This window comes from Acanthochromis polyacanthus, chromosome 3 (genome assembly GCF_021347895.1).
Source record: "Acanthochromis polyacanthus isolate Apoly-LR-REF ecotype Palm Island chromosome 3, KAUST_Apoly_ChrSc, whole genome shotgun sequence".
NCBI classification, from domain to species: Eukaryota; Metazoa; Chordata; class Actinopteri; family Pomacentridae; genus Acanthochromis; species Acanthochromis polyacanthus.
In genome coordinates, this window is record NC_067115.1 from 24,653,782 (window position 1) to 24,797,960 (window position 144,179).

A 144,179-nucleotide genomic window follows, 5' to 3' on the forward strand; every position below is an offset into this window, starting at 1 on the left:
CGGACTAGCGTATACCACCCACAGACTGATGGTCTTATGGAGCGTCTGAATAAAACTTTGAAGTCCATGATTCATAAGTTCATTCACGAGGATACCAGTAATTGGGACAAATGGCTGGACCCTCTGTTGTTTGCAGTGCAGGAGGTGCCCCAGGCCTCCACAGGATTTTCTCCCTTTGAACTGTTGTTTGGCAGGAAGCCACGTGGGGTTTTGGACCTGGTTAAAGAAAACTGGGAGGAAGGTCTGAGCCCAAGTAAGAGCGAAATTCAAGACGTCCTGGACCTAAGAGCAAAACTCCAATCACTGGGGCAGCTTTCACGGGGGAATTTGCTCAAGGCTCAGGAGCGGCAACAACGCCTGTACAACAGAGGGACGAGGCTAAGACAATTTTCACCGGGAGACAAAGTGCTTGTATTACTCCCTTCTTCTAGTTCAAAATTACTCGCTAAGTGGCACGGACCCTTTGTGATCACACGACGAGTAGGGGAGGTCGATTATGAGGTTGCACGCTCTGACAGGGGAGAAGCGGCACAGATTTACCACCTCAACCTCCTAAAAGCATGGAGAGAGGCTGAGTCGGTTTTGTTGGTGACTGCAGTCGAGGAGAGAGATGAGTTAGGGCCTGAGGTTCCAAAGCCAGGCAGTTCCCCCTCACTCCCCTTTGAAAGCCATCTCTTGCAGTCCCAAAAATCAGACATAGCCATGTTGCAGAAGCGGTTTGCTGATGCGTTTTCTCCCCTGCCAGGGCGTACAGACCTCATACAGCACCACATCGAGACCCCCCCGAGGCGTGAGGGTTTTTTCACGACCTTACAGACTGCCTGAACATAAGAGAAAACTGGTTCAGAAGGAATTGAAGGCAATGCTGGAAATGGGAGTAATAGAAGAGTCTCACAGTGCCTGGTGTAGCCCCATCGTTCTGGTCGTCAAGAAGGATGGGTTTATACAGTTCTGTGTAGACTATCGCAGGGGGAATGATGTGTTACGGCTCCTGGGACGACCATTCACCCTCTCTTCGGACCACGCCCCTCTCCAATGGCTCCACCGCATGAAGGATACCAACACCTGAATCACACGGTGGTATCTGGCACTGCAGCCTTTTAAGTTCAAAGTGATTCATAGGCTGGGGGCGCAGATGGCTGTGGCTGACTTCCTCTCCCGCTCCTCAGTGAGAGACTGTTATATTTTGTGTTGGCGAGTCAGCCAGTGAATAAAGCCCGTTTGATACTGCCAGCCTGCCGTGGTCATTGCGCTGAGTGGACCCACCCACAGACAGGTCATCTGTTACACCAACTATATAATATATACATTACATATATTTACGCTGAACAACCACAACATTAAAACTACCTGCATAACATCTTGTATGACCATCTTTATACAGATTTGACCTGTTGAGGCTCCACAAGACCTTAGAAGGTATTCTGTGTCCTGGAAGCTTTGAGGTGGTGTCTTTGTGAATGTAGTTTCAGCACATCACAAGAAAATGTGATTCAGCAGCTCAGGACACCTTCTCTCAGTGCTACATGGTCCAGTTCTGATGGTCAGGTGCCCATTGTCAGTGCTTTTAGTGTTACACAATGTTTAGCATCGACACTATGGCTGCTCTGCAGCTGCTCAGCTCCATACGCACTGAGCTGGGATTTACTGTGGTCTGATACCTTTGTCTAATAGCAAACAATACGGTTTGAAGCAATTTCTGCTGTGAGAGTGGACCACATGGGCCAACCTTCACTGCCACACACATTGGTGTTCCTTGGGCCTCCATGATCCTGTCGCCAGTGTACCAGTTGTGCTTCCTTGGACCACTATTGGTACGAAACAGCCTGTGCAAACTGGGAACACTTGACAAGATCTGCCATTTTGGAAATGTTCTGACATAGCCATCTAGTCATCACAATTTTGCTCTTGTCCAAGATCCCTATGCTTGTCCGTTTTTTCTTCTTTCAACACATCAACTTCAAGGTCCGACTGTTCACTCACTGCCTGATATATCCCATCCACTAACAGGTGCAACTGTCACAGGATACACAATGTTATTCATGGCATCTGACAGCATTCTAATGTTGTGGCTGATCAGTGTAGATTGTCTTTTAGCTGATTTTGTTTGTTCTCTAATCATCACAGACAGTAACTGAAAGTCATAAGAAAGTGCAACTGACCTGGTCTGTCATTCTCAGAACCTTTACGTTGATCAAATGCGTCCCAAGCATTCAAGAAATCTGGAGGGTAGCAGCCTCGGACGCAGTGAAGACTGTGAGGAAACGCCAGACACATCAAGCCACATTAACTATTAAAACTGATGAGAAGCTTACGAACATAAAGACAAAGACCAAAGAGAAAACTTACTCATTGAGTCCAATAAAGCCATGAGTCTGGTTTTGATGCTTCTCTTTCAGGCTGCTCAGCTCCCTGTCAGAAAAACAAGCCAAAGCTGTTCATTATCGCCGGACTACTTTGATGTGGTTTCAAAGGTTCATCATTAGGTATCGCTAAACTGAAACGTTTCAGCAAACAGACTCATGTGGAGTGAAGTGTTAGTCTGTACTCAGTGTACTGCTTACTTTGAGATAATTATCTCATGGAGAATCTCTCCTAAGGTCTTCTGGTTCTCTCCGTTTACCTTCTCACTGCCCTCTACAGGAATGATCTGAAAATGAAACCCAGTGTGTTCTTTCACAATATACTATACACATAAAATTTGCATTTAACATTGAAAACTAAGTGTTATTATTGACCATATATGTGTTTTCTTTCATATAGACATGAAGGCTCATTCTTTACCCTGGCAAGAAATGTATTTTTCTAAAATGTAAATAAAATAATCTGGCCTTTCCTCTTCACTTTTCACTGTAATCCACAGCTTCTCCAGTAAATATAATTTGTCTTAGAGTATAAATACAACTTGTTATCATATAACTACAATTAAACTAAACCCCAAAGTTTTTTTTCATTGAAGATCGCCATGACTTGAGCTCAGAAGATCTGAAAAAAGCTAGTTGGTGAACCTTAAACCTACAACCCACTTAAAGGTGTGACATTACATATCCTCAACAAAACAATAACACTAACACAAAATAATTCACACAAACACATGTACTTTGAGTGCAACGGTGTCTCCTGAGGCGTTGGTGGTAGAGAAGACCTCCCCAAAGGTCCCCTCCCCGATCTTCACACACTTTTTCATACGATACGGGAGAATACACTCCTCCCATGGCAGAGGCTGCTGCTGGCCACATTCAGCGTACACCTTCTCTGCATCCGACAGTTCTGCATCTTCACACACAACCTGCAACAGAAGATGGGCTGGTCGAGGTTACACACATCCACAGACTGACCACATTCATAGCAGTGCAGCAAGTATTTAGAAAGCAAGAGGAAGAAAGTTGAATAGAACGTCAAGCCTGTCCGTTTGAGACTTGAATGCAGTAATGTGCTGTTATCACTTCATTTTAGTGGACTGTGTACCAGAGACTGTTGGCTTTGCAGCTGTGACTGGAGGTGTCTGGGGAGTGGTGTCCGTATAGGAGTGGCAAAGAGATCCTGGCTGACGTCTGCTAGCATCGGAGATCCTGATGCTGACAGACGTAAACTCCTCGGAGTGAGAAGCACTGATGAGAGGGAACAGAGATGTGCAAAATCGATCACAGGTGACGTGTGTACTGGAACTGTGAGCGTAAAATTTGAACAGTCAAAAACCACTGACGGCTTGATTAAAACTTAGTGATGTGTGTCTTTACCCATGGCCTTGCGGTGGACAGAGAGAGCGGCTTTGAGTCGGCTCCAGGTTTGGGTGCTCGGTGTGAAATCTGCCAGCAGAGACGAGAGGTTGAGCTGATTTGCTTTCACCGGAGTGGAGAAATTTGTAGTCGTTCCCCACAAATCCTGCACACAAGATACGCATATTTTAAATCCTTCCTAGTTTTTAATGTTTAATATGTGTTGGGTGGATTGTGGCAGAAAACACTTCAAACGCATATGCAACATGTTTTATGTTCAACACACAAACAAAAAAGATAGTTTCCATCTTAGCTTTAGGGACACACGGATAGTTTGGGGTTTGGACGACACCTATGACTAGAAACTGCCAGGAACTTTCTTTTACTATGAAAATAAGCACTAAAGGCTTCTGTGGCCTGTGGAGCAACCACAGTACTGTAACTGGAAAGACTCACTGTTGTTGTCTACCTCTAATGCTTTGAGTGCAAAAACAAAATTCTTCTGCCATGATGCTGTGTCCAAGGAAGTGGGAAAACAAATACATTTGTTAAAAGTGGAGTCTGCAATTCTGGAGAAAGATGGTACATATTTAGCTTGTACATGAGCAAACATTCACAGGATATGATGCTGAAATAGTGTTGTCTGGTACCACTCTGCTTCCTTGTTAAGCCGGATTTATACTCCCCTGCACATATGGACAACTCCAGACACCACAGATGTATAGTTGTTATAAATTTTACAGCTTTCCATCTACTTCAAGGAACCATTCTATATATGTACAGTGAATATATCATGCATGCAGACTATTGCTGAGCATGTGGACTGCCTCTGTAACTTCGTAATGGACACAAACTTTAAGCCACATGCGAGTGTCCACAGCCGTGTCCATGTGGACTCCTGCTGACTTGAACTTATGGTGAAATTCATGCCACTCAGACCCGAGCATTCCTTCATGTGCTCATGGATGCAGACAGTATAAGACCTTACAGTGCCAGGGCTCCACACTCAGAATGGACAGCTAGCAGACTGAGGAGATACTAACTGAATCTGACAAAAAAATTTATCGCATTAAAGCTGCATACTCAGCTTTTAATTACTGCAGATGCTTCTTTAGGGTGCAGCAGCTAACAATATATATAAGAAAATACCCTACAGACTTTTTATTCTATGCTGACAGACATGCACCATGAAATGTCCAGTGATATATCCAAAAAGCTACATCAAATGATAATTACCTTCACTGATTAACCTTCTAAGAAACTAAATGTCTAAATCATGTCTGTGGATATTTATTAAATGGCCATAATGTCCAAGCTGTACTTTGCTGTGTCTCTGTGAATGTTGCTCTCACCTTTGGCTGCTTGTGTTGTTTGGGGATCAGCTCATTGATGCTACAGTCCACAGCTTTGGTCCGGCCTGTTTGCGCAGTCCTGCCCCTGAACACGTGTGTGCTGGTGTTGCCTTTGCGTTTCCAGCGGCTCACGCTCATGCCGCTCACACACGCTTTCCTTGTTGTCCCAGGTCGGTCTGTGGATGTGCTCCTCCTTTTCTTTTCTTTAGGAGCCAGGGACGTCTTCTTCCTTTTACGGACAGCATTGCCGAAGTTCTTTTCAGGCTCTTTGCCTGAGGTAATCTTGTCCTCTGAACAACTTGAGCCTTGGTTTTGTACATTGACTTTCACAGCAGTGTCTTCATTACAGTGCTTAGAGTCACTCTCAGACAAGTGGTCAGTCTCTGTCCGATCACCACTGGTTGAATCTGACACATCTGTGGATGATTTAAGCGTGCCGTCTTTGAGTGGCAGGTTTTTTTTAACTTGGGACAAAGTTAGTCTTTTTATCCCGACAATAAATTTGTCCGTTAGACACTTCTCCTTCAACATCGCTGCCTTTTCTTCTGTTTTCTGTTTTGCTACTGAACTCTTATTTAATTGATCATTAAGTCTGCCAGTAATTCCTTCTGAATGTTTGATGTTTTCTGGGTCGTCCACGTTTTGTGTGTGGTCATTTTCACGCTTGTATGCATGTCGGGTAACACGCCTCTCATTACAAGGCAAACCTGATTCTTTCCGCTGGGCGAAGCCTTTGAGTTGTGACAAAGACAGTTTTTCAGTCTGAACTGAGAGTTTCTTAGTAAGACACACCTCCTTTACGGCTAAAGCCTTCTGATTCTGCGTTTGCAAAGCGCTACTGGCTGGTAACTGTGTGCCCATGACCATCTCACAGCTGCTTTCTGTGTGATGAGTAGATTCATCATAAAGCACTGATTCTGACTGCTCCATGGACGCTGCAGTGGATGAGTGTTCAGCTGACAGCTTACCGTTAACTAATGATAAAATGCTCCTGCTGGGACTGTCAGTCACTGAAGATGTTTGTTCAAAACTATTTACCGAGTGTAAATAATCACTGTTTTTATTGCTTGTCACAGATAAATGAAGTGCTGCTTCTACAGACTGTGAAAGATCAACCGACTGGCCATCTACAGAGTGGAGGTGTTTATCAGTCTGCTGGCTGTGAGCTGAGCTTGAACGTTCCAAACAGGATGAGTAAGTTGTTTGACTGCAGAGCTGAGTCACAGTGAGGAAGTCTAATCTCTCCAGCTGCACTGTGCAGCGCTCGGTCAAACATTTCTCCTTCAGAGCCTCCATCAGCCACTCTAACCCTGCTGCTGCCGACACAAAATGACTGCTGCTTCCACTGTCAGTAGAGAGCAGATATACACTCGGTAATTCCCCATCATTCTTAGTCCCGGAGTCTTTACTGTTGCTGCCTGCTTCGTCATTGCAGCCCCTTCTCCTGGGCTCCATAAATAAGTTCACAGATGGTTCTTCATGGTGATGCAGGTCTGGTTCTTCCCGTAGCTCATCAAGGCTTGGCTGCAGCTTCTCCTTAGAGTCGAGTCCATTGATTGATGCACAAAGAGGCGGCGGGACAGGCTTTTCTGGTGAATCCTCTTCAAATGTGTTCAAGCCACCTATGCAGCTAACTGATATGGACTGAGAAGCAGAGGACTGATCATTGATAGGAAACAGTTTCGGTTGTCTGCGTTTGCTCAAGGAGGCTGCTGAGGGCGTAGAGCAGAAGATGGGTTTCCTGGGGCAGGGCCCCAGACTGTGATCTGTCAACTCATTGAGAGATATCTCTCGGAAGGAGTTGGTGGCAAAGCTGGAAGTCCCTGCGGCATTCATCGAATTCTCTGCACTTGACAGCACAAACGTTGGTGGGACCTTCCTTCTCCTGGAAGGTCGAAGAATCCTGCTGGAACCAAACGCTCCGCGAGTAAAATCATCAGAAGAGCTGAGTATGCTGGCTATTGCTTTAGAGATTCTGGGTTTGATGGTACGTCTGCGGTGGGTTACAAAACGGCCCGTAGGAGGAGGATGAACACTGAAAAACACAAAGAGGAAGAGGAGAAGACCGCATGGTTACTGCAGTTAGTTAGAACATTTGTGTAACTGTCACTGTTCAGTCTTTTAATTCTACAATTGTACAGTTTCATTAATTACACATTTTTATCCAAAGCGACGCACATCTGAGAGTGGATACAGCACAAGCAAGGATCTAATCAGGAGGAAACAACCTGGATAAGTGTCATTAACAAGTTCAAATAAAAAACTTAAAAACTAGACAGAGCACTTACTCAGAGTCTGTCTTCATTTGAAGTGAACTTTTGTGGCGTTTTGGTGCAGACACCTCTTCTTCACTTTTGCTGGTGGAAAAAACCCGCTGAGCTTTCTGCCTTGCCAAAACATCTGGTTCAGACACAAGCCGACTTCTTCTGTTGGTGTTCAGAGACAAAGATGTTTTAAGAAATACATTAACAGACGCAAAACCTTATTCTGCAAGTGATTAATTTCAAGGAGGCACACAGTAATGACTTGAAATGTGCATTCATGAAGGGAAATCTGTGGAAATGCAGTTAAAATGAGTACATCACCAGTTGTCAATGTGTCAACAAAATCTGCGTATTTATGGGACACATCTTTCGAGCACACTAGAAAGTAGTATAATAGCTACAAGTAGGTGCCGGTGGTGTTGCAGTTGTCCATGTGGGCCTCCACAATCAAAGCTTACATCCTTTGTTTGCCATTTATGTCAAATAGCTGCTTGCAGACACTCTTGAAAAAACAAAAAGCACAGATGCACTAACCTCTACATATGCTGACTATCCTTTGCATTTAAATAATGTTCTGCTTATGCTTTTTTATGCACAGACCTGGTTGTCTTGCTCTGCTGAGTGAGCGGAGGAGGTTGAGAAGAAGGTCTACTGTTCTCCTCATCACTGCTGGTCAGTGACAGACAGAGCTTGGCTTTTCTTCTGGCAGGACGGACCTCTCTGCTCACAGCAACACTTGTTTTCCTCCTCATTCTAAGGAAGGTCAAAAAAAGAGAAGAAGCATGGACAAATAAGGCAGAACAAAAATTGATAATAAATGATGCAAAGGACCACACAATGAACCTCAAAGATATCTATCCTGGGATTGATAAAGTATTACACAATCTTTCAGAATAATAATATAAAAAATATTAATAATGTCAGCAAATGTCTTACAAGTTATTAATGATGTAAGCAGTACAAAATGTGATGTGCATTATTAAAATAAAAATATCTATCCATCCATAAACCTGCTCTGAATTTGCTGAGAAGGCGGAGAGTGAACGATGATGTTCTCTTCATTAAAACTCTTTTCAGTCAGACACAGCATGGCTTTCTGCTTGGCAGGACGTACTGCTTGACGACCAGCAGCCTTCGGTTGCTTGCCCCTGTGAAATGAAAGACAGATGCAAACTTGACCAGCTATAAAGATATGCTCTTAAACATTAGGGCAAGTAGATTAGAGAGAGGACTGAATAAAAATGAAAACAGAATTATTGTCTCATACATTTCGGAAAGTACATTTTTTAAATTAATTTCTGTACAATGATGTATGCTACATCCACACGGAGTTTTGAGTATTTTTTCCATATGTGCAATCTGTGTGTGATGCAGCCATTTCAGATATATTCACACTCCTAGCATGGAAATATACTGACAGTCAATAGAAACTTTGAGGTAGAAATGTACACTGTTCTACTTGTAGGGGGGCTGTATTTATTCATTGTGGATTTACTGATGATCTAGTGCCCTGGTAGTTGAGATAATGATGAGTTGTCATTTTGTCATGATTCATTGCACATGGGTTGGTCACTTTGCAAAAGTGAACCAAATACACACCAAGCATTACTCAGTGAGTATCTGCACAATTTGAGAATGGGTTTTGAAGGCCTATATAAAGGCCCAAAAAAGGCCACCATTGTTAGTCCAGTGAACAGCATCATGCCGCGTCTATCACATGAACAACGTCTCCGGGCACTGGGTATGGTGGAGGCCGGTTTGAGCTACAGTGATGTAGCCAGGCGTATGGGCTGTTCCCAACCCACAATCAGAAGCCTGGTCCAAAGCATGCGCCGACGGATTGCTGCCTGCATCGAAGCAAATGGAGGCCATACTCGGTGTTGACTGTTGTGACTTTGTGTTTGGCAGGTGCCGTTTTGTGAAATTCTTTCTTTTGAAATCATTCTTGAAACTTTAGATTTTTGTTTCTGTATGCCAATATGCTAAACGAATGATTCATATGAAGAAAATCCAGTTTTGGGCTTCAAAATAAAAATTATGTTGAAAAATATGGTGTCAAAGTTTTTAATGACCATCAGTGTATATCTGCCAGAGGTTTGTGTACATGGCATAAACAAAATCTATAAAAATTTTTACTGCAAAAACAAACAAACTGAGATGTCATCTGTTCATTTTCTTACCATATTAGTCACTAAACATAAACAGACATTTTGATTAGGAGCCCTTAAATTTTCATTTTCTTGTTGAGACCAAGACAAAGACTGACATAGATAATTCACAACAGAGAGATACACTTATCAATGATCTGTGGTGCTGGGTTGTTCAGAAAAACATTTTTATAAACAGATCGCTTCCGTACTGCAGTTTTGTGTGATGATAAACTTAAAGCTCACAATGACACTAGATATTGGGGTATTAGCACTGCACTATTATCATTATCAATTACTCTTTTGTTAATTTTCTCAATCATTTCATTCACTATTAGGTCTGTAAAATGCCAGAAAATTGTGGAAAATGGTGATCAGTGTTTCCCAAAGCCCCAGATGACATCCTTAAATGTCTTCTCCACAACCCAAAGACAGAAGGAAAGAAATTTGAAAACGCTGAACATTTAAAAGCTTGAATCACATAAATTTAGACTTTTTTTCATCAAAAATTAATTAGATCTGGTCATCGATACCAACACAGTTGGTAATCAATTTGATAGCTGACAAGTCATGGATTTATGAAGAAAGTACAAGACTACAAAGCTGACACTCCTGTGTGGAAATGTTCATACTATTGTAGCTCCTTTTTATGTATTTAATGTATCCTGGCATACTTTCCCTGGTTATTAATAATGACCTTTATGCTACCCTACATGTGGAAAGACAGGAGGCAGAGCTGGAGATAGCAGAACTGAAGATGCTGAGGTTCTCTTTGGGAGTGACCAGGATGAAGAGGATCAGGAATGAGTACATCAGAGGGACAGCACATGTTTGAGGCTTTGGAGATAAAGTCAGAGAGGCCAGACTGAGATGGTTCGGACATGTCCAGAGGAGAGAGAGTGAATATATTGGTAGAAGGATGCTGAGTTTCCCACTGCCAGGCAGGAGGCCTAGAGGAAGACCAAAGAGGAGGTTTATGGATGTGGTTAAAGAGGACATGAAGTTGGTGTGAGAGAAGAGGATGCAGAAGACAGGGTTAGATGGAGGCAATTGATTCGCTGTGGCGACCCCTGAAGGGAAAAGCCGAAAGGAAAAGAAGAAGAGGATGCTACCCTACATGTGGAAACCTTTGCTAGATATTGCTCTGTACAATTCCCCTTAAATCCAGGTAACGGAAAAGCCTGATGAAAAAGCAATGTAATATAGAATACATAAGCGTCATAGTACAGCGCATTAATCGTAAGGTTGACAATCATAGCTACTGGACTGAACAAACCTCATCCTCGTAGTTTTTCGGACTTCAAACACGGAGTCGTCTGTTGACACGCTGCTGTCGAAGGCCTGCTTGCGGACATCAGGTGAAATCCAGGCGGACACCTTTCGCTTCTGTTTACCGTACGTCTTCAAAACAAACGTCTTCATGTTTAAAGGTGCAGCTAAAACCGTGTTAACAAGTCAAGTTTAGATAAAATGAACGGAACAGAGTTCAAACGCAACTGACATAACTCAGTCAACTGAAGGTTAGCCGGATAGCTCGACTTCGGCTAACAGACAAACAAAATTCACTGTAACACCGTTCTTACAGTTTATTAACAGAAACCGACGAAGCTTATTTAAACTCGACGTGAAGAGCTGTTTCAACCCTTCGCCATGACCGGTATCTCTTTTTTATGTGTTCTTCATTATTTTTTTTATACGAATCTCACAAATCCGTAGCAGAACCCGCTTCTTGTTCAAACCGCTGCACGCCTCTCATTGGTCAAAAGCGCCTGATGATTTCACTACAGCGCCACCTGGCGGATTGGAGCAACTACAGTCTGGAGGAGTGAGGCTGCAGCCGTTGGGAGAAAACGAGAAAACGGAGGTCTGTGGACCAAATCCGGACCTCTACTAAAAATACAACTCGCAAAAGAAGTGTGTAGATGTATGTACAATATCATTTAAATGTCAAATGTTGTTTAGAATTGTATCAGCTCACAAAAACTTCATTACTTGTAAGCTGGCAAATACAGTGTTTCCTCCTATAACAATATAATACAAACCATTCATTACAAAGACATATTGAAAACACAGGCCCAGAAGTAGAGACTTAATCCAACAATACTTAACTAACAAGTCAGAAAACCTCTGATTCCTGAAAAAAACTGAGCTCACCTGTGATTTGCAATTAGCCCAGTTGCATGGTTATAAAATTACAAGACTTCCAGAACTTTCTCAGTTTTGGACCTATGGACTGTGCTGATCTGCATATCTGAATCCAAATGGAATAGGATTGCTAAAGGGAAAAAAAATGATTGCAGAGCTTCACAAAGATGGAAAAGGATACAGGATGATCTTTCAGCGACAAAAAATCTGTCAAATCACAGCAATCAGGAAATATATATATGCGATAGTACCACTAATTAAAGGTGCACTGACTGTCCTCCTAAAATGACACCATGTAGGGGGTTCTACTTGCACTATTTAGCTCTGAAAAAAGAGCGCTGGTAAAGGAAATCTGAGTTTTGGTGACAGCTCAGACGTTGCATAACATAAATAGCTTTGGATTGTATCCAAGCAACAAACCCTGACTTGCTGTTTAGCACAACTCATGAAACTTTGCTAAAGACCAGGACAGAATACTACTGGGAACACGCTGGTCTGGTGAGACCAAGATCAATATTTTCTACTCAGATGTGGTCCAGTGTGCTTAGTGTGAACCTTATCAGGTGGATCACAGTGAACATTCTATATTTGTCAGACCATAGTTCTGACAGAGTGCAAAAGGTGTTCCATAGATGACATTTATAGATGGTAACATAAATGTCTGCAACCAAAATACTGGCTGAGGGTACTGGCAACTGAAGAGGAATATTCCAGCATGACAATGTATCAAAGCAACACAACGTCTCCAGCAAAGAACAGTTGGAAGAAACTGTTTCTGAAGGATGGCAGAACATCTCTCTAGAAATCTGTGCAACGCTGCACAGTTTCCCCAGATCGAGGAGAACTTATCAATTTAAAAAACAAAGGCAATCATATGAAGTATTAAAAAAACTAAAAGATTTACATCTTAACAATGGAAGATGTTCCCACTGTGGTGCCTGTATTTTAAATACAGTAGATCTCAGTTGTTAGTTTTTAATTTTGCATGAAAGCAAATACTCTGATGTTCAACTTAAGAGTGATTCTATTACTGTAAGGTGAGCAATTCTAAATCATTTGATATGTAAGAGATACAACAGAGGTGTGTACTCACTTCTAAATATTGATCTAAATATCCCTCCATTGCCCCTAAAATCTATGTCTGTGAGTGTATGTAACCACAAAGTATGACATAGTTTTTTCTCCATTACAAATGCCCATTGATTTGAATAAAGTAAGTGAAATGCTTCTGTGTCATCAGCATTCTGTGTTTTTTCCTCAGACCTTTTAAGTAAAGTACTGTTTTATTTTGCACAATGGGCAGTATTCAGTATATATGAGGATTCATGTGTTTGTGGAGTGAATAGTGGGGATCATTATTCTTACATGTTTAATATCTTAGTTAAATCTCTTAAGTGCTGGTTAATGATGTCTCAAAATCTGATTTTTTTATGTGACCAAACCCAAGTCTCAAATAATGTAGTACACAAGTGTAACCAGCAGGTGTCATCCCTTATTAGACCATTCTCTCATGTGCTGTAACCATAGACTGTATAATAATGACGGACGGAGCGCCTATAGGGAGCGCCTGGCTACAAAAATGAAGCCTACCCGGAAGTGTCCAAAACTCTTTTTTTTTTTTTTTTTTTTTTTTTTATTGAAACAAAGCAGCATCAACAGTCGTACAAGAGGTACGAAGAGTAAGAAAAAAGACGTACAAGATAGAAAGAAAAAGAGTAAATAAAATAAAAATAACAAAATAAAAGGAGTCTGTCCGCATGGATGTCCAGTGCGTTAGGGGTTGTCCATGAGTTTGATATCTTCAATCATGTTAAAAAGTTTCACAGCAGTCCGTTTTTTCATATGTTTCAGTGATGAGAAGAATAGAGACATTTCTTTATGAAACATATTAAAAATAGGTTTACATTTTAGAAATCTGCATTTGTGTATGAAAAATTTCCCTAATATTACAATGACATTCCCTAACATGTCTAGCAAAAAATTATTAATTACAAATCCATACAAAATATTTTCACATTTAAAAGCAGGAATTGGTACATACTTAGATAACCTGTGATGTAAGTCATCCCAAAAGGGAAGTGTTCAAAACTTGCAATATCACACCCATAGACACCATTCCCCGGCTGGCTCCAAGAAGCTCTGGCTCCATAGACCCCAGTTCATCACGAGAAAAACTAAAATTTGTCAGACTGCTTTTCAACTTCTCAGGATTTTTTTTCTGTTAGCTGTTATGGTCAAAACGAGAGATCAGGTGATCGATCTTAAAATAAATCAATACTGAATTTTCTATAGAGTGTTAAAAGTTTTGCGGAACCAGGGGGCGGGGCTACTTGACTGACAGTCCAATCTGGAATGATTGACAGGTCCAATGGAGGAGGCAGCCCAGACCCTCATTTGCTGTAAACTCTGTTCTTGTTTGGATTAATTCTGGTGTAATAACTGTTGGTTTATTTATTGGCGGAGCATCAGAACCTTTTCCACAGATAGTGTTTATGCCTGTTGGCTTGTTTTAACCAGTTTCTACCTTCAGCTGAGGGTACTGGCAACTGAAGAGGGATATTCCAGCATGACAATGTATCAAAGCAACAGAAGATCTTCATCAAAGAACAGTTGGAAGAAACTGTTTCTGAAGAATGGCAGAACATCTCTCTAGAAATCTGTGCAACGCTGCAAACAGCAGACACTAAAAGGACTGATTGTTCGGTAAGTGTTTATTTTCATATCGTTGCTGCTTTTAATGCACTTTATATACAGCTTTAGTGTTAGATATAATGTGTGCCATACACTACAGATGTTGGTGGAGTTTATTTCTCTGTGTATTGATCAGAGAAGAAAGTTAGCATCCAGTAAATATTAGCTTTCATGTTCGCGAGTATTTATTTATATAGCTCATTAAAAAAACAAGATTTTTAGACAGTGCTTTCAAATAATATACAATATTTTATGTAGCTAGTGCAAATTTACAAGAATATTTCAAATATTAAGGATAAAACCCAACAACAGGATGTAAAACTGACGTGTATCTGATTAACTTAAATATCTAAATTAAGATACTATATTATTAAATACATTTGTTTGACTAAATAAATGTTAAGACCATACACAATATTATTCACCAATAAAAAATACCTGTAAAATTAAATTCTAAAATTCATGCCTCATGGTATTGTTTGCTCGTTTTCAACACATTTTGTAAAATTAATAAATTGAATTAGTTTATACAAATTTTACTGACTAATTTTAATATTAAGGTCATGATCCAACCATACAGTTTTTTTTTTATTATTTTTAAATTAATAGAAAGAAATTACAAATTTAATTAGTTCATACAAATTTAACTAGCTAATTTAAATAGAAAGATCCTACCATATTATTTATTGTATACATTTGCATGAATAAATTAAATATCAATGCTGAGATCCTACAATATTGTTTATTATTAGCCAAATTACCAACTGCTAAAAAAAAAATTGACGGCTCTGTTACTTTGGATTAAAAATCTAAAGTCACATTCCGTCCAAATAATTAAGTGTAAATGATCCGAAATCAGAAAACTGATCATATAAGCAATGAAAATAAAAATCTTAAACTGTCTTTATTTTTGTTCGTTGAAAATCTCGTTACTGCAGCCGGACTCTTGTTGCGTAGCAACCAGTAAAGCTTCCAGTTGACCAATGTGTGAAGCCGCAGCAGGACGTGACGTCAAGTTACAGTAGATGCAACCATATATGGCAAGCCGTTTTAACATTTAATGCCTAGATTGCACTATCCGGAACTAAGATTGCGGATATCCACAACTCCATTCTGACTAGGCGTTAATGAATTTTGGATATCCGGAATTTTCATGAAAGATATCCATAACGTAATTTTGACTATCCGAAAGGACAGATAGAGATATCTAAATCTCAGTTTCGCCTAGTCGAAACTGAATTACGGATATCTCTAATGACGTAACTGAAACGTCATGAAACGCGTCACATATCCTAAATGAAAATTACAGATATCCGTAAATCTAAGTGGAAATAAAGTCACTTCCTGTTACAGTTTTTCCACATTAAAGGATTTCCTGATGGTAACAAATTCCTCAAAACTTCTCCTTAAATCTTTCATTTTATCTTTGGTTTTAAGCACTAAAGCAGGAAATGATCTATTTTCAACATTAATCATCAGACAGACTTCAGAGAATTCATCCTCCTTTATATGTGCAAAAGTTGTATTTGAACATAAAAATGAGTGTTTCCCTTCACATAATTAAAAATGCTTTAACCATCAATTAATGCAGAAAACAACAAACTGGTTCATAAAATCCCCAAAAGTTTAAAGTAAATCTGCACCAAATCACTTTTTGTTGCTGTTTTCTCAATTAAATCATCATCTGATTTTATTTTGCTTTTATTCTTTTTTTTCTGGTTCTATTCAGGTTTTATTCTAGTTCTATTCTGATTTTACTCTAGCTCTGTTCTGGTTTTATTTTCTGGTTCTAACTTGTCCTCTTTGTCTCCAGCCCAAACTAGGCTATGCAGGGACGGCTGGTATAAATGGGCTAACAGGGCTAAGCCCTCCCAGGCCAAAGCAAAAAAGATGAGAAAATTATTTTTCAAATAACTTACAACTGATTGTTTTGAATTTAGGTGAAAACAAATGTAGCAACAGCACCAGTCAGTCAAAAGAAAACAGAATATCTCTAAATGGGCTTATTTTTTTACAGTCCCAGCAGATACAGTCCGCTTTCATTCATTTCATTCTTGTAAGTGATTGACAGGTGTCATGTCCCGCCCCCGTGATTTACTGATCATTTGGGCTAACTTCGGTCAGCCCACAGGCCTTTGACGCAGCGAGAAAAGGTTAAGCTATGGCGGCGTTAGCATGAACGAGGTGGATTATTTGCTTTTATGTCCATTTTCCTCAATGTCTTTGGAGGAAAAGCTGGAAGTTAAGAGACTGGGATCACATCGGCCGTCGATGTGAGCTTCTTTTCAAATAAGGTAGGCCCATGTTGACCTGTTAAAGGACTGTGACACCTTGTTTTTGCTGAGGTCATCTGTTGTACTGAAGGCGTGTTTTGCACTACATGTCGCCAAACAGTTGTAATAAGACAGTTGCAGCAGGCTATCTGTGGGCAGTGGTTGCAGTTGGAACACGTTTTGCAGTTTTGTGTGTGTGTGTGTGTGTGTGTGTGTGTGTGTGTGTGTGTGTGTGTGTGTGTGTGTGTGTGTGTGTGTGTGTGTGTGTGTGTGTGTGTGTGTGAGAAACAGTGTTGATGTAGAGCACTAAAAAAGTAGAGTGTACCTGTAATTGATGTAACTGTGTGTATCATAGGTGATGTTGCTTTTGCAGCTGTGTTAACCATTTAATCCGTATTATGCATTTGTTAGCCCACTCAACAAATTTCACCACCAGCCGCTACTGAGGCTATGCTCTTTTGCATTTCAGCAACTTTAAAGAGTAATAATTTACAGCTTTTTCACTATTTGTCTATTAACTCAATATTGTGTACACAAAGTAGCCTATATATTTCCTCTGTTTAACTGAACTCTTACCCTGCAGGCCTCGGTTGCTCTCCATTTATCTCTATATGTTTTAAAGCTCATCCTGCAGATAATTTAAAGACTTAGTATATCACATGAAACTCCAATAATAAAGAGCTATGCATCATTTAAGTGTTCTGGGACTGTGGCCTGATGAAGTTTTGTGAAACTCTTTTTCCAGCAAAGTGACGGCAGGAACTTATAAAAATTCTTGGTCCAAGAAGAATATTTTCTATACTTGCATTACTTCCATACAGAAATGTTCCTGGTTCCAGTTAGGTTAAATGTAAAAACACTGGTCTATGCAGAAATTCCTTTCTGCCCAATACATCGTCTCTATCTTCTGTTTAGTCTTGACCGAGCTTACAAAGAAATCCCATTGAATTCAGTTTAAACAATAAATTAGTTATTCTCTGACTAAATACTCTTTTTTGGTGTTTCGTGTCAGTAGGTTCCAGAGACAGCGAAATTAAGTGTTACCAGTATCAGCCACAACATTGTGACCACTCATAGGTGAAATAAATAACATTGATCATCTTGTCATAATGCAATGTTGACCAATGAAACCTGACATTCATGTGGATGTTTGACATGTACCACCCACCTAAACATTGCAGGTCAAATGACCTCCCACCCCCTATGACAGCAGCACTCCTTGATGTCATTTGCCACCCTCAGCAGGACAGTGTACCTACAAAAACTGCTCAGGAGTGACCTGGGGAACACGACAGAGTTAAGATGTTCCACACTCCCCAGATCCAAATTTTAAGTATCTGTAGGATGTTCTAGGATGAGCCTGACCTAGGTAGATCCCACCCTGCAACCCTCAGAACTCACTGCCACCATTCCAGTGCCACAGGACATCTCCAGAGGAGTTTTAGCAGCATTAAGGAGGCCAGCACAATATTAGGAAGAAGGTCGTAATGTTATGCCCGATCGATGTAGATATATATACACTACTGTTCAAAAATTTGTGGTCACTTAGAAATGTCTTTACTTTTAAAAGAAAAGCATTTTTTTCCCATGAAGATACTATTAAATTAATCAGAAATACAGTCTAGAATTTGTTAAAGTGGTAAATTACTTTTCTAGCTGGAAAAGGCTGATTTTAAACCCTTTGATGCACATGTGTGTCAGGAAATACCTATTTTCCATTGGATTTGGGTCACTCTTGGCCTATGTTGCACATCAAAGGGTTAATGGAATATCTCCATAGGGGTACAGAGGAACATTTCCAGCAACCATCACTCCTGTGTTCTAATGCTACATTGTGTTAGCTAATGGTGTTGAAAGGCTAACTGATGATTAGAAAACACTTGTGCAATTATGTTAGCACATGAATTAAAGTGTGAGTGTTCATCGAAAACATGAAATTTCCTGGGTGACCCTAAACTTTTGAACGTTGGTGTATATACATATATGCAATGTGGGTGTATTTACAATTTGAAACACACTGCGTATGTATTGCATATACTTTTAAAAAAATATTAAAACTTGACTTTTTTTACCTATTTGATCGAAGAAACATTGATCCTCTTTAAAACAGTGTCTACAAATAAATGTGATATACTCAAACAAATACATAAAAGTCATATTTTGTAGTTGCTTTCATTATTTGATCAATGAAAATAGACAGGTCACATGGAAAAAGTAAGGACAGGAGTGAGGAGTTTAATAACATCTGTTATTTAAAGATAATCATCTACAAGTGTTGTAGATTTTAGTAAGATGCCATTTTGTCCAGGACTGGCTGAAGATTCTGTCCAACCGCAGACTGTGTGACACAATAAGATGTCTCAGAGGTTCCCAAAGTTTCATCACAGCATCTGCTAGTAACTCTTGCAACTGTTGGTGCCAAAGTTCTGCATCTGCAATCCGATAGATATGGCACAAATCTGACCTGCATGGGAAGTGTGCCAGAAAAAATCTCTTGCTGTCCACAAAGAATCATTAAATTAAGACTGCAGGTTGTCAGTGAATATAAAGACAAAGAGCAGTCCTCTGGGAATGATGTGGTCTGGACAGACGAATCAAAGACTGAGTTGTTTGGCCATAGTGACAACAGACATGTCTGGTGCAGACCAAAGGCAGCTTTTCAGGAAAAGAACCTCATACCAACTGTGAAGCATGGTGGTTAAAATGTTATGGTTTGTGGTTTCTTTTGTCTCAGGAAGCGGGCAACTTTCAGTAATTAATTCAGCTATGGATTCTGCATCATATCAAAGAGTGTTGAAGATAATTTGACACCATCTGTCTGAAAGTTGAACCAGAAGGGGATATTTCAACAGAAAAATGATGCAATACAAACAATAAATCCCCCAAGAGTTAGGGTTAGGAGCCAAGAAATGGCTCAAAAAGGAAAAAAAAAAGATGGGTTCTGGAACAGCCTAGTCAAGACAAAAAAAAGAATCCCATAGAAACCTTGTAGGGATTTGAAATGAACAGAACATGCAAAAAAAAAAAAAAAATCATGGTAATTTGCTTTTTATATGATTCATAGCATACAAAAAATGGGATGTTTATCATTTCAAAAGGTAACTGTATATTATATTTACACAGGTGGAAACAAATGGAAAAATGTAACTGTAGTACTGGAGCCTCCATTTTTTTTGCCCCAGTATTGATACCTGTGGCACTTGATTCCATTTTATTTTATAAAATACGTAATCATTTTTTAGAGATTTATGGCACGATACTTACCTTATATTGCATACAATGCATTGTTTGGTTTCTTCTTGAAACCAGTGTTTTTCTGTTTCTAAAGAAATGCAGAACTAACCTTTGTTTATAGGCACTATTTTAGAGGACGTTCAAATATGCACTACTGTTCAAAAGTTTGGGGTCATCCAATTTCATGTTTTCCATGAAAACTCACACTTTTTCATGTGCTAACATAACTGCACAAGGGTTTTCTAATCATCAATTAGCCTTTCAACACCATTAGCTAACATAATGTAGCATTAGAACACAGGAGTGAAGGTTGCTGGAAATGTTCCTCTGTATCCCTATGTAGATATTTCATTAAAAATCAGCTGTAATAGTCATTTACCACATTAACAATGTCTAGACTGTTTCTGATTAATTTATTGTTATCTTCTTTGGGAAAAATCCACTCTTTAAAAAATAAGGACATTTGTAAGTGACCCTACACTTCTGAAATGTAGTGGATATAAATAAAAAGCCATATATATGAAATGTGCTTAATATTTTATATATATAAGTAATTTGTTAATTTTATAGTTACAGAGGAGGAACGTTTGGAAACAGATTAGAAATGTAAATAGTTAAATATCTGTGCTGGAGGCACCTTTTTTGTGTGGCACTTGGACAAATATTGAACTTTTTTTTTTTTAATTGTAAAGTGAATAACATAAATTTTTTAATGATTTGTGTCCTTATAGCTTCTTCATACTTCACAAAATCCTTTCTTGAGTTCCCCATGCTTCCAGTTATGGTTGTGCTATTTCTATAGAGGCGCAGGACTTTATATTGCAGTGACATTCGAGCCCACAGTGACTTAAATCACTGCTTGGGGATCGGAGGGTTAAAGTCCTCCATCTCCATAGGCAGCAATATACATTAAAAAAAACAGCCCAGAGAGGAGCGTTTTCTTCCGGAGCAGCGTCCCCCGGTTCCCCCTGCCGGAGAGCGGCGGCATCTGGGAGGGAGGAGAGAAAGAAACAAGGCGAGAGAGAAAGCGGAGGGGAGGAGAGAAAAGCAGCAGCGCAGCGAGGAGTCCCAGCCCGCAGGAGAGGAGGTGAGTGATGTGGTATGTTAGATATTTTTCCGCTTAAATACGAGGACTTTTTTTTTCTTTGCCTGTTACGGTTTTACTCCGAGGCTCAACGTGAAAAGTAACTTTCCGTGTTGTTGGCGTCGCGGTGCTTTCGGGGCTCCGAGGGGCCCGCTGTGTTGCAAACTAGTCTGGACGGTGAAGGAGCGGAGTGGGAGGCTGCGACGACGGATGGGAGGTATTTACTGGGACCCGGCGTGTTCAGTTTACAGTCGGAGGTTTTACTTGTCTGTGTGTGAACCGCTGAACGAGCTCTCGGTCAGGGAGGAAAACGCCACTGAAGCCGCCGGGGAGTAGACGTTGGCGACGTGCACACGGGCAGCCGTTGGTCGGTGCTCCGCTCCGGCGTTAGCTACTTGAACTCGACCGTTGTGTCAGGGGGTTTTACCGGAGAAACGTCTGGATGTGGACCCAGCAGACGTGTAAAATAACATTTCCGAAGCAATACGACTCTTAAACGTGTGCTGGCTTCACACAGAGGTTCCAGTGTCAGGTAAGAGGGCTTTAAATAGTCCAAACTTGACCAACAACCGCATAAAAACAACACTGTATCTTAAAATACAGTAGCTCAGGGGTGTCAAACTCATTTCAGTTCTTTAAATCAGCGCAGTTTGATCTCAAGTGTGCCACACCAGTACAATTAAAGCATAATAGTCTATAAATAACAGCTCCAATTTTTTCCACCTTTGTTTCAGTGCAAAAAACATCTGAAAATGTTCACATTTAAGGAACTATCTTTTTCCAAAACATCATGAACAACCTGAATTTCTTAAGAAAAATACGTTCAATTTAAAAACCCATTATGCCTCAGATTGTCATTTACATGTGCATTACGACGTCCAGATAAGTGTGTCTGCAAAGGCACAAAACGTTTTAGCCTCTGGTATCTGAAACTGAACAATGTAGTATTTTACTCAGTGATCAAAACGACAAAATCAAACACAAAAACAAGACAAAATATTACATAAATGAAATGCAAAGTGACAAAAAGTGGACAAGCGAGACGAAAAAGCCCACAAAACAACAAAAGCAGCAAATAAAACAAAACACAAATGACAAAAATAAAAAAACACAAAGGTTTTTACTTTATGATCAAAACAACTTGAATTTCAACTTTTGAGGTTAATATCTTCTCTGTAATATTTACACTTAACAAAATTGTCCCATGGGCTGGATTGGACCCTTTGATGGGCCGCTTTTGGCCCGTGCACCGCATGTTTGACATCCCTGCACTAGCGAGTCAGCCTGGTGCATATTACTGTGCTTTAATAATTGATTCATTGGTAAAATTGAATATTTAACAAGAAAAAAAATCAGTTTTCATCCTCTTAAATTTCAGCATTTTGTAGTTCTTTTTACCCTCTATTAGACTAATGTTGTGGACAAAACGGGACATTCAGTGTCATATTTTGGGCTGTGAGAAACACTGATTTTCACCTTTTTTTTTTTCGGAGAATTTGTAGACCAAATATAGAAAATAATGGGTGGTTGCAGCCTAGTATTGCATAGTCAGACCATTCTGCAGCCCAGAACCTTTCAGTGCTGTAGAATGGTCTGACTGCACCTCATTAATCTTCTGCTTTATGGGAAAAAAAGCAGCTCTGGCTTGTTTGGTTTTCTTTAAACTAAGCATCCAGGGAGGTGTACTGCCTTACTGTATAGTCTAAATCTTTGGCTAAACATAAAATTTACAGTGTGATAGGGTGTCGCTTGGAGGTTGTTGCCTGTAGAAAAGGGAATCTTTTGAAAACAATAACTTATAGCTAGAAATGAAGCGAAATGCGCAGCTAATTAGGGGGTTATATCTGTGCTTTGCATATGGTCAATCAGACTAGTTGCAGCCCTTATATAGCCCTATGAGTATGTCTCTTAGATTTGTTACTGTATCTGTGTTTTTATCCAGTAATCATTTGTGTCCCAAAACAGATCTCACTGTGACAGTTGTCTGATTGAAATCCCCAAGGAGCAAAATATTCTATCTTTAGACTGTTAAAATCTTCAAAAGCATCAAATATGAGAAGCTTAAACAGTGAATGTTATCGGATTTCTGTCTTAACACCTCGGCTGACTAATCATTTGAGCACACGTCTGCCCCGATGTGGTGGTTCCCATCCGGAGAAGCTCCAACTCTTGACACATGACTCTGCCTCATGTAGGTCCCTGTATTGGGCTGCAATTTCAGTAATAAATAGGCTCATTGTGAAACAAACAGGCATAAAGAAGGGTATTCTCTTAACCTTACACGGGGGGCTGTGGGCCGTGCGAGCCCCCGGGGGCGAGCTGAAGACTTTGTGTTGGTGCTTGGTGCTGGCTGGACACGGCTAGCTAATCATTCCCAGCCTTTGGTAGTTTGTGCCAGGCCCTTGAGATAATACGCCTGTTTGTTTTATACGCGGAGCCAGTTAATTGCTTGTTTATGTTTTTGTGATTTAAAGAAGCATGAGAATGATTCAAATAACCTTCCTGTTTTAACTTTCCTGAAGGGTGGGAGGGCTCTGATACGCCATGATTGAGCATAAAGACATGGAAGACGGATTGTTGTTGACTTTCCTCTCAAAATCATTCACTGCAGATGTGCACTGATTAACATTCTCAGGGTTTGTTGTTGCGCCTTCAGAGCTTAAAAACGTACATACCTATATGTCGCAGTGTTTCGTGTTATTGTCATCATGGAAGTTATTGACGATAACAGGAATTACCACGAGACTTGTTTTCTGTTTTTGGAGCTCTCCACTGAGGTTTCTCACCCTCCTCGTCTCCCTGTAACTCTCCCCGGTCACACTGGCTCTCATGCATTTGTTTTGCATTGCATTTGCCCTGATACATGTGCTGAAACCTGGCATGTTTTGGATCTTTGAATTGGAGAAAACCTTCTATTTCAGTGTACACTTTGATAACAACCAGCTAGTATAGCTCACACTGTGGTTGTGGCGTTTTCTGTTTCTTTTTTTTTTTTTTTAAGGTTTATGCTGCGGCCTTGGTTTGGTGAGTTAATTAGTGTTAGCCGCAGAACTGAATGTGTCACTGGCCATACCACCGTAGTGGAAATGGTGCACTGTCATCCTTCTGCCTCGCCTCCTTCTGTTCTTGCAGCCTCCTCACCCTCCTGTCTTGCGCTTCATCCAGACCTGGCCCTGGTCTGCAGTGTGTGTTGGAACATGATGTCATTGCTAATTGCTCAGGGCTCTAGTGCTGTTCAAGTTGGTTTATATTCTGCCCCTCTCCCTATTTCCTGCCCCCCTCTCCTCACTTCATCCCTTTTTTTTCCTTCGTCATTTACTCTCCCTCCCTCCCTCCGTAGGATTTCTATACAACATCAAGAGTTGCTGAGTATGGAAAAAGTGACTCGGACATTTATGGGCCGGGTTTTGGGCCAAGCACTGCAGACTGTTCCTCTGTGCTTATGTGTGCTTGTTTGTTTAGCTTTAGTGTTATGAAAGTGCCTCGGCTTCAAGATGGCCCCTCCTCTGCATAGGTAGTTTGCATCACCTCCCTTATGTCTGCATGCATTCACACAAACCGTGCACAGCGCACATGTACATAGAATTGCTAATCAGTTGGTGTAAGCTGTGGGCATGCCAAACACCCCAAAATACCTCTCCTTATCTGCACTAGCCTCAAAGAGCTCTGCAGATTGGATATAATTATGCCGGTCGGACTATAGATGTGTGTGTATGTCACGCCGGGACTTTCTTGCCTCGCAGCACCAACCTGTTAGTCTGTGTGTGGTCGAGGTCATGTACAACAGCTGACGAGAAGGGATGGTGAAAGTGTGCATGCGTGTACAGGCCTGTGTGACTGCGTGTTGTCGGCGTAGGTGTGTGTGTGAGTAATCAGAAAGCATGGAGATCTGTTACTGCCACCCTCCTTCCCCTGCAAAACAATACCGCTGGCATGGCCCTGATCAAACAAGTGTGTGTAGGCATGTGCATATTTGTGAGTGTGTGCAGAGTTCGACCAGATTGGACAGATGAATGATGAATTAAGGACAGCGGAGAGTAGCTTCATCCCAGGCTGTCAAGTTGGCAAGCGTACAATTTGTTTGTGTGGCTGAATGTGTGGTGGTGGGCCGGGAGACTGTATGTCAGTGTTGTCAATCTCTTTCTCGATCTTATTCTCTTCACTTTCAGCCCCCCTATCGATGCCTCTCAATAGGGTTATTGTGCCCACTGTCAGGCGGGCTGCAGTCTCTGTGTGTGTGTGTGTGTGTGTGTGTGTATATGCATTGTTGTTGCAGGGAGCAGACAGCCGTGAGGTGTGTTTGAACAGGGAAGGAGCACGGAGGCCCTGTTCATCCTGTAGGGTGTGAAACTGAACGATAGGGCCCCCTTTCTCCCTCTCTACCTGTCCCTCTGTCTGTCTGTCTGTCTCACTCAGTTTCACCATTTTGTCGAGTTTTTCACCCACGCGCCTTCTTCTCGCTCGGCTGTACTTTGCATCTCTGTTTTCTTTTTCTGTGTGTTTGTCTGTTTGTGTGTGTGAGCGGTGCAGTGAAATGTGTCAGCTCCTGGCAGCCCTCACTGATCGACTGTCTTCTCGCTGTCAAGTCTGGCTTGTGATTGGGTCGTCAGTATGCATGTTATTCTGCCTCCAAATTACCTGTGGAAGCAACCGAGGACGGACGAGGTTTCCGCTTTTAAAGGAAACTCCACCTGCCGATGAAAGATTTGCACTCCCACCCGGTGCACCCATACGCACACTTTCTCGCTCAGTCTTTTGTTTATATGTTTCTGTTTCTGGTGTTGTCTTTTCCACATCGCTGCACTTTCACATGCATGCCCCCATCACTCCCAGTTCAGCTACATAAGGGTTTTCAGCCCCTTGCTCTCCCCCCTCTCTCACTCTGACTTTCAAACACATACACATAGTCATATGCTATGAAAGCTAGAATGTGATGAAAGAGGCTGTAAAAGCTAGAGGCCTTGGTGCCTCTGTGAATTGGTCCACAACTGTGAGTTCAAGAATTTTCTGCTGTGCTGTCTTAAAGCGAGTATTGACTTAGTCTTTAATGCTCCGTCCTTGATGCACAGACTACCTGAGTAGATGGACAAGTGTTCATCTGTTAACAGGTAACTGTATTGCACAAATAGTATTCAGGAGGAAGGAATCCTGGTACTGTGATAGCAGAGCATGCCAAGTAAAATATTTGCAGTATGCTGATAAGTGGGAAGTGGAGCTGAAGCAATCAGCTGAATATTGCTCCAGGCATTTTGCAAGGGAAAAAACTCCAAAACTTCTAGACGTTCTTAGGATTCAGCTTCTCAAATGGCAGGATTTGCTACATAGATACAGTATCATAGAAAAGTGAGTACTTAATATATTCCAGGGATAAATAATAGTAGCAAGAAAAACACTGAAAGACCACACTACTCCACCAAGGCTGCTCATTCATTGTATGATTTCCGGCAGTTAAGTCCTGATAAGTCCGCAGTGGTGTATTTTTAGTAGGATCCCAGTCATTTGATCGTCAGCAGCCAGCTGACGTATCGTTTACTTGTCATGTTGCAGTGATGCCGTGCCGCTAGCTGGCAATGATACAGAAATCTTTAACAAATCTCTGGATCCAGTCTATAAGCTGCATCACTGCCAAAATCTGATCGCTTGGTCCTTGTTATTTCTTGAGCTTCCCTGAAAATTTCATCCTAATCCGTTTGTCCGTTTTTGAGTAATGGTGCACACAAGCAGACTAACAGATGAACAAATGCATGCCGATTGTCACATGACTCCACCGTGTTCCTTAGAGGAGTAATTATTACGAAAAACATGTTAAACTCTCATGTTGTTGCCCTTTAACTCTCTGAACCCCAGGCAGTTTCTGGGTGTTTTCTGCTGCATTTTTATTCACTGTGGGCTCATTTTTTATTATAACATAATGATCTGCATGGAAACAGTGTAACCATGACTGTAAGTGAAATTTCTTTGATTATTTATTTTATAGATGTTGACGAAACCTGGAATGAACATGTACAATATTTCTCCAAGTGTCCTTAAGCGTTACCAACATCAGAAGAAAAAAAGATGCCTCCACTTGGAGCGTGTATTTAACTATTGGCATTTTTAATTTGTTTCTCTGCTTGTGTCTGTAATATGCTCATAAACGGTTAATTGACATACAGCATTTGAAGCCTCAGCATTGAAAACCTTTTTTGCATTTAACACATAAAAATCAATGAAAGAATTTAGTATCAGTGCTTGTTCTACAGTTGAAGTGGGGAAAAATGCTTGACTGAGGAACACATTGCAGTATGGCCGTTTGCCGCAATACGTTATCAATACCCCGGCGCTAATGCAGATTGAGGCTTGCTTTACTGCATACATTTAAACTCAGGAACTGTTCTGCTTTCTGCCGGGCCAACCTCTCTGACACTTTCTGAATGGTGATACATGTGTTCCTGCTGGTCTGTTTGAAAAGCTCAGCCTGGTGTTTAAAGCACTTTGCATGGCAGTTGATAAATTAGGTGTACAAATTATGGACACAGATATGTGATGTCTGTGTTGCAATACATCCAAATGCAAATTGGGCTGTAATGTAGCATCATTGTTGTTGCATTCAATGTATGATGATACTGTACACTTACTAGAGTTTCCCTTTTGATTTCTGGCCTTGTATTTTTCTGCTGGAATGATTTATTCAGTATATTGCTCAACAGAAATTTCATATTAAATATTCATATCATATCATATTTGCATATCTCCTCGCGCCAAGTTGACTTTGCTTGAAATAGAAAAATTGCTAACTTAGCTGACAGCATAGTAAAAAAAACATGAGCTTTGCGACATTTATAGAATTTACAGCTGCTGCATCTCCTGAAAGGTTAAGGTGTCTGTTTATTTGTTCATGTTTTTCAGTGGAAGTGATCTTTTTTCCTCCCAAGGTGGCCCCCCTCCTCCTCTGTTAAACACCAAAGCAAACCTTGCTCATAATAGCTTTTACAGGCGTACCACTTACCCACTCCTCCCTCTGTAACAGTTAACCTTGAAGGCCGGAGTCTGTGAATTACACAAAACGCATTCCTGTGTGATGAATGCACAGGATGACAGGTGATAGGAATGCTGAATCACGATGGCAGTCATTGTGGTGGCTGAGGTTCCTGACCAGATTCGTTTCTCATGTTTGCATCATATCCTGTGGTAGGAGTAAATATAAGTTGCCCTCTGTGGTAAGGATGTGATGCAGCGCCAGCTTTGTGTTAATATTTTCACTGTGACTCTCAGAGCTGCAATAGCAAAGAAACCTTTAAAGGGATTTGTAAACACGAGTTGAAATAAACTGTGTATCTTTGATAAACCACACAGTGCTGGTATTTGCTTCTTGGCTTTGCATTGACTTGACAAAATAAGTGGATTTGCAGCCGTGTGTGTGTGTTTGCTTTTACCAGTGGCAGGGCAGTACTGGTGCATGAGTCTGCGGTTAGCTAGCTAGCTAGCTAGCTGTATCATCCCCATCCAAAACCAGTATCTAGCCAGAGAAGAATGCTCCAAATGTTAGGCAACAACAACAACGATAACTTCAATCGGTAGGAGAGGAGAGAGAATGAGGGAGAAAAGAGACAACCATTGTGTGGGAGGAAGGGATGACAGGAGTGAGGAAGGGGGTGATTTAAAGTATTGGAGACGGAGCGATCATTGCAGTTGTGTCTGTGGTTCCTTTGGCAGAGATAGGACATTCCTTTTCTGATGAGTCACTCTTTCTCTCTGATCCACTGACTCTCCTGACATCTCTTGTTTTTATGCTGGTACCCTGTTCCCTTCTTTCTCAATCGCTGAATGTCTCGTCTCCTTACTGTCTCTATGTCGTTTGACAAAGCCGTTTTCTGCAAATAAGTCAGAGCCTCTGTCCAACCAGATCAGACTGGACTGTGATATTGATAAAATCCTGTGACATTATTGTGAAAGAACTTGCCACAGGCTTTCCACTGAAATGCCAGACAATAAGACTATACTTAAGATACGCACTCGTTCTGAGTAAGTGCTGTTCCGTTTGTGTCTAGACTTCCCTGTCCTCTCGGATGTCCTGTCACATCTCAGCTATATATAGAAAATGGTCTCCATTGCTTCTGCCCTCGCCTTGGATGTGACAGGCCTTTTGTGCATGTCTGTATGTTTCACTGAGAGGAAGGAGGCTTTCTTTATATACATGGCTTGCCTCCATGTTTACTGTAAAAGACAAAAGAGCTGTAATGCTTTCGATCAAGTGAGGAGAAGCAGAAACTCTAATAAGAATCCCTATAACCCTTTTATAGAGAACGATGCAATTGCTGAAGATTGATGAAAGAAATGACAGAAACCTGCATCCTGACTGTAAAAATACAACTCTTTCCAGATATAAAAATACTGACAATTTATTTATTCTTTGAAACACTGAGGAGATATTTTGAGAGTTTTCAAATGCAAGACTTCCAGTTTTAACCACAACTTAAATCATTAACAAGCCTTAAACTGTATGAGGTCAAAGTTTTGGCTCTTGACTGTTTAATTTACACTCTGCTAAAGTATGATTTTGATGTTTGATAAAATGAAAAATAGACTTCGTGAAGTTTGGAGGCCAGCAGAATGGTGAGTCAGTTTCTCGGTAGCAGTCTTGTTAACCTAATCATTTTTAGACAAGCAGATAGTCACTAGCTCGTTAGTAATCAAGTGCAAATGAGTAGCAGCTGGTGGATATAGAGCAGCAGCTGTTGGTCTACCGGTTAAACTTTGCGCATCATATTTTTTTAAAATAGCTAAATTCACTGAAATCACTCTTGGCTATTCATAGGCGTTACACAGCTCATCTTGTTAGTTAACTGAAGCAAAAGACACTTTAAGAAGCTTTAATTACCACCTGTCAACTGTCAGCGGTTGTCAGTAAAAAGCAGAAAATGTTAAATGACTAATATGACCTGCTGGCAGTTTGCCTTTATAAACTAGAGCCTAAGCAATCCTGGATTTTTGCAGATATCATTTTTTAGGAATAAAAAAATCTGATATCAATATGCACATGCATGTATTTACAGTATGTTAAAGTTTTATTAAAGTGGAGATAAATTAGCTGGCAACTTACTGTGAAGACACTACTTCACTCCACCTTACCACTAGCTCTATGTTTTCAAATTACCTCAAGCATCCCTTTTACATTGTTCTGTAAGCCCATATTATGCTCATCAAAGGAATTAATTTTGTTGACTCTTAGAATATGTTTACAGACCTTAATGTTCAAAAAACTAATTATTGTTTTAAACACTGTGCCTTGCTTGAGCACACCTTCTCACCCTCTGTTGAAAATGAATTTGGCTTGTCTCTTTTAAGGTCGCCTTTCCTGAAGAGCCTCGTCTGCTTAGATTGGTCAATGAGAAGCTGATAATGTATCGTAGCCTCAGATACAGGAGTGAAAGGATGTGCCACTGACAGAAGCGGTTCTACTAAGGAAATAATGGCATACTGTGAAGAAGCTGCTCGTTTTTTGTTTGAGGGTGTGGCAAACGAGATGCCAGGCAGGTGTTATGCAAATGTGTTACATGGTGATGGCGATGAGTCATGTAGGAAAATCTGGACTTCAAAGGAGGCATTCCAGTTAGAGACCAGCTTCCTTTGGTACTGATTTGGGGTCTTGTATTTTTGCAGCACTCTTTATCAACAAAGTTAACTTCATGGAAATAGTCAAGTGACGGAGACGAAAGGCAGCAGAGCAGCATGACTCATTATTTGTCAGGCACTGCTCGGATGCCTCGACTCCAGTGTTAGCAAAGTTGTCCAAAGCACTTCTGAACTAGACCCTGGTACAACCTCCTCTGTTCACTGTCACCAACTCTTTAGCTAACACCACTGTCAGCAGCAGGAGCGACAGTCTGGGGTGCACCACGGGTTTAGAACTGTTACTATTACCATGATGCACACTTGTTATTTCTCTGAATGTGTGCAAGTCTAATATCCTCACAGATGATGACAGGAAGAGCACAAGACTCATGCGGGCTGTTATAGGAGTTTAGATTTGGGCAGCTGCTCATAACGGCTGATCTGTCATGTAACTGGCCAACAGATGTTCAAAATATGTTTATTATTGTAGGGTGAAGCAAGTGTTGAAGACAAAACACCAGTAACAATATGGAGTATTTACAGATTACAAAAAAAGCAGCTAACAGGCACATGACAAAGTGAGATATAAACCTTGCTCTACTTGTTGCTTAATTCCATTGCTGGCACTACTTGCTGCTTCAGCGTTGGATCCAGGAAAGAGCTGTGGTCTCATTACACCAAAGTCATTCTGGCTGCATGTGCATTCTACAGAGGGATCATGCTTTAAGGGGCTGAAATGGACTCTCCTTTCAGTGTGTTTTACTTGGTGTCAGTGTATTCCTGGTGTATCCTTTCTCCCCTCCCATGACCTCTCCTCACCCACAGGAAAGAGAGGCTGGGTGGGAAGCATGGGGGAGGGGTTACAGTACACTTGGTCCCAAGTTTCCCAAATCCAGGAAACCGTCTCTTGGCTTTGTTTCTGTAAAGTTATTTTCCACGTCAGAGGAAGTCTGCAATTGTGAATTTTCTAAGTGTGTTACAAAACCATTTAACCTTCATTCTAGTGTTTTGGGTACATTAGCTGGTGTTGATTCAGATCATGCATATCTGCTCTGCCTTTTACTCAGTGTTGAGGGTGTTGCAGATAAATGAGTAACTTTGTATGCGTGTTTTGTGACAGCTGACACATTTTCTTTGAAGTGTAAGTGTATGTGCTGCTTTCACCTCCTTTTGTGTTTTATTTACCCTCTCATTGTTGCAGTTTGCTCAGGGTCAGTGAATAGAACGAGTGCACACATGCGGCCACAAATGGCCATCACTTACCTTTATTCTCAAGGTGTGTGTGTGCCTAGCTGTCTGCTTCTTTTGTTGACCAATTAGAGGGCTTTTGCTCCCAGTTGCCCTGACCCACCAACCCACCCTGACATGCCTGAGATTCTTTGGCACTAGGGCTGGGTATCAATCTAAAAGTTTCGATACCGGTACCAATACCGATACCTTCACTTCAATACCGGTTCCTAAACGATACTTTTTTCGATACCAGTTTTACAATATATACTCTAACAGAATGAAAATTGCATTACACATTACTTTTCACATCTTGAGTTTAATTTTCCAGTGATTTCCAGTGCAGAAGAACATTTGCAAGCAATGTACAGTTCAGTACATACTGAGCCACCTTCGCCCCCGGACCCTTCCATGCCCGACCCGGAGCCGGTTGCGGCGCATCGCCGTGGAAGAAATGCGCCCGGCGGGGGACGGTCCGCACCCGGGGAGAGGTCCCGCGAGGGGATCCTCCCGCACCGAGCGGCCGCCCCTGGCCCGCCGAGTTGAATCCCCCGGGCGGACTGCGCGGACCCCACCCGTTTACCTCTTAACGGTTTCACGCCCTCTTGAACTCTCTCTTCAAAGTTCTTTTCAACTTTCCCTTAAGGTACTTCTCGACTATCAGTCTCGTGCCAGTATTTAGCCTTAGATGGAGTTTACCACCCGCTTTGGCATATACTGCACCGCGCACTATTGGCGTCCATTTTACAAAAGTAGAGTCACGTTTTAGACCTCAGAGGCATCTTTTCCCACTTCGACGACACGCTACACAACTGCAGTAAAGTCAATGTACCTAACGTGAAACCTGTCTGTGAATGGGCGGGGTGCACCACAGCATGTTTTTTTTTCCGGCTTGCTGCAATCACGTGTAATGTTACAGCCAATCACAGGTTTGCTTCATCATAATCACGTGATAAGTACCGGAACATGGAATCGAAAGACGAGGCTTATTTTGATACTCATTAGTACCGAAACATTTCGGTCGGTGCCATTAAAGAACCGAAGTTCGATACTCAGCCCTATTTGGCACACCCTGAAAATTCCTCTTTCCTTTCCTTTATTTTGCGGTCATTTTTTTTTTTCTTCCTCTCACTGTCCCGCCCCTGGAAACCACAGCAGCCAAAAATGATATCTTTAGCTGTATGTACACAGTACATTGACACATTCATAAATTCACACACACACAAACAGAGAGCCTTGAAGCGTGCTTTAAACCCTGACTATACAAGTGGAATTATGGTGGAGCTATTTCTGTCTGTCCTTCACACTCTCTATACACCACTGCTGCAAGGACGATGCATGGCCATGGGACCAAACTGTCGAACTCCCTTTGCGAGCAGCGCCTGATTGTGTATGTTTGTCTGTATACAAAATTGTTTGTTTAGGCTGCAGTCTAAGTCTGAGTGTTACTTTGTCTCAGTTATTTCCTGCTACTGACAATGCAAGGATATACACATATGTACACACACATAGGGTGTATGTATGTGCTTCCGCTTTTCATCTGGAGCTAGCTTTCACAGATGGCTATTGTTTTTTTTTTCTGCTTCTTCCTTGTTGCAGACAAATGCACCCACAGAGCTTGGAGTCAGGAAAATAAAGCGTCCAGTCCAAAGTGCCTCAGACAGGACCGGTTGTCAGCTGTCTATGGCTTTTTGTTGGCCTGATTGATGTCTTTTTTTGTGTCGCTCTATTGACTTAAGATGCTTATAGATGCAAAATATCTAGCTATGCCACACAATTCAAAGATTATCTTTAATAAACCTACCCTATATAATATCTTCAAAGGAATGTAGCTCAAAGTACATTAACAAAGAACAAAATAAAAACTAACAAAAAAACACTGGCCAAAACATACACAATGGCAAATAAGTAGAGAGTAATAAAACCGGTTTGACAACCAATTGAAAGCTAGCTAAAATAGACATGGTTGGAAAAATGATGCTGTGTTTTCCAGTCTTCTTCCTCTCTTCTCTCCTCCTTTTAGTTTGAATGCTAAGAGAGAAAATACAATGTGTGCAGTCTGAAAGCATAATTGAAAATGCTGCTTGCTGGACATTTAACAAAGCTCTAGTTCAGGTCCTGAATGAACTTAAAAGCTCATAAAACAAAAAGGGCTCTGCAATGCAGGCTAGTTCTAGGCTGTTTAAAGCGTTATATACAATCAAAATGAATTGTAATTAATACAGAGAGCTGGTGTAGTTCAGCTGAATATGCGCTTCGTTTTTAGCTTTGGTCAAGAAACGAACAGCAAAATTTTGTAAAAGTTTCACCATCTTAAAAGTGCATCGAAATAGATAACGTAATAGGTTGTGTCTGAAACAAATTTAGGTGTAACATGATGGTTGGAATGTGAAGAGCCATCCAGTTATGGCAGTATGTTGTTTAGCAGTGCCGCTAACTTAGAGTGGAAGTAGTTTGCATCTAAATGTAGAGGGCCTGGCCCGCTCTGCAGCCAATGAAAACAAAGCCAAGAAAGATCTGGGAAGATTGCCTGCTATTGTGCAGCTGGCTTACACTTTCACGTCCTAATCCAAAAGTTAGAAAAACACCCAGTTGCGTTTTCTATTCTCCATGGCTTCCCTTGCTGACTTGAATCCATCCATTTTGTTTTTGATGGCCTGGCCTCTAACTGCGACAGTTTTGCTTTCTTGTCAGTCTTTTTTGGTAACAGATGGGGTTTCTCACGAGCAGAGGGGGAGAACGGACGAGTGAAGGAAGAGTGGCTGTAAATCAGGGTTGTAGAGAGAAACGGGTGGTTTTATGAGAGTTTACAGACCTTCTTCACTTTTAATGAGAAAAGACAGCAATTCTGTTCTAGACAAAGGAAACGGGGAGGAGGGTGAGAGGTAAGATGAATGTGGTGGTTGGGAGAGGAGAGGAAATGGGACAAGAAAATGGAGTGGAGGAAAAAGGTAAAAGTCAAGTGGAATTAGCAGAGGAACTATAATGGCGAGAAACCTTGAGAGGGAAGGGCAGGAAGGAGGGATGAGAGGCCTATCAAACTGTTGGCAGGGATCCACTTGGCATATGAATTTAAAAGCAATCTATCTGTGCTTCGCTCAGTCCAGTGTATGGTGAATGATGGTGGTTTCATGCAGTATGCACGTTATAAAAACAGAGACACGGAGCGAGGTGGAGTGTTTGCAGCTGCTTCCTTCATTCTTGTTGGAGCCAGACCCCCCAACATACCTTTGACACTTCACACACAAAACAGCACACACTGAGTGGGCTGGCCAATGGGTCAGAAGCCAAAGGTCACTGTCACACTATGACACAACGTAGATCTTATTACCAACCCCTCCGATGTGTGTTTTTGTCTGTCTGTATGTGTGTGTTGCTGTGTTTTTCTTCAGCCTACTGCCAGTCTGTCTGGATCTCAGTTCTTGTTGGAGCATTTAACTGTTTACAAGCGAGCTCATGTGGAAGGCTCACGCTGATGTTTACTATTCATGTGTATGTGTTTGTCTTTGTGTGTATCAGTGTTGCCCTGCCCGCAGAGGGGCCCTGTAATTATGCATAGACCCCCTCATCCACCGCAGAGGACGGCTGGGAGCCCTTTGACCGTGCTGAGGCCCAAAAGAGGCACTACAATCGCTCACAACCCATCAGATTTGAAGCCATATCCAGATGTAGTTGAGATTAAAAGTTACAATTTTACTGCATATTTGCTGCTCTGCTGTAGCTCCACCCAAATGTGGAGATTTAACTTTTTTTTTGTTTTACATCTGTCTGGAAGGCATATAATAATACAGCATCTTCAGCGCAGTCTGTAGTTAGTGTTTGGACAGTGACACTTTTTTGTTGTGTTGGCGACAACAGCACGCTGGGCTCGCAGTGAAATAATCACTGCGAGGTTAAAGCGGTAACTTTAAAGGGGAGCTCCACCGTTTTTACACATCAAAGTGTGTTTACGGGTCTTGGGGAGTACTCCTGGCTTTTTGAAAAAAAAAAAAGGTTTCTAAAATCATTTGTGGCTCCAGAGAGAAATGTGTGGAGTTTGATGTATTGACTCAAATGATGTCAAGTGATGCTGTGTTTAGGGCAGAATGCAACTGGCTTTAAACTGGAAAAAAAAATCTGAGGATGTGTGGTGAAAAAGAGTGATGCTTAGCAGACCTCTGTAGCCTGCTCTTCAGCAAGGCCCCTCCCAGTACTTTCACCGCATTGACTGTTAATTCTCTTAATACCAGTAAAGACATTGCAGTGACTATTGTGCTAATACTGGGTTGGGTTGAGACGGTTATGTAGCAGATCTGTATTACAGATCAGATACTACATCCAGCCTTTTAAACCTGGTCAGTACCATTTCATGGGAAATGATTGATATGTTTAGTGTAGACTCCCTTTCATACAAATACTTTCTCTCACACAAAACTCACACATATTCTCTGGTATGCAGACTTGTTGCAGCAGGATTCAACGAACCAAGCATGCCTTGTAATTTTAATCCCAGAATGCAACATTTTATAGCTGTGCTATGATGCACTTCCATGCATCATCTTTTTTGTCCCTTTTTATGCTTGAGCTCTGAATGTTTTTTTTTTTTAAGTCAAATGATATGCATGAACATTTAATCACTACCACAGACTACTCTGTCGTTTCACATCAGTGATTCCTAAAGAGGCATTGCTGCCCCAAGCTTCATTTTTCCCGTCCTAACTTAAACCATTTGAAAGCATACGTTACAGCATGTGCAGCCAGTCAAAATGATACAGCTGCTCTTCAGATGTTTTACCCTTTTACTACAATTGGTGAAACACCTAGTGTTGCCAGACAAACCAGATGTTTGTCTGTTATGCTAGTAAACAGTAACAGCTCAGTATAAGGTTGGTGTGAGTCTCAACTGTTCATGAGTGTGCTGAATAGATTTAGCCACACCAGTAAAAGTGATTCAACATTCATAGATGTATCCACTATTCATAACTGTGGTCGGTTACATAAAACTGTGTGAAAAGGTTACGTAAGCCTGGGCGCTCGTCGTTTGTTGCATGTCGGTAAATTTTATTTAGTTTTTCAAAGTTTATAAGTTAAGATAAATGTTGATAATACTGTCTGCATTAGGAACTCATATGCATTCTACTTTCAGTTAAGCATGTAAAAAATATAGAGAATGCCCAATAATATAGCAATATTATTGCTGACTTATTTACTGAAGATGACAAACTTTTAAACCACTTTGACACAAAAGCAGTGGCTCACACAAAGCTGAAAGCTCGCTAAATTGGCTTTCTTTGCACAGAAGTTCACTGATAAATATGCTTTTCTTCATCACAAAACAAACCTACACTGCTGTGAGCTCTGTTGCCTTCGTGTTTATTATCAGAAAAATATGAAAAACATGTGCTTACCAAAGCCAAATGCTGCATGTGCACACTAGTAAAAGATACCTCCTCTACATTTTTGAGGGATTCGTTGTTGTTTTTTTAATAGTTGTAGTAGAGATAAAGCAAGAAAGGTGAGGGGAGAAAGAGGGGAAATGATATGCAATAAAGACTGTGGACACTGTGGTTGTGGTATACACCTTAATTGTTAGGGTACTGGGATGTTACAGGAAAAGAGGCTTTGGAAAATCTGCTATAAGCCTGCATTAATTTGTCTGTTTATTGCTGTTTAAGACCGAAAATATGATCATGAAACATACCCAAAGCCTAATATGGAGTAAGTACAGCAAAACCAAGGAGAAGAGGTGAGATCACTGAGATGAGATGCAGCTTTGCCTCATAAAGGTTTAGTCCTCATGTTGGGAGTTGAGGTGCTTCTGGAAAATTTGCAGAGAATTATGTCATGATGCAGATAAATGAGAGGAATTAGTGTTGAGTAAAGCTAATAACACACTATTCAGGCACAATAACTTCACAAAAACTCCAAAGGCTGTTATTTCCAGGTGAATATTTGCCTGATTTAAAAAAAAAAAAAAACTGTTGATTTTGTCACTGATCCTAACCTTGCCAGCAAGTTGATTTCTCGCGATATTTGTGAGTTGACAAATCTCTCAAGAAACCATCTTGCTCCGCTCCCGCATTCACTGTTCGTACAGAGCCAAGTTGGCACGGACCAATCACGCAGCAGTATTCGTGTGTGGGACGGGATATCCGGGTGTGAAGACGACACCAAGCGCCAGTAGATCAAAACAAACATGGCAACTGAGGACAACGATCGTGTAGATGCTGCTATTAAGTCAGTTTTAGCTGAATCTCCTATCGCTTCTTTGAAGGAAGAACAACGAGAGGCGCTTTGCGCATTTCTGGATGGTAAAGATGTTTGTGCTTTTTTACCTACGGCTTTTGGTAAGAGTTTAATCTACCAATTGGCTCCGCTCGTTGTGAAGGTCCTGCGATTGGCTAAAAACAAACCTGTCAGAGGCGGGACATACTGTTGCATTGTCCAATCCGTGCCTCTTTCCTCCGAACGGATTTACATGGAGCGGTCCCAGATTGATATTGTGGAGTACTATCAAGTACTACACAATTATTAATCTGGCTATGGCCAGGTTACACTGATCCTGCACTTTTTTAAAACGACCACAGATTGCCTCATTTTAGAGGATCATACCAGTAATTTGATTGATTAAAATCTTTAATAAGGTGGAGTCATTTCCAATTTTGCATGATCTGTTTGCAAGAGTCACTGTTAGCTGTTGATTATAATCCATGCTATTGGATAAACGTGTTTAAATTGTTGCAGTTTTATCCCCTGAAATCATCCAAGGAATTCTGACCCTTCAGTCAGGAATAAGTGAGATTTAACTATGCTCATTATCTTTGTCTTCACTTCTCAAAGTGGTTGGTGAGAACTGTCCAAGAGTGTTGACTGCATTCCGCAGTAATGTGGGTATCTGCATTTGTGCGTGTGCGTTGGTTGTTGGAGAGCAGAGTTGGGGGAGTTTACAAGTCTCTTGTGGCATTAAGTTTATGATGGTTCCAGTCAGCACAGAATTGGCAGGACTGCACCAACGAAAGAAATATGAGCTCCATACAAAATGAGCCTTATGTTCACACACACATATACAAACAGACACCCACCTTCTGTATTAATGTTTGATTGAGGCTGTGAATAATTGATGTCTTTATTATTTGTCCCTCTGGTGCCCTGCAGACCTCTTTCTCTCTCATCCTCATTCTCTCTCATTAATCCTATTTTATGTTTGTCTCTCCCTCAGGCCGCTGCTGCTCCAGTGAAGGCCTCGTGATTGGATGAAGAAAGAACCACTGACTACCAGTATGGACCTGCTCCATCCTCGAGCCTCCAACAATCCTTAGTTCTCTGGTAAGTAGCAACTGTGAACAGGCTTCTTTCAAGGCAGTACATTGGAAATCATTGTTCACAAGAGAAAGTAAAGGCCGCTTTTATTTTTACAAGCATTGCTGTTTGTGGTGTCCATGAATGGAGATTGTTTTCAGACTTAATATAGAAATGATATTTGATATACACTACCATGCAAAAGTTTTGGGTCACTTAGAAATGTCCTTATTTTTGAAAGAAGAGCAGTTTTTCTGATGAAAATGACATTAAATTAATCAGAAATGCAGTGTAGTCTTTGTTAATGTGGTAAATGACTATTCTAGCTGGAAACAGTTGATTTTTAATGGAATATCTACAGAGGAACATTTCCAGCAACCATCACTCCTGTGTTCTAATGCTACATTGTGTTAGCTAATGCTGTTGAAAGGGTAACTGATGATTATAAAACCCTTGTGCAGTTATGTTAGCACATGAATAAGTGTATGTTTTCATGGAAAACATGAAATTGTCTGGGTGACCACAAACTTTTGAACGATAGTGTATTTAGAGCATCTTTCTCAATAGATTAAGCTGTCACATTAAAAGCCATTACAAATTGTCCTTTACAATTAATTTAAATGTCATGTGGACCACTTCAGCCCCATTGGACCCTCATAGCTGTTTGGGTTAATTTAAAACTCACGAAGCACATAATATCAGATCGAGGTAAATGGCACTTTTTTTTTTTGACACTGAAGATGTTGTAAGGAAGTGTGACATCAAATTAACATTGCTAAAATAACCTGTGTGCTAGCTGATGTGTTACTCTTGTTTTCTAGTATTTGTCTGATATTTAGTGTGTAATGTTTTTTTTTTTTGTTCATCTTTATTAAAATAATCTGAGAACCTACCTTTGTTTTTTGCCTCAGAAAAACCTGCCTCATCTCCCTAAGTGCTGCATACTATATTTATTAACTGGTCAAGTCAGTGTGGATGAGAGGGACGGTGTGCAGAGCAATTTTGCACCAAATAAACCGAGGTTCCCATCTCTTGTAATTCCTCCCACACCTTTGATTCAGACGATTTTTTCTATCATTTTTGTTTTCTATGACCCTCACTGCTTCACAGTGTTGTGCCGTCTCCATAGAAACCAGCTGTAGTAGGTTCCACATGGATGGATGTGGTCTCAGAGGGAAATCCAAGAAGTACTCAGGATTCTTTGCATTCTTCTTCTGATCATTCTTTTACTGTTTTTTGTTTTCCTCTTGGTGGTGTTCAGATCTGCAGCTGAGTCTACTGAACTCTGAACCGTGACCAGCACCAGTCTATGACTGACCTCCTGCCAGGTACAAACTGCGCGCGCACACACACACACACACACACACGCTTTCACACATGCTGTGTTTGTGTTCAGAATTTAATTGGAATGAAAACCTGACACATCTCCATGCTGAGCAGTTCCTCACCCCCGCTAGCGAGTAGTGTTTAAAGTCTGCTCTTCTCAGCAATATCTCTCAAAATGTCAAAGATAGAGCTTTTTCAGTTTTGTTATTGTCAACAGGTCTCACCAAAAGGTCAAAACCAATCCTACTTTAGTCCTTTTGGTTACATCAGTGTTTGTCTACTATCACAATATTTCTTTCAGTTTTACAATTAATAGTATAGTAACTCACACTTTGTACATGGTTCTTTTCTTCGGCATTTACAGCTCTGACCCTTTGAGCTTCAAATTGTTTTTGGGTATTTTTTGCCTCTGTGGCCTTTTTACTCACCGTGGGATCATTTTTCACTGCAATATGGAAGTACACAGAACTAAAATAAATGCAAAACACAAAGGTATGTCAGAAATCATAAAAAGCAAAACAAAAGTTTAATTTGCTAGATTGGTTGTTTTGAAAAAAGTGATAACACCTGAAATCCACGTGTACAACTTTCCCAAATGTACCCAAAACTGGAAGAAAATTAGAAACATGGCTGTACATACTATAGATATTTTATCACCTACACTACCGTTCAAACGTTTGGGGTTTTTCCAATAAAGATAACATTAATCAGAAATATAGTCTAGACATTGTTAATGTGGTATAGGACTGTTCTAGCTGGAAACGGCTGATTTTTAATGGAATATCTACATAGGAGTACAGAGGAACAGCAACCATCACACTTGTGTTCTAATGCTACATTGTGTTAGCTAATGGTGTTGAAAGGATAATTGATGATTAGAAAACCCTTGTGCAATTATGTTAGCGCATGAATAAATGTGTGAATTTTAATGGAAAACATGAAATTTTCTGGGTGACCCCAAACATTTGAACGGTAGTGTATTTATTTAGTTTATTTCCATACTTCTCCTCTATGTTCTGTGTACACAGCCTGCAGTTCAGCCCTTAGATAGGACTGCATTTTGCACCTGGTTAGCTCAAGAACTGTTGGAAAGTTAAAATGCAACATTTCTTTTTGTTTGTAGTTTCTGGTTCTGATAAATGGTGGAATGTTGATTTTATTTCAAGATAACCTTTAAGACCTGCTGATGAATTTTGATGTTCAAGGCCTTCAGTGATTATAAATTTGCCCATCAGTTGTGTATTTTTCCTAATGCAGCAACCCATCATGTACAGTTTTTTATAAGCATCTATTACTTGTCCATTCGATGCTATAGCAGTTCTAACCTACTTTCGTTGTGTATATAAACTGAACATGTTCCCTTTTCTTCTGCACCTTTTACTTGTGAATTTACTTGTTGAAACATTTACATTTCATAAGCACAGCAATGGATCACCCTTTCTTAATGCTAACTCAAGTGTATTCTGAGTGTGTGAACACATGTAGACTTTTATTTTTCCACTTTCTATACTGTTCCTGTTGCAGGTGATCTGTCTTGTGCCACAATGATGTCAGTAGATGTGACCAATCGTAATGGGCCTGCTGCCACGCCTCCCACCTCACTCAGCCTTCGCTCCTCACACAACCAGCTTCTCAGCAGCGATGTCATCAATCAGGGCTCCGCTACGCCTCCCAAGTGTCGCAAAAAGTATGCACTTACCAGTATCCAGGCTGCAATGGGCCTCGGAGAAGCTGTGCCACCTTCTTCATCATCACCATCATCATCTCCATCACAGTCTTCAACCCCCAACAATCCTAAACTAGCCAAGAATGGGGTCAACCAGCTTCGTAAAGCTGGTCAGGACCACAACAAAAACACAACAGGCCCTGACCCGATGGACCTGGAGTGTAATTCAGAAACTCTAGCACATGGCCTTAATGTCAACACAGCCGAGGAACAAGATAGCCACGCTCTTACGAATAACGACCGAGAGGAAGATGTCTTTGAGCTCGACGCTGAACTTCACCCAGGTACTAACAGTGATGCAGAGCCTGAGCAGAAAACAGAATCAGATATAGACTGTAACACGAACACAACTACAGAGCTAAAAATGGACAGCAGCGCAGCAGATTTGGACTTTGACTTGAACATTGAGGCAGAAGAGACGGATGACATCAGCATTTTGTCTGAGAAGGAAATATCAAAGATGAAGATTGAGGAAGATGAGGTGGTGGAGGATCAGGAAGATGAAGAGAAGAAGCCTTTACTGATGATAACAAGTGGGTCTCCTGTGAAGAACCACAAAGTTTCTCCAAGCCTGGAACTCATCACTGACCTCCACTCCAACCTCAAGCTCCTCAAATCAGGCAAGAACTCTCCGGTGCCTCCCCCTCCTTCCCCGCCCCGGCAGGCCAGTCCAGAGGACACTCCCCTGCTCTCTGTGGCTTCCTGTCCCTCCTCTTCTTCCTCCTCTCCAGAGACGAAGAAGGACAGAAGGACTGGCGCGAAGACAGACTGTGCTTTGAACCGCATCCAGAATCTGAACCCGAGTGATGAGGAGTTGAGCTGGACTACCCTGTCCCAGGAGAGCAACTCCCCAGAGGAGACAGGTACACACTTCTGCAAGTAGTTTATTGCAATAAACTGGATAGCTACTGTTATTTACTGCTATTTGACATCATTTTGATGTCAGTCAGCTAGTCTGGTGTTTATTTAGGTTTTTTTTTTCTCGTGTGTGTGCTATGTAGTGGTTTCACTGTCCTCTCTGCTGATGACATGTTTCCATTTAGGGTGACCAAGTATGTGTGTGCGTATAGAGAGCTCAAGCACTGCTGGAACAGAATAAAAAACGCTCTAGCCTCGAGTAAATCTCCCAGAATCCTTCAGGGACTGGAAGTGCCCTTGTAACCTCATGGGTGGTTAGGAAGCCTGATCAGCTGCGTCTGCTTCAAGCTGTGTCCCATGCTTTTGTGTGTGTGTGAAGCTAGTCATGAGTTAAAACGAAATCCAGCTGCCATTATCTCTTTCCTTCTCAGTGTCTTTGACTTTTCATCTAAAGCTGAAACTTGAGAGAGAGAGGAGCTGATTTGGCTCCCTGTAATCTTCTGTACTATCCTTTGCTACCCTTAGTTTTCGTCATTCTATTTCTGGAAATATGAACATGTGTGCTCTGCAGATAGAAAGTGATTCAAGCTGTTTCAACACACATACAGACTAATAACTGATGGTGGACCTGCAGTATTGCAGATGAATCTTTTCATGTGTACCCACAGTTGTGGGTGTCATGAGAAAAGCTTCAGTTTTATACTGACTGACTGACATTCTTAGTTTATCTGTTCCTTCAGGGCTACATGTCTAAGGTCGGTTTGTATCATCAACTTGTTGTGATAGGAAAGCAGTGTGTGAGGGACATAAAACTGTACATATATTTGTATATATGATATTCAGTTTTAAACAAATAATTTCTTACGACCGCATTAGTTGTTTACCTGTGTCACTACACGACGCTGATGACTGCGTTATGTTGTACATTAGGTCAGACTTGGGGATGAATTTTGTAAGTGATGCTAAGAAATCCCTATTGTCATCATCTTCCTTGTATGCCTTTGCTTTCTCATACTTGCTTCATGCCTACTGGCGAGGAAGGTCTGTTCAAGTTGTGCTTCTTGGTCAGTGTTATATAAAAAATCTAGGAGTTTAAAGTTCTGCTCCTGGCATTGATCATCAAACTTACATATTAGGAAGTCCATTGCTGTATCTCCATATAACCGTCTGCCAATCATTTGCAGCTCGAGAATATCACTTCACCTTCGACTCTGCTCAGACACCCTAAAACTGCTCTACGCTACACAATGGCAAGCTGTAATATTGGAGTAATTCAAATATCTGTGTATTGGAACCAGAAACGCATTGATACAGAAACCCCAACCCAAGTCGATAGCATTGGTTCCTTAGGTTAGGACTGAATCTGTGATTTGGAGACTGTTGTTGGTAAACCACGATTCCAAAGTGGCATTGCATTGTCTACCGTCTTCTAGCATAAAACACCATATGGGCATGTTACGAAGATTAAAAACATTTTTTCATAGCTTTTTTAAAAAAAAAAAAAGTCTCCTATTATACATTGCTTTTCATAACGAGTTGATCAAAGTTTCACATGTAAACAGATTGTGTCTTTCAAGTTTCAGCTCAAAATACTGCACAGATCGTTCATTCTGTGTCTGTATACTTCTGATTTTATCCCTGTTCCACACATGCCGTTTCAGTGTCTGCAGCTTTAAAGACAAATGAGCTGCTGCTGCTCACACTCCTGAGCCTCCAGTCTGCACAGTAACCTGGTAACAAAACAAGGCAGGAAAACCAACATAGCTGTTAAGAAAAACACAGGAGTTTAACTGTACGCATTTCAGCTGGAATCGGATCCAAAACACTCAGATGGACTCCTGCAGAAGTCGCAGCATTGACATGTGACAGAACATTTCAGCCACAAGTTTGGTATTAATGATTTGGTATGACTTTTTAGTGGGTGGTAGATCAGTGATGATAGAAAACATAAAGAGTTTTAGGTGGCTAACGCTGAAGACCAATTCATACTTTTCCCATTCACGTCCACAAAGGCATGCAACGGTCCATTCAAACCTCTCTACAGATGTTCGTATTTGTCATTGATCATGCAGGCTGTGGGACCTGGCCTGACTGCATACACACCAGGTAAACAAACTGAATACTTGCTTTGAAGAGGGTCTGTGCAAAGAGATTCATAGTCATCATTATTAGGACAATTGTAATTGTAGCTGCTCGACTTTGGAGGTACTTTGAATTGTACCTGCATCAAAGTACAGAGAGAAATTCGAAATTCTTCAGAAATCCTGTGCTTTGTTTGCTCACTATGCTTGAGACAAGAGGGCAACAAACTGCAGCTGCAGGCTGTTTTATAGGCTCGGCACATCTCAGGAATAATCATTGACATGGTGCTATAGCCCAGTCTGTAACTTGCTGCTTTATCCTGTAAAAAAGGGCAAAGTCAAAGCCAGTCATTCTAAAACATCCACAGAAGCCCTGTGTGTTTTTCAGTTTGATATAAAGGGAAATGCAACGTGTCTGTGCAGCAGAACAATGTGCATCTATTTAAGATTGGTCTTCACCTTTGCTGTCTTTGCCAGAATTTGCTTGCCAGCCAGGAGCGGTGGTTATCCCCTTATGACATCCTAAGGGGCTGCAGACCTGAATAACTCATTCAGACACTTTTTGATTGATCTAGAAAGGGAATAAATGAAAGAATTGTCTTTTCTCATATTTTGTGGGCCTCTAAGCACCCTGAGGACACCAAATTGTGTTCAAATACAATTACAAAGTGGATTTTGCATAACATGTTCCCTATAATTGGACGGTTGAAACTTTCTGCCTTGTGCTTTGGAGACATATTTTACATCCATCTCCTGTGGAGCAGCAGCCGTGACCCCTGACATGATCTCAGCTGTAAACCATCCTGTCTCTTTCAGCCTTTAAGAGTGCTGCTGCTCTGATTTGTTGAGCCTCAATGCAGCTTTTTTTCCCTGCAAGAATACTTCTCTTCTAGCTCTGATGACTCACTGTCCCTCTCAAGTTGAGGGCTCTGAGCATCTGTGCATTTAATTTCTCTACCAGTGTGATTACCAGCAGCCCTGCGCTCCTGTTTCATCACCGTTGTTCTGTCTCAGTTCCAGGATTAAATTTCCATGTGTTCTTATGCCCATGGTTTCCTCCTCTTATCTTCAAAACTCATATTTGCTTGTCTGCTCTGTCATTTCACAGTGATAATTCTCACTCATCTCCTGGCCTTGTGTTTTTGTTGATCACATTTTGTGTACTGATGGGATGAGGAAAGAGGGGAAAAAATAGACCGTGAAGCAGAGCTGTAGTCTGTAGTTAAGGAATATTGTCCTCTGAGGGTTTTCTGAAGAGTCTATAATCATGAAACTGGCATCATTCATGTTGGATTTATGGATATCTAACACATACTCGTCCACACTGACTTGCCCCCCGTCTGCCTCTCACTTTCCCATTGACAAAGCTGTGTTGTTTTCCCAGGCGTGTGTTAGATTTCTCTGTGGATATTGGGGTTAGAGAGCCAGTACGACACTGCTTTCACACAGGACAGCCAAAACACACATACACTCATGCAGGGTTACAGAAGGTAATTTAAGGCCTGTTTAATGTAGTTTCTTGCATTGTAACGCTTGCAAGGGAACACTGGTTGAATGTGGATGAGTTCAGAACAGCAACATGTGATATTCTTCGTGTTTTTCAGTCTGTCACACGTTGAGCCATTTCTTCTCTCGGTCACCCACTTACTGAAACATTTTTCTGCCCACTTTGTTTGTGTCCTCCTCTTTGACATTATTTTTCTCCCTCTTGTTAACTCCCCCTCATCCTTACACCTCCACTGCATATGATACAGAAGGAAACATGATCTGGGGGTTGCCAGGACAACCAAGAGAGGCTAAAGGGGAGGCAGAAAAGAGGGCGAAAGTGCTAGACACATATTTGATGAGGATGATTGTGCCGAATTTTTAGCTCCCGTCCATGTGCCCGAGTGTATGTTTGTTCTGGTGCAGGAAAGGGAGGGCAGGCTTATTCGAGCTGTTGATGTTGTTGATGCTCCAGATAGAGGAAGGACAGACAACAGGAGCAAACATAGCTCAGCTGCAGGGGATACACAACCTCTCTGCTTCTCCTTTTTATGTGTTTTTTTGTGACTCTCTCCTTTCTTGCTTGCTCTCACTCCTCCTCCTCTCATTCACTGTTTTCTCCCCGTCTTCGCTGCCTCTCTTCACGTCATGATTTCCCTGCCTCTCTGCCTCGATGTGTCTCTGTGTCCCCCCCCTCACTCTCTCTCCTCTTTCCTCCTCCTCACCTCTCTTGCGGTGTCCCCCCGCTCTCCTCTCTCTCTCTTTTTCTCTCCATCTTTCTGTCTGGGGTTCTGTCTTTTGGTTACAGCTCTGGCTTTGCTGTATGAAAGGCAGCTAGCTAACTATGATGCTGGGGAAAGACTACATGCTGGCCATTGTGATTGTCAATTATGAGGGTAGGTGCATTTGTCGAAGTCGGCTGGAAACTACCCTGTGGGGTTAGAGTTCGGAGGCTGTCTCGGTGTGCTGTGCAAGTGTGTGTGTGTGTGTGCGCACAAGTATAGGTATGTTTGCATGTGTCCCCTCCAACATGGGGATAAAGTTTACCTCTGTAATAATATTGTCTGCTCCAGGAATCCGTGGTCTGTGCTGGCTGTATTTGTGTGTTTGTTGTGACTGAATGTGTGCATTGGTCTTGGGGTGGTGTCGTGGATGCGTGGATTGCCAGAGAGAACATGTGTATGTATCTGTGTGTGTTTTGCTCTCCCTTCCCCCTCAGCTCAACTGTACTCTGGCATGGAGCTGCATGCTAACTGTGGCTATCACAGGCTAACTGCTACGTAGCTCCAGTTTTGCACATTTTTCATCAGCTGCATAGGTGCATGTTGTAACTGTCAGCATCAGTGCTAGCATGCTAAGCCTTTTCATTCCAGCCCCTCACTTGCCACATTGCTTGCAGAGAGTGACACTGATAACTTTGACTCAGGATATAGTCCACAAACCATGCAAGCCAGAGCTCTCCCCTCTCTTCCTCTGTGTCTCTCTCTCCCTCTTTCCTCTTGTGTGTGCACATGCTTTAATCCACATCCAGTACTCCTCTCATACTGACACCCATTCTGAGTCACCATCTTTCCTCTCGCTTACACCAGACAGAGACGACCAGCTTCTCTCTGTTGTAGTTTTATTTGCTCTGACCTATTTTTTTTTCCATTAAAAGACTCCAACTCCCAGAAGGCACTGCTTCACAGTTCCTTGCTCTAAAGCGCATTCTTAAACCCCAAGGGATGTCTGCTTTTCTTAGGAATGTATGTGTATATTTTGTTATGTTTTCAGTGATTTTCTGTTCCTGTAGATAAACTGAAGTGTTAATAACTCATCTCTGAATGTGTGTGTGCATTTGTGTGTCTCAGTTCCATCTCAATCTGGCCCCACCGAGTTGTCATGATGACATACGGCCTGCTGTCGTGGCAACAGGCCACGGGCTGTTTTTCATCAGCATGGTCAGCAGTTCAAGAGCTCTTTGCAATCGCACACATACACACACAAACATGCACAACTGCCCTCAGCACCAGCTGACCAGTCCCTCTGAGCTTATATCACCTTTATGAGTTTCTACAACCCCTGATGCAGTTTTGGATGATCTTTACTGCCTCTGCCGCCACATCAGCTTCACACACACAAAGATCTCATCAATAGTTCAGCGTGTGTGGGGGCTTCAGGTGGCCTGACTGCCGGGAAACTGTAACCTTCAGATGAAATGACATTAAGTACAAGAGTGAGTGAAGAAATACTAATGAGTATTTTCATTCTATCTCCACACGGGATCTGTGTGTATATGTGTGTGTGTTTTCAAGGTAGCAGCTGTAGTTTCTCTAAGTATCACTGTCAAATGAATTATGGTAACGGGCACCTGCTCTATATGCTGATGTTGTGTTCTGTTAGGAGAGGGAAGTTTAGGTTTCACATAAATCTATACATACTGAGCCACTGCATGTAATAAATTATCAGGAGTTTGTCAAGAGTTTTTTATTTTATTTCTGGTCTTCAAATGATACTGAGTGCTGTGAGCAGAACATGCTTATAGCTTGTGAAGGTGTTTGTTATTGTCCTTCCAATTTATTCAGCATCCGTTACTCCTAATTTTCGAAGAACGTTTTATTTACATCTTAAGTACTGAAAACTTTGTGTATAAAGTTTGTGTTGATTCCATGTGTTTAACTTCTCCAGTGATTAATAAAAATAGGGGTGCCATGATACCACCCACACTGCTAAAAGTAAAAGCTTTTAGCATGCAGTATAAATTGCGGTTTCACCACTAATGCTTTCATTGTTGTCGCTGGCACAGTGTAATTAGGTTTGCAATTTACAGACACAATTGGCAGGAGTAATAAGAGTTTGAGTTAAGTTCAGGCTGACTTATTGAAACTGGCACTGCAGACCTGGGCTTCATTCAGCTTGAAAAGAGGTGGTACAAATGATGTAGTTACTCATTTCTTTCTTTCCAGTGCTTGTTGCTTTCTGAAGTGATTTCCATCTCCAGTGCTTTGTTTTCTAAGTTAGTGGTTTTTCAGAGAAATCTGTTTATCTAACTTGTGTACTCTACATGAAAAGAATTGCTTGTGTTTTTTCTTCGGGAGGTTTAGCTTATGTTAACATGTGCACTGACATCACACCCACCATGACTATTCAAAGTAATTTTATTTGTGGCATCATTACGGATAATTAGCTTTCCACCCCTTTCCAGATCATACGTCTTGTATTTGGGAAATAACCTTTGATTTATGTGCTGATGGAGAACAATGAATGGAAAAAGGCCGGCAATGGATCATACACCCATGGAAATGAAACAGCAGATTTATCTCTAACAGTGTCCTCAGAAGAAGCTGATACAATTACTATAGCCAGGGAATAATATTTTCTCATTTGTGTCATGTTGACTACAGCCTAATACATTTAAGTTGTGCTTGGGCTTTCTCAGTGGGACTGCATATGACAACTGTTTCAAATGTGAGAGAAAGACTTGTCCTTGCATTTGTGTATATTTAGGGGATATTTGTGTGATATCTTTCATTAAAAAAATGTGCATGGGTGTGTTGAACAAACGCAACAAGTGCTTAAGTTTTGCACAGTTGTTGTCTGTGGACACGGAGACATGGTTTGTTAAAAGGACAGCTGCAGCAGATGCTGATAAGCCCCGTCAGCTGTTGATTTTGCTCAATCTCAGTCGACTTTTATTTAACAGCAGCCAATTTGATTATATGGGATATGTACAGTGCGTAAAAAGAATTGCCTCCTTCTCGAATTCTTATTTTTTTGAATATTTTTCCGACTTTGATGTTTAGGCTGCACATTGGAGTAGTGGTTAGCACTTTCGCCTTGCAGCAAGAAGATCCCGGGTTCAAATCCCGGCCTGAGCCTGGGATCTTTCTGCATGGAGTTTGCATGTTCTCCCTGTCCATGCGTGGGTTTTCTCCGGGCACTCCGGCTTCCTCCCACAGTCCAAAAACATGCTGAGGTTAATTGGTTACTCTAAATTGCCCGTAGGTGTGAATGTGAGTGTGATTGTCTGTCTGTATATGTAGCCCTGCGACAGACTGGCGACCTGTCCAGGGTGTCCCCTGCCTTCGCCTGAGTCAGCTGGGATAGACTCCAGCACCCCCTGCGAACCTAGTGAGGATAAAGCGGTATATAGAGAATGGATGGACTTTGATGTTTAAGACTATCAAGCAAATTTAAATATTAGACAAAGATAACCAAAATAAACACAAAATGCAGTTTTTCAATGATGATTTAATGTTTTAAGGGAAAAAAACTATCCAAACCTACCTGGCCCTATGTGGAAAAAGTAAAAGCAGTTTGCCCCTATATCTATAACCATATATCGAACAGTTTTTGGTTCTTTTTGTACTCCTCACTAAACCATCCAAATGTTTGTTGGTTTTCTTCACCACCAGATATCTGGAGTGAACAGTCATTCCAGACAGACCCTGACTTGCCTCCAGGATGGAAGAAAATCACAGATATGGCCGGTATCTACTACTGGCACATCCCTACAGGCACCACCCAGTGGGAGCGGCCTGCCACCCATCCTGCTCCCCCCGGACAGACAGAGTCCCCGGCCCTGGGCGACCACACAGCCTCGACGCCACGTAAACACTCCCTGGGCTCACTCAGCCCCTCACCCACTCCTGACCATGAGGTGAGAGACACGACAACAGAGTGACGCAGACACCCACTGTTGTTTAAATTGCGTTCAGCTTTCTGAATTCTAAATTGCAGTTTTCATATGAAGGCAATTTGCATCCACATTAGCGTTTCCAAGGGTACACAGAGAGATGCCTGAACAACACAAAATGGTTAAGGGTATATGTTATTGAAAGTAACCAAACAAATCCATACAATTCCCTTTGAGCAAGCTCCCTGGCAACAGTGGGAAGAAAAAAACAACCTTTTAACTGGAACAAACCAGGCTTTGGGAGGGTAGTCATCTGCCTCTACTGGGTGGGGCAAGGTTAAGGGTAGAGAGCAAAGAACAGCCAATGAGAAATGGACACCACATGAGAGAATAATAAACACTTTGGATGTTGATGAGGCCTGTATCTGCAGATCAGAAACCTGTAGATCCTGAGCAGCAGATATCTGCAGAGTGAAGAAAATAGAAACTGACAGTAAAAGAGGAGTGCATATGAGAAGTCCCCCAGCAGCCTGCGTCTAAAGCAGCAGAACTGTAGGTCACCTGAGCCAACCCTGACTCTAAACTTTATCAAAAATTAAAGTTGTAAGCCTAACAGTTACAAATTTGATTGGATTAATGTGGATGAATGTTAAATGATTGCAAACTGTTTACTTTTTCTTTGCTGCAGTAGTCAGGCTGCTCTAATTATGGTTGGAGTATGTTCTGAAGGCAGTCCATACACAACATGCAGAGACGATGAGGAACAATAGGAAAACTAATGAAGTCATATATTTAGATTAACGCAAAAGTAATGGAGTCGAACTTGAATCTAATATGGTCTCATTAATACAGTGCAATTTAGCTGAAAATATTATTAGTCTAGATTGGGTAATCATAACTAGTCTCTATTTTTAGAACTGGAATGCCACTTTAGTAAAAATGAAAATGGTCTATTAGAAGATTTTGGATCAGCAAAACTCCACACAGTACAGTATGAATATGAGAGCGACTAAATTAACACGTGTCAGTTTTATATGGTGGCTCTCAGTGTCCTTCTTCTGGTTGTATTATTACGTCCATGATCTGATCAGCTTAATGCAATTTTTGAGGTTCTAAAAACTTCTCTACTGATTACATTTTGTGATGCATAGTTGTGAACAAATAGGACAGAAAGGCAGAGTTTCGTGTCATGTGTATAGATGTTTCCTGACCTTGAATCAAACAGCGCTGCTCACTGTTAAGTTCAGACAGTCTTAAAGAAAATTAGCCATTTGTTTAATCCTTGGATAATGTCTTTGAGGAGTCAGTCACAGTAATAAAGCTGGACTCAGTACAGCATTTTTTAGTACCTGCCTCTGTGTGTGTGTGTGTGTGTGTGTGTGTGTGTGTGTGTGTGTGTGTGTGTGTGTGTGTGTGTGTGTGTGTGTGTGTGTGTGTGTGTGTGTGTGTGTGTGTGTGTGTGTGTGTGTGTGTGTGTGTGTGTGTGTGTGTGTGTGTGTGTGTGTGTGTGTGTGTGTGTGTGCGTGCGTGCAGTCATGCCAGGCGGAGGTCTTCTTCAGGGCTTCAACTCGCTCAGGAAGCACCACCTCTGACAGTTCAGTGGAGCCTCTCTCCACTCATGAGCCCATCCTCCCTACATGTGGATTTGTCAACAGCTGCTATTTTGTAAGTAGCAAACAAAACATTTCTTTTCTGCTTCACTGTCTCTGGTAATCTGTATGTTATGTAAGGATTAATTTCAAGCTGCCATATGTTCAAATGTTTTTTTGCAGTATATTATCTTTGTTTAACTTGATGTGTTTTTTTTAATGTGGTCTTGACTAAGATTAGTGGAGGATTGGTAGAAACACACATAAGGACAGCTGGGTAAAAGAGTTAGACACAGAGAAGACATCAATACTGCAGTCCAGCAGCAGAATACGGGAATAAAAGAACACTGATCCAATCAATCAGTCAATCATGTAGAATGATGGATGGAAATGGAGAGGAGAAATAAGATTGATAGAGAGCAGCATGTTGTAGATAAAATATTGATCCTGTGAGGACGAACTGATGTTGACAGATGGATGTGCCAGAAAGAGATTCTGGCACATCCATCTGTAGCAGCTGACCTCTAGACTGCTTGAGCATTAGCCAGTGACACACAAGCCAAAATGGCAGACCAACAAACACAGTCCTCTAGAGTCTTATTATGGACATCATAGACATTTTAATGCCTTTTCTTTCTTTTTCTTTCTGTCTTTAGCCTCGCTCCACATCTCTGCAGGGGATGTCGGATCAAGACTGTCGCTCTCAGCATCACGAAGATGAGGACAAGGTAGGAGTCAAACTTCCTCATACTAGTCCCTTTCTTCTTGCATTTTTTTGTAAGTTTGTGTGTGAATGTGTGAATCTGTGTGTAGGGGGAAGACATGAAAAGTAAGTCTTGTGTGTATATTGCTGTATATGCCTATGTGTATTATATACAGTGCATTGAGCAAGTATTTGGATAGTGACAATAATTTGACTCAGTAGTTCAGCACATTTTAATTCAGACAATGACTGATATAATTGGTTTGCTATGCACAGTGGGAACAAGTGCAGTAAAAGACTTCACTGTTTTGTGCAATAGTACTTTCAGTGTGTGTAATATAAACATTGACAGCATTGTGTTTAGACTCTACCCAGTCACACTCACCTATTCACTTCTAAACCTTAATATCATTAATATTTAGATCCCTCGTGCTGTAGCAAAGATTGAAAACAACAGAAAACATGTCACTGTCTAAAAAGTCACTGATGGTACTGTATATCTGTGTTGGTTATGTTCCACTAATCAAGAATCCGTAGATTCTCAGTAGCAAGGTTCAATAGGAGCAAGACAATCAGAAAACATTTAAAAGCTTGACTGACAGTTTAGATTTCAGTTTAACCTAAGAAATGTTTTGCTGGTTTGCTCCTTATTGCAACGCCCACTCAGAGTGGAGTAAGCTAGTTAGCTACCAACCTTGTTGTCTTTCTTCCTTTGCTCCCCCTCCCACCTTTGACTTCTGATCCTTGACCCACCACTGTGTGTGTTTGTGTTTTAACGCTGTATGTAGAAACAGGTGTGGAGTGAATTTGGCGGAAAAATTGATAGTGAAGTGTGGAAGGCAAGTATAATGCACTCAGTGTCAGAGAGTCTTGTTCTTGGTCTAACCTCACCCACTATATGAGTGTGTGCATTTATGCCTTATGTGCTAAAATTTACTGCCTGGGCAAAAGCATGTGTGGCTGATGCTTCAACATAAACGTAACTGCACCAACCACAGCATTTTATCATGCCTGATATGTAAGAACGTGTCTGTTCTTTGGCTGCAGCAACACATTTAACAGGTTGTTTCTTTCTTTACTTATGTGGGTAAAACCTTTTCATCTCTCTGTCCTTCTTAAACAAATGTGAATGTGTTTGCACACAAGTGTGTACATACAATGTGTTAACTTTCTTTTCCTGATTCAGCATGCCCCATTACACATAACACACCAATGCCATTTCTTCATCCAGCAAGGGCATTCCTCCCACACTCGGATGCATGCTGGCATACACCGTGTAGGCTCAAAATATTTACATTTTGTTTTTGCAAGGTTTGTATCTTTCAGCCCTTTTCCCACATAGTCTGTAACCTGTACATTTTTGACAGTTATACATGCATATCATGTTTTTGTTTACGATGGTAATTTTTCTGGACATCTGCCAGAAACGTTCAACCAACTGCCACAGCTCTGGTTTGAACAAAAGTGCCAAAATTCCTGGTAAAAAGCCAGGAATGTGTTTTTCTGGGAGAGTTCTTATGTGCTGTGTTACTGTTACACCGAGTAAAACAACCGCAAGGGGCGATGAAGTTGTTATGTAATGGTAGAAACTTCCAACATCTGGGAAAAGGAAAATTAAACCTAAAAACAGATGAGCAACACGTGAATATCGACACTGCTAAAAGAAGTATGTCATAGTCTCTTCTGCATTAACCCTCTGAAACCCAAAACCATCCAAAATCCACCATTTGTCAGACTTTCAAAGTCCTTCAACTAATCATGTGTGGCTTTCAGTTTCTGCAGTAAAAACAAAGAAACATAACCAACAAAGGTGTATATTTACTTTGTTCTATATGTGTCTTTTAACAAACTGCCACAAGTAAACTATTTGCAGTATCAAGATTCTGTAAAGCACAAAAAGCACAACTAAGAGGCAATTACTGACCATGTTACGACCATGGACTGTATGTCTTTAGCATGCAGCCTATAGCTGTGAAAAAAAAATTCAATTTTTTTTTAGCTGAACTGCAGACTATTTACACAAAGCAAATAGAAGACAAGTATGGGCAAAAATGGAAAAAAGTACATAGTAAAATGTCCATAGTATGTGGAGCTACAATTTTTCCAGTGTTGGTATCACCTGCGGACACTTGAAAAATGTTGTACTTGTTGTAGACTCTATATTCCAATCAAAAATTAGCCCACTTTAAGTAAAAATGTGACAGGAGCATAAAATGCTGAACAACTGCTTGTGGTTCAGAGGGTTAATAAATGGTGTTATAATACATTTAGATTTCTTTACCTCAACCAGGAAGCATCTAAAAATAAAAATGGAAAGGATCTTATATCACTGGGATTATGTCCTATGGAATTAAACTTGACAGTTTTTCTTCATGTAGGAAACTTGTATGTGAACAACAATAGGCAGTGTCAAACCAGACCTCCCAGACAATATTACAGGTTACGTGTGTGAAAGGGGCTTTGAAGTGGAACCCCTCTGGCCAAAAAGGTGTCACTTTACACTCTGACAATGTCACTTTTGTGCATCAGGACCTGCAGGCAGCCACGGTGAACCCCGACCCCAGTCTGAAGGAGTTTGAGGGTGCGACGCTTCGCTACGCATCACTCAAGCTAAGGTGAAATACTTAATACACACGGACACGAGCAGACACTAAAATCACACTTCATCTGTACATGAATCTCTGAAGAGTTGCTATCAATTATCAAAGATGTTCTTCTTTTTCTTGCTTTTCAGTCACATCTCACTCTCTGTTTTAGTTAGCGCTTCTCTTTTGCAGTCAGTTTTTCTAACTTTGTGTTTAATTAGTGAGTTGAGACAGAGCAGGAAGTTAGTTCTTGTTCTCAGGAAATGGTTCCATGTTCTCTATTAGTGTAATGACTGCCTGAAGCCTTAGCGACACAGAAACCTTGTTAACACAGCAGCTAATGATTACGTTGGTAATAATGTTATTCATACAGCTGCATCCTGTGTGCTTTTTTTTCAGGAACCGTCCAGCTGTGGAAGAAGAGGAGTCTAGCGGTGTCAACAGTGACCCAGAGGCAAAAGTAAAAAGTCTTGCACTACATTTGACTTTAGCCTGAATTATGAACATTGAGTTTCAAAATATGCAGTCTCATGCATAGAACTCAGTCATGCTTAATATCAATCTGCATCAATTGCAATTTATCTAATTAGACAATATTTAGACACAGCATATTTTTAAACTGTGTTTAAAAAATACATTTTGAAGTTTCTTTGTCAATCAAGAAGCTTTTTTGTATTGCAACGTTGCATTTCCTCCATGTAATGAACTCTAAATCTATTAGTGTCGGCAGAATACTTCCACTTGTGCAATGTTATTTTAAGCAGAATCTAAAGTTACTTACTTCAGGCTTGTATTTATATCTTGTGTAATCATACCTTTAAACACTGAGGAATATAGTCAGCATCCCCCTACTCATGGCTTTTTGCCTTGGAATGACATTGTGCTTGTTTGAGTCTGTTGGTATCCAGAGCCTGTCTGGTCACACGTGGTGTTTATATCGCATATGGTCTGGTTGATCAGTGGAGCTGCTGGTGCTTCTGTATGAATGGAAGAGAAAACTGAGCAATATTGCTCCCTAGTGATGGAACAGGGAACTACGGATCTATGCTGCACATTGGTGCATTAAGATTCAGGAGATTGTATTTGTCTCTTGCTCATACAGAATGGGCAGTGAAATGCCCTGTGATGGTTTCACAAGGCTGTGCAATAAAAGTGTGATGTTATGTATAACATTCCTTAAAAACAAAACAAAAAAATTGTCATAAATAATGAGGAGTAAAATAGTGATTTTGGAAGTTAAGTGCTGCGTACATTGTGCAAGACAAGAGTCAAAGAATTAGCTAGAATGGGCAGTTCTTTGAAAAGTTGTAAATGTAATTGCTGAAAGCTGCTGCAGCCACTAGAGATTGTACAGTTATGCACATGTACAGCAGGAATCTGATGTTGAAACTGCAACCTTTAGGTTAGAGGACTGAGCCACACCCACCACAGAGCAGGGTCACTAGTTACTGAGGCTTCCAAACACTCTGAAACTCAAGCAGCGTCTTTTTGTTTCACAGTTTTGCTCACCTTGTGCTCATATTTTTACTGCAATATTAAAGTGCTACACCTTTATGGAAACGACACGATCATGGCTAAAAGGAGAGAGAACTCAAAAAGGTCTTCTGTGCAGTGTGGCGTAGTCATAATGCCATAAATATTATTTTTTAAAATTAGTTGTGTGTTTCTTCGATTCTAGATTTTTGTGCCTCTGAGTACTACAGATATTTTCCTACTCACATTTTTAAATGGCACCCATAGTTTTCACCAATCTGCTCTGTGTGAACACTGCCTGCAGTTCAGCCCAGTTCAGCAGAAATGTCCATGAATTTTTGTTTCATGTGACTTTTGGTCACATCTTATTTACAAATGGCTCAATGGTTGTACCAAGGAGCGCAGAATTTCAGGTTTTTATAGAACCTAGCTAGTGCAAACAGTTTATCTTTAGATCATTTTTGAATGAGATCTGTACGATAAAGGAATTTTCATGAGATACCACATTTTTATACTTAAGTTTATTTAGGTTCCCAACCAAATGACATGTCACAAACGAGTAGTTCCAGGACCATCAAAATGTTATACATCAAATCTTTCTCTCTGTGTTTACAGTTTGTTGGGGTTCAGAGGGTTAAATATTCAAACCTAACATTCAAATGAGACATTTAAGCTTGCAATGCATCAGAATGCTATGACCACTTTATTGCAAAATGTCAGCTCAAAGCATAAATTAAACGTTTTATTTGTCTGTTACAATACAGACCGGTTGCATTCTCTCAAATTTGCTGCAGATTTCAAGGAGGCTAAAACGCATTTAGGGTGTGTGTGAGCTTCCTACGGATGGCTGAATAGATCTAAGGCATTGCAGATTAGAGTTTAAACCCAGCACTCAACTTGATGACGTGCTGCTGATTTGGCCGGTGTCTGCTCTGTGTGTCCGTTTGTCTGGCAGAAAGTCACAATGCTTAGCAACAGTGATATTGTGATGAATCCCAGACACAAACCCAATCCTACAGTGAGGGCATCTGGTCTGGTGGTACACTCTGACACACACATTAACGGCAGCAAGTCGCCCACTGTGGTACTGAGAGTGAAATGGTCCCTTTCTTTACTTAGTAAAGGTGACACCAACTACCTTTGTCGGTGGCAAATTTTATCTTCCAAAGTCTCAAAAACTTATTTTACATGAACAGATTTGCTCATTTCGAACTATGATTTCAGTGTCTAGCATGATGGTGACTTTGTTTACTGTCTGTCACCTGTTTCTCTCAGTAGCGCTGACCTATATAATCACCAGAGTACTTTGTGAATGGACTGCTGAAATCAAATGAATACTTCATGAGGGCAGATGGATGGGTCTCTCTCCTCTCTATGTCTCTGCTATCAGGCTTTGTTGTCTTTATCTGTCTTCTCTTTGTAAAATCTAAATAGTTCAAAACCTTAGATGTATAATTTTAATCAAAATACTGTTGCCATTCAAAGTCACTGAGGGGGAAAAGACCTTTAAGCTACATTAGAGCTGAAAACAAAGCCCTGTTGTTGGTCTGAAAAATGTTGTCATATGTCTTATATCCTGTATGTCTATGAGAGTGTGATCACTGGGTGTGTTTGTGGGTCTTCCAGTGTTTTGCAGTGCGCTCACTGGGTTGGGTGGAGATGGCCGAGGAAGATCTGGCTCCTGGAAAGAGCAGCGTTGCCGTTAACAACTGCATCCGGCAGCTGTCCTACTGCAAGAATGACATTCGAGACACTGTTGGCATCTGGGGAGAGGTGAGGACGATAATGTGTTCTGTTCTGGGTGTAAAATAAAGGATGGCATGTTTGTAGTTGTTGGATGTAAAGAGTCTAGAGGGGAGGAGCACTTGTAGGAAGCCAGGGAGATGAATTAAAAGATAAGTGTGGAGCAAAGAAAAGAGCAACACAAGTTATCAGGGGCAGCAGTCTTCAGAAATGTATGTCAAGAGATAGAGGGAAAAGGGAGGAAAGAAGAGAGGAAAGTAGAGCAAACGTTATGAAGTCTTTTCCTCTCTGCTGTGGTTGTATTTAATGTGAAGCGACAGAACAGAGAGAGAGAGAGCTTCATCCCTCTTTCAATAACCTTTCATGTCCCACCCCCTCTTTTTAGGGTTTGATAATTTATTTAGAGACCTTCAAAGCCAGAGAACACTCATGGACACACACAAACACACACTTACACACCATATATGCACACATAGGCAAATATACTTTACAGGTGTGTAAAGAGAGCTCCTGACCTTTAAAGAACCAGTTTTTACTACATCTTGAGCTGCAGGAAATAAGGATTGCATGTTTTTGTGATGAGATCTGAAGGGTTTGTGTGTGTGCCCAGGGGAAGGACATGTACCTGGTGCTGGAGAATAATATGTTGAACCTGGTCGACCCCATGGACCGCAGTGTGCTTCACTCCCAGCCAATTGCAAGTATCCGGGTCTGGGGCGTTGGCCGGGACAACGGCAGGTCAGTCACAGTGACAAACACACCTTTTATTCCCCCTGAAATTTACATATTTGCTTGTTGTCTTCATTAATCTTTTGTGCTTACAATGTTGTCATCTCTGAGACAACATACTACTTTCAGTAGAGTAACTATTTGAGAATCCTGTGTATCAACTCTCCAAATCCTAACATTTCTACTCACTACAGGCTCATTTTTAACTGCAGTATTAAAGTCCTGCACCTCTATGGAACTAGCAGATCCATGGCTAGAAGTAGAGAGACCTCAAAAATGTCTTTTGTGCAGTATGACATCATTATAATGCCATCAATCAAAAAACAAGAAAGTAAATTTTTTTTGATTACGTGCTTTACAAAAAAAATTCTAAATGAAATCCACATGTACAATATTTTTCCAAATGCCCCCAGGATTTCCAAATAAAAATGAAAAGTGTGGTGACTCTAAATGCTGCAGATATTTTGTGGTTCAGATTTTTAATTACCGGTAGTTCCTATACTTGTCTCCTCTCTGCTCAATGAAATCAGCCTGTAGTTCAATCCCATCTGAATTTTTGTCACAAGACTGTTGGTCGCAGCTGAGACACAAGTGTCTGAATAATTTGCACAGAGGAGTGAAATTTTTGTAATTTCTTACAGACTTTGGTTATAATGAATGGTTTATTTTTAGCCAAATTTTAAATGACACACGAGGAATAAAATGATCCTGATGAAATGTCGCAATTTCAAGCTTGGATTCGGATAATTTTCCTGACAGAACATCACGTTGACTGTTGAAAGTCAGACAATTCATTCTGTTTTTACAGATTATGACTCCGATAAACGGTGTAATTTTTGCAAGTTTTAGAGATAACATCATTTCAAACCCACCAGTGGGTGTTGGGGTTGAGTGGGTTAATAAGTCATCTGGGGGCATCACTCATTAACGTCGGCGTCCTTTTGTTGTTTAGATTTCAGTTATTAAATACTTCAACTGACAGAAAAATCAATGGTGAATCTCACACACATACTTAGTTAAAGGTCACGGTAACAAATGAGGGCAACCAGACAGGTGGTGTAGTGACAGGGAGAGTTAATGATTGATGATAAAAGGATTCTAATTCAAGATTAATTCATCAGTGCAAAGGCTAGGATGAAAGGGAGAGAATGGCCTTTATCCTCTTTCACCACAGAGCCACTCCTGACTATCTGTCCCTTGCTTTTGCCTTGGATGAGCTCATCACTGCAGGCTTCACTGAAGGCATGTTCACACACAGCAGCAGACTGGCACTTGGGCAGCTTCTAGGTTTGTTATGCCTACATGTTATAATGGGAACGGGAAAACTAACAGCAAATGAGCTTCACAGGACTTTTCCGGGACATACAAAGGTTAAAATTAATCTGTAAAGACACAGTGTGGTGCAGTTGCTTGGTGACCAGTAGAGGGCGCTGTGCACTGCTGCTCCATTCACAAGAATATGCTCAGTATGGGTTATCAGGGTGATGTGGGCTGGAATGGGTGGTAGTTCCTGTACAATATCGAGTTGGCGTGCTCCTCCACACGCATGTAAGCACACTCACACGGGTGCACTCAGGAAAGACTAAAAGCTCTCAGAATATGAAGAACTGTGAAGCCTCAGGGATCACTCTGTTCTCTCATTCACACACACACACACACACATAATCGTGCAGCCATGATCATGTGCGTTTGTTCCATGATTTTAATAGCTTAGTGTCAGCCTGTCAGATGAAACAAACTTGTGTTTATCATGAGTTCTTTATTCCTGCCGTCCACATCGGGCGAATCTGTGCAGTGGGAATACCTCAGCTGCAGCAAAGGGAAGAAGAGGAGGAGGTGGTCATAGGGAGGGGGGAGAGGGGGGTTTTGGCAGGAGAGAGGGAGAGGGTGATGAAGCTGCCAGAGGGGGAGGCATGGTTAGTGCTCACTGGGTGTGGAGCAGACAGGTTGAGGAGAGAGTGCAGGCACGCTGGATCACCAGCAGCTGATGGCGTTACAGGATTACCTGCCAGGATAGGAAATCAAACCACCGTGAGTAGATTTATATACCACCGTCTTACTTTAGGAATCGCTTCTGCTCTTGTGTTTTATTCTAAAGTTGGGGGGGGAAAGGCGAAACCAAAGACAAAGAGGCCTCGGTCTGTAGGGGATGCCTCTGAGCAGGTTGATTAAAAAAAAAAAAAAAAAAAAATTCTTTTTTCTAAGCTGATTTGAGGTGTGCATGTCTTTTTATTAGCAGAGCTGTAGTAAAAAATCGGATGTGGGCGGGGGTTTGCTGCTAGCTGTGATGTTAAATGAGGGTGGTAATTACAAATAGATAATGTGATAAAGAAGTTGTGTTAATCTGAATCTGTAGTGCCTGGGGAAGGCATTCATTCAGTGCTGAGAGCTTCAAGGAGTGGAATTACTGTAGTAGCAGTTCAGGTCTTAAACCTTCCTTCACTGTAGCAAGTGTTTAGATGTCAATTGATCACTGTTTATGTAAAAATTGTAAAGGCTAAATGCAGAAATCTTTTGCATGAATTTGCCTTTTTTTTTTTTTTTTTTTGCAATTTGCTTGCAATTAAATTTATTTATGGTTTGGGGCACTGTTTTGTTTTGAAGATGGGGATAGCCTGGAAAGCTGGTTGGAGCAGGGATTTTCCCAGTATCGGCTCTCTGTCACACACACTTACGCACTCGTACAGCCATGTGAAAGCCTGGAGAGGTTCTGTCAGCAGAGGAACGGTACCCCCAGTGCATCCCCCTTCTCTTTGTGTGCCACGAAACTCATTATCGCCACAGAGATTACAGATTCCCACAGCAACCTTGACATTTTCAGGGGCGTCGGCATGATGATAAGATTATATTTGAAATGAGATATCACTCCCTGTCCCCCTTTCTCTCTCTCTCTTTCTCTTTCTCTCTCTTTTCTTCTCTTTCCTCTGACTTTAATCTTCTCTCTTCATCTGGCTGTTTTATTCTGCCCACATCTTTTACGCTTTTATCTTTATTTTGTACGTTGTCGCAGTTCACTTCCAATTTCCTCTACCACTATTTCACTTTTGTCTCATTATATCCCTTACTCTTCTTGCTCTCCTCTCAGTAACTTCTTTTTTATGTGCTTTTAGACACTCCCAACCAATTTCCTTTGTCTTTTAGGAAACACAAACCATCAGCAGTCAATTAAAACTAACTGCGCCCAACCAAAATTCCCTCTTCTATTCATTCTTTCTCTTTTTTCCTCCATAACTTATTCAATTTCTGTCAATTTTTCAAATTTTAGGTTAAGTATGCATTAAGAATCACCTGCAGTGCTGCTGAGATCTGTGCTACGCCTCTTTCAGCCCATACATATGCATGCCACTGAACCACCAAAGTAGCTCTGTTGGAGCGCAAAACTGAATGAGAAGTGAATATGTCACTCAAGGTTAATTTTGAATGTGAGTGAGTGGGTCTCTTTGCAACTTGTCCCACGGCAGGCTGCCAGCATGATGGATTTTGTCTTTATCCTCCACTAACTGTCTCTCCTTTCCTCCCTTGCTTCCTCGGATACAGAGAGAGGTAAACACATTCCTTCCTTTCATCTGTGACCCTCCTACAGTATCTCTCCATCATTTCCGTCATTACTTATTGTTTAATTTCCTCTGCGTCTCATTTTTTGTTTTGCGTTCAAAGTTGCTCTTGATGTACTGTACCACGGTGATGTAGGAAATGAAGGTGACCTCCTCCGTCCTTGTCTGTCTACAAGCATTTTTTAAAAGTATGCACACACACACACACAAACAGGGATATCAGAGGAGAAGCTTCCCTGAGGGTTCAGGCTCAGAAATCTTGTTAACCCTCGGGCCTGTGTTTCCTATTGCATGTCATATTGGAGCACACAGCTTGAGAGAAGTTATTTTAAATTGGTTTTTGCGAGCAACGTAAATCACAAGTGTGTGCGTGTTGCGCTAGTTTAATTTGATGCAGCTATATTTCTTCTTCAAAGTATCCCATGTCTTCATTCCTCTCTCCATCTGTCTCGTTTCCTTCTTCTTTTCATTCTTCATTCCTTCTGTTCAGCAGAGTTAAATTGTTTTCGGCTCCAGTGGGCCCAGGGGAAAGTTCCTGCCTGCTGTCACTCTATTCAACTCCCTCTTGCATCACGCTGCTCTATTGATCTCTTGGGTCCATCGACGTGTGTGTGTGTGTGTGTGTGTGTGTGTGTGTGTGTGTGTGTGTGTGTGTGTGTGTGTGTGTGTGTGTGTGTGTGTGTGTGTGTGTGTGTGTGTGTGTGTGTGTGTGTGTGTGTGTGTGTGTGTGTGTGTGTGTGTGTGTGTGTGTGTGTGTGTGTGTGTGTGTGTGTGTGTGTGTGTGTCCTGTATTCATCAGACTAATAAAGGTCAGTTCATCTCTCATTTGTCTCCAAGACCTGTCACTCTCATAACTGGACACACACACGATGAATACAAACCCCTGCTTCATCATTTATCCTTCTTCTCTTCAAGTAGCGCCAAAATGAATGAGTCCAGCAAACCCTTTCTGCTGTTGTGCGTCTTCATTAACGCTGTATTTTCCTCTTCTCAGGGACTTTGCATATGTGGCGAGGGATAAAAACACCAGGATCCTGAAATGTCATGTGTTCCGCTGTGACACACCAGCCAAAGCCATCGCCACCAGCCTGCATGAGATCTGCTCCCGGGTGAGTTGTTCACATTCGGCGAGGCTTTGGACACGAGGCCAAGTCTGGATTTGGCAAACAGACTGGGATGAAGCTCCGACTTGTTGGAAGAATATTTCCCCTCCTAATTAAACGAAAAAGGCTTGGGGACAAGAAAGCGTAGTGCTGATGGACTTTCTCACAGTTTATTTTACAAGTTAACCCCTTTGAAAACCTCATTTGTGCAACAAAAACATAGTTTAATAACATTTACTCAGATGCATTCATGCCTATTAAATTCACTTAACATGTCATTCCTTCGACCTCAAGCAGTTACTGCTGGTTTTTTGCTCCTGTCACATTTTTACTCACTACTTGGCTCATTTTTTAATGTAAATAAAATCCTACATCTTTATGAAAACAGCACCACCATGGCTAGAAGTACAGAACACTCCAAAATGTGTAGTATAACAAAATACCAAAAAACATACATACACTGCTGTTCAAAAGTTTGGAGTCACTTAGAAATGTCCTTATTTTTTAAATAAAAGCAGTTTTTTTTCAATGAAGATGGCATTAAATTAATCAGAAATACAGATTAGACATTATTAATGTGGTAAATGACTATTCCAGCTGGAAACAGCTGATTTTTAATGGAATATCTACACAGGGGTACAGAGGAACATTTCCAGGAACCATCACTCCTGTGTTCTAATGCTACATTGTGTTAGCTAATGGTGTTGAAAGGCTGACTGATGCTTAGAAAACCCTTGTGTACAATTATGTTAGCATATGAATGAAAGTGTGAGCTTTCATGGAAAACATGAAATTGCCTGGGTGACCCCAAACTTTTGAACGGTAGTGTATCTAATGACTAATAACTTGATTACTTCTTTTACAAAAATTGGATAATCTTGAATCAACGTGCAACATTTTTACAGGTGTCCACATATGTTACCTACACTAGAAAAAAATGGTTCTGCATGCCTATACATGTTTTCCTACTTACATTTATAGTTGGTTTTCATTTTTGCCATCTATTCACTCTGTGTAAACACTGCCTGCTGTTCAGTACAGCTCAGCTGAAACGTTTTACTGCTTTTACCATCCATCCATCATCTATACACTGCTTAATCCTCATTATGCTAATGGGGGACTGGAGTCTATCCCAGCTGACTTAAGGTGAAGACAGGGGACACTCTGGACAGGTCACCAGTCTGTCACAGGGTACATATAGAGACAAAAAAATCACACTCACATTCACACCTACGGACAATTTAGAATCACCAATTAACCTTAGCATGTTTCTGGACTGTGGGCGGAAGCCAGAGTACCCGGAGAAAACCTACACATGCACAGAGAGAACATAGACACACCATGCAGAAAGATCCCAGGTCAGGATGTGAACCACCAAGACGCTGTGCAGCCCAGCATGATGAACAAAAAATTTAGATTTTTTTTTTTAACAAAATCCGGTTCGAGAGAGCTTTATTTTTGTCAATTTTGAAATGAAACATGTAGAATAAAGTGATTTTGATTAAATATCCCCATTTTTAGCTTAGATTTGCTCAACTTTCTCAGCGTGTCTCAGATGACTAATTCAAGTAATGTTGGAAAATGTAGAAGTTCTTTCTGTTTTTACATTTTCTCGCTCTGATAAATGGTGCAACTTTGGTGATTTAAATGTCTAAAAAGGCAATATTCCCTTCAAACTCACCGCAGGGATTTGATGTCCAGAGAGTTAAGATGACCAGACTCTATAATATTTGTATTGCTTAATCGTATTTACCATCCCATTGTCTGGGCACACATTTTTGTCTTTGCACAAATCACCTGCAGAAAGTCCAAAAATGCGATTAAAATTATGCAAATGTGGGGCTGAAAAGTGTTTTTCTCCCGAGCACAATTGTCAGAGAGCTTTCTCCACACTGCATGCCCAGTCTTTGTTGAATGCAGATGAATTCAAACAGGAACTGGAAGAACAGTATTTAAACCATGTTTTATTGTGTCTGCTTTGAATTAATGGACTTTCCTTTTGTCCCAATAAAACACATTTATAGCCTGATAACTTTAATTCAGTGGTGGAAAGGGTCTTTAAATGGTTTCTTCTCTTATACTGACTCATAATTTAGCACTGAGATTAACTCTGAGTAGAATTGAAAAAGTTTTTTAATGGTTTAACTGCTTGTGGCTGAAAGGTTTTGTAGATTGGAAAGATGGAGAAGAAGACATTTGTCCTTCATACTAATACTGAACAGCCCGCATTTTACAGCAAGAAGCACATTTTACTGTCAAACTTCAAATCTGTTTAATTCAGACTTGCCACACAGAAAAAGGATAAATGGGAAAAGGTGGAGAACTGGTCACAGCAGGGGGATGCTGAGATGCAGATTCGCTGTGACACACTCTCAGATTACAGATATATAATTCATGTGTGGCGTTTCGAGGCATGTGTGTGCATTCGTGACCGGGATGGATGAATGATTTTGTGTGACTCCATCGCTCTGGTTCTGTTTGCGGTGTGTGTTTTCTCACTGTGAGTTGCACTGCAGGAAAAAGCTTTTACCCAGCTTTGGAAACAGGAGTGTGACCTGGTTGATTTGTATAGTGTGTGTGTGTGTGTGTGTGTGTTCTCCCCAGGTGAAATGGGTAGACAGCATGACAGTATCAGGGGTGAAGCTGCTCGAGGTTTTCCTGAGCTCCTTTGTGTCGATGCTTTCATCTCCCCCCCACCTCCTCATCCTCTTGCACTTTCACACATTTTTCGTTTTTGTCTCTTCGCTCTCCTCCCCTGCGTCTCTGCCGTGGTACACCGACTCTGCTTTGTTTTTACATGCCATTTTCTCATGCTTCTATATCTCCCTTTGCTCCTCCCGCTCTCCCTCTTTCTCTCTCTTCTCCAGATAATGACAGAGCGAAAGAATGCCAAAGCGATGGCAGGAGGCTCTCTCCAGGACAGGATGCAGGCTGGACTTGATCTCCCTTTACAAGGTAGGCTTCATACATACAGTAACCCTCACAGTGTGTCTGTGAATGTGAGAATGTGGGTGTGAATGCGACAAGTGTCAAGCATCAAAAGCCTGGCAGTTGTCACTTCTGAGGCACTCTGGATGCAGTCAAAGTGGGCGTACGGAGGAGCAGAAAGTCTCAAAAAATACCGCTGTATTAATCATCATACTGCCTCTCATAATGCATCGAATCAGAATAGAGCATGAAGGGAGATTTTAATAAATAATTGTGGGGGGTCATTAAAATCCATTCGTGTTTTCTCCACATTTATCACTTTGATTTTGAGTTTTGGCCTTAAAGCTGCCCTGTGGAGCTTTCTGGTAAACAAATCTGTGTTTACTTTCAGTGCTGTTCAGCAAAAAGGCTTTGAATGTGTCCTTGAAGTCTGAAAGATGCAATAACGTCCTTATAAAACATTTACAGGGCATTTTTTTGAATATTTTAAATCCTGCATTGTTTACGTCCATATCTACTGCAGTCTTCTTACTCGCCCTCAGCCCACTGCTACTCTTTGTTGTGCTTTACTGCTGCCAGCTTTGAATTAATGAAATAGTGTGAAACCTGCAAGATGTTTAATGCTACTCATGGGTAAAAACTCCACAGACTGCCTTCAACAGTTGTTTGTGGCTCACATATAAACTCATTGATGGCCCACTGCGGTAGCATAATGCGCTACCATCTCACCTTTACACTGTCAGATTCACAGGCAAGATGTGGAGGGAAATTTTTGATTTGCCAGACAGATGGGAAAAGCATGCAGCCAAGAGATGTTGGTAGTAACAAGACAGACATTCTTGTACTTTAAAGAGAAGAAGTGTTAAAGTAGCTTAAAAATATACAGTATTCATACAGGTAGCTTTTTTGAGAAAAAGGCTCAGTGCAGATTTTTGACGGTTTCATTTATTCATAAATGTGATTACCAAAAAAACAGCATTCCTGTCATCACTCACCATTTTCTCTAGCATTGGCTGTCACTGTGTCAGGGAGAAATTGGCTGTGCTGTGCTGGTTCATTTATATCCACACACAGTGATTGAACAAGATGCACCAACGACCAGGCAGACTGACAACAGCACAGCCTGCTGCTGACAGCTCATCAAATCAAACAGCTTCAGTGACTGTCTGCTTAAAATAATAATACGGGCACTAAAGTTTCCAACATAAGTAGCAGGAAGTGCAGAAGATCTCTAATGGTAGATTCCCTGCATGGATTTCTTTCCAGTTGGGAGAATAAAAACAGAATTGTGACCGTGTAAATAATACCGTTGTTAGCTTTTTGAAACTTAACTACAAACACTTTGGTTCCAAAATACCATAACATATCAGAATAGCTTGACATTGTTCATCACTGGCCTTGTTTAAACTCTCCAAACCCACAAACTGTTTCTGTGAGTCATTTGCTCACTGTGGGCTAATTTTTTATTGTAATATAAAGTCCTGAATGTCTGTTGAAACAACCATGACTAGATTTAGAGAGAACTTCAAAATATCCATGCAGCATAGCAAAGTTTTACTTCTATAAATAAAAAAACTAAGGAAAAATGTGAAATCAACATGTACAATATTTTAGTTTCCACAGGTGCTATCAAAACCGTAAAATAATGGTGACTCTATGCACTGTAGATAAGTTATTGGTGACGTTTTTTGTTTGTTTCCATACATGTCCCCTACTCGGTCTGCACAACCTGCAGTTCATTTGAAAACATTTAGAGTTTTTGTCAAGTGACTGTTGTTCACATCTGATTCACTGGTAGTGTGACAATGACGCTGAAAAATGCAGAATATTGTGTTTTCTGCAGTGTAGTTGCAGCCAACTTTTCATTTTTGGTTAATTTTTAAGTCAGATCCATAGAATTAAATGATTTTGAGGAAATATGATTTTTTTTTGTCTGGCTGAATGCTACATCACAGATGAGTAGTTCAAGGACTTTCAGAAAATTAAGAATCTGACTGTTCTCTCTGTTTGTACAGCATGTGACTGATAAATGTTGTAATTTTGGCAATTTACATACTTTTCAAACGTGCTGGTGGGTATTGCTGTTACATTATGCAGCTCCATAATAATTGCGACAGCCAATTTTAAGTGTTTGTTGAAATCTCTCCAGCAGAGTTCCCCACACCAAAGACAGAGCTGGTTCAGAAATTTCAGGTGCTCTACCTTGGAATGCTACCTGTAGCCAGACCAATAGGTGGGTATGACACACACAACGCATTCATGTACAAATTAAAAAGATGCAAAGTGCACAGCCAGTGTTGATGCCAATCTTCTATGAATTAGGTTTTAATCTGTGTGTTTGTTTCTGCCATCCTCCACTCCAGGTATGGATATTCTGAATGGAGCTATAGACAGTCTAATCGGTTCTTCCAGCAGAGAGGACTGGACTCCTGTGGCCCTCAACGTGGCAGATGCTACGGTCACCATCAGCAAAGACAAGGTCAGACACACATCTGCTGTCGCTAAACTATTATCTCCACATTAACCCGGTTGTCTTCCTGCTGTTCCTTTTAGTCTTCTACAGAAAAGCAAAATACAAAAGCCCAACATTTTATTAAAACTGAGAGCCACAATTTTGTATGCATTCATGCACTCCGTGGCAATGCAAAATAATTGATGAATGGAAGAGCAAAGGCCAGTGGAGCTCGTCTTGTCAGCCTGTTTGTGTAGCTACTGTACAAACTGTCTGCAGAATCCATTTCACTGCTACTCTGTAGTGTCCAAGTGATTAGTGTCTCCTAGTTTGGTTTGTTTCCCTCAGGTAAGTGCAGGCATCATTAGCCATCTCAAAATCTTAAAGTTTATGTGCTGTTGACATTTTGGTGGTTACTTTCAACAGTGTTCAACTACAGAATAATGAACACACTTAAGATTGAACAGATTTTATTAATATCGTTAACTATAATGGTAGCAAACTGCTGACCTGAGTAATAAGCGTGAAATGTGCCCACAGACAGCAACTGTACTCTTGTTAACTCTGCATCTAAAATTAATGTTCAACCATGCAGGTGACATAAAAAATCTTTTAAAAAGTTTTTCATTTAAAGAAGTTATGGATTTCAGGCTTTAACACCAAGGTACTTAAAACCCAGTTGCCCCAGTGGAACGGTTTATTAGGAGGCTGGAGTTTTCCTGGGCAGCTCTCCTGTATGGATGCATGTAACTATTACAATAAAGTGCAGAAAATGTAAGGTGATTGGTAATTCCTGTCAGTAATGTGTCCTTGTGGCGTTTTTGACTTTTCAAACAGTTCAGTACCTCAAGAGAACAGATGTGCTTAACATGTTTGTGACTTTTTTTTTAATTGCTTTCACTCCCCAACGTCTCTGCACAGGATGAAGAGGAAGTGCTGGTGGAGTGTCGTGTTCGTTTCCTGTCTTTCATGGGCGTTGGGCGTGATGTGCACACGTTTGCCTTCATAATGGACGCTGGCGGCCATCGCTTTGACTGTCACGTCTTCTGGTGTGACCCCAACGCAGGGAACGTATCTGAGGCCGTACAGGCAGCTTGTATGGTGAGCCACGGCAGCAATCTGGCACAAAGCTGAGAATACAACTCAAATACTCTGAACCAACTCTGATCTGTTTGTTTAATAAATAGTAAGAAATACTCACAGTGCACGTGTTACATGCTCAAATAGAAATCTTCAGGAGTTGTGTTGGTATTTTCACTCCGCCAAGGAACGCATCGGAGTTATGAGACAATCGGCGTCTGTGTGCCCATTTGTTCATCTGTCTGTCTGTTAGCAACTTTACTGAAAAACGGACCAACAGATTTGGATGAAATTTTCAGGGAAGGTCAGAAATGGCACAAGGACCACCTGATTAGATTTTGGCAGTGATGTGGCTTTAAGTCTGGATCCACGAATTTGTTGAAGGTTTCTGTATCGTTGCAAGAGAGCGGCAGGACGTCACTGTAACTATGACGACAAATGAACAGTACGACAGCTGCCTGCTGATGACCACTTGATTGTGATGCTACTACAAAATGACCGCTGCAGACTTATCAGGACTTATCCATCACAAATGATACAAGGAACAATTGATTAAAATGTGGAGGTGTTGTGGGAGTCCCATCAATTCCCGCTGCCCGCTATATACTTATGTTGATGATTCTGTGTGAGCAGCCTTGGCGGAGTATTGTGCTTTTCTAGTTTTCCCTGTCTTTGCCATTTCTTGCTAATAAAGTTTGATGATTTAAGAAAAAGAGGCTTTAAAAATGCCTCATCAGGCTCATGTTTGCACACAAACCTCAAAAGTCCTCTGAACATTCAAGACCTAAACTAACAAATGACTTCATATGCTGAACCCTCTTAAAGTCACTTGGTCTCATAATAAATGTTTGTTCAAAACCAGCTGAATTTAAGCTACTATAATATAAAATGCTTGCATGTTGCAAAGTGCACAATCTACTGACGCCAAGGTCATCCCAGTGCAGACAGGCAGATATCTCTCTCTCAAAGTGAATGCCCTTGGCAGTAGTTAAGTTTGGGTTTGAGTGTTCAACAACTGACAGGTTTGTGTTTTACTGTCCCACCCATATGCTCTGTTTAGGCTGCAGTGGGACCCTCTGTCAAAGCACTGAAACATTCATTCAAATCTAGAGAGCCAGCGAAAGTTAAAATACGGAGCGTGTTCAGCACCAGTTGTCTCCGAAAGAGGATGTCCTGCTAAGTTATGTTGTATAGATTTTCTGTTTAAAGTTAAGTGTTGTAGATTACATGCAGCCTTGTTTACAGCTCTGCTCAAAACTTTTCAGCAACGATTTAGCAATCTTTGTGTTAAAGCTGTAACACCTTTACACTGTTTTTATTTAATCATTGTAATGTCAGTAATCACAACCCAGAATGACGCCTACAGTGTTTCTGCTGTAATGCAGCCCATTAGTGGAGGTTACTCACCTTCCTCTGCACCTCTCTGTGAGTTACAGGATTAGTGGAGTGCTGGCTGAGCTATTGATCACATATCAGAACTTTGGATATATGGACACATACACACACACTAAAACTGATTCACGGTGACTGGAATCATCAGTCATTACTATTGATCCCAGCTAGCAGCGTGCACCGGCCCGGCTTCCTTCTCACACTCACACATACGCCCACACCAGCACCACAGCCGTACACTCAGCAGCAGTAACTCTCTGTTATTTACAGTATTTCCCTGTCCTGCCTCTCTCTGTTTCAGCTGCGGTATCAGAAATGTCTGGTGGCTCGCCCCCCCTCCCAGAAGGCATGCGGCTCGTCGCCCCCCGGTGACTCGGTGTCGCGTCGGGTCTCGACCAGCGTGAAGCGCGGCGTCCTGTCTCTCATCGACACCCTCAAACAGAAGAGGCCCGTCACCGAGTTGCCGCAGTAACCACCTCGGCAAAACGCTCGCCGGCCCTCCACCACAGCCCCCAGTCACCATGGTAACTCGTCACATCGCTGCCAAAACACCCGCCGCCACCACAGTAACCATGGAAACACAGCAAACCCCAGGGTTTGGGGAACTCGCCACAATTCCTTTGCCTTGTTTGGGAGCAAATTGGAATTTCACCTCAAGAGTTCATCGGCTCTTGAGCAGCAATTCAAGTCTGTCTCCTCAAAATAACTGAGACGAGTAAAGACTCTGAACAGCCATGAGAAACGCCTGTACATATAAGTAACTCTCTTCCCCCCACCCCGGCACAAAGGAGCGAGGAGATGAGAGCAAAAATTGAAGAAGCAGGACGCTCCTTCAAGCACAACACGTGTGAAGAACGAGCTCATGGCTGCTGAACGGCTGATCTCTCCACGCTCTTAGTGTATTTGTGTCTGTGCTTGTGCTGCCAGCATGACCTTCCACACCCGGACACACTCCCACCACTCACCTGGTTGTCTTGTTAGTCTGTAGTGGCTTTCCCCCCCCCCCCGACTCTGGCCCTCTTTCTCATTATCCTCAGTAGACTGTGACAGTAAACAGATGAAAGGAAGCAGTGGAGAAAGCCATCAAGTCAGATTGTCATATTGTCAGTAAGCAGTGAATAGAAGATAGAAAGAAGCTGCTGCAGACTGAAGAGAGAGATCTGCTTGTCAGTCTACACCCTCTAACCCGTTCAGCTGACCCTGCATGGACGTTTTGTCTAAATGTGAACCATTCTATACAATATCAATACACTGCTGCTGCTTTTAGAGACTAAAGGGGAGAGAAATCAGAAGCCACGTTGATTGTTTATCTTGTCTTATAAGTTCCTTTTTTTTTTTTTTGTTTCTCGTCAGCTGTGCAAGAATCGGCAAGAACGAGTGGTGACCTTCCACCCGAATCATCCTCCACATACTTACGGTTTACGTTTTTTTTATTCTTCTGTTGTCCCTCGGAAAAATGACAGACGATAGCCATAATGGAGGCAGAGAGACAGGGATGGACAGCTTTGACCCTCTCTCCTCTGCTCGCCTGCTCTCTGGTAGCCAGTAATAGACTGCTGCTCCAAACAGGAGTCGACGGCAAGCTGCTGCTCTTTGATACACATGCTGGAGGAAATTTGACTGATTATTCCTTTAAATCTCACCTCAGTATCGGTCATCAGAGACTTCATGTCCAGTAATTAGAGGAGATCGGTGACATATAAAAAAAATAGCCTGAAGGAAGAGAAAGAAGACTTAAGGAATGTGTTTTTATACCCGGTTATGGTTGTGATCATTTTATTTTCCACAGCTGAGATCTGAACTGTGCGGAGATGAAAGAGACGGAATTTCATCTTCAGCTTTGGCTGTTTTTGAGAGAAAAAAACAAGAGAGACACGTTGACTCAACCTAACAGGACTTTCCTGGGCTGCTATCTATCTGTCTCCAGGGTTCTGTTCACTTGAATGCGCCTTGTCTGTTTTCTTACTTTTATCATCAGTGCCACGAATCACTCGCTTTCGGTGTGTTTTGTGTGGAGTTTCTCATGCAGATCCACACTGCTAGCTCCTTATTATCACATATCTGACAAGCGTGGATGTCTGGTAATAACTAATGAAGTCTTTCATTTCACCTGGAATCATAAATCATTCCCCCGTCTGATCGCAGCCTGTCAAGCTTTCCACATGTTGACACCGTGTGTACATGGTTGCAGAAAAGCTAGCTAACTAGCTTAGTGACCGCTAACTGTGTGTTGTAGGCCTCACATAAAAGCTTTGATCTTGGAGGGTGCTAATCAGAGGTAAAGCTAACAGCAGCAGTTCTGTCCTTCATGAAAGCCTAGTGGTACTGTTGTCAGTCATGTTAGACTGTCTCTAAAAGCCTTTTCTGTAGCTTTAGAAAATAAAATATATACTGCTTGAAAATAAGAACAGTAAGGCGTAAATGTAACTTACTAGACCAAGGAGCTTAGCTGTATGTTAAGCAGCCTGACTGTCTGATTGCACATTTTTCTTTATTGCACATAAGTATATACTGAGGCAACCAGACTCTACACAGCAATACAAGAACACACTCACTCACTTGTAACAGTGCTTACTTTTTGTCTTTTAGCGTGATGCCGTTTATGTCGACACCAAGTGCGTATTCAAGACTGCTTTTACAAGATTCTTTGACTTTTTTTTAAGTGTTGCTTTTTATTGACAGAAATAGTGGAGAAGGAATTGGAAATATGGAGAAGAGTTTCAGATTAAGATGCAGTGGATGGAATTGAACTGCTCAAAGGAATCAGTGTTACTGGTGCACCCCGACCACTTGGTCATCAGGTTGCTCTACGAGAATCCAGTTTAACCCTCTGAACTCCAAGCATTTTCTGCTCCTGTTACATTTTCATTAACTGTGGATTCGTTTTCACTCCAGTATGAAGTCTTGAACCTCTACAGAAACGGCAATTATAGCTAGAAATAGAAGTCAAAAATGTTATCAGCCACCAAGTTAGAACGCCATATGTCAAAATAAGCAATACATTTCTTTATTTACTCTACAAAATTGAATAAACTGGAAACAATAAATACAACAAGTGCCCACAGGTGTTACTAATACTGTAAAAAAAGGTTGACTACATACTATAGATATTTTACTGCTTGTGCTTTTAACTTATTTTAAAAGCTCCTGAATTCTTGTGATGTCTTTGTAGGTTCCACCCGAGCCGCTCGACAGTTGCAGTGATGAGTGCAGGATTATTAATTTTGTACAGACTGGTTACTGCAAGCAGTTTAGTTTGGGCAGATTTTGAAATGACTCGTAGAACGAGGTGATTTTGATATAATGTCGCTATTTTAAGCTTAGATTTGGTTTACTAATTGAATGCTATATCACAAAAAAGTAGTTTGAGGGCCGTCAGAAAAGTCACAGTGTGATTCCCACTGATAAATGGTGTAATATATTTAAATCCACCAGCAGGCTTTGGGGTTTAGAGACAGAATTTATTTAACTTAGCTTGCAAGCTGATCAAATCTGGCTGCCTAAACTCTAGGTAGCAGGTAAGCATGAGTAGATTTTTTTGTTTGCGTTAGCGTGGAAAAAATAGAAGTAAATTGCACATTTCAAGTGATACATCAGCCACTTTTACAGCTGTAATCTGTAAATGTACCATGTGAGGAAGGAAAGCTTGACAGGCGACGCAGCTTAAGGGGATGTTTTGCTGAATGAACAAAGCGTCAGAAACCTCGTTGCATCTTGCTCGTTGTTTCGATGAAATCCACTTTAAAGGCACTAGTTTTGTAATGGAGATTGTGATGAGAAAATTCCTCCACGTCACCTTCTTCTGTCACAGGGATGCTGAAATGTGAATGAGACGACAGATTCTATGTGTATATAAAAACCCATTTAATGTACCACCTGGCATTAATCATTGTTATAAGCTATCTTTTCTTTCTTTTTTTTTGAATGTGTTTAGTTTTCTCTTATTTTCTTGTAATGAAATGCCTTTTTTGAAAACTCACCAAATGGCCAAAGTGTAAAATATTGATATACGTCGTTGTAGATAAGAAAAATACGAGAGCAAATAATGAAAACAGTAGAGGCGATCGGAAATTTTCACAGTCGTCAATTAAGTTGATACTGAATTAAACTGAGCAATTATCTATGCATTCTTTTGATCTGGAGAAATGGAAAGTCATGAAAAGCCTTGCATGCCCTTGGATGGTTGAAAGAAAGACTGTATGTATTGAACAGAAATATTTTTATTTTATTTATTCTATTTTATAAAGGTATATACTGATTTTATTATTTGGGGGCAAGTATAGTCTCTTGACTCTGTCATTGTCTCGGTCCCCGGTTAAACTCACAACGCTACAACGAGCTCCGCTTTGCAGAAAAAACAGCAGATAAAGGAATATATCTTCACCTTGTACAGTGCACTGAGAGCTGGGAGTCCACTGCTGTCTGAGGCATGAGGAGGAGGAGGAAGATGGGAGCAGCAGTGGACTCCCGGCGCCTCTGTCAAGCTCACACATAAACAACAACAAACGCACACACTCCATTTCCCATAGATGGATGTGTTGGCTTCCGTTTGCTGCTCACTGATTTGTACACTTTATCAATGTAACCAATTGTGAGAATAAACGGCATTATAAAACTCACCAGCTCGTCTCTGTGTGTGGCTGTAGACTGTTTGATTACTTATTCATCTCTTTTTATTAATCATTTAGTCGGTCCGGTTTTGGCTTCTTGAAATGAGTTTGATCACTTGTTTAAATTCTGTCTGATTTGGTCAACGTTTTTGTTTAATGTTACGTTATCTGACGTTTGGTGTTGGTTTGTCCGTCTGGTATCAACGTTACTCAAAAACGCAAGAAAGCCTTGGTTTGTTTCGAGGGTAGACGGGCTGACAATATTTAGAATCACTGATTTAGACTCCGATTTCTCTTTACACGGAAGAGTTACTGTTTATGTTATGCAGTAGCCGGACGTCTTATGTGTCACATAAAGGATAATTTTATGTGACAATCGGTGTACGATACTCAAATGGATTTGGATGAAATTTTCAGGGAAGTTCAGAAATGGCACAAGGACCAACTGAGTAGATTTTGGCAGTGATGCTGCTTATAGTCTGGATCCACAGATTTGTTAAAGATTTTTGTATCACTGTGAGGTAGCGGCATGGCGTCACTGTAACCATCAGATCATCAGATCACATGATCACAATCCTACTACAAATCGACAGCTGCGGACTTATTGGGACTGATCCATCAGAAATGATACAATAACAATTGATTATATTGTGGGGGTGTTCTCAACTCCAGCCGCCCGCCACATATTTATGTCACATGATTCAGTATCTCTACATACCGATACTGAATCATGTATCATGATTCATCGTTGGAAATGATACGACTGAGCAGCCTTGGCAGAGTACTGAGCTCTCCGAGTGCTTTTCTTGTTGTGTATAAATGTACTATATAAACTGAAGAAATGCGTAAGTGTAGCATGCAAATTGTCCACTTTTGTCACACCTTTATTGACTCTTTATGTGAAACACGTGTGCCTCATTACTGACTCGTTTATTCTCTGACTCCACTCTCAATCTGCCCATTATCTGCAGTGTAGTTCCTGCTAGGTTATTCCACGACATCCAATCTGTTGTAGAAATGCTGTACTTTGGAACAAACACTTAATCCTCTATTAAAAACAATGAGCAGAACTGCATAAAATACATGCTGCATTTCTATTCTTGTTAGTGTAAATAAACTGTCTTGACTCAAAATAACAGTTGTAGACAGTGTGGCCAAAGAGTGAATCAGGCTTTTCAGATGATGTCAGTACAGATTCTTTTTTTGAGGTGAAGTGATAAAAGTGCACAAAAAATCTAAATTTAACAGCAGAATTAGGCTTATTTCCCTCTGGCACACAAAGACTTAATTCTTCCTGACATTTTTTTTCTACTTTTTGGTGACAGCATACAGCCAAACTAGTAACTTAAACTCTTTCCTATCACAATAAATACTTTTACTTTTAGTATCATGAGGGAAGATTTAAATAAAATGTTTATTTGAGAATTCGAAAGAGTGAAAAGCTCTCTGCTAATTGGACCACTTTCGGCTATTCTACTCAACAAATGCTCAAAACCACTCCAGCATTCCCTTTAATAATAAATGTACAGTTCCTAATTGCGCTAAAATTTTAAAAATTGAACATATAACCAGAATATATTTTCCATTTTTTTCTTAAATCTCATCTTTATGAGTTGCTACCTTATGACATGAACTCAGATTCAAAACCAAGTTAGCAGATTTTGATGTTGAGCAGATTAAAAAAACAAAACACTGTAAGAGGTTCTCTGAAACCTATTTCAATACAATAATTTTAAAAATAATTTAGACACATTTGCATGTCTTTAACTTCATGATCACACCCACTATAGCATCAGTATATTCCAGCACTTTAAACAGCACCGCATCAGTGAGTCTGTGTTATTATAATCCATTCTGTTATAGATTATAATCCCGGCAGAGACACTGAGGATGCAGACATGTTGGACGTCCTGGACGGCAGCTGGGACTCCGAACTTCCACTTTTGCTGCGTTTAGAACTTGAGGATGGCAAAGAAATTGGCGGCAAAACAAAATCTGCCGCCTGTTTCACTGCCTCGGTTTCTGATCTGACCGCTTTCTTTGCTGGTTTGGTTGAATTCATTTCTGTTTTTGCTGCTCTTTCTGGCTGAGTGTTTTGTCTCTTGGAGGCGGTGTGAGGAGGAGCTGGACCACGATGAGCAGGCGGCGGATGTTTTCCTGCTGGAGGAGGAGAGTCGAGGACAGTCTGCTGTGATTTAATCGCCGGAGTGACACTCAGCTTGTGTGCCAGAGCTGTGATCGGAGACAAGTGGTTGGAGGGTTTTGCAGAGGAGATTAAAGTCAGGGTGAGACGAGGTATTCGTCTTTGTTTGCTTTTCGTCTGACGCCTCTTGAGGTGTGATTGGTTTTCTCTTCTCTTTGTTGTCTTCAACTTGTGGCTTTTAGGTTTAGAGGCTGTTGGGGTTTTTTTGGTTAGTTTTGGGTGCCGTTTTACCGTTCGCTTGCGCCTCCTCTTCTTTTCACCCTTTTCTTCCTCTTTATCTCCAACTTTTTCTCCTTGTTCCTCGCTATCCTTGAACTCTTCCCCACCTTTCCCCTCTTCGTATTCTGAAGGTTCGACTGCATCCTCTCCGTTCACAAACTCCCCTCCGGTCTCTTCGCCGGAGGGGGAAGAAGATTTGCTCGTAGCTGAAGCTGCTCGATTCTTCTTGACTTTCCTCTTTCTACCGGTTTTTGATTGTTCGGGAATTATTCCGCCCAGGAGGCCTTTAGCTGCTGCCCTAGCCAGCACATCCTGGACTGTTTCCACCTTGGTGGGATCAGCCTGAAAGATCAAGAGCGTTTTTTGAGATTTAATGTGAAGACACAGCAGATTAAAACTACATGTCTCGAGGGTGACATAGCAGCGAGGAGATCCACACAACGAAACACAATGCAGTAGAAAAGAGCTAGAGTCATAAAGCAAACGTAGAGGAAGGGGAGGGGAGTCTGCAGGAGTTGATGGTTTTTACATCCAGATGCTGCAACAAATACGGTCGCCATGAGGGTTACTGTCCCTAGCTACTTCTCTTTTTCCCTCTCTCCTTATGTGAGAAAAACAACAAGACATCCAACTTAAACAATCACATCAGTCCTTTGTCTGAAATGACCCGTATAATCTTTTGACTTTAGGTTCATGTGGGACCAACATTTTTATTATTACCTTTGTCTTTTTGTCAGGTTTAGGAGTTTAATTACTGACCATAGTTAGTCAAATCAAATCAATAGAGCAGAGGTCAAGGGATCAATGAATTAATTAGAATTCATCCTCTGGGGACCACGAATCTAGTACATGGCACAATATAATAGCTCTTGAGATGTTTCCAGTGGTGGATCAATCATCCTGAATCACACCTTATTGCAGGTTATTTACCTAAAATAAATGACCTGCAGGCATGTTCAATAACATTAGTGAGATGAATTCAAGGCTGACACACTTTGTAGTTAACAGTTGCTCTAATTATGCGTGTCTTACACCCAATGAGGAAAAGAGTGTTTTCAGAAAACATCCCCTTAAATCTCCTCAGACCTCATCGTCCTTCTCCCGTCCGTCTGTCTGAATCTACTTATATTCCTCTTCTCTCATCAAAGCTGACGGATGTTCGACAGTGCTTAAAGTACTGCCAATGCATTTTTTGGTTCACTCCAGACAGTGAAATCCATCTTTACATTTTTCTCCCTTTGACAGCATTATATTCCTCGAGTCATTTGTAAGACTCACAACTTTAAATGTGCTGCCAAAATGAGAGTTTGTAGTAAAATGTGAAAGACTGCAGCCTGACAGGCCATAACGATGACAGCCAGTCTGATGTGTTTAACAGATGAAATTATTCTTTTTTTTTGTTGCTTTTTGGGCAGATGGATCATTTTTCTGGTGGAAGTGTCTGCTTCCAGACTAATGCATGACTCCAGTGACAGCAAGGTCGTTGGTCCTCTTGATTTTTACGTGAACTAATTTTCCGGAAACTATTAATGGTTCCAAGATGCTGTTCATTTGTGACTTTCCCTGCACCGTCCCCTTTAGGTGGGCAGTTGTGTTTTGGGTGTTTGCTGTTATGTTCTTCACAAAATGACCCCTTAATTTTGCCTCATTATCATGTGGTCAAAAAATGAGTTATTTCCGTAGTTTGGTGCTTACTTTACACCGATCAGCCACGACATCATGACAACTGACAAGAGAAACATCGATCACTTTGTTCTAATGCAATGTTCTGCTGGGAAACCTTGAGTCCTGACATTCATGTGGATGTTTGACGTGTACCACCCACCTAAATATTACAGGTCAAGCAAACCCCCAAACCCCATGGCAACAGAAGTTCTTGATGCCAGTTGTCAGCCTCAGCAGGACAATGCACCCCGACACACTGCAAAAACTGTTCAGGAGTGGCCCGAGGAACACGACAGGGCTGTGGTGTTCACCCTGGTTCCACACTTCTCAGATCCAAACCTTATTGAGCATCTATGGAATGATACAGGATAAGCCTGATCTAGGTAGGTCCCATCCTGCAACCCACAGAATTCACTGCCCCCTTAAGAGTTGATTTAATGTGTTTGTCAGTTTGCTTTGATTTGTATGTCATAAGGATGATTCCTTCTGACATTGCATTGTTGTCCTGAGAACAAACTTGTCCTTCATTTGGAATCAACATAATCTTTATTAGTTAAATCATTCTTTGCATCCTGTTTTGTTTCTTTAATGTCTTTAAAAATACATCTGGAAAATAACTCCACTCTGTAGTGTTTTAATATCTATTTTTATGCCTTGTTTATGCCCATAGCACCTCTCAAATCCTCTGAAGGCGAACTCAGTGTTCGGCTTCAGAAACACATCTTCTCTGGAGATGTGCCACGGGACATCTCCAGAGGTCCTGTGTCCATGCCCCACTGGGTCAGAGGACTTGTAGCAGCATAAAGGGACCAACACAACATTAGGCAGGTGGTCATAATGTTATGACTGATCGGTGTATGTTTCACACTGATTCTTTAGTCTAAAGCACCTCTGTGCAGCCTAAAAGAGGGGCATTCTCAGCTGTTAATCTTATTTATTTTTCTACTTTATCAACATTTTCTTGCTCTGACTTATTTGCAAACCTCACATTTCTAATTAAGCTTCTACATTTTTGTGATTTTCGTGATGAAATAGTGGAGAATACGGGATACTCGATGGAGAAATGGAGAAATATGTGGAAGCATAGCCTCTAACCATGAATATTTGTCAAAGAAAACTTTCCAAGATTCACTGTAACTCTTATCTTTTCGTGCCTCTCCAGGCGCTACACGTCTATCTCAAATCCCTTTAAATGCCCTCTAGCGCAGTTTGACTCGTCGTGCATGTGGGCAGCGGTGAATCGTTTCAGTGTAACAGAATCTGCAGCCGCAGCTCTGATGTGATTTGACTCACAGTGAGAGTGAATGTCGATCCAATTAGACAGGATCATTAGATTTTAAATTACTGCACCGAGCTGGACAGGGCAGCCGGATCTGTGCCACTGTGTACCGGTTTGTGTCAGACACACGTAGTAACAATAAAAAAATTCAAAAGCAGCAAGATATTCCAGTGATGCTCATAAAAGTTAATTAAAAACATATCATCTGCAGCCTTGATAATCAGTCAAGTAAAGCTGAATGAAGACTGACTCATTTTTGAGGACATAATGATGAGTTTTCTTACAGTACTTTCTCATTATTTGCCATTATTGTCTCGTTCAGCCATTCTTGTCTGCCTGTTTCATTCCCCGTTTACTGGGTTTGCACCATTACATCATCTACCATTACTACCACAATCATACACAACATTTACAAGGTGTCTAAACTGGCATACACTGCTGATATCCGGCCCTGAAACCATGAAGTTTGTGTGGATGCCTCAACCACATGGCATTTACAAACACAACATGCTTAGTCTTGATGCTAAGCAACAATGCAATACTCATCTGATGTCTGTGTTAATGAACACCATAAATATAGTTACTGTGCAACAGAACAGCCAGTAAATATCAGCTGCTGGAATAATACTTTCTCTAAAGACAGAAAAAGAAGAGAGAAGAGAAAAGAAGTGATGAATGTGACCCAAACACACAACCCGGTCTCACGGGGATTCGTGAAACTGTGACGTAAGTTTTTGTTTCGGTTTCGTGCGCACCAACACGATGTCGTCATGTTTTTCGTGCAGCTCACCACGAACGAAACCGGCTGTGGTAATCACATCTGAAAGTGGTTTATACCGGCGGATTAATGACGATCAAAGCTGTCCATCGGCGTTTGCGGCCGCCGCCGCCGCGGCCGCCGGACATCCGGCCGTGGCGGCGGCCGCAAACACCGATGGACAGCTTAGATTCGGCGGATTCATGACGATCTAAGCTGTCCATCGGCGTTTGCGGCCGCCGCTGCGGCCGCCACCGCAGCCGTCGCTGTGGCTGGATGCCTGGCGGCCGCGGCCGCAGCCACAAAAGCCGATGGACAGCTTAGATCGTCATGAATCCGCCGGTATAAACCACTTTCAGATGTGATTACCACAGCCGGTTTCGCTCGTGGTGAGCTGCACGAAAAACATGACGACATCATGTTGGTGCGCACGAAACCGAAACAAAAACTTACGTCACAGTTTCACGAATCCCCGTGAGACCGGGTTGAAACACACCACCTTATTTATTTTTGATTCAACCAACCAATGTTTTTTTTTCCATGTGATGGAGTGACATATTTAAGTGCTAAAATGGTGTTCTGAAACCACTTAAATTTCCTTATTTGATCTTGTTTTGGGCATATCCCAAATTATTGTGCTTTTCTTTTTGATTCTAATTTAATGTAAGATCCTACAGATGCAGCACAAGATAACTCTATTCTTCAAATCACAGTAGAAAATGAACACACTGAGACATTTTGTTTACCTCTATCCCATCCTAAAGCTTATGTATCATAATTAATGCGTGTAGAATGAAAAGGAAGTGCCCATGAAGGAAAATCTGCCATAAATTAAATGTGTTTTTTTTTCTATTGCATATTATTGCCTGGACATATTCCCCCTTTTTCTTCTTTTTCTGTCTCATCATTCTCTTGTCAGCAATTAATGATACAGTAAATCCTGTTCACTTTGACAGATCCATTCATTGTCCATTCACCTCCTTTGCAGCTTGTAATTTTCCACCAGTTTTTATTGAGGTTCTAGGAAAAGGAGTGCACCCACAAATGTTGTCATTTCAGACGCAAACACTCTCATCTCTCATCTACCAGCACGCCTACATCCACCTCATCAAATTATCCTTCTCAGTCTTTATGCCACCAAACATCCATCCACGTGTTGCAAGATTGTCTTCAAGTTCTCTGTTGTGAGATGTCTGGCTTTTTAGAGCCTTGTAAGAACATCTTTTGTTCATATAAACTTCATCTCTACTGTTATCTCTCTTGTTACATGTCATACGTTTGCTTCCTGATTTCTGAGCACAGACAGTCAGAGGAGTTTGCTCACCAGTGCTGCCTCCTGATACTTTTGCAGTCAAAAAACTCATTAGCATCTTCAACAAACTCTACATGGCTGGCACATTTTAAGTCCAGGAACATGCAGTTTAGCACAATGAGGAAGCACAGTCCTGAACAGTGGGAAAAACTAGAATCACTTCATAAGAGCATGACCCATCACAGGAGAGCCAAATCTTCAGATCTCAATCATCATTAGATTAGATTTTGCCCACATTTGATGGACAAAGAACAGTCATTTCAAGACAACAATGTACATTTTGGCAAAGCACCAATCTTCAGGGCTGGAAAAAAAAAAGCCAGTGTAGAAGTGCAGTTCCTCAAATGGCCACATGAGGCTGGCTCCAAAGGTCAGTCAGTCCCTACACAGTCCCATGATTAAATACCCAACTTCACATCTGAAAAAAATAAGTTTACAGCATAGCACCTGAAAGGTTTTGGTCTCTCTAGCTAATTTCCCTATCCATGGCAACTGTAAGTAAGGTGGATTTATATACAAATTACTCTTTCAGATTGTATAAAGGTTTAAGATTAGGCAGAATGCCTCATGTTTTTGCTAATTTTCTGGATCAGTCGGTATCCACCACACTGAGCTTTAAAACAATTTTTTAGAGAACCTGTGGGTGGTGTCACGATGGGTTTGTCCATCTTCATATACAGTCAGTGACTTTGGTCAGAGAAGATAAATGGTTTGAAAGAAAAGTGAATAAAAGTTATTTACATCAAACTAGAATGACATCACTAAACAGAGAAGGTAATCTGTGTCATCACTTATCAGCCACTTATAAAGCAGTATTGAGATCCCTCTCGTGTTTCAAGTCTGCACCTTTCAGAGGCAAAATGTCTTCAAGAACTTTAAGTGAGTCATGCTTACTTTGTCTTAGCACTTAAATGTACCTTGACCTGTAGCACCTTTACAGGTATCCATGGGTTTGCATGCTGATTTTGCTTTATTTAAATCAGTGACTGACAGAGAAACTAACCAACTTCGTCTCAAATGCAGAGGACAGCCTGTTCATTTAGTGATCATTTATTTCTACTTTCATCACATCAGACTGCAGGTCTTTCTTTCTGTATTACAAGGTTCTTTTAAGCTGTTGTTTTCAAAACATGAGTCCCTTTGGTGAGATGTGCAGCTTTATTCCACACCCAGGAGGATTTTCTGCTGCTGCAACATGAGTTTTAAACTTTCTTATGATGCTGCCAACCGTGTCTCTTGGAAAATAAATGTATTGGAAATATATTTTTTGAACCAGTGCAGTTTTGGTGTGATGAAATAATTTAATCTCTTAGCTTTTCAGACAGCTTCTTTATCTTTGCCATGTTTACTACTCAGCTCCAACATCTGCACAGGCTGGTTTTATGCGTACGGCAGCTTAAATAAATTCAGTGTCAGAGTTCCCAAAAAAAACTGTCTGCCTCACACATTAATAACTAATCAAAACAGGAATATTAGATAGGGCTAGCACATATTAATTATCACTCTTATTTTGTCACTCAACTCAAGTAGATGTAATTCATAAAACTGTGTAAACCTTCTGAACTCAGCAGGTTTGAATCATTTTGATTGCGACTGTATAAACACGCATGCAGGCACAGTTCCCACTGCACCATTTCTTCGAGCTGCAGGGGATCAAAGGAGCAGCATCTCATTTCCTTCTGTTGTATTTTTCTTCTTTTTATGAGTTGAGCAAGAGGTGGGGGGAAAGTAGACGGAGCATCGAGGTGATGCAACTAGAGAGGAGGGTTTGAAGGGAGGGCTGGAAGAACGACGGAGAATTATCCATTCATCTGTGCCCCCGAGTACTGAAATGTTTCAGTGACTCGGGTGTATTTCATCTTTAACTTGTCTCGTTCTTTTATGGGATATTGGAATAATGCTGCAGTGTTTTGAAAGAGCAATAGTCCACACTCGGGTGTGTGTTTGTGTGCAGACAAGCAGAGCTGACTGACCTCCCAGCAGACAGACAGTAAAAGAGTGCAGCCTCAGCACTACTGGAAGGTCTCTTTGCAAAGCAATCACACACACACATAAATGCTCGAGCACAAACACACACTACAAAAGCCTCTGCTCCCCCTCAGTCTCCAAACACAACCTTGTCCTCTAGATTTTCCTCATTTTTTTTCTCCTTTCAGGCTCCACGTCTCACCCTTTCTCTCCTCCCCGTCTCTCACCTGTCGGGACAGTCTGGCGATGAAGCAGCCGTTAGTGAACTGCGAGGCTTTCAGCCAGAAAAACTTGGAGTCTGTTGCGTCTCCTGATGAGGAATCATCGGGGAAAATCGGACCGTTCACCCTGAAGAAGCAGCACACAGCAAAATCAAATCATACAATTATTATTATGTTGTCAGGAGGTGTTGTGTAGCATTTTGATGTGTTATTGCCACGTATTGCTCCCATCCTTTAACAAAAAGGAATGACATGAACAATAATGAAGAGAATTACGAGGAGGTAGAGGAGGATACAGACAAGGGCAGAAATGTAGGACAGGTGTGAACACTGACCAGCTGCAGTGCCTTTTTGACTGCCTGCAGAGCCAGTCAAGACTTCCTTTCTCATGATTCCCAAAGGAATAAAACCATCCATCCATTCAGAATTCCAGTTAGGAAAACCGGGATATCATGCAGGGAAGATGGGGATGCTATTCCAAACACTGTGGGGTTGGAACAGATCAGCTTACACCGTGGAAAACGACACGACTTGTGGGGCGCAAAGGGGAAATATTCTGTATATTTTTTCAGCTTACACTGTAAAGGATGGGAGTACTGCTGCACACACGAATTGGTAGCATCAGGAAATTGAGCCAAGGTGCCATATATTATTTTGACAAGGCAACACACGAAACAGTATTCTTTTAATCTAGCTCATGCGGCATTTTGTTTTAAAGCACTTTTAGGTACAGAAACCATTTCTAACTGTACATTCAACAGTTTAACGCCGGTGCAAACTCTCCGTGCACTAATGTTTACTGTCACTAGAGCTGGATGGGAGATTTGGTTCAGCAGGTTCTTGTCAGTGTGTTTTCTGACAGATTGTCCTGCTCAGGGCCTCAGGACCAGCCTGTTTATGGGCTGCCAGCTGTCACTACTGGGTCCTGTGTGTTGTACATCTGGCGTAAGTGCCCTCAGCATTAGGTATGTTAGTAAATCCTGGATGGTAATTCTCAGCTGACCAAACACTGTCTAAATATTGTTCAAATATGGAGTGGATGTGCTGATGTGACCTTCGTTCGTGTTATTTTCTCAACTCAGCGCTACTTTTGAAGCATGCTCTTTATATTTGTTGAGACGATGTTGAGTGCGGGGACTGTTTGTCTACAGCAGGATGGAAACCGAGAAGGGATTTAATGATTGATGCCCAGAGCGATGTTTTTTCAGGCGCCCAGAATTTGTATGAGTGCAAATGTTGATGATTTGTGAGCTTAAATGCTGTGGTGCTTTCAAGATCTGAGTTTTAAAAGAAAGTACACTACACTTCAAAAATTTGGGGTCACCCAGACAATTCTATGTTTCCCATGAAAACTCATACTTTTATTCATGTGCGAACATAACTACACAAGGGTTTTCTAATCACCAGTTAGCCTTTCAACACCATTAGCTAACACAATGTAGCATTAGAACCAGTGGCAGATCGTGCGTGGGGGCACAGGGCAGCAGTGGCCTCCCCGTGATCTGATTGGCCACCCCATGTGCCCCCCCAAAAATTTTGGTAGGAAATTTACATTACTGATACTCCAGTTTCTGACACTCCTGAACACAACTTTGTTGTCCGACTGCACCTGAATGCACCAATGACGTTAGTTTGATCTTTTGATTGTATTTCGTTTGGATTTGAAGAAGCTTGGAGGGGGCAATGTTCCTTCTCAAAACAATCCGTGTACTTTGAATATAAATCATAATTTGCTCATTTCTCAACCGATTTTCATGTGGTTAACTTTTTTTTGTCAACATCAAACATCCATCCATCCATCCATCCATCCATCCATTCTCTATACACCGCTTCGTCCTCATTAGGGTCGCAGGGGGTGCTGGAGCCTATCCCAGCTGACTCGGGTGAAGGCAGGGGACACCCTGGACAGGTCGCCAGTCTGTCACAGGGCTACATATACAGACAAACAATCACTCTCACATTCACACCTACGGACAATTTAGAGTAATCAATTAACCTCAGCATGTTTTTGGACTGTGGGAAGAAGCCGGAGTGCCCGGAGAAAACCCACACATGCACAGGGAGAACATGCAAACTCCATGCAGAAAGATCCCAGGCCCACTATATTTTATTGTATTTTAAAATTTACATTACTGCACAGAACATTTCAGATTATTTTACCACAGATCAAGGGTACAGACTGTTGTTGCTCACTGTGTATTGGGTAGTACTCATTTTGATTTAAACTGATTAGTATACAGAACCCTATGATGTTTCTGGTTTACATCTGAGAACTAGTTGCTTAAAGTACAGAATATTATTTCTTATTTTAAGTGTGATAATTGTCAGTAAACATTCTAAGAAGTGGAAATTGACGGGGTTGTATATAGTGCTGTTCTTGTACAATATTTGTCACTTAATTGCCCTCAGGATACGGTTGTTGAGCTTACTAGTTTTACATAATAGGCAGATGCTGCAGCCAATGACGCTGTAATTCACATAAACAAGGAAAGAAGTTCATCATAATTTGAATGTTAACAGTCCAAAATGAAAAGGTCATATACAGCTTTCCCATTGGGTTAAAGAGCCAAAAAAAACTGAAAAATACTTTGTAAAAGCGAGAGGTCAGTAGCAGCTTTCATTTTTTCTTACAACTTTTCAGTGGCCCCCCAAAATATCTGTTGTACCCCCCTGTGCCCCCCTCCCCCCGTGCCCCACCCCTCACTAAAATAATCTGGATCCGCCCCTGTTAGAACACAGGAGTGATGGCTGCTGGAAATGTTCCTCTGTACCCTTATGTCGATATTCCATTAAAAAGCATCCGTTTCCAGCTAGAATACTCATTTACCACATTGACAATGTCTACACTGTATTTCTCATTCCTTTAATATTATCTTCATTGAAAAAAAAGTCTTTCTTCCAAAAAAAGGGCATTTCTAAGTTACTCCAAACTTTTGAACGGTAGTGTGGGTGAAACAGTGTCGCACAAACAAGATTTTTGCATCTGTTACAGCCACTTTAACACTTCACAATTAATAACAACTAATAATATTTTTTCTGCCAAGGAATGCAGCAGAGTCATGTGACGATCGGCGTACGTTTGTCTGTCCTTCTGTCACTCCATCTGTGCACAACATTACTCAAAAACAGACAAATGGATTTGGATGAAATTTTCAGGGAAGGTCAGAAATGACACAAGGATCAAGTGATTAGATTTTGGCAGTGATGCGGCTTATAGTCTGGATCCAAGGATTTTTTAAAAGATTTCTGTATTATTGTGAGATGGCGACACGGCGTCACTGCAACTATGACAACAAGTAAACACTGCATCAGCTGCCTGCTGAATGGATGATTGTAATCCTACTACAAATCCACTGCTGTGAACTTATTAGGATTTATCTGTCAGAAATGATACAAGGAGCAAATGATGAAATATTGGGGGTGTTTCCAAGTCCCATCAATTCCCACCGCCCGCTACATATTTAGGTCACGCGATTCGGTATCCGTACATAACGTACACATGTATGACACACACCTGTGCCTCAGCGCAATGCCATTTTGTTTTTGGGTCCGTCTATATTAAATGGACACATTTTACAGTGTTGTGATTTCAGCTGTGGGAAATTATACAACTGAGCAGCCTTGGGGGACGACTGCACTCTCTGAGGGCTTTTCTTGTTTTGGTAAAGTCATCACAGCAATCTTACAGTGCCAAGATTTCTGATCATCAATAACTAATGAACAAATGCTGCATTTCTAAAAAAAACAAAAACAATGATGTATTTCTGACAATACCATATGGGGGAATGATTTTGTAAAATATTACATGATTGCAGTCAACTCACTCACAAAGACCACAAATATATCACATAAATCCATGTATATGAGCTGCATTCATACACTGAATGTTAAAAGGGGCTTTTGTGTCTTCTGGTCAAATGTCAATGATGCCCTGTTTGTGAAACAGCTGCTAAAAGTGACTCAAGGGAGGTTTAGCTTATGAATTAGGCAACAAATAACATCCCAGTGTTCCGAGGATGATAAATACACAATTATATATGTATATATAGCAATTCACTGCATGGACACATCTAATTTCCTCCTTTCTTAAAGCCGTTTGTAAAACCAGCATGTGTTTGGTGTAAGTTGCTGCTGTGCGAGTTAATGCCATCTTTCACAAGAAGACATGTTTTCACTGAACACACACTGAGGTCAAGCAGCTGCTTGTTGTCTCATGACACAAATATCAGTTGATAAAAAAGAGCTTTTGGAACCAAATACAATAACATTTGGGTTTCTTTAAGAGGACGGATGGTAAAAAAATGAATTCAGTGGAGCAGGAGGCGTGAAACTGACTCTGAAACCTTCTCCACACCATTCACCCCGACTATGGGATTAACTTCAGTCCCCACGGCAACCGCAGCTGATCCTTTATACTGTCATCACTCTGCTGACTGTAACCTCTCTCTCTCTCACACACACACACACACACACGCACACACACACACACACACACACACACGCGCACGCGCACACACACGCACACACGCGCACACACGCGCACACACACAGATAGGTTCATTGTCATTCTCAAACACACACACTTGCACATTCAGTGTATAACATATACAATGAATTTCTGAGCTATTTGTTTATGAAATTGTAGGTTTAGGTCAATTTCTATATGTATTTTTACTTTAACACAGTATATTAACAGGAAATGAGGACTGACAGTAATCCTGGTATCTGCACCATGCAAGACAATGCGTGTTTTGCCTGCCATTACTTATGCGACCAAGGGATTGGTAGTTTTCCAACAATCAATATCTCATTTTGAGGCCAGCAAAAAAAAGAAAAGAAGAGAAACCCCCACATCAGACTTTCTCATGACCCTCAGTAGATGAGGTTATAACCTCATAAAACAAACTCTTTAAAATGAAGCGGTGAGAAACAGATAAAATCTTTTAAATCAAACACATGAAGGTTAGTGTTTTTAAGCACTAACAGAGACATTATTTATTTATAGGCTGTATGTTAAAAAGAGTGTGATTGTTTGTCTGTATATGTAACCCTGCGACAGACTGGTGACCTGTCCAGGGTGTCCCCTGCCTTCGCCCGAGTCAGCTAGGATAGGCTCCAGCACCCCCCGCGACCCTAATGAGGATAAAGCGGTGTATAGAGAATGGATGGATGGATGGATGTTAAAAAAAAAAGTCCTAATGTGAATCTTTTTAGGACAACTGAACTTTGAAAGTCTCTACCTTTATCTACCTTTACAAGCTTCCTTCACCGAAAAGGCTAGATAAAAATTGAAAAAGAAAAAAGAAATCGATTTAGGTGAAATAACATCAGATGGCATTTGGCTTTGACGTCCGTCACTTTGAGGAGAACACACTGAACCTAGTGCTCTGTCACTGTCACTCATAACACTTGGAGGAGACGAATTTTTGGAGTGTAGCTGAACAAAAACTAGACCAGATAATCAAACCAAAACAATTTAACCGCGCAGTTTTGCTTTCCTTCAACTGTACCGACACTGGCCTGTTTAGAATCAGCAGTTCATGTCGGATTCCAGTTTTCTCATTTCATTTATGGTTAAAGCTGAAATCTGACTGAAAGAAAATGAAACGTTTGATGGACAGACAATCAATACTTGCACAAAGACGGAGCAGGTGTGTGTTTATTGTACCTGAAGGGCAGCAGTTTGGGGTGAGTGTGTGTTTTTTCTAACACTCTTTTCACCAGATGCTCATTTTCCTCAGGATACACTGAGCGTGTGCAGTAGACCACAGTCTGGACCTTTGGGACTGACACATAAAGAGAAGCACCACATTTTAATTGAGTGTTTATGTTTTAACTCTTCATGCTTTTCTTCAAAATTCTGTACATCTGTGTGCACGATTTTCAGATGTACTCACAGCTGAGAGCGTGTCCTAGTAGTCGAGCCTGTCGGAAGCTCAGAGAGTGTATTTTGTTCTTAGAAACAGAACCATGAGATAAATCTGGCAGCAGATCCCAATCTGTCAACAGAGCAGAACCACTTTAACATCTGAAATTTAACTGAACGACAACAGCTCTTCGTAGAACTGCTATCATATCTGAAACAGATGTTTTTTGGATTTCATTTTGTGCAGTTATTCTTTCATCAGCTTTCTCTGCCTCCTTTTATTGTTGAGTTTCAGTGTCAGTCCTGCTAATTCATAGATTTTAGCTTGAATTAAGTCTAAGAGAGATTGGTGTTGATTCTCTCTAAAATGTACAAAAATGTCAGGGAATCTGAAATCACACAAACATTGCATGCTCTCCCTCTGAGCCTTCCAGCTAAAGGTTTGGGTCAGCACACATCTCTTACTTTCATACCTCCGTGTTCACTGTGGATGGTGGTCAAAGGGTCATTGAGGGCCGAGGACGAACACTGAGGCAGCACGATGATGACCTTCAACCGCTGGACGACAGCGTCAAACTCTTTCAGACTGCAGAATGCTTCTGACAGGATTCGAACATCTACGACAGGATATAAAGATGCTTTAGACAGCATTCGGATAAAATTAAGAACGAAAGCACATCTCAGGTTTTCAGTGGAATCAACTGTGATTCACTATGCTATTACTCTGCCAAGGAACGCAGTGAAGTTATGCGACGATCGGCGTACATTTGTCTGTCTGTCAGCAACATTACTCAAAACGGACTAACGGATTTGGATGAAATTTTCAGGGAAGGTCAGAAATGACACAAGGACCAACTGATTAGATTTTGGCAGTGATACGGCTTACAGTCTGGATCAATGGATTTTTTACAGATTTCTGTGTCACTGTGAGATAGCTGTAACTATGACAACAAGTAAACGCTACGTCAGCTGCCTGCTGACGATCACGATTGTGATCCTAGTACAAATCGACCACTGCGGAATTATCAGGACCTATCCGTCGGAAGTCATACAACAACTGAGCAGCCTTGGAGGAGTACTGCGCTCTCTGAGTGTTTTTCTTGTTTCCTCTTTGAAAAGCAGACAAAGCCATTTTAATCTGCTCTCATAAATAATATGTAGCTGAACTATTAACCTTATGTACAGTTACAGTAGCACATATCGTGTTTACAGCCCTAAATGCATTGAGCATTTTGAGTGCAACATGATATGCAGGTATCAAGTGCAACAGGTTTCATGAACCTCACAACATATTAAGCTTCAGGTAAAGCTGATGAAGTTTGAAATCATAACTGCTTTTATGTAACTGAATCCGATTTTTACGTTTATTTTTTGCAGCAAATAGACAAAAATTCACCAACTCACAGTGTAGTAATGTTGCACCATGACAGTTGCCAGCATAGGAAGTGATGAGGAAACAATAAGGCACTTAATCCGACTCCACCTTAGGGGTGGAATAAGTCAGGTGGTCCAAAGCCCAGCACTTATTTAGCACTGACAAAGTTGGAAAAAAAGGGGTGGGGAGTGGTTGGAAATTCGTCTGCAAGTTGATGGCAACACCTTTGACCAATCGCACTTTTTGCACTCACTAAACGTTTTTCCTTATGTCTGAATTCTTGCTTGTGTTGTACGTCGCTTTGGACAAAAGCGTCTGCTAAATGAAATTGTAGAATTGTAGAATTGTAGAATAAAAAATATTCAGAAAACAGCAGAGCATAGAGCTGCTATCAGCACTGAAGGCAAAATGTGCATCAAAGAGTTACCAAGTGTAGTCAGATCTAGCTCCACAGCACAATGTCAGCATTGGAGAACGGACTGCACCTCATTATCATTCCACTGTAGGGTGAAAACACTCTAATCTTTCGTTAAACATTAAACGTTTCAGCAAAAGGCAACTGGACCTCTGTTTTTGGATCTTAGCCCTTTGATGCACAACATGGGTCAAAAGTGACCAAATCCAATAGAAAATGGGCATCTCCTGACCCACACTGCGCATCAAAGGGTTAAAGGCATTTCACCTCCTATCCAAGAGGCTTCTTTAGTTCTAAATCCAATCAGGAGTCCCCGACTTTCTCCGACTTTCCTAAAGCTCATTATTGACAAAAGACTCACATGTCTCAAGGTGTGAATTGTTATTAAACTGCCAGGTTAACCCAAGATGTTAATAACAGTGAAATTCCTTGGGGAGAAATCTCAGGACTGCATTATAAATAGCAGATGAGTGGTGCCATAAACCCCCTCCTTTGTTTAGAAAAGGCATTTCCAGCTGAAGTTATATGGCGTCCTTCATCTGACTTTACAGAGAAATAAAATGGCAATGCAAATGTCACGTTTATACCCAAAGTCTACACCCATTGAGTGAAACCACAACCTGCACTGCTAAACCATCATTTGTATTTAAAGTACTTGCATTCCTATGGCAGGCTTTTAGTTTGGCAACATTTAAGTTATTTGGCTGTTTCATGGAGGTTGTACATACCAGTGCACATGTGATACATATAAAACTCTCAGAACTACTTGCTGAAAAGATCTGTTTGGTTATTTTTGGACTGGAAACATAATGAACATAGTACCAGACTCAAGCAAGCTGAATCACCCCCTTGTTTACTCAATAGTGAGCTATAAATTTAGATTTCAGGTTCTTTCTCATCATCGTCATGCTTTTGTACATCGACAGTGTGAGCGATGAGACTTTCACCAGCTGTGGTTCCGACTGACCATGAACTATACAACAAACTACATGACTAATCTCAGAGTGAAAAATCAGCAAAGTGATTCATAATTTTCACCTCTAATCAAACATCCTTTTGTCACTCACTTTTCACGTCCATGTGAGTGAGTAGTTTTTTTATCTCTTCTACTTGGGAAGGTTTATGATCTGCGCCACAGAGCAGCACTCGGCCTGAGCGGGCAGCTGCTGCTACAGCTATATGTGCAGTGGTCATAGCCGAGAAGGATCCAGCCACCAGGACGTCACCTTTATCAAACAGCAGGGGGCGTAACACACTCACCGCCACACACACAGTCCTGTCCTAAAGAGAGATGGTGACACACACACAGATGTTCACGTAAATCACATGGTAAGGCACTATGAACAGCTATGCTTCTAATCAAGTTCGTGAAAATGACACAACTTTAACTTCAGATCAGGATTTTCCAGCTGTAGAAAAGGGTAAAAACCTCTGACAGCAGTAATGTTAAGTGTTACTAATGTAGAAGGACTATTAGTCAACAAATTAACTACACTCCCTCTTCCAAAGCATTTCTTTAAAGCCAGTAATTTTGCTTTCCCTAAGTTAACTCTATACTGAAGCAGCGTGCTTCACTAAAGTGGTCCTGCAGAATACCAATGTTGTTGCTGCTCCATGAATCAGGAAAGTCTCAGCTGTTTGTCATGAAAGGTTGAACCAGCGAAGATAATGAGACTTAATCTGCATTTGCATTGTTGGTGCACTTTAATTTGAACTCTGCCCCTTCAGTCTTTTAAAGTCATTCCAATCATGTCCAGCAATGTCCGTCTCTTTATATCCTTTTTAAACTCTCCCCTTTGACATTTACCATGACTCCAGAACATCAGTAAACAAGTTCTCGCACTACTGCATAAGAAAAGAATGAGAAAACAGACACAACTTCCGCTCTAAAACAATTAGACTGAAGCAGTCTTTCTGCTGGTCTTTGTCCCTGTCTGCTGAAATTGAAACTTAAGGCATGTTTCCTGGACTCCACACAGATTTCTACCTGTATGTTCAGTATGTGTGTGCTGCTGAGGCCGCTGTTTTGGAGTCGAGACCGAAGACGATGGGAGAAGACGAGCGTGTCTGGACAGAGTGGATCCATGCAGAACGTCGACTCCTTCAGATCAGTCATGTTCTTCACTTCACACAAGCCAGAGCTCTGCAAGGCTTCACACACCTCCTCAAGACTACAGAGAAAACATGTCATCACTGGGTCCTCCTCTAATGCAGGATATTCACGAGAAACAGTGTAATACAGATGCATCAGACTAAGACATTTTACATCAGTGTGCTCTGGTTTCAGCTTTGGAGTAACAACCACAGCAGCATTTTTTACCCCTGAGCTGTCAGAGTGCAGAACCTTCCTGTTTCATATACGCTCCAATGAACTTCACTGACCATTAAATTGGCTCTGTGACCCCCTCCTGAACGAAAACCTGCCTCTTTAAAGTCACAGTGTGCCACTCACTTTACAAAATGCCACTCTGTTAACCTTTAACGCTCTTCTTTACACTGACAGAATGTGCTAAAATAGAGTTTAGCAGGGTTCATGAGTGTACCACAAAAAAGAAATGTAGACAAAACCAAGGTAATTGAAATACAAGCCCCTGAACAGTCTGAAAAACACAAAAAGAATGGGGCTGGAAGCTTCTTCGTGGTGTTTCCAGCATGTTACACGTCTTCAGGCGGCATCATTTTCACTGCATTTCTCATTTTAATATCAGCTAAACAGAAGGAAAAGAGAAGATAAATGCAGAATACATTTTTGAAGCACCTTTACCTGGTCTGCAGAGTGTTGATCCATGCGTAAAGCGGCAGACTCTTTGCTCTGTGCTGTTTGGTTCTGACAGAATCCGACAGAAAACACGAGACACTCTGTAGACTCTGCTTCACTCTGTAGCGAGCCAGAGATGCTGCCAGCTTGGTCTTACACCTGTCATCGACACAAACACCACACCACAGCCATCTCTATCATTAATATACTTCAGTTCCATTTTTAATGTATTTTAACTTCACTTTACACTCCCAGATTTACAGCAATTCCACCTGATTTGAGAAACCTTCTAATAAACATGTTCAGAGAAGCATTAAATAAACAATAAATAATGTTAACATTTGCAGCGACACAACCTCTGCAGACTTTTCTCCAGGTCTCTGACTTCCTGAACGGCCTCCTGCTCTTCTTTTGTTGATCGTTCACACAGCAGAAACCGTCTGTCCTGGAAGTCAAACAGCATCACCATCGCCAACGGCAACAAGTCGCTGGACTGTAAAACAAGGTCAGGTTCATTATTAATAACTTCATGTTACGAGGGGGAAGTACAAAAACAGCAAGATATGGCAGAGAGTTGTCCACTTTGTTCACACTTTACTGTGGAAAGAATAAACTGTCATTTAAAAGAGAAAAACACATTAATTTACAGTCAAAAGGAACAATAACAAAAACGAAAAAATGTTAATCGTGATTTTTGCAAATTTGTTAAGAAAAATTAATTTTGACCAGTTTTATGCTTTTAAAATGAAATTTACAACTGCAAGTATGAAAAAGATGAAGGGATCTGAAGCAACCGTGGCTCATAAACATAGAATTCTGTTAATGTTCAGAGGTGACAGAACTTAGATTAAACTGGTAAATTCAAGTTGAATAGTGTAAACATTTTTGCTAAAACTAGATACAACTGATATTGTATATTCTGACGTGACTTAGTGAGTTGTCTGTAATTTAAATCTGACCCCTCTCCCAACTACAAGATGCACTGCTTGTCCAAAAAAAATGCACACTCTGATATTTCATTGGACCGCCTTTAGCTCTGAGAACGACACACATTTGTCCTGGCATCATTTTGATAAGTTTCTGCAAAGTCACAGCATTTATTTTTGTCCAGAGTTGCATTAATTTTCTACCAAGATCTTAAATTGATGATGGGAGAGTCGGACAAAGTCTTCTCTAGAACATCCCAAAGATTCTCAGTGGGGCTGAGGTCTGGACTCTGTGGAGGACAGTCCATGTGTGAAAATGACGTCTCATGCTCCCTGATCCACTCATTCTTAATGTGAACCCCATGAATCCTGGAATCATCATCTTGGAACATGTCCATGTCATCAGTGAGAAAAACTCCATTGATGTAAAGACCTGGTCATTCAGTATATTCAGGTAGTCAGTTGATCTCATTCTTTGGGAACATAACGTTGCTGAACCTGACCAACCCCCAAAGGCTTGTAGGCTCTAGCTATGATGAGTTCATCACTTCATCTGCCTCTCTTCCTGCCTCTCTTCTTACCCTGATGCCCCCATCACTTCGGAACACGTTAATCTGGACTCATCAGACCACATGATCGACCAGATTTGTTCCTCGCAGATGATGGTTCACCACTATCCTTTAGGTTTGAATAATGAGTTAGATTTTAGTAGTTTCAGAAATCTCCTTAATTGTTTTCTTTGCTAGAAGCAGGCCAATAATTTGACCCTTCTGAGACAGATTAACATCCTTTCCATGACCACATGATATGTCTTCTGACATGGTTGTTTAAGAAAAGAGAAGCTCCTCACTGCATCAGCTAGAGTTAAATAAGTTGTTGCAGCTGAAACATTCATCACTGCAGTAATTATCCAATGGAAGGCTCTTACCTGTTTGCTCAGTTAAATCCATGTGGTGTCTTATTTTTGGACATACACACGTGGACAAAATTGTTGGTACCCCTCAGTTAAAGAAGGAAAAACCCACAATTCTCACTGAAATCACTTGAAACTCACAAAAGTAACAATAAATAAAAATTTATTGAAAATTAAATAATCAAAATCAGCCATCACTTTTGAATTGTTGATTAACATAATTATTAAAAAAAAACAAACTAATGAAATAGGGCTGGACAAAAATGATGGTACCCATAACTTAATATTTTGTTGCACAACCTTTTGAGGCAATCATTGCAATTAAACGATTTCTGTATTTGTCAATGAGCGTTCTGCAGCTGTCAACAGGTATTTTGGCCCACTCCTCATGAGCAAACAGCTCCAGTTGTCTCAGGTTTGATGGGTGTCTTCTCCAAATGGCATGTTTCAGCTCCTTCCACATATGTTCAATGGGATTCAGATCTGGGCTCATAGAAGGCCACTTTAGAATAGTCCAACGCTTTTCTCTCAGCCATTCTTGGGTGTTTTTGGCTGTGTGTTTTGGATCGTTGTCCTGTTGGAAGACCCATGACCTGCGACTGAGACCAAGCTTTCTGACACTAGGCAGCACATTTCTCTCCAGAATGCCTTGATAGTCTTCAGATTTCATCGTACCTTGCACACTTTCAAGACACCCTGTGCCAGATGCAGCAAAGCAGCCCCAAAACATTACTGAGCCTCCTCCATGTTTCACCGTAGGGACAGTGTTCTTTTCTTCGTATGCTTGGTTTTTGAGTCTATGAACATAGAGTTGATGTGCCTTACCAAAAAGCTCCAGTTTGGTCTCATCTGTCCAAAGGACATTCTCCCAGAAGCTTTGTGGCTTGTCAACATGCATTTTTGCAAATTCCAGTCTCGCTTTTTTATGAGTTTTTTTCAGCAGTGGTGTCCTCCTTGGTCGTCTCCCATGAAGTCCACTTTGGCTCAAACAACGACGAATGGTGCGATCTGATACTGATGTACCTTGGCCTTGGAGTTCACCTTTAATTTCTTTGGAGGTTGCTCTGGGCTCTTTGGATACAATTCCAACGATCCGTCTCTTCAATTTGTCATCAATTTTCCTCTTGCGGCCACGTCCAGGGAGGTTGGCTACTGTCCCGTGAGTCTTGAACTTCTGAATAATATGAGCCACTGTTGTCACAGGAACTTCAAGCTGTTTAGAGATGGTCTTATAGCCTTTACCTTTAAGATGTTTGTCTATCATTTTTTTTCGGATGTCCTGGGACAATTCTCTCCTTCGCTTTCTGTTGTCCATGTTCAGTGTGGTACACACCTTTTCACCAAACAGCAGGGTGACTACTTGTCTCCCTTTAAATAGGCAGACTGACTGATTATGAGTTTGGAAACACCTGTGATGTCATTTAAATGACACACCTGAGTTAATCATGTCACTCTGGTCAAATAGTTTTCAATCTTTTATAGAGGTACCATCATTTTTGTCCAGGCCTGTTTCATTAGTTTGTTTTTTTAAATAATTATGTTAATCAACAATTCAAAAGTAATGGCTGTTTTTGATTATTTAATTTTCAATAAATTTTTATTTATTGTTACTTTTGTGAGTTTCAAGTGATTTCAGTGAGAATTGTGGGTTTTTCCTTCTTTAACTGAGGGGTACCAACAATTTTGTCCACGTGTGTACAATGTATATCCAAAGATCAGAGAGAATCCTCAGAACTCCTCTCTGTTTGTCTTGTCTTTAAACAAGGAAACATGGAAGTCACAATCTCCGATGAATGGATATTTTGCAATTTGTCGTCCCCAAAGTACGATCTGAACTGGACTTAGGTTTTCTGCACCTGATGCTTGCAATAAATGTTCCACTGAATGAGTTTAAAGCTCTGCTGAATTCATTACAGCTTACCTTGTCTGTGTGCAAGTGTTATATGTGAGAAAATTTCAATGTTGTTCATTTTATGTGTTGTTTACAGTTTTTAATGTGACAATGCTGCTGCTCTCTTGGCCAGATCTCCCTTGTAAAGGAGATCTCTGATCTTGATGGAACTAACCTGGTTAAATAAATGCTAAATAAAACTTAAAGAACTGATGCCGGCATTGCTTGAATGTTCTGCTGCTCTGTCGGTGTAACTTCTCCTAAAACGTACAGTAAAACAGTAAAACGTATTCGCAACCAAAGTCATCTGAGTCTCCAGTGTGTCTCTTTGTATTTACCTCCTCATCCTCACCTGCCCCATTATTATTATTATTATTATTATTATTATTATTATTATTATTATTATTATTATTATTATTATTATTATGCACCAACCAGGGCAGGGTGAATGAAGACGTGTTGGTTTTGATTTGATTTTTGAAAATCTTTTCATTGTAGTACAAGCATTTTAGCATTGTAGCATTTTCCCTTCAAATCAAACAGTGTTCCCTTCGGGGGAGCTAAGCCTCCCCTGACTCCTCTGTGATCCAAACACTGTGTGAACTAAAACTAGAAAGCTTCAAACCAAATCAGTGGGTGGAAAATACACTACAATCCTCACTAAAGCTGAAGGGAACCATAGATTGTAGTGATTTGGTTCATTATTACAAGTTAATCTTTTTCTGTGTTTGGTTCTTTGTATATATATATTGTTTGTAACTGCTTAAGAGAAAAACTAAGATGATGAGTAGATCTTTTCATCCACTTCCTTTTTTTTTTGTTTGTGACTCTTCTTGCTCTCAGCTCGTTTTGTCAGGATGTGTGTGTGCAGGAGGTAGAAAATGCCTATTGCAGTAAAGAAGTAAAGGTGTGTGTAGAATCATAAAGAGCTGTGTGGTGGGTTTTATAGTCACACTTGCAGACTAACGACCTCTCAGCCTATTGTCTGTGTTTCACACATCCCTCATAAAGTCATTATTTACACACACCAGCACAGACACCGACACACACGAGTTAAGTGTGTCTCTGTCCATGTATGTAGAATTGCACAGTGTTTTATAGTGTAATTTACAGTCTCCCAGTTGGAGAGCCTGTCTGCCTCTCTCCTGTATGCATCACTTGCCACCTATAACCAGTCAGTCTATGTACAGATCTGAATACAAATGGCCTTTTACTGCATCGCTGTCTGCCTCGCCAACGTTTCACCACATTCTGATGGCGCGCGCTCATATGGCGGGAGAGAACACAAATACTGCTTTTGAAGACAGATATCTCCCAGACAGTTTCCGATTTAGGCCTGTGAACACTCAAAATGTCAAATCTGATGAGACTCACAATCTGCTGAGACGTGTGGAAGCAGCTGTCAGTGATCATGTCCTCAAGTAAATCTTGATCTACGAGGAAAACAGCGTTGTTAATGAACAGAGAAGACAACAAAACATCAGCTGATTTCACAAAAGACACACAAACACTGATGAGAGATTCATTTTCATCCTGTTTACTGACTTGCATATTGGAGTTTTTACTAATGCACATAGTTTTGGTTATATTTGCCAAATCCATCTTCTAGACTTCTGTCTCCAGTAAAAGCAGGGTAATTGGGATGTCCTGACAGCAGTAAAAAAAACTTGCATAAAAATCGTGCATCATTTCTTCAAAGCAAGTGTTACTTTTTAAGTTATTCAGAGAATCAAGGACTCAGTTTCTAGAAAGAGATGTTGCTGATGAATTTTTGAAAGCAGCATTCATTATTGGCACCAGTGTGTTATTAGAAAGTTGCTGTGGCTCGTAAGGGCTGTCAACGAATGTTCTAAATTTTATTGTTCAGTCAAATTAACAAAAATTATTCTTGAGATGTGAAAGACTTAAAAAAACAAAAGCTATCATGACTGTCTGTCTCACAGTTCTCCTGCCTCCTGGGCACAGAATGAACCGCATGACAGACAGGAGTCACACAGCATCAGCTTCGCTGATTGAAAACGAAACGCAGCTGAAGCTGAAACGGAGGAATGATTCGACAACAACCATGTGGAAATGATTGCAGAGAGTTCGCGATCCAGCTCTGCCTCACAGAGAGGGATTTGGACTCTGAGCAGTCTGAAAAAACACATTTGCAAATTTTGGACAGTCGACAGCAAAATTGTGGAACCTGCTTTCAAAGAAGCTTCATGTGCTGCAGGTGCCCAACGATGTAATTATTATTTCTTCTTTCATGCTCAGGAAAAGATAATTGCTGTTCCATGTTTATCACAGCACAGCTCACTAAGAGCAGTACATGTTTGTTGTGTATGTAGATCTTATAAAAGAGACGTTTGTGTTGAAATATATGCACTCACGCAGGTAGTTTTCCATCTTGTTGTTTAGGTTTTCTCTCTTGTAGACATAATGTGCAAAAAAAAGGGCTGATTGGTGGCTAGCCCTGTTGCCTTGCAGCTAAAATATCCAGGATTCGCATCCCAGCCTGGACCTGGGATCTTTCTGCATGGAGCATGTTCTCCCTGTGCATACATGGGTTTTCTCCAGGTTCTCCGGCTTCCTCCCAAAATCATGGTGAGGTAACTGGTAATTCTAAATTGCCCATAGGTGAGCGTTCTTGTTTGTCTCTATGTCCAGGGTGTCCCCAGCCTTCACCCTGAGTCCACTGGGATAGACTCCAGCACCCCGTGACCCTAATAAGGATTAAGCGGTGTATAGAGGATGGATGGATGGATGAACTGATGGGTATCTTTAAATAAGAAATAATGAAACTGAATTGTTGGAAAATTTTGACAGCTGTTGCATGTCATAAGTTGCTTTTTTAAACAAAGTCCAAACTTCACCTCCATAGAATCCGTCTTTGTTCTCCACAAACCTCTGTGAAAAATCTCTGCTAAATGCTCTGCTATGCTACTTAACTGATGGGTAACTGTTCCTTTCTGCTGTTTGATGCTGAGCCAGAAGCCTACAGCTGTCTGTTACAGATAGAAACAAGAAAAGCACTCAGAGAGTGCAGTACTTTGCCAAGGCTGCTCAGTTGTTGCATCATTTCAGACAGATAAGTCCGCAGAGGTCGATTTGTAGTAGGATCGCAATCATGTGATCGTCAGCAGGCAGCTGATGTAGTGCTTACATGTTGTCACAGTTACTGTGACGCTGTGTCTATCTGGCAATGATACAGAAATCTTTCACAAATCAGTGGATCCAGACTATACTGCATCACTGCTAAAATTTAATCAGTTGGTCCTTGTGTCAATTCAGACCTTCCCTGAAAATGTAATCTAAATCCGTTCGTCCGTTTTTGAGTAACGTTGCACAAAGACAGACAGACAGACGGAAGGACAAACGTATGCCGATTGTCACGTAACTCCACCGCGTTCCTTTACAGAATAATGACACCGAAATGTGAGAATGAGCCAAAACAGTGAAGATCTGGACCAGAAAGCCAAAAGCTAGCTAGACACCGAATACTTCACTGAGCTTAAAGTAATCACTGAGTTTGTTGATAATTCTTTGTGGCTTCTGCTCTGCTGAATGCGATCCAGCTTTATGCATCATTTGACACATTGCTGATGTGAAAATACTGACTAGTGAAGCTTTAAAAGTAATTTTTGTTGCTTTGAGCTCTGCAGGAGAAATTCTAGTCACCTCCATTTTATTGAGACATCTTAAAAATACATTTCTCAAAAAAACTTGACAAGTACAATCAAAATTAGATGAATCACCCGATTGTTGAAAGTATGTAAGAGAATGTTCTCTTTTGTGTAATCTGGATACATCTTATGCTGCCACCTACATGTGAGTTCAAATATGACATGTAAAACTATGTATGAGTGTGTACATGTGGGTTTTATTTAACAGCGTTTTCATGTGTGTGTGTCTATGGCATGCACCACCTTATCACCTCCCAAACAGACATCTGCTCCACCTCCAGCTCAAGTAATTTTCAGCCACATGGTGAAGTGAAATGTACGACTGTATATTATTTAATCTTCTCTCTGCAGTTGAAGGTGCTGTTCAAAAACTGAATATAGGAGTTGACATATGCTGCAGCTCCACTGCTATTCATTATAGAGATAAGGCTGCCTTATAACAGTCGGATGCTGCAGAGGTGGCAGCAGAGTAGATCAAATTAATTTCTCCCTGACTTTATGTTTAACCATCAGCGTGCTCCGTCCAGGCAGGATATGCAGTTCAGCTAAAATCGTAAAACTAAATTTGGTTAAAGGACGCTAATATTATCCTAAATCGTTCACACACACACTCTCAGCGGTCGTACATTTGAGTGTGTTGAAGGCGAGCTGGTAGGCCTGTTTCTGTGCAGGCTTGCCTCCACTCTCGGGTGGCGGCGTGTCCGTCTTTTTTCCGTAATGCAGACCTTGATGTGTGACTGGCTTCTCTGTGTGCAGCTGCTGGAAAACTGCTGCTGCCTGCAGGTAGATCTGATCAGATGGAGGACAGACTGAAGGAGAAGAAGAAAAGAGGAGGGATGAGATGGTGCCAAGTTCATGGAAAATGTCAGAGGAGATAGAACAAACTGTAATGCAACAGAGGAACATGTAAGAGAACGCATACGTTACAGTACATGCCTAGACAAGTGATACTGTTTATCGATACCGCACTGTGGGCCTTCGTTCCAAAAGGTTCCCAGATTAATCCTTAATTTAATTATTTACACGAGCGTTTTCATGACATTGATACGTCAAAATGTCTGCTGGGAAAAAGGGTTCATCCCGGAAGGACTGAAAGTCTAACTTTAGGATAAAGTTTCAGTTTGCTTTGTTGTTTTCTCTCTGCTTCATCTGATGCATGCAGCTCACCTAGCGGACTGCAACCTGAGGCCACACTCGTGCATGTATGAGAGCCTTTCCATTCACTATAAAAGCACTCAGACTTTGTTAAACTGCTGCTTTTCATTTGACTGAGCCGAGGTCAGACGCACTTCTCTTGATGAATGAGAGAATATGAAGTGTCCTTTGTTGTACTTTAAGATAAGACTGAATGTTCTTTTTTTTAAAATATGACTGAGTTGAGATTGAGGATTGGATCTCACCTGCGGAAAGAGAAGATGACTGAAGCTGAGGAAGAGGAAGAAGCGAGGCGAGGAGCGTCTGATTAGAGACGATCTCCATCTCCGTCACAGAGTTGGTCTTCACATCCTCACTGCAGCCCACTACAACACAACAGTGTGTGCTCATTGCTCACAATACATAAATAAACCAGAAACAGCAGCGTAAAGCTCTTACCTTCATCTGCCATGATCAGAGCAACAAAACCAAACACTTGTCAAGAACTTCCGCAAACAAATTTTTTTTCTCTTTTCCAGCTTCTGTTCATCCACTGAGCATCTAAACAGTGTGTGTTTACAGAGCCGAACCCGAGCTCTGCAAATGTAAATAAGACGCACAGCATCAGTCATAGCTGACATGTGAGCCGCCTTCCACTTTCTGTGAATGTGAGACTGCTGCAATGCGTAATTGGGCTCCTCCTGGTGCAATTAGGTGGCCGTTCAGATACATTAGCATGAATAAATAATGGGCTGCTGTCCGACCCCGGACAAAGGTCCACCTCTAACTGGCCTACTTAACTCATCTCTCACACACATGCACACAGTTGTGTTTCCATGCTTTCAGGAGATATCATCTTGAGCCGAATTCATTTTCCTGATTCATAACAACGGCTAACCCTAACCTAAACCCCAGTGTTCACACCACGATTTAATGGTTTAAATGACAGGGCCTTTAATTAAATACACCTAAACATGCACATATATACATAGTATTTTCCAGTTTGTGGGACGTAGTTTGAGCCAGTGATGTTCAGTGACATCACTTGACTTGAAGCTTAACACCCAAAAGTGTTCTCTAATTAAACTGGATTAGCAGAAAGAAACACAGACGGAGTGTAATCGGCTTTTACAGGCCTCGTCAATATTTAAGCACAAAGTTGGAACTGACCAAAAATGTGCAACGTGTCCAATAAGGCCATGTCAGAGCAAATGGAATAAATTAATGAATATCAAACAGCAGTGATTTAATGAGTGTCAGGCAGTTTCCTTACACTCCAGAAGAAAACTCTGAGTCCACTTAAGAGGAGCAGCGCTGGAAGAAAAGGCTACAGCAGCTTAGTGTAATCTGCATACGCAATGATGGCCTGTTTAAAATTGCATAGCAGGTCTTACCATTGTCATTCAGAAGCCTGCTCACGGACGCAACGCTCATCTTGTCAAAGAAACGCAGCAAGTGTCCAGAATCAGTTCTGTGGACCACAGACTGGTGTTTCCTCCTCTGTAATCTGCTCTGGCTATCAAACACTGTCCCAATGAACTGGAGCACTTCATAGCTTTCATCACCTCTTTGTCATGCATGGCTTAGTTCAGGAGTCCCGAGTTTGAAATACCATGGCAACAATATGATAATGGAGGAGGCCTGACCCCTGTGTGAGAGATGTACAGTGAAATGTTGTGTAACTGTATGAGACGATAGTTTAGCATCTTGTATGACCACTCTAAGGCCTCTTTAAAAGACTTTAACAGATCGGTTCAACGGCCGCTAATCTGTCAGTTCTTAATCCAAAAAATAAAGTTAAAAAAAGGACCAGGTGACGACAGGCTCTGCAACAGGTAGGTAAAGAAGTGCTCTGAGTGTATGTCTGTGTATGCTGGGGTAAATTGTCAGCAAATACAGGAAACTAAATGTGTTAAATGTCAAAACACAAAAAATGTGACTGACCAGTTGGACCTGTTGTAAACTTTTTTCACATTTTGTCTCCTAATGAATGACAGCAGGCAGACATGGCTTGCACCAGATTGACACTGCCCCCTACTGTCCACTGTGGTGCAGAACTGCTGCTACTACCTACAGCATAGAAAGATACACCTGTCCAATAAAAGTCACCACCTAGATTAAACTAAACACATACATAAGAGCCTTCCATTGGATAATTGCTGCAGTGATGAATATGTTTCAGATGGAAACAACTTATTTAACTCTAGCTGATGCAGTGAGGAGCTTCTCATTTCTTAAACAACCATGTTGGAAGACATATCCTGTGGTCATAGAAAAGACGCTAATCTGTTTCAGAAAGGTCAAATTATTGGCCTGCATCAAGCAAAGAAAACAACTAAGGAGATTTATGAAGCTGCTAAAATCAAGTTAAGGACCGTCCAACACATCATTAAAACCTGAAGGATAGTGGTGAACAATCATCTTCAGAACAAATGTGATCGGAGCAAACTCTTAGATGAGCTTAGGAAATCAACAGTAGAACTCACGGCTATGATTAATAGTGAAAGTAAGAGCATGTCCACATATACAATGCAAAGAGAACTCAAATAATTGTAACTAAACAGCTGAGTAGCTCTAAGAAAACCATTGATCAGTGAGGCTAAATTTTCTAGGTAGCATAAAGATTGGACTCTGGTGGAATAAAAGAAGGTCATGTGGTCTGATCAGTCCAGATTTACCCTGTTCCAAACTGATGGGCGTATCAGGGTAAGAAGAGAGGCAGATGAAATGATGAACTCATCATGTCTAGTGCCTACAAGCCTTTGGGGGTTAGGGTTATGATCTGGGGTTGATCAGGTTCAGCAACGTTATGTTCCCAAAGAATGAGGTCAGCTGACTATCTGAATATTTGAGAATCTTGGAGATTTGCTGGAGAAGACATTTCCGCAGTGGTCCGACTCTCCTATCATCAATGTAACATCTTGGTAGAAAATGAATGCAACTCTGGACAGAAATAAACACTGTGACATTGCAGATGCTTATCGAAAAGGTGCCCTGGCAAACATGTGTTGTTCTCAGAGCTAAAGGTAGTCCAGTGAAATATCAGAGTGTGCAACTTTTTATTAGGATGTTCAGTGTAGATGCACAAGTTGGTGTTTCTCATGGAAAACATACAAACTCAAAGATGCACACATATACATAATTACACAAAGGCTGGCTTTGGTGTTTTGCTGATTTGCCGTGTCAGGAGGGACCAAACTCCTGCCAATACATGCTCTATTAACAATAATTACACCTTAGACGTACAAGTTCGTGTGCATGTTATTGTGGGAATCATTGAGCTGGAACTTCTTCATGAAATGAAACTGGCTGTCATCGTGTTGACACATTCTTTCCCACACAAAATGTTTCATAGGAACCGATCACTGCATGACGAAGCACGTTCAAATTTAGTTGACCTTTTACTCCTGCCAAACGTACAAAGTAAAAAATGATAGACAGCTAGTTAGACAGATGAAAATACAGTCAACATTTCTTTCTACAGATGCCTGTGGTTATACAGGATATCTCTCAATTAGCAAACAAGTATACAGCTTTGAAACTACGAGTTAGATCACCTGTTTTTTTTCCTTACCAAAGTCGACACAGCAGGCCTTCGACATTGATAATTTTGTTTAACTGTTATCATAGAGGTAACATTTTCTGAGTCACCATTATTTTGTGCATAAGTTCTATGCTGTATATTTAAGTCAACAGATACTCCAAATTAAATGATCACAACAATGTGTAAAAGAAGAACTGCAAAATGACGAGAACACAACCATCTTAGCAGCACAGAGCTTCATTACTAAATTGTTCGAAATTAGCCCATTTCCATCACTACCTTAAGAAGAGAAAATGCAGTACGACTCCACAGACAACTGTAAAGGAAGAAGTGTTCATACTACTAACAAAACTGTATTTAAAATTATCGTACCCATAATTATTTTTATGTTAATTGCAAGTATTTGCTAAATTTGATTTGTAAAATAAATGTAAAAGTGCAAGATGCAGCAGAGCAAAAACTGCTGTGCACATTTTTTTATGGTCTGATTTTTAATGGAATATCTGCATAGAGGTACAGAGGAACACTTCCAGCAACCATCACTCCTGTGTTCTAATGCTACATTGTGTTAGCTAATGGTGTTGAAAGGCTAATTGATGATTAGAAAACCCTTGTGCAGTTATGTTAGCACATGAATAAAAATGCGTTTTCATGGAAAACATAAAATTAACTGGGTGACCCCAAACTTTTGAATGGTAGTGTATATTTTCATCTCAGTGGGTTCTCATTGTTTTGTTTTTTTACCTCCACGCCTTAACAAAAACTAAATCAAGTGTTAACACATCTAGAGGCGTTACAAGAGTTATTAATAATATAGCATTTTAAACCCATGTAAGATCGGAAAACTCTACATATTTCAGCCTCACTCAACATACTTGACATTGTACCTACATTGTTAAGACATCAAACCAAAAAAAATCATGAAACTGACTTTGTTGCCATGACTGTAATGTTGACATCAAACCAACAGAGGGAGATATTTTCATAGATTATTCCAGAGATTCAGTGCAGATGTGTCACTGCAGACCCTTTTCAAAGCCATTATCTGGCCTCTGGTCATAAAAATTGCATGAACTGGCCTCATATTAGCCTATATGCTACAAAAAAAAATGAAAAAACAGGTTGCAGACTAAACTTAATCCTACAATCAGAGATGAATCTGGTATCTGAACCAGTGAACTGTGAAGAATCCTGCATGGCAGATTTTTTAGTTTCAGCATGCTGATGCTTGGTAAGCTACATAATTTACCAGAAAAAAAGCAGGAGGAGGTTCATCAGTGAGTGGAAAAACCACAGTGAGGTTTCTGGAGCCAAACGAGCCTCACATCTCCACGGGAGAGAGTACAGCTGGAGAGATTATCCCATCCAACACGCGTCATCAATGTCGCCTCACAGCAGGGCTCCAGTTGCACTGTATGTTTTGTATTTCTCTCTCTTTCTGTGTGTGTGTGTGTGTGTGTGTGTGTGTGTGTGTGTGTGTGTGTGCATGCGTACACACCGTATTCAGTTCAATAATCGGCCCGGTTGGAGACGGCGGGTTGTACGGCCATAAGCCGACCTGGAATTTTCTCAATAAAGGTCTAATCTTTACAGGAAGGTGTACAGCACTGGTAGGAGTTTCATTCTTTTTGTTTTCCTTCTTTATTTGATCGATTTACCTGCACACTCACCTCATCAAACCTCTCACATCAACGTTATTCAATCACACTCAGTATATACATTAGTCTTTTATGTGTTTGTGTTGTTGTTGAATGACCTTGAGTTGATCCAGGGGAGATTCTAGGATCAGAGGTGCCCGGCCAAGCAAGATAAATTTCACTGTTTTGTACATTTTAATGCAATTTCATTCCCACATTTGTGAAAGAAAAGCATAACACTTTTTGAAAAAGTCTGTGACTAAACCATCCAATCTGATAAAGGTTATTTAAATTCTGAGTCAAAGCAAAGGAACAATGCACTGGAATCATAAACATATTGTAGTCCTAATTTCTGGGAAAAGACGACTAATTTAGATACATCAGCTATTTCTGTTGTTAAAACATTACGTACCAACCAAGTACTGTTTTTTTTTTTTTACACTTTTCTGGTTTGTTAAAAGAAGGACATGCAATACAAATAAATGAATAAATAAAAAATCTCTCAAATTTTAGGGGTGCTGGGATTCAATTTAGGGGTGCTTGAGCACCCCCAAAAATGGGCTAGAAATGCCTATGAGTTGATCTACACTAAAAAAATACGCCGTTGCGTCCTCTGGCTTGCCTGTGCACACAGGAAAACTACATCCACATTTTAGTATTGAATATCACTTTTTGGGGGCCGCACAGTGAACGTAGTGGTTAGCATTTTCGCCTTGCAGCAAGAAGATCCCGGTTCAAATCCTGGGGTGGGACTGGGATCTTTCTGCATAGAGTTTGCATGTTCTCCCTGTCCATGCGTGGGTTTTCTCCGGGTACTCCGGCTTCCTCCCACAGTCCAAAAATATGCTGAGGTTAATTGATCACTCTAAATTGTCCGTAGGTGTGAATGTGAGTGTGATTGTTTGTCTGTATATGTAGCCCTGCAACAGACTGGCGACCTGTCCAGGGTGTCCCCTGCCTTCACCCGAGTCAGCTGGAATAGACTCCAGCACCCCCCGCGACCCTAATGAGGATGAAGTGGTGTATAGAGAATGGATGGATGGATGGATGGATATCACTTTTTGAAACCTGGGGCAAATAATATGCTGCTAAAACAGACTCCCCTCTTCTGAACATTAATGAGGCGATAAGGCAGGTTTGTTGTATAATCTCAAAGGTGTTGAAGCTGACTATATTGACAAAGTTGCGAGCAGACAAATATCTAAAATTTTCTTCGTCTTTGTAAGTTTGTTAGCTTTGATTCCAAGATTTAAGACAAGAAGACCAGTGCCACTTTGAAGTTTGAACATTACTCAGCTAGAGCCAGGAGACAGTTAGCTTAGCTTAGCATAAAGACTGAGAACAGAGGGAGACAACAAACCTGGATCTGTACATATTTCAGAAATCGTCCTCCCACCTCCTGTAAATGTCACCAGTTAACCTCATATGTCTTGTTTGTTTACTGATACAAATGCATTGCTTAAAAGATCTACCAATGTGAAACTGCAGACAAGCAGGAGACTGCAGTAAATCCCTGCTCCCACCCAAGAAGTACTGTGATGATTGATTTCTTGCAAAACAATTAGTCAGCTTGCTAGAGTAAATTAAAATTGAACTAGAGATGCTGGTTGGCAAGAGATATCCTGTTTCTCCCAGAAAAGCTCATTCTCATTTGATTTCTGTAAAATTCAGAATAGATTTTTAAAGCCCTTCTTTTTACACACAACTCACTGAATGATGAAGCTCCATTGTATCTTAAGGACCTTATTGCAACAGTTCATTCCAAAACAGTACAGTACTCTTAGACTTCAGGATTACTTGTGGTTCACGAGAGTTTCCAAAAATAGAATGTCTCTTCAGCTATCAGTCTTGTCTGCTGTGGAATCAGCTCTAAGTTTGGGTTTAGGAGGCAAACACCCTCTCTGTTCTTAAGATTAGACTTAAAACTTTTCTTTTTGATAACGTGTATAGTCCAGGATTGTCTCAGGTGACCTTGAACCATCCTGTTGCTAACCCACTACTACATGTCACTAACTTTGTGTCTTCTCTCTCCAGTAGGCTGTGATAGGTATCTCTGGTTGTGGAGCTACACGTTTCTGATCCAGGTTTACTGTTCTTTTATATGTTTTGTCAATTTCTGTCCCTCATCTTTTCCTCTGACCCCTTCACCCTCACCCCAACCGGTCGAAGCAGATGATAGCCCTCCCTGAATCTGACTGTCTGAGGTTTCTATCTAGGTCTGACGTTTCTTTCTATCTATCTAAAGGGGTGTTTTTTCTTCCCACTGTCGCCAAAGCACTTCCTTAAAGGAAATCTTTGGATTGGTTGTGTTTCTCACAATAATATACAGTACTATTGTAAGGTCTTCCAATGTAAGTGCCTTGAGATCAGTTATGGTGTGAACTGAGGCCTATGAGCTGCCGGACAAGGTTTTCCCACATACTTCTGGCTACAGAGTGTATTAATTGTAGTTGTATGTGTCTATATTTTATATAGATCAATACGTGTGTGTTAGAGAGATTTAGTGCAGCTCATCAGGTTGGGTTTGATCTCTCTCACTCATCAAGACCAAATTAGACTCTATTAGACCCACATGTCTCTCTCTCTCTCTCTCTCTCACACACACACACACACACACACACACACACACACACACACACACACACACACACACACACACACACACACACACACACACACACACACACACACACACACAACAGGCCTCCACAAGAGCTTTAACTTTTGTTGCAAAGTGGATAATGATGCTTTTGTGTAAAGTACAAGGTCAAAACTTGACAAGAAACCCTCCCACTACATCACAGCCAAATTTGCAAGTGATCTTATTTATGTAACACGCGAGAGTGACACAGAAGCCCCTTATTTGCAACCCGTTCAGTGTTGTGGTGGTTCTTCACAAAAAGCACAAATGTGGAAGGATTTTTAATTTTTCAAAGACCCTTCAATTGTTGTGCTGTTCTACTGGAAAACTTTAGGTATGGTCCAAATAGCAGTTTCTGGGCTCTGGATATCGAATGAAGCACATCTTTGAGAAGTTTGATCTTGCTTCAGAGTCCGACAGCATTAGCATAACATTGGTGGAGGAGGGAGGGGGGTCCAGCCCTAGAAAACTTAACCAAAACTAAGCTTAAAATCATGTTATTTAACCAAAATAATTTTATTAACCAAGGAGGTGGATCCTTGGCCAGTTGGCGTTGGTTTGTCTGTCTGTCTGTCTGTCTATTTGTTAGCAACATGAATCAAGAATGAACAAATGGATTTGGATGAAATTTTCAGGGAATGCCATAAATGACACAAGGACCACCTGATTAGATTTTGACAGTGATGTGGCTTATTGTATCGAGTCATGGATTTGTTAAAGATTTCTGTATCATTATGAGATCGTGGCACAGCGTCACTGTAACTTTGACAACAAGAGAACACTACGTCAGCTGCCTGCTGATGATTACATGATTGCGATTCTACTACAAATCGAACGTTGCGGACATATCAGGACTTATCTGTCTGAAATGATACGAAGAACAATTGATTAAATTGTTGGGGTATTTCTGAGTCCCATCAATTCCCGCCCCCCACTACATGTTTCAGTCACATGATTCAGGATAGAGTATAGATAACACACACATGGATAACACACGCCTTTGCTCAGTGGCAGGTCTTTTTTTTTTGTGGGTACATCTGTATTAAATGGAAACATTCTGTAGTGCCTTGATTTCAGCTGTCGGAAATGATACGACTGAGCAGCCTTGGTGAAGTACTGCACTCTAAATGCTATTCTTGTTGTACGTGTCTCAATTAAAAATTTACCAAAAATAAACACCTTGCAGATTCTGTAAAAATCTGAAAATTCTGCACTCCTCAGCCCATAGGTGAAGCAATTAGGACTCAGCTGTGACCAACAGTGACATGTCAAAGATTCTGGGACTTTTCAGCTGAACTGCAGGCAGTGTTTACACAGAACAACTAGGAAACATGCATGGAAACAAATAAAAAAGGAAGTAGTGAAATATTGATGCAGAAAATGCCTGAAAATGTTTAAATGCTGTCTAGTCCATTTTACTCTAATAGAAAACGCATCAGTCTGTTGGTGTCTGCCACACAGAATATTCAATCAGTAACATTAATTTCACTTTTTGAACTAAATTTGACTAAAAATTAAAGTGATTTATATGGATCCTGTGTCAGACCTGCATACACTTGTTGGGTGTAATGTTTAAATGGATGAAATTTAAAGCAGAAGAACTCAACTCATTGAGTGCCCTGAGTAGTAAAATAAATACATTTACTTGCACAATTAATGGCTTTCTGCCAGTATTAGTATTGTGCATAATTTTTAAGAAAAATACTTACTGCTGTAAAAAATGTTCATATTTCTTATGGCCCACCATTAAAGCAACCTTTGGACTGAAGTAGGCCACACACCATTGGTCCATTTTGTGCTAAAGAAGAGTTGAATTACGGCTCAAATGTTCCCCTTTATTGGAACACATAGAGGCTCTGATGAAGAAAAGCTGTTAACAAAGACAGTTAATAACCACAGTCATGAAGCTTATTATGTCTGACTGGGGTTTTGTTGAGCCAGCTAAGGCAAAGAAACCCTGACTATGCCAAACCCCTGTGAGGGCATTACTTTGACTTGCATTTATTTCCATGAGACATACATTACCTCTGACCATAATTACTACATACCTTGCTCTATTTCTCACCCTAACCTTTGCCTTAACCTAAACCCAACTGCAAACCAAAACCAACATATCAAAATTTCCGTTGACTTTGTCCCACTAAGCGTGTTCCCATAATGTGAGTGTATTAACTAATTTATGTCCCCACAACAAGAGTTAAACCAGTGCGCGCACACACACACACACACACACACACACACACACACACACACACACACACACACACACACACACACACACACACTAGTTACAATCTGACATCACAGATCCAGTTCAGCACCGCTCACAATAGTAAAATGATCCGAGTTTTCCTCCTTTCTCAGTTTTCCTGCCGGTGTGTGTGACCACTCGATTGGGCCCACTTGTAGCAGGTGAATAGCTACACTGCCTCTGTTCTTTGTGAGTCTTTGTCCAGCATTAGAAGAGTATCAGCGGAGTATTTTTCCTGGGAATCGCTGCTCCGTGTGTCTCAGGTCTCTCTTTCTATTGTGTGGCAACGAGGGCAGGGTCTGAGCCGCTTATTGTGGGGAGAGTTTGCTTTTGTTTACGCCCTGTGAAAAGGCAGCATGTCTCCAACTGTGTGTGTGTGTGTAAACTACAAGTTTGAAGGCTGTCATTAAAGGATAGTAATAATAACTCGGGTTTATTATAACTTGGGCTGTTTTTAGTTGATTTGGCTATAATTTCTGTCACACTCTGTGTGTGGTGCTGTTGCTATTACTGGTTCAACATTTTGGGAAGTATGATTATTAGCTTTTGTTGCCACTTTTGTCTATAATTTCTGCAAATACTAAAGGAATGATTGAACATTTTGGACAGGACTTTGGAGTCTTCTTGTCAATGTGAGGTTATGAAGGGAAACTGTTGGAAGTTACTGCAAGAGACAAAGGAATAGTCTCACACCTGTAAAAGTACAACTTCTTGTTTTTACACTTCCAATGTAATTCAACAATCAACATGTAGTGAGGTAATTCTATTGATTTACGGCTGTTTCCTCTCGCTGGCCTGTTTTTATTGTACACATCAACAAAAACAAATAAATCTACTTCTCACAATGTCAGACTATTAAATGCCACAGATAACTCTGGTAAGGCAACAGCATATATGGTTGAAATTACTGCCCAAACTGTCCTGGGTAATTTTCTCCTACTTTTTTCTATTAATCATATCATAATTGAATCCAGTGAGAGTTTATTAATGACATCTGAGGTGTTCTGATTTTCTTAAATAAAGGAATAAAGTGATTTGGATATTAATGTGGCAATAATGAATGAGTTTGAATCTTTCCAGTTCTTAGAGGTTACTTTAAGTAGTGTTCAAAAACAATTGCCTTTAGTGCGTTTCTTCTCTGTTTGTACATTTTTGTCATTTAAAAATGTTAAATTCATGCCCAAAACTGTAAATATATTTCTAAAATTAATTACAATTAAATTTAATTACTAAAATTATTGGTTCTGTAATTTAATGCATTTTTTTTTTTTTTACAATGTGAGACATCTTGCAGCAAACACCTGACATGACTCTACAGCATTTTTATTCAACCACTGCACCTGGTATTTAAAGACCTTTCCAAGGTTTGTGCAAATCCCACGGATTTCATTGTACTGGTAAGATACCTCCATTTGTCTCATGTCAAAGTTATTATATTGTCATTGGTGATTTAGTAGTTAGCACAGACGTCTTTAACAAGCCAGAGCTGTATTAACATGCAACAATAATCTAACTTAAAAGAAGACATAATCTTCAGTGTGACATAACTCTGACCTTAAGCAAGTCTGTGCAAGTGGATGTTCGTGCTGTGATAAAATGACTTAAAACCAGAAGCTTCATATGATGAGAATAAAAACAGTCATCAGTCCAAAAACGCTGTGATTGGTTTTGGACAGCTATCAACAACATTACTGAGGAAGTGTGATGTAAATGAGCTGCACAATAGAAAAAACACTGGATGTGGTTGTGCTGTACATGAACATCCATTGATTGATGCATTAATGAACTCCATTAAAGGGTCCAGTTTTCAGGGACTCAAAAGTAATTTTACACCTGGTGACTAAATGTTTTTTGAGCACTGGTATGTTGTTTCAGTGTTAGTTCATGAAAATAACAAAAGAGTTGAATCAGTGGCGTCACTAGGCCTATTTTAGGGGGGTTTCAGCCCCCCTAAAATATTCTTAAGCCCCCCTAAATAATTTTATGTTCATTTATTTTTTTTAAAAGTTGTTTTGTTTTGTTTTGTTTTTTTTTACAAAAAAAGTGCCAAAAAGTTCCATATAATGTGACCAGAATATGAGTTTAAATACATAATCACATAACCAGTCATTTTTAACTTAAATGCGATCATAAATCTTAGTTTCTCTTCACTTCATAGTGGAAGGTAGAGTCTGAGTCAGTGGGTCGTTATCCAGTCCATTCCACTTGTTCATATGGAGCACGGAGCGGAGCACGCCCACATCACTGCAATCCAGTCCACGTTTTCCCTGCAACCTAGGCTGCTGGTACCTCCAGCATGTGTTAGAACGGAGGAGAGCTAGCCAAGGGTGACCATACGTCCTCTTTTGCCTGGACATGTCCTCTTTTGAGAGGCCTGTCCGGCCGGGGTTTATAAAGTCCTTCAAATGTCCGGGTTTTTGATCCCCTAAATTCCACATAACGCGAAACCGCCGCGCCGCACTCTTGAATCGTACTGCGCAGCACTTAGAACCCATTCTCTTCTATCAGACAATTTCCACTGCACGCTGCAGAGCGCCAGCGCTGCGTCTCTGAAGCGCCGGCGCGCGCCACGGCGCTGGAGATTCGCTTCCTCGCAGGCTGACAGGCAGGTAGGCACACTGCGAGAGAACACTCGAACAGAAAGAAAATGCCGAAACGCAAATGTCATTTCACTGATGAAATGCGAAAAAGTACCCCTGTTTTCGTCCGGGTCATGTCAAATGGGAGGCAGAATGTACAGTCTGCAAAGCTGGGACTTCTCTGTAGCTAATAAGAGAAGGAAAAAGAAGGAAAAAAGGACTGTTAACTTGAGGCATTATTTCTATATTTTTTTCATTTGCCATTAGACACATTATTTTGAAGAATGGGCTAACTGAACATTGAAGAATAGGCTACCTCTCTTTTTCTTTTTGTTTAATATTTTGAGGCATTATTTCTATTTTTACATAATTGATAATTGGGAGGTTATTTTGAAGAATGGTACTCTACCTCACTTTTCCTAACTAAGGTGTAAGTGTCAGACTTAAGAGAGATGATTATTTCTTATTTTGTTAAAAATCTGAATACATGTGTTCCTACACAACTTGAGTCAATAACTATTAAAGACTAGAGCATGCCATATTTGTATATGACTGATTATATTGTTTAGGAGAATTGCTTTAAATTAATAAATATATTATTTATAAACCAACTGTTTGTAAGTGTTTTGGGCTATTTTTCTGTATATCCAGGTAAAGTGTTCTTTTCTGGGGAATTCAGAATATCTGTTTAACTGAGTTTGAAGCACAGAAAGTGCTCCTCTTTTCAGAGAAACAGAATATGGTCACCCTACATGTTCTGAAGGCACAAGGGTCTAGGCAGGCTTGACAGGGAGGGAGGCGGGCTAAAAGGTTGTCTATCAAATCCCTCTGCAGCAATTGGGTAGATATACAACCAATCAGCGCAATGAATAGGCTCCGAGAGCGCCGGAAATCAGAGGATGCGGCAGTTCAGTGAAGCCTTATTTATACAGTCAATGGGTAAAGCTCAAGTATATTACAGACATGTTAACAGAAAGATTATTCAGAGTCGGTGCTAATGGAGCTCAACGACTGTTGTCGTTTTTGTTGTCGACCCTGGCAGAGAATTAAATTCGTTGCTGTGGGTTGTCTAGCGCGGCTAGGCTAGTTGTTTCCGGTTGTTTCTGTCACAATCGTCGCGCCTCTGTCGTCACTTAGTTACGCCCACCTTCTGACTCTACACTTCATGGTGATTGGTCCGGCCAGTTTTAGGAGAATCCAGCCTCGAGCCTTATGGAGGGTAACTAGACCCACCCTGGCAGAGAATTAAATTGCTGTGGGTTGTCTAGCGTGGCTAGGCTAGAGGAGAGCAGCATTAGGAGAAGAACGTGAACAAGAATGGATATGCGAAATGTTTTCAGGAGAGTAAGTATTCATCACTGCTGATAGTAACAATAAGTTAGCTCCAGCCCCCCAGCTAACAGCAGAAAGTCCCATGTAATTAATGAACCAAATGCTCCCTGTTTGACAAATAAAAACCTGGCTTGTTCACTCTGTAGGAGAGAGTCCCCTGTAAAGGAGGCAGTGTGAGACGCTGCTGTATCTCTGTGCACATCTTACCTTTGTTGTTCTGCCGTCAAAAGTTACATTTCAGCTCTAAAAGAACGCTGCTACTTAGCTAGCTAGTTAGTCTGAAATGCACTGTGAAGGTTCTGGTTGTTCATAGAGTTAGGTGTGCACTCTTTTTTTTTCTTTCTTTTTTTTTTTTTTTTACCTATATACTATCTTTGGGGGTGACTTCCTTCTGGAGCATCAGCTCCAGCATCAGATGCACACAGTGAAACAGGAGCTGAGCTCATTCACGTATGATTATGTGAATAATGATGATGATGATGATGATAATAATAATAATAATAATCACTCCACCACCCCTATTGACCTGTAGGAGTCAGGGGAGAGGAGCAGAGAGAGTGAGAGGGGAGAAACCTCTACTGGAAAGGTGAGTCTAAAGGATTTTACAGGAGGGAGTCATTTGTGATGCAGACAGTCTTGGATTTTTATGAAACTTGATATGAATATGAAACATTTCAGTCCAGGTGCACCATATAAGACTTATTTAACTTGAGCTTTTATTTATTAGAGTAATGATTGGAAAGTGGAGATAGCCAAGAGAGAGATATATAAGCCAAATATACGACATAAATAAATACATTTGCTAGTTTTGGACCTAATATGACTCTGTTTTCACTGGTTGGACTAAAGAAGACTAAGACCAGGAACACTGTGGCTTTAGAGGGAACACTCTCCTCTATTATGACTATTAAAATGGCTGGTTTGGAGCCATGCAATAAATGAGAACCCACCCCAGAGATCATCAAGGCTTCATGCTCCTGTGAAGTCAGACCTGGTTTAGTCCTGATTTTAGTCCATGTCACCCTGCTCCTGTGAGACAGAGTTTAGTGTGTGATTGTAATTCTGTTCAGTGAATAGATAATTTAAGTTATAAAGATGTTTTGCGTTTGCTTAAGCACTTTTTATTGTTTAGTTGGCTGATGTGGTCAAATTGAAGCTGTTGTGCATTAGAATCCTCCAAGACAAATTTTACAAGTGCTTGCTGGAGTTATTTCAGTTATGCAGATATTTATGGAAAATGCTGAAATGTGTTGTGCTCATCCAGCCACAGAACTTTCATCCATATTTTACACCAGGGACTACAGGTGGAAATTAGCTCTTTGTGCTATAACCTGGCACATGCATATTTTCCTTATATGGATTAATGTCTTATTGTGCATTGTCCCTGATTAAATAAATGAAATAAATAAATAAAAATAAATACATGAAGAACCATTTTTAATACTGCCTGCCGTTGCAGTTTTTTTTGCCTTTTTTTTTTTTTTTTTAGCTCAATGTAGTTTTTTTATTATCCCTCTATAATAAGATTTTAACAAAATGCTCATAAATATACCAGAATGCAGGAAATAGGATCAGTAATTTTCAAAATTTTCTGGGGGAGGACCCTCAGACCCCCCATCAGCATCCTGCACAAACCAAATCTCATTCTGAGGTCAGGTCACAACTTGGCAGCTCTGAGTTATTGTGTTGTGAGCAAAAGTCATGGCCACTGTGGTGTAAAACATTTACACAGGTAAGTATCTCTGAATAAATCTAAATCTTAATGTGGAAAAGCAATTTCTCAGTTTTTGTTAGCTGTAAAATTAAATGTTCGCTCACATCCTGTGCATCTCCTGGGGGCTAAGCCCCCCCCTGTCCTTAAAACCTAGTGACACCTCTGAGTTGAATACTGGTTTAGACGTAATAAAAATTGAGAATTGCCATTTAGATTGAAGTAGAGTTGCTTGTCAGCATGAGAAGTTCAGTACTCCGACTTCCGTGCACAGTCCATAAACATGCTGATGTTAATTGGTAACTCTAAATTATCCGTAGTGTGAATGTGAGTGTGATTGTTTGTCTCCATGTGCAGCCCTGTGATAGACTGTTACCTGTCCAGGGTGTCCCCTACCTTCACCATAAATCAGCTGGGATAGACTCCAGGCCTCCTGCGACCCTAATTAGGATTAAATGGTGTATAGAAAGTGGATGGATACATTGACATATTGCATTTTTAAAAAATGTATTAATCTTTTATGTTTATACAACATCACAGCAGCAAAGTGACAGAAGAAAAAAGTAAGACAAAAGATGAGAAAAGGACTCAGAGAGTGCAGTACTCCACCAAGGCTGTTCATTCCCCTATATGGCATTGTCAGAAATGCAGCATTTGCTTATTAGTTATTGATGATCAGATACGCGATTATGCGATCGCATGAATTCCCGCATTAATCACCAAAATGCCGCTGATTATGCGGGGGTCAATTATTTCCCAAAAGGCCGCATAATCCCCGCAAAACAGTGCATAATTCCCGCAAGAATCTCACATTTCCACGAAAAAAAGAGAGAAATATGCGGGTCCCGCTTGATTTCTCAATTTCCGCATAAAATGAGAAAACTATAACCAATACTAGAAAAGCACTCGGAGAGTGCAGACCTCCGCCAAGGATAGAGAAGAAAACAGGAAACCCATGCAGTAAAGGAGCATGAGCTGGAATCGAACCTGCGTCTCTGACACAGTTCTGTTTACAAATCACCTTCTTAACCAGTTGAGCTATCTGGACACCTTGTTCCAATTTGTTGGACAACATACTAACCTATGATGTTTTTGTCCTATTTTGGACCACATACTAAAACATACTAAAAAATTCAAAGTGATCCAGAATCCAGGATCCTGGTTGCCACCAAAATTAAATCAGCTCTTCCTCTTACCATAGTCCACATCCCCTCAAAATTTCATGTGAATCTGCCCAGGCATTTTTGAGTTATCTTGCTAACAGACAGACAGACAGACAGACGGACACACAAATGCCGGGTGTTACATAACCTCCTTGGCGGAGGTAATAAATGGAGTTGTGAGTGAGTTTTTATGTGACGCCCGGCCTGACGTCATCAGTTCGCGCATTCACACACACACACTAGAAGCACGAGCTGATGCGGAGCGCGGCGCCAGTGTTGCCAACTTAGCGACTTTCTCGCTAAATCTAGCGACTTTCCAAAGCGTCCTAGCGACTTTTTTGTCAAAAGCGACTAGCCACAAATCTAGCGACTTTTTCTGCCGTTTTGGAGACTGACAGGAAAACTCAGATCATTCTGCAGTTACTGTCCTCAACAAGCAGCAGGTGCTGCTGTGAGTTTCTCCCCCTCCCAAAGCACAGGCTGTCAGTCCAGTAACCCTGCAGCAGTCCCAGTGTCTGATTAGAGGATACATCACTCCGTGGCCAGACGGCAGGTGAATCGCGCATATTTTTGCATATTTCACAACTATTCGCATACTTTGAAACTTTCCGCAATTTCCCCGCATAAAATGGCATAAAAACCCCGCATATTTATTTGCATAATCAAGGATTTTAGCCCACATAATCAAGGATTTTAGCCCGCATAATCAAGGATTTTAAATCGCATAATCAAGGATTTTTGCCCGCGTTTTTCTGGAGGGTCTAATCAGAAATCATGGCAACATAGAATGCGGCCATTTAATATAGATGTATCCACAAACAAAATGACCTTGCCTGAGCACAGTCATGTGTTATGCATGTGTACGTCATGTACGGCTACAGAATTGTGTGACCTAAATATGTAGAGGGAGACGGGAATTAATGGGACTCAGAAAATTGCTACTGTTTAATCAACTGTTCCTTGTATGATTTCCAACAGATAAGTCCTAATAAGTCCACAGTAGTGGATTTATAGAAGAATCACAATCATGTGATCATCAGCAGGTAGCTGACGTAGTATTCACTTGTCATAGTTACAGTGACACCGTGCTTCCATCTCACAGTGTTACAGAAATCTTCAACAAATCCATGGATCCAGACTGTAAGCAGCATCACTGCCAAAACCGAATCAGTTGGTCCTTGTGCAATTTCTGACCTTCCCTGAAAATTTCCCCCAAATCCATTATTCCGTTTTTAAACAATGTTGCACACAGACAGACAGACAGACAAACAGATGGACAAACGCCGACCATCACATAACTCCACCGCGTTCCTTGGCAGAGTAATAATGCAAAACGAAAAAAAAAGTCAAACAAATCTTCTGAGATAAAACATTTTTTTATTATCATTTCGATAAAAGCTACAGGATTTGAATAAAAGGGAAATGTTTTTTTAAATATATATCTACGCTAATATCTGGGTTAATTCATATGTTTTATGACATTGCGAATAAACGCAAATCAAAACATAACAGTTGCACTTCAAAAAATGTAACTAAATGAAAATGCACCTGTATTTCCTATGGACAATTTCTGTTACAAAATACAGTCAACTGTGAATACACAAACATTTCTTAGACTTACTGCTTACATTCACTGATAACACAGGAAAATTTCTACAAAATCTGTGGAACTTTTTCCGCTTATTGCTGAACACCAGCTGAGAACTCCACTGCACTGCCCACCTGCAACACTCCAGTTCCAGAAACTCAACTCAACATTGTTGGGCTCCTGGTTTATTCAGGGCCTGTGAGATCTGTTAAGTAAGCATTAAAGTCAAATGCATTGAGCAACACGTCCAACGGCTCGGCCTCCTCCCTGCCGGAGTTCAGCTGCTGTGTTGAAACGTTATTTCTCTGTGTGAGCACGTCTGACTCAATCTCAGTTTCCTATACACACACACACACACACACACACACTTGCAAGTTCCCTACTGTGTGTGTGTGTGTGTGTGTGTGTGTGTGTGTGTGTGTGTGTGTGTGTGTGTGTGTGTGTGTGTGAGTGTGTGTGTGTGTGTGTGCTTTATCTGAATGTATGCATGTGTGTTAGAGTGTGTGTGTGTTGTTACTCTAAACAGAAATCCAGCTTCCTCACTTCTCTGTTCTGTCCTCAGTTGGCTGACTGCGGCTGTTGCTGTTCACTTCAGCACAGTCTCTCTCTCTCTTTCTCTCTCTTTCTCTCTTTCTTTCTCTTTGTCTCCATGACAACTGTCTGTCACAAAGACATCGCGCTCACCTGAGATCAGGAAGAAGGAAGTGCTCGGTCCTGCCCATGCCGAACTCTCTAAGGAATTCAGGTGAGCAAACACACAAGGCAGACACACACTTTACACAATGTTGAATTAGCGGCGAACGCTGGAGGTCCGGACTGAGGAGCTGTGTGATAAAACAAGCAGGATGTTTGTCAGAAAATAAAAGAGAATAATGGAGTGCGCAGGGGAAAGGGGGTGCTGCGTGGAGAAGGAGTGTGAGGATAGGTTGACAGTTTTACTTTCAGTTCATCTCTAACAGAAGAGGGAAGCTGTTATCATTAAAGCTGTCAGTCCACATCTGTGTCATCCTCACGCTGACAGTGAAACACAAGAACTCTGAGAGCGACTGGGCGAGTTGTTATTACTGAGGGGTGTCATTACAGAGGGATCTGCAGCACCTACGTCAAAAGGGGTGAACGGCGGAGCATAAAGACAGCGTGTCATCATGACCTCAGGGGCGCGTGTATTTGTGAATGAGTAAAAGGTTTTGCGATCATCGGTAATAAGCGAGCGGTGGATGATCACGTGGAGGGGGGTGAGGTTTTATGGACTAGGTGTGCAGGAAACTCCTTTAGAGGAATGCTGCTCCAGCTGCTATGATTCAAGTTGGGCTGTTTTTTTTTGTTTTGGTTTTTCTTTGCACACACACACACACACACACACACACACACACACACACACACACACACACACACACATAGATTGGACAGAGCCACGAGAGGATAGCATTTCCCATCCGGAATGATAGGAGGGAGGAGGGAGGGAGGGAGGGAGGGAGGAGGTGTGTTGGGGGTTTGGGCAGTCAGATTCTGGTTTGGTGAGTTTTAGCAGCAGGCAGTTGTGTGTACACCATATACAGAACTAGACAGAGACAGAGACAGAGACAGACAGAGGGTTTTTTTTCTGAAATGAAAAGAGACAGAAGAGGAGAGTTTGGAGCAGCAGAAGCACCTTGACTTGGCATCATGCTGCTTTGACTGGACTGGCGCTATGGTGTGCTGTAAGGAAGACAGTTTCTTTTTTGTCTCTGTTGGGGTGTTCTCTGATGTGCTTCCTGGGATGATTAGGGTGTTACAAGTTTTTTTCTTTTTCCTTTCCCCCTTCTCCTCCGTCTCTCTCCCCCCTTCTCGGTTCTGAGGAATGTGGGGCTTATGTCAGTGAGAGTCAGGTACAGACTCACTAATTACCACTGCCCTTCCTCCCTCCATCCCTCCCTCTCTCTCTCTCTCTCTACCTCCCTCCCTCTTTCTCTCTCCGGCTCTTTCCTTCAACTCCGTCACCTCCTGCTCTCTCCTCCACTTCGAGACCTTGTGCGCTCCCTCCCCTCTCCTCCTGTCTCCTGCTGTTACGTCTACAAGTGCTGTCGTGACTGAGAGCAGAGGAGAGGACAAAACAGAGAGGATCTGAGTCAGAATTTTTTTAAAAAACACCAAAAGGAGAAGAGAAACTCTGACTTGTCCTCTCCCAGTGTGTGTGTGTGTGTGTGTGTGTATATGTGTGTGTGTGTGTGTGTGTGTGTTGGCGCTACAAGAGTCTGAGATCTCTTCTCTTTGTGCTTTGGTTGCTTTGGGGGGGAACCTGTCACTGAAGACAGGAGGCGCCTTGACAGCGAACAAGTGGCCGGAGAGAACCTGACAGACAAGCGAGAAGGAGGAGAGGACCAGGAAGGGAAGATGAGAAAGTGACGAGCTGGATCTTTGCTTTTGAATGGTGGCAGAAGAACCGACAGCAGCGACACGGTGACTCCACGTCTCATCGTCCCACAGGTTTGCTTTGGGAACTCATCGTTTGTCTTCTTCCTCTTCCCATTCTGCCTCCTGTCTCTCATTTCAGTCTCAACATTTAGCAGTTTTTGGTGTGTTTTCTCACCTGGAGGTTTGAGGGCACGCACATAGAGACACACACACACACACACACACACACACACACACACACACACACACACACACACACAGAACCACACACAGTGGGTATCTGGAAGGACATTTCTTCAGCTGGTCCAGTGTTCAGACTGATCCAGCTGACTGCGCTAACCTTCACTGCAAGGTTATGGGACGAGGGCTGGATGTTTATTTGTGTGTGTGTGTCTGTGTGTGTGTGTGTGTTTGTGGGGGGTGTCTTGTCTCGTCATCTTGTGTGTGTGTGTTTGTGTGTGTGTGTGTGTGTGTGTGTGTGTGTGTGTGTGTGTTTCAGAAACTGGTCGAGCAGGGCGCCAGTTAGCCTTGAGTGTCCTGTTGTTGTACAAACGAGATTTAGTTGTGCGAGTGAATACATGTGACAGCAGTGTGTGTGTGTGTGTGTGTCTGTGCATGACAGTTGACATTAAGATGATTGATTCAAGAACCGATGACTTGCTGATTGTATAATTATTACGTCAAATTCACAAATTTCTCACTTCTCCAGCGGATTTTGTGTGTTTTGAAAATGTTTGTGTGTTTTCTAAGTGATGAAATACATCAAGGGTTACATTAGATCTTTAATTTCTAGTTAAAGCTTTAAAAAATGTGTTATTTATAGCAAAAAAGTTGTTTTAAACATGGTTTTTCCCACGAAACAAACATTTAGAGGCAGTATTTTTCCAATCTTACTCAATTTATGTAACTGTGAAAATATAAAATAAGATGCAAGTTTGAAACCAGAATGGAATCAGAATAAAAAACATCAAAAAGTGATTGAAAATGCACTTAATTGCATAGAAGCTAGTTCTAACACTGCTTTGATAGGCTGGTTGGGCTGGAATTGGAGAGAAACGTAACTGGAACTATAACTTTTAGTTTCGTGGCAATCACTTGTGGATATCGACTGTCTGAGATCTGTAAAACATTCTTCATGTTTCTTCGTGAATGTGCTCATAATACTCATGCTTAATGCATACAGCTGTTGATACAGTCATGCTGTGGAGACCAACCTCACTTCACTGAATCATTACATGTTAAGGTGAAGGCTTGGTTTGAGGTTAGATTTGGTTTATGGTTAGTTAAGTAGTGGCCATGGTCAGAGTGAGGGTAAATCTCCAGGAGATGAATGTAAGTGACTTTAATATCTTGGAAACAAGACTATTTGTCACTGCGACTGCCCTCCATCTAATTAGCCGACTGATTTCCTCGCTAATAAACTCTCAGTTCAGTCTCACACCAAAATGTGAGAGGAAAATGTGTTATTTTCACAAAAAATGCCTGTAATATATGAGATGCTGCCATTTTTTCAGCCTAGCAGCCTATAAAATAACAGGAGCTTTGGTGTTAGTAGTTGTTCAGGTGTATTTTATCTCAAACCCTGACTTTTCCCTGAACTTAACCAAGTTTTGTGGTGTATATCAAAGCAAACTGTGTGGTAAAATGACAGAAAACAGCAAGTGAAAGGGCAGCACAGTGTAAAAGTAACACAAAAACACAACAGTCCTGGTAAAAGTCCAGTAGTTGATGCCACCAGTACTCCTCCAACCTCCTATTACAATCTTTGTTGCTCAATTTATGTGCAGAACGAAAGTAATTTGTGAGTCATTTGGCATGAACGCAAGCCTATCTAAAAGAATATGGAACAAAAAATGAAAACATTTTGCAATTTTAGTCATAATTGTGAAACTAATGGGCTCTGTGCTGTGGACCAACCTCGCTATTACATGTTTTTGGGAGAAACTGCGCTGAAGTATACTTTTATGTACCATAAAAACGATAGTTTTCACGTCTGTTCACACTAAACATACATGTAACCATGACGCAGCATTTATTATACAAAATCTGTGTCCAGAAGTACAAATGATCAGACCTAAAGAGTTAGTTTGTGCAGAGCTGGAACGGCAAAAATGAGAAAGTGAACTCTTTTCCGTCCTTAAAGCTAAATAGTGTGCAAGGCTGAAAATGAGGAGGATGTGTGTCTAATCTGTGTGAGTCTGCTTTTGTTGAAGATGATAGACATTGTTTTAGAGATGGAGAACTGAATGACAGAATGGGTTGAATTGTGCTTTAATAAAGACAGAGAAGAAGTACAGACAGAGAGGTGTCTTTGCTGTGAATGTTTCTGGGTTCATGATGTGTTCATTGAAACTTAGTTTATTGTCTATGATGATTCCAAGATATTTGAAACTGTTGACCTGCTCGACTGGCTGTCCATGGATGGAGGTGTGGCTCAGTCCAACATGAGACGTGCTCTTTTGTTTCATCCACATTCAGTTGGATTTAGACGCCGGAGCACCAGTGTGTGAAGTGAAAAAGTGTTGCTACAGAGTTAACGTCGCTGACAGAATAAATACTCTGACAGCTAAGGTGTGTGAAAGGAGTGTGTGTGCTGACGTGCTGGTCGGACCTGATGAAGCGATGACACATGAATTCTTCACACGACCTCATGTAAAACCAAAAATAGAAACCAGTTACATAGTTAGTTGTTATTCAAATGGGCCTTCATGTCATTCTCTCTGTCAGACGGTAGCTATGGCTCCGTTACTGATTATGAAAGTATATTCAAGAGGTGAAGCATTTTTCAAAAATGATACTCATCTCTTAACTAATTGTATCACATTCCACAGTTGCAAAAGAGACAGACAGTCATCTAAGGCATGAATTTACATCTAGACTTTGCTTTTCCCAGCGTGACCTTACAGGTATCATGTTTGAGACGTCTCTAGTTTCAGAAAAACAGGAAAGAATCTTGAAAGAAAAATAACAAGCAGCAAAACTAAAATACCTCCTTTGTATTTTAAAAGAAAAAGGCTGATGGGAAACTATTTTTCAGCAAACCTCAAGTGTAAGGAAGAGAAACAGCTTGAACTGCATGAATTCTTCAAACACAAACACACACATACTATATGGTCAGGTCACATGACTGTCACATGATCACCTCGTGCTCATGATGAGGAAGCACAGATTCAGTCTAGTGCGTATGTGACAAAGCTGTAAGCCTAATCCACCAACGGTGAAGCACAAATGTAAAGCTGCAGACTAATGCAGCAGAGAGAGAGAGAGCGGAGAGGGGAACCTGTTAGCACTATTGTGTTGTTTTGAAACACCTGTAACAAGATCTGATCAGCCTCGCTCTCCTCTCTCTCCCCTTTCTTTCTGTTTGTCACAAACACACACATACCTGGAGAGCACAATGGCCACATTCTTCCCCTCCATCCAGCCCCCGCCTCCCTCTGTAGCTCCCCTCTGACCGGACCGAACACTGAGCAGCAGCGAGGCGAAGGGAAGTTGAAACAGGTAAAGAATAGAGTAGTGGAAACAAGGTGGGGAACAGGTGAAACTAATATTAATGTGCTATTGGCACAGTAAGACAACAAAGATTAGAAATACAGCCTGAGAACCAGCGAGAAAGATGTAATATACTTGAGGAGAGAAGAAATTTGGAAATACGCTACTGTTCGAAAGTTTGGGGTCACTTAGAAATGTCCTTATTGTTGAAAGAAAAACATTTTTTTCCAATGAAAATAACATTAAATTAATCAGAAATACAGTCTAGACATTGTTAATGTGGTAAATGACTTTTGCAGCTGGAAACAGCTGATTTCTAATGGAATATCTCCATAGGGGTACAGAGGAACATTTCCAGCAACCATCACTCCTGTGTTCTAATGCTACATTGTGTTAGCTAATGGTGTTGAAAGGCTCACTGATGATTAGAAAACCCTTGTGCAGTTATGTTAGCACATGAATAAAAGTGTGAGTTTTGATGGAAAATATGAAATTGCCTGGGTAACCCCAAACTTTTGAACGATAGTGTATGTTCTAGGGAATAATATAACAAGAACTGGCGTGTTTCATCTTTCTCCTCAAATTAAAGGGTCGGTTCTTGTCATTAAAAAAAACAACAACAACTTGCATTTATCAAAAAGTCCTTCAAACTGAAAGATGAATATGTTTGTGATTGCCCGTGAGAAAAGCAATTCACAGCAATTTTCAATGTGGCACCACTTTTTACACGATAGCTTCTGAAACATTTACTGTTGAACTCCAGATACTGCGATCATGGTTTGCGTCAGTTTAGATGCAGCAAGCAGCTTGCTTAAGGTAATTAAAAAATCATTGTTGGGGTCCGAACAAAAATCACTTTTTTGTTAAAATTAGGCAGCTGTTGTTGTTATGATTACACGCAGCAGCGGCAGGAAACAAACAGCTGTCTCCAATGTTAAAATCTGGTGTTCTGTTGACCAACCCATCCACTCCACCGCCTCCATCTGTAGATTTTGTTTATGTACTCCTTTGCTTCTGACCAACAAGAATTGTTTCCTGCAACTAGAACAAAATAAATAAATGTTAATTTTATAAACTAAAAATAACTTTTGGAGGACATTCTCGTACCTGTGGGTATGTTTTGAGGTGTCTATGCATTTTATCAGATGTCTTAATTATTCAGATAGCTATCGTATGACCTGCTTTGGTTAAGATTAGGAAAAAAACATCTTGGAAATACAGGTTTAAAAGATAAAACACTGGCCATTGCCTCCTCTCTTTGAGGTTTTGCTTCTGTATACAGGTCTATTCCCACCGCTCACGTCATTCGTCACGGATCATTTCGACACTCTTTTAAAATATTGGTCTAAGTATTTTTCCAAAAAAACTGAACCACACCACACCGAACCTTGACCTACACCTTTATATTACAGGAATAGAATCTGTTCAACTGAGGATGTAAGCGATTTTAGGTGGCCAGCATTATGAGAAGATGATTTAGGCAAAACAAAAACTTTTGTTGAAAAATTACCTAACTCAGTATTTTAGGAAGGTGAAGATTTGGGGACAAATCTACTAATCTGAAAAATACTGCAGTGACTGTGATACGACTTGTAACGTCAGAACGTCTGGGATTCATCCTTCTTGAAAGCGAGTTTAAACAGTCGATGAGGGTGAAATAACAAAGCACCGAGTGGCATGGTGTCTTTAACTGCACTGAACCTAAATGCACAATATGGCTAACAGCTAATAGATTCTGCTACAAATTTGAGGTTTGCACCTGACTGCTGGTCTTCAGTGCCAGACGTGCTCGTAGCTGAACTCTCCATTTTGATCTGTGACGTAACCAGAGCGAGTTTCCAGTGACGCCTTTTTTGTAAATAGCCTCATCTCATCAAAACCAGAGAAGAAACGTTATTTGTTTTGTTCTTCTTAACGTGTACATTAACAAGCCATTACAGTGTCACACTTCTGCTTTTAGCCAACCACAAGAGGTTGATTGACTGATTGTCTTGGTCAGTTTTATGGTGAAAACTGTTAAGAATTTGTCAGAGTTATGGAACACAGAAGAGGATTTATTGGATTTTGTTTCACTGTAGTCACAGTACTGAAAAATGTGAACTTAGGAAATTCTGCAGAAACATTATCTGTACAGAATCTTATGGAAGTCATGTTCAAATACCTCAAAAGTGAAGACATTTTGCAGGAAATGTAGTCAAAAAATGTTTCGGCATGATAAGAAAAGCTGAATGAACTCATAAATAAATGTTCATTTACAACATATGTAGCTTGTTTTCATTATAATAATAATCAGACAGTCATCGCTCTTAACAGCCAAATCATTATTATGAGTCTGCAGTGATTTGAAGCACAAGTGCACAGAAATACGTGTCCAATCACAACACAATTATTAAAATGATTAGTGGTGATTTCTAGGAGACAGGACAGACTTCTCTCTAAGCTGTTCCCTTCAATAAACAGTAGATCCTATGAAAACCAGAGGTGATGGAGTAGCAGGGAGAGTATTACATGTCATCCTTTGATGCTTTGACCGCACAAACGCCATGATTTATCCGGTGGTGTAGGCGGTAAACATCTGGATTAATTAAACCCCGACTGTCTGCGTCGATTGATTTCACAACCTAAGTGGGAAAAAGTGCTCCGTTGAGACGAGGCGTTGTGCAACCGTCTTCCTTCTGAGAACGTGGCGGGACTGTTGAGTGTGTAAACAGGTGACATCCACTGGATCAACACTCCTCCTCCTCTGTTTTCCTCAGTCCCCTGCCTTCCGCTGTTCAACCTTAGACCCCTTCGTAACCCCTCCACCCCCCAGAGAGGTGACACCGCTGAACCCTCCATCCTCTCCTCCTATCCTGCTCGCCTCCCTCCTCCTGGAGTCCCACGACTCGCTCTAATGCTGTTATTATGCTTCATTTCACTGCGAGTTTCTTAATACACCTCTTGCGTCCTTTCAGGTTAAACAATCGGGTACGGAGGAATAGTAAGAGACAGACTGATGTGAGGCAACACCCATGTAGCCTGTACATTATTGATAACAGTAGTTGTCCATATTGGCAGTGAAGTCATCCGCTCTTAATCTAAGTTCAGTGGACGTTACGGGTAATCGAATCCACAATTCATACTTTTTTTTTGCAAGGACACGTTATCAGTATATGCTTTAGAATAGAATCAGGCACAGTGTATGACATGAAGCAACAATCATGTAAATACCTAACAATGTCAGACAACAGGTTTTGAAAAAGTGTACAAAGAAATGTGCAAAATGAAATGTAAAAATATCTTTGAAATAGAATTTACAAGTGTATTGTTGTAAGGATAACTTACTTGGCGTTAAAGACTAGTGTAACTGACGTTGCATGTGATAACACTGCACATTGCTGAACATTTCTGAAAATGTAATGACCTAAAGTAGCGCAAAAAAGTGCATTAAAGGTGCAAGTGTATGTAAATACATAAAAGAAGAAGGTGCAAAACAACGTTGGTATTTCTAGATTCTGCAAATGTAACAGGAAGTAAGGTCCAGTCATTTAGCGTAGGAAAGGATCTCTAACAATTTCAGGTATTAACAACTATATTGTTTTTAAAATAAGCTTGAAAAAAAAAGCAAATTTAGGCTCTAACTTGTTCGCACGCATACACACATCCACCGAGCATCCTGTTGCCTGTTCTCAAACAGACTCTTCTCTGCATACCTGTTGCTACACACAATGGGCCAGTTGTCTGGACAGCAGGCCAAGAGGCAAGGTGTGTGTGTGTGTGTGTGTGTGTGTGTGTGTGTGTGTGTGTGTGTGTGTGTGTGTGTGTGTGGTGTGTGTGTGTGTGTGTGTGTGTGTGTGTGTGTGTGTGTGTGTGTGTGTGGTGTGTGCGCACAGTGGGTGATTTGATTCTGGCAGGGAAGGCAAGCCAATGTGGATGGTGTTGAGGGGTGGGTGTGTGGAAGTGAGTAGGTCTGGGGGGACAGAAACTACACACTGCACCGCATTGCATCTCATGATAAGGCCCAGCTTCAAACACACACACACACACACACACACACACACACACACACACACACACACACACACACACACACACACACACACACACACACACACACACACACACACATGCATGCAGAGTCGTGTTTCCCTCACTTCACAGGACATTGCACTGACTTACATTCATTTCCTGCAGACTTAACCATACTTGCCTAACCGTAGCCCGAACATTAACCTAAATCCATCCTTATTCTAACCTTTAATCACGTCTTCGTATGAAATTGCATCGATTAATGTCCTAGAGATTTATAGGGACCCTGACAATGACACCGTAAAACCACAACATGGGTAGTATGAGCACACACACACACACACACTGCCCCCCCCACGCTGTGCCAGAATGGAATGTTCCATGGGTTGAGTCTCACTGTGAACTCATTCACAAAAGTGACACAAAGTGGCCACACTGAGGCCACACACACATTTTAACATACATACACAATCATCACCCTTCTGTCTGTCGTTTAAACGTCTCCCGTCTCTCACTCTCCGATTGTTTTAAGAGTAGTTTCAGCATAACAGCAGGTGAACAGGTGGATTGCGCACTGTTTTAGATGATCTCTTTTTTTTTTACCTGCCATTAGGCCACTGTTTCAGTGTGTTGCGTGACACTGTTTAGCTATTGTGTGTTTAGGGATCTGTATTTAGGGGCGTTTGCTGGAATTCACCAGCACTGAATTCTGTCAGCTTTTCATTCAGCTCTTATCTGCCTGTTTTACCTTCCCTTCTCACTTTACTGATTGTTGCGTGTGTGCAGGTGTGTTACAGAACATTTTGTCTTTCCAGGAAATGAGGCATGGTAAAAAAAAAAAAATTGCAGGTTAAAGATTGCCGAAAGATAAAATGTCTCAGTGTGTCCATGCAGATCCAGTTACAATGGCTAATAACTGCTTTATAATATACACACGGATGATTATAAATACTACCCCCTGAGTGAGAATTCTAGGCACTTTTTGCATGTTTTTTTTTTTTTTTGCTCGTATCACATTTTTACACACTGTGGTGTCGTTTTAACTGCAATATAAGTCCCACATCTCTACTGAAAGAGCGCATCCATGGCTAGAAAAGAATTTATTTGCGTATCTCTTTTACAAAATTGAAAACAATAAAAATCCATTTGTACAACATTTTTCTCAGGTGCCCCAGGTGTTATCAGTACTGGCAAAAAATGTGGCTTCTACATTACCATAGATATTTTACGACTTCCTTCTTAATCTTTTAAAATTTGCTTCCATACTTCCCTCCTGTTTGCTCTGTGTAAACACTGCCTGCAGTTCAACCCAATTCAACTGTAATGTGCCGGAACTTTGGTCATGTGACTGTTGTGTTTGGTTGTGTCAGGTGCAGATTTTTTAGATAGATTGGTTTAATTCTCCAAAGTGAACCGTTGGTCACAGGTGGCACATTTATCCACCATTGGAAAGTTTGAAATCTAACGTTTTTGTTTGTTGCTTTTGTTTTCACAGTTTCTGGCTCCAGTAAACTGTTTTATTTTGGCTACAAATACAGCACAGTTATTGGAAATGTTTTGAACATTTGGACTTCTTGTAAGTTGTTGCACAATTAGTTACGGGTCGCCTAAAGCAGAGGAGATTTGTGTGTCGAACAACCACGCTCAAAGAAGAAGTGAAAAGAGACCAGCATTGTGTTACGTTTGTGTAAATAAAGACAGGTTGGGATTAGGGCTGGACCCGAATATCCCGAATATCCGAATATTCGTTCGCTACGGCGGTATCCAGATATTGATTTTGGTATCCGAATATCCACCCCCCCCCCCCCCCCCCCCCCCGCCCCCGGTCGGATGTTACAGGGAACGAATATTCAGCGTTACTGTCTTCTCTCCGCCTTCGGCCCACATCGGCTTATATCGGCTCATCCCATCGTGTGATCACATAAACACATACACATATGTCTATGACATATACACGTATGTCTATGGGATCACCCCCTCTTCCCCCCAGACGAAAATAGAAATATTCGGAGCTCATCTCTTCCCTTCGCCTTCGGCCCACTTCGGCTCATCCCGCTGTGTACGGCTCATCTCAGCTCATCCATTCGTGTTTGTTACCACCACCCGAATGGTCAGGTGGCTGCCGACTCTGACGTCACGCTTCACTTCTTTGCATAAACACAAGACGAGATGCCGAAGACCTCCGCTGTTTGGGAATTCTTCAGTTTAACTGAAGACAAAACAAAGGCAGTGTGCAAAATTTGCTTCCGGGAGACCAGACGAATGGATCCAAATACTCAGACGGGTCTCCTCCGGTCTGGGAGACTAGACGAATGGATACAAATGTTCAGGCCGTCTCCCCTCCGTCGGACGTTACGGGGTGGAACGAATAGTCGGATATTCGTCTTTAACAGGGCCCGAATATCCGGAGACCAGAAACCACTATTTGGGCCAGCCCTACTTGGGATAGAAGCTTTGGGGTCAACCCTGGCAATTTCATGTTTCCAGGAAAGCACACTTTTATTCATGTGCTAACATAATTGCCCAAGAGTTTTCTAACCATCAATTAGCTTTTCAACACCATTAGCTAACACAATGTAGCATTAGAACACAGGAGTGATGGTTGCTGGAAATGTTCCTCTGTACCCCTATGTAGATATTCCATTAAAAATCAGCCATTTCCATCTACAATAGTCATTTACCACATTAACAATGTCTAGACTGTATTTCTGATTAAGTTAATACTGTCTTCATTGGAAAAATGCTTTTCTTTCAAAAACAAGAACATTTGTAAGTGACCTCACACTTTTGAATGGCAGTGTATGCTGTCACTTTATAGTGAAGGTGAGGATGAGGGTGATTTTTGCGTGCTATTAAGATTTTGCTTTTTGTTTATGACCAGTAAAAATACATTATCAACTTATTATAGTCATAGTTTATTTTAAAAAATGCAGTTTTGGCTGTACATGCATTTCTGATCGTGTAAAAATTATGATTAATAAGTATCTAAACTCTGTACTGGTTGGTACAAAAGTTGCCAGAATGTGGAACAAATCCAACATTCAGGCACATTATAAAGACAAACTTTGAGGCTAAAACACACCTTAATTATGCAATACAATCATCCGTTGGTTGACAAAACTATGTGAGCTGTATTTCTGCAGTAAGTAGAGGGTGAAACATGCTGTTGTAAAATTTCAGTGCACAAAAAACATCAGTATTGACTTTCAATTGATTTGCATAACTGACTTTATTTACAACCTGTCTGGACTTTTGGTTTGGTCTGCTGAACACCTAATGACTGCCATATTAGACATAATGTAACAATTCAAAGCAAAACAAACATTAAAACAACTTTAACTGTAAAGGTTTTCCTGCGCAACTATCCCATCAGTTCTGCTCAGAATTTGGCAGGATCTCGTCTATTCTGTTCTCGTATTTCGTCCGCACGCTGCTTCCCCTCTATCACATGATGGTTAGTGTTGTTTCCCAGTGTTGGGAAGAGAGGACAGTCATCCAGGCTGACGTTACAGTGGTCACTGGCCAGATAATAAGGGGCTGCGGTGTGGTTAACAGTCATAAGAATGACTCCTTCTCTGTTTCTGTGGTATCGTAGAGTTTTTGAGCTCCTTCAAATCTTTCTCTCACATCTCTCCTCCCTCCCTCTGTCTCTCCTTCCTCGTCTCCTTGACCTTGGCGGTGATTGTAGCACCTAAACACACAACGCTGCTGCTCTGCCACTGGTTAGCGACAAGCCACATGACTGGAGCGTCAGCTGACCAAATTCTAGGCAAAAGGGGAAACTTCTTTCATCAGCATGGAAGGAAAAAAAATGTAGGACTTTAATGTCAGATCCTGTGTGTGCGCGCGCGCATGTGTGTGTGTGTGTGTGTGTGTTTTAGGAGGACAGAAAGGCTCTCGTTTTGTGCTGAGTCATTTTGCTAATCATAAGTGGGACGCTGGGATTGGTTGACAATAGTTGCAGGATGTGAGGTGAACCTTTGAACGAGGAAGTGTTACAAGAGCCAGACATTTCCCTGTTGGCCCAGGTCTTACCGACTGAGAATATTTAAACAGAGCAGCATTTTTTTTCGCTTTGAATTGGACAGGTTTAATCCTGCTGTCTCTATACACACACAGATATCTGCATGTGTATCAACAGGCATAAAAGTGTGTGACATCTTGTGGTGGGAAGCTGATGAGAGGCCAAAAGAGGCTGAATGTTGGCATCAGAATGTCCTGATTTATTTTTTTAGTCTTGCTTTTAGCCTCGTAGAACTTGTGCGGAACACATGAAATCAAATCAGTCAAATACATTTAAGTGCTGTACGTGTTATCAGACGGGCATCAACAACGGTCTGTGCAACACATCACGTCAAGATAAAACTAATAATTCAAGCTGTAAAGCAAAATAAAGCAATAAAATACAGGATAGCAACTTTTAAGATCAATTTCTAAAAAAATAAATATGAAATGAATATTAATTTTAAGAACAGAGCAAAACCATTGAAAGCACACACATCTTTTAGTAATAACAATAATAATTTAATTGAAAGAAAAAGCCTGTTTCAAAGTTTTGGGTCTGCTACTTTAAAGCCACCAGCCTCAATCAAGTAATAAATTTGATACTAAATTATACACTAAAATAAATCATGTTGCATTTTTTTTCCAATAAAGCAGCATACTTTCATTTCTTATTTTAGCTTAGAGTAATAGATAGTAACAGAGCAATAAATTACAGTTTTATTTTCAAGTCACGGGTTTAATTTCAGTTTTCGTTGTAGTTTTGGTTTTAGTAAAGGTACTGTAATATGATCTCTGAGAGATAAGAACCAAGATGTTTTAAACCTCTTTTCCACATGAAGCAGTGCTGGATAACAAAATCTTGCATTTTCTTGCATTAAAATAAGAACCTTTAAATCAGATTCTTATTGTTTCTGCAATTTTATTCTGGTCTTCTTGCTATGGATTTTTGTTTCAGGGGGGGAAAAAAAGCATGCTATTATCCCACATTTTTTAAAGTGCAGAAGAAAGAGCAAAAGACAGAGACAGGTGGTCACAACAGAACACCAGGATCTCTTAAAACACTTTCTTCAAGAGCCACTCAGACACACAGATGCTCATATTTGAAGTGCCAGCTGCCTGCTGCAAGTATTTTCAAGAGGAACAGGCCCTTCAGCCGTCTCACATGTCCTGCGGGGGTGACACACAAGTCAGTAATATTTATGTTTCCATTAGCGGTAATAAAGAGTCTGAAGTTTACATAAAATACATTACAATGCAATACAACATCCTCCCCCACCTCACCTGTGACACAGTTTCATTCAGTGGTTCCTCTAACATCTATGCGAAAATTTGTTAACCAATCGATGATATTATGTTTGATTTTACTCCTAAATCTGTCATATTGTTAAACACAATGCTGATGTGGACGGTTTTCTAGAGGATAATTATGATTTTTGATGATACAGGGCATGTTTCATAGCGTGGAACAAAGGCAACAGCTATTCTAAAACATTTATATATTGTCACAAAGAGTCTGTCAAACAAGAAACTTTATTTTAAAGCTGACATCACACACAAAATGAGATTAGTTATGAAGATTAAACATTAAAAAAGAAAAAGATTTGTAAGTAGCATTTTACAGACTGTGTTGACCTTGAACTGAGAAAAGTCAGATATCCATAAAATATGCTGCCTGTAAAACATTTATTGTGATAACTGACTGCTCGGCAATCTCTTTTTGCATATCTGCCAACATGCACAGCGTCACGATGCATCTGCAGCTGATAGTGTCCTTCTAATGTATCAGTATACGTTAATGAGTGTTTTCAGTTTGTCTGCAGACTTTGACGTCACCGTCCATCTCAGTGTCCGTTGTAAAGCTGTTTGTGTACAATTTCTTATGTTTGTTCTCAGACCTGCAGGGCCAGTTCCTCCATGTCTCTCTCTTTGAGTCTAATTTAACACTGACCTGATTGCTATCTTCACTGCTTTCTGCTGCGTTCAGGGCACGGCTTCATGCTTTTATGGCACTTTTATTGAATGTGCTCCATGGACTTTGTTTTGTAACTTTATCATAGAACTTTTTATAAATTGTTATTACTATAATCCCTTTGTTGGGGTGTGCTTTTAAATTCTACTATCTGTCTTGATTTTTTGAGCAGTTGTGTTGCTTTTCTATTTGCACATTTAGGTGTTGGTAGAGGTGAATCTTTGCTTGGATGTTGAGTAACAAAAAGCTCTACCATAAAGCATTTAAAAGTAATATATATGCATAAATGATTGATAAAATGCTATAAAGTAGTATAAAAAATGCCTGTCCAAAAAAAAAGCCACCACTTGGATTTAACTACGCAAATAGCTAAGAGTCTGGGGTTGGTCAGGTTCAGCAACTTTATGTTCCCAAAGAATGAGGTCAGCTGACTACCTGAATATCCTGAATGAGCAGGTCTTTACATCAATGGAGTTTTTCTGCCCTGATGGCATGAGCATGTTCCAAGATGACGATGCCAGGATTCATGGGGCTCACATTGAGAATGAGTGGATCAGGGAGAATGAGACGTTATTTTCCCACATGGATTGTCCTCCACAGAGTCCAGACCTCAGCCCCACTGAGAATCTTTGGGATGTGATGGAGAAGATTTTGCACAGCGGTCTGACTCTCCCATCAACAATATAGGATCTTGGTAGAAAATTAATGCAACTCTGGGCAGAAATAAATGCTGTGACATTGCAGAAGCTTGTTGAAACGATGCCACAGTGAATCAGAGCTAAAGGCAGTCCAATGAAATATTAGAGTGTGCAGCTTTTTTTGGGACGGGCGGTGTAGACAAAACCTAAAGCTACAAACAAACTGTTCAAAATATAAAAAGAAAGCTAAAACTGCAGCAGTCTTTCACTGTGTCAACACAGTAGTAGCAACTTGGGAACAAAGATGGGCAACATTATTTCACGTGTTATATCAAGTTCTGCATATACTCGTGTTATGAGACAAATCTGGGTCCCTATCTATGAGGGATGATGTGATCTGTTCTGTGCAATAGATTGGTAGAAATTCATCCCATCTGTATAACACACAGCATCTACCAAAGCCAGTGTGCAAAGCTGGCAGGAGTGGTGGATTTCCAGGTCAGAAAAATTCCTTAGCGACCGAGAAAATCTGCAAATCAAATGGAAGTGCAAAAATCAGGTTGTGGCTGGGCTCGGTGTCTTTGGGACAGGTTTTTAACACCCACTCAAAGACTGCAGTCTAGCAGTTGCACAAAACCCCAAAAGCCACCATTAAGCATATCAGACTGTCTCACACTGAGAGGACACTGATGTGGATCACTTTTGCTTTTGAGTAATACAGTCTTTCCTTGTAATGAACAGTCTGTACTTATTAGCAGAAGAGCAGTGAGTCAGAGACACTGATGATACCTCTCAGTGCTAATCTCTCTCGATAAAGCAATTCACATATTTAGATTGGAATGTGGAACAAGCAGTAGATGTTCATTAAAAGGATTTGTGGTCAGTGTGGATTCAAAATGGGAGAATCTATCCCTAATGTAGTGTCAGATTTGAGGATAGTGAAGAAAATGTGCATTTGGAAGCCTGAATTTGGCACACGATTGAGCAAAGAATGCAAGTTGGCCATTAATATTTCCCCAGATTGCAAACATGCTTATCAACAACTATGGGTCTATTAACTGAAGGCTGTCAAAGAGCTAATCAATGGCAATATCATCATATAGAGAAGTAATAACGGAATTTAATGGGAGAAATTAGAATTGCTGATTATACACTACAATGATAACTACTGTCCTTCTAGCCTAACCCTAACCCTACTTAGAATTACAAAATAGTTGGCTGTAAATTGTTAATTTCTCCTCACTTTTTGATTACTTTTGTACTTAAGTTTGACTTGTTGTATTTAGTCAGAAGCCACTGATGATGGAAACTTAAGAAAGCTGTTCAGACATTGTACCTGATATTGGTCTGTGCACGTAAACCTGCCTTGGCTTGACTCCATGTGCGTGCGTGCGTGCGTGCGTGTGTCTGTGTGTGTGTGTGTGTGTGTGTGTGTGTGTGTGTGTGTGTGTGTGTCTGTGTCTGTGTCTGTGTGCGTGTGCGTGTGCGATACACTGCAAGTCATAAAGTCATCTTGGTGTTTGAATCATGCTCTGTGAAGCCTTTAAAATAAATTTATGGCTCTGTATGGCCTTCACTCCAACCTTTTTACACCCTTCTGTAGGGAGAAGAGATTTCCTCACTTGTAAACTTTGGACTAACTATCTACACACACGGTGTGCATGAGAGTGTGATGCCAAAAAGGTGAGAATCAGTGATTGCACGTCCTTCATTAACAGAGTCATTGGTTAATGTGTCACTTGTACAATGGCAGTGGCACACACGCACACATGCACACACCTACTGTAGACACACTTGTGTTGGAGTACAATGGCACCCCATCTGATAAGAGAATGGGTCCTGTTCTCTGTAAAGGTTCTTAAGGTTATGTACACTTTAACACATTGTCAGTGCGGCGTCCTTCTTATTCTCTAAGATCGTCTCTGTGGCTGGAATGTGACAGCTTCAGCCTGGTTTACTTTATCTTTAATGTGTTTACCAGCATGTCGCCACCAAAGTGACTTTCAATTCACAGTAAACACAACGTGAAAAGATGAAGTCAGCTGAAACTGAATCATAGTATTCGCTGTGGTGAAAATATCCATTTGCACACACTGTGACAAAACCGGACATGTGTAGCAGGCTTTTAGTCGAACAAGCTTGTGGAAGAAAACTGGATTAAACTTGAGATATAAATCTTTTTTTTGGAAACTTGTTGATAAAAGTCTGAAACCAGCTAAAAAATTCCTATGCGGTCACTGGAAAACCTGCCAGATTCAGCCGTCAGCAGCTGCATCCAAAAATGCCTGAGGCCTTAAAGAAATCTCTTCTGATTTACGGTTACATTCACACTGTTTGACCTTCTCCTTCTTTCAAATATTAAAACTTTACATTCAACTTGATGAAGTAAACTGGGTTTCTGGAAGAAAGGGCTTTCAAGGAGCCAGATACTGACACCTAAAACATTTGTTGAACTTTTTATGGTTTTATGTACTTTGGATTGATCTAGGATGGGGTGTTGCCACTTCTTGGTGCAGAGAGGTATTCTTATATGAAAAACATGGCTGTAGGGCTCTCAAGTGTTCTTTGAACTTTCTCTTGGCTGTTGGCCCAAGCTAATATTTTTCAACAGCTATTTATTTGGACTGCCATGATCTTTTTTTGACAGTCAGGATTCCCTACTAGACTCTTGCATCTCCTGACTTTTTCTTCCAGTGTCACCAGGAGGTCCATGCTTATGGTTTACAAATGTAATGCATCTAGAATGTAAAATGTTACATTCTAGATGCCTGGGTAACACAGTGAGCTGATGGCCCATCAACAAGGCCTATAGTCCCCGATTAAGTGGAGCTATGGGTTCGAGTTCGACCCACGACCTTTGCTCCGTATCTTTCCCGACTCTTCTCCCTGCATTCACTGTCCTCTATAATAAAGGTAAAAAAGGCCCAAAAAATAACTTTAAAAAAATTAAAAATCGGAATTTTCCAACACTTAGGTTGGAAATGCTAACATGCTAGTCTAAAAGGAAAAAATATGGTAATCGCTAGCAAGTTAGCCGATTTCTGTTTCACTGAAGTGTGCTTTAACCCTCGTGTTGTCCTGCAGATCAAAATTGACTCATTTTAAAGTTTGAAAATGTGATGGAAAAAAAATTTATCACATTGAAACTTTTAATGTCCACATTTTCAATATTTTTTTGAAATTTTTGAACGTTTTTGGTGGAAAAAAGAAATGTTAAAAATGTTTCTAAAGAACATTCACAAAAAATCTACCAAAATCCAGTGAATTTCACTGGATTGTGGTTGATTTTTTTGGGGTGAATTTTTTAAAGTCAAATTTTTAAGGGAAACCTTTAAGGAATTATTGGAATTTTCTTCCTAAAGGTTTCGCAAATTTTCAGAAATTTGGGGGATTTTTTTGCTCAATTTTTGGATTTTTTCAGACAAGGAAACAATATTTTTTGGTGCCCATAAATGAGGACAACAGGAGGGTTAAAAACAATTCGCTTGGATAGTTTATGGTTTTATATTATTTTCTTACATAGAAACAAGAGCATTTTGGAGTAATTTCTGGGAGGCAGCAACAAAAATCTTAATTCGTCATATTTTTCAGGACTCTGATCAATCTTTTTTTTACTG

General features: G+C 40.9%; 3 protein-coding genes across 17 annotated transcripts in view; 2 read left to right on the forward strand and 1 right to left on the reverse strand.

Moving 5' to 3' along the window:
- The first annotated feature begins 20,791 nt into the window (after nt 1-20,791).
- On the forward strand, nt 20,792-77,049 carry apbb2b (amyloid beta (A4) precursor protein-binding, family B, member 2b). Of its 11 annotated transcripts, none has more exons than XM_022216753.2 (19): nt 20,792-20,912; nt 38,929-39,035; nt 40,270-40,336; nt 41,859-42,923; nt 50,879-51,123; nt 52,633-52,764; nt 53,345-53,416; nt 54,180-54,230; nt 55,921-56,006; nt 56,376-56,436; nt 59,076-59,222; nt 59,803-59,930; nt 63,459-63,464; nt 64,470-64,584; nt 67,446-67,533; nt 69,656-69,739; nt 69,870-69,985; nt 70,880-71,059; nt 72,732-77,049. In XM_022216753.2, the coding sequence occupies exons 3-19, from the start codon at nt 40,318-40,320 to the stop codon at nt 72,900-72,902; spliced, it is 2,766 nt and encodes a 921-aa protein (XP_022072445.2). In that variant the 5' UTR covers nt 20,792-20,912; nt 38,929-39,035; nt 40,270-40,317; the 3' UTR covers nt 72,903-77,049. The 11 variants fall into 11 exon arrangements, with proteins under 11 accessions (XP_022072445.2, XP_022072446.2, XP_022072449.2 ...); XM_022216754.2 differs by having other exon boundaries at nt 69,659-69,739; XM_022216757.2 differs by having other exon boundaries at nt 54,186-54,230.
- Nucleotides 77,050-78,435: 1,386 nt separating this feature from the next.
- Nucleotides 78,436-107,197, reverse strand: LOC110967221 (putative methyltransferase NSUN7). Its single transcript, XM_051945393.1, has 13 exons — nt 107,005-107,197; nt 105,877-105,996; nt 105,103-105,285; nt 102,183-102,241; nt 97,435-97,571; nt 97,085-97,237; nt 96,308-96,491; nt 95,388-95,601; nt 93,004-93,147; nt 92,562-92,663; nt 92,333-92,450; nt 86,671-86,791; nt 78,436-79,804 (listed from the first exon to the last, which is right to left on the reverse strand). The coding sequence occupies exons 1-13, from the start codon at nt 107,042-107,044 to the stop codon at nt 78,905-78,907; spliced, it is 2,475 nt and encodes an 824-aa protein (XP_051801353.1). The 5' UTR covers nt 107,045-107,197; the 3' UTR covers nt 78,436-78,904.
- A 17,404-nt stretch (nt 107,198-124,601) lies between these two features.
- rbm47 (RNA binding motif protein 47) overlaps nt 124,602-144,179 on the forward strand; it is a 37,232-nt gene continuing 17,654 nt past the window's right edge. Inside the window, exons 1-2 of one of the 5 annotated variants that reach the window (XM_051945384.1) lie at nt 124,602-124,801; nt 126,347-126,522. The gene's annotated coding sequence lies outside the window, so the exon portion shown is untranslated. Of the gene's footprint in view, nt 124,802-125,561; nt 125,757-125,819; nt 126,523-144,179 lie in introns of those variants that run through there. The other 4 variants (XM_051945385.1, XM_051945386.1, XM_051945387.1 and 1 more) reach the window with 4 other exon arrangements.

Coding starts and splice junctions, on each gene's coding strand:
- LOC110967221 (XM_051945393.1), bottom strand. CDS start 107,044: ATGAGCGTTGCGTCCGTGAGCAGGCTTCTGAATGACAATG. Junction 97,238..97,434: donor CTGGAGAAAAGTCTGCAGAG/GTTGTGTCGCTG, acceptor TGTCGATGACAG/GTGTAAGACCAAGCTGGCAG. Junction 92,664..93,003: donor CATCCACAGTGAACACGGAG/GTATGAAAGTAA, acceptor CTCTGTTGACAG/ATTGGGATCTGCTGCCAGAT.
- apbb2b (XM_022216753.2), top strand. Junction 59,223..59,802: donor CTGTTGGCATCTGGGGAGAG/GTGAGGACGATA, acceptor GTGTGTGCCCAG/GGGAAGGACATGTACCTGGT. Junction 64,585..67,445: donor TGCATGAGATCTGCTCCCGG/GTGAGTTGTTCA, acceptor TCTCTTCTCCAG/ATAATGACAGAGCGAAAGAA.